This window comes from Loxodonta africana, chromosome 2, assembly GCF_030014295.1.
Source record: "Loxodonta africana isolate mLoxAfr1 chromosome 2, mLoxAfr1.hap2, whole genome shotgun sequence".
Lineage (NCBI taxonomy): Eukaryota > Metazoa > Chordata > Mammalia > Proboscidea > Elephantidae > Loxodonta > Loxodonta africana.
The window spans coordinates 211,306,350-211,450,528 of NC_087343.1; the positions used below are offsets into that span (position 1 = coordinate 211,306,350).

Sequence of the window (144,179 nt, forward strand, 5' to 3'; positions counted from 1 at the left end):
CACTGTACTGTTACAACCACTTTTGAATGATCTTCAGCAAAATTTTACTTGTGTGTGAAATTAATGATTTTTCGATAATTTCCACATTCTGTTGCTCACCTTTATTTGGAATGGGTACAAATATTGATCTCTTCCAGTCAGTTGGCCAGGTAGCTGTCTTCCAAATTTCTTGGCAGAGACGAGTGAGCACTTCCAGTGCTGCATCCATTTGTTGAAACATCTCAATTCATATTACATCAATTCCTGCAGCCTTGTTTTTTTTTTTTTTTTACCAGTTCCTTCAGTGAAGCTTGGACCTTTTCCCTCAGTACCATCGGTTCTTGATCATATGCTACCTCCTGAAATGGTTGAAAGTCAACCAGTTCTTTTCAGTATGGTGACTCTGTGTATTCCTTCTATCTTCTTTTGATGCTTCCTGAGTCATTTAATATTTCCCCCCCATAGAATCCTTCAATATTGTTACTTGAGGCTTGAACTTTTTTTTCAGTTCTTTCAGTTTGAGAAATGCCAAACGTGTTCTTCCTTTTGGTTTTCTAACTCCAGGTCTTTGCACATGTCATTATAATACTTTGTCTTCTCAAGCTGTCCTTTGAAATCTTCTGTTCAGCTCTTTTACTTCATCATTTCTTCTGCTTCCTTTAGCTACTTGCTGTGCAAGAGCAACTTTCAGAGTCTCTTCTGACATCCATTTTGTTCTTTTCTTTTTTTCCTATATTTTTAATGACCTCTTGGTTTATTCTTGTATGATGTCCTTGGTGTCATTCAACAATTCATCTGGTTCTTGGTCATTAGTGTTCACAGTGTCAAGTCTATTCTTGAGATGGTCTCTGAATTCAGGTGGAATATACTCAAGGTCACACTTTGGCTGTTGTGGACTTGTTCCAATTTTCTTCAGCTTCAACATGAGCTTGCTTATGAGCAATTGATGGTCTGTTCCATAGTCGGCCCCTGAACTTGTTCTGACTGATGATATTGAGCTTTTCCATGGATTCTTTCCACGTATGTAGTCAATTTGATACCTGTGTATTCCATCTGGTGAGGTCCACATGTGTAGTCACCGTTTATGTTGTTGAAAAAGGGTATTTGCATTGAAGAAGTTGTTGGTCTTGCAAAATTCTATCATGCAATCTCCGGAATGGCTTCTATCACTAAGGCCATGTTTTCCAACTACTGATCCTCCTTCTTTGTTTCCAACTTTCGCATTCCAATCACCAGTAACTATCAATGCATCCTGATTGCATGTTTGATCAGTTTCAGACTGCAGAAGTTGGTAAAAATCTTCAATTTCTTCATCTTTGGCCTTAGTGGTTGGTGCGTAAATTGGAATAATAGCCGAATTAACTTGTCTTCCTTGTAAACGTATGGATATTATCCTATCACTGACAGCAATGTACTTCAGGAGAGATCTTGAAATGTTCTTTTTGACAATGAGCATGACACCATTCCTCTTCAATTTGTCATTCCCGGCATAGTAGACCTTATTATTGTCTGATTAAAAATGGCCAATACCAGTCCATTTCAGCTCACTGATGCCCAGGATATCCATCTGTATGTGTTCCGTTTCATTTTGACAACTTCTAATTTTTCTAGATTCATACTTCATACATCCCACATTCCAGTTATTAATGGATGTTTGCAGCTGTTTTTTCTCATTTATTATATTGAACTTTAGATGAAGGTTTACAGAACTAGTTTCTCATCAAACTAGTTAGTACACACATTATTGTATGACACTGGTTAACAACCCCGCGACATGTCAACACTCTCCCTTCTCAACCCTGGGTTCCCTATTATCAGCTTTCATGTTCCCTCCTGCCTTCCAGTCCCTGCCCCAGGGCTGGTGCCCCCCTTTAGTCTTGTTTTGTTCATAGGCCTGTTCAATCTTTGCCTGAAGGGTGAACCTCAGGAGTGACTTCATTACTGAGCTGAAAGGATGTCCGGGGCCATACTCTCTGGGTTTCTCCAGTCTCTGTGAGGCCAGCAAGTCTTGTCTTTCTTTTTGAGTTAGAATTTTGTTCTACATTTTTCTCCAGCTCTATCTGGGACCCTCTATTGTGATCCCTGTTAGAACGGTCAGTGGTGGTAGCTCAGCAAAATCTAGTTGTACTGAACTCATCTGGTGGAGGCCATGGTAAATGTGGTCCATCAGTCCTTTGGACTAGTCTTTCCCTTGTGTCTTTAATTTTCTTCATTCTTCTTTGCTTCCGAAGGGGTAAGAACAGTGGAGTATGCTAGATGGCTGCTCACCAAAGTAAAATGCAGAACATTTTCTGTATTGACTATGATACGGCAATTGACCTAGATGTTCCCTGAGACCATGGTTCCCACAGCCCTCAGCCCAGCAGTTTGGCACATCAGGGAGCTTGGATGTGTCTATGGAGCTACCATGACCTTGCCTTGTACAGGTTGTGTTGGTTTCCCCAGTATTGTGTACTTCCTTACCCTTCACCAAAGTTACCACTTATCTATTGTCTATTAAGAGTTTTTCCTTCCCCACCCCTCCCCTCCCTGGTAATCATCAAATATTGTTTCTTTTTGTATGTAAACCCTTTCATGAGTTTTTACAGTAGTGGTCTCATACAATATTTGTCCTTTTGTGGTTGACTTATTTCATTCAGCATAATGCCCTCCAGATTCATCCATGTTATGAGATACTTCACAGATTCATTGTTGTTCTTTATTATTGCATAATACTCCATTGTGTGTATATACCACAGAGCGTTTATCCATTCATCTGTTGATGGGTATCTAGGTTGTTTCCAACTTTTTGCTATTGTGAGCAATGCTGCAATGAACATGGGTGTGCATGTGTCTATTTGTGAAATTACTCTTATTTCTCTAGGATATATTCCTAGAAGTGGGATTGCTGGATCATACGGTATTTCTATTCCTAGCTTTCTAAGGAAGTGCCGTATCATTTTCCAAAATGGTTGTATCATTTTGCATTCCCACCAGCAGTGCATAAGAGTTTTGATCTCCCTGCAGGCTCTCCAACATTTGTTATTTCCTGTTTTATTAATTCGTGCCAGAGATGTTATCTCATTGTGGTTTTGATTTGCATTTCTCTGATGGCTAGAGATTGTGGGCATTTCCTCATGTGTCTGTTGGCTGCTTGAATGTCTTCTTTGGTGAAGTGTCTGTTCATTTGTTTGACCATTTTTTAATTGGATTATTTGTCTTTTTGTTGTAGAGGTGTTGGATTTTCTTGTAGATTTTAGAGATTAGATCTTTGTCTGATTTGTAATAGCCACAACTTTTTTCCTAGTCTGTAGGTTCTTTTTTTACTCTTTTGGTGAAGTCTTTGGATGAACGTAAGTGTTTAATTTTTAGAAGATCCCAGTTATCTAGCTTATCCTCTGAAGCTTGTGTGTTGTTGGTTGTGATTTGTATCCTGTTAATGCCATGTATTAGGGCCTCTAGCGTTGATTCTATTTTTTCTTCTACAAACTTCATAGTCTTTGGCTTTATATTTAAGTCTTTGATCCATTTTGAGTTAGTTTTTGAATATGGTATGAGGTTTCATTTTTTTTTCTTTCATTTTTCTGCAAATGGACATCCAGCTTTGCCAGTACCATTTGTTAAAAAGACTGTCTTTTCCCCATTTGATGGGATTTGGGCCCTGGTAGAAGATCAGGTGACCATAGGTGGATGGATTTACATCTGGGTTCTCAATTCTGTTCCATTGGTGAATGTATCTGTCGTTGTACCATTACCAGGCTGTTTTGACTACCATAGGTTATAGTAGGTTCCGAGGCCAGGTAGTGCGAGTCCTCCTACTTCACTCTTCTTCTTCAATAGTGCTTTACTTAGTCGGGACTTCTTCCCTTTCCATATAAAGTTAGTGATATGTTTTTCCATCTCTTTAAAGAATGTTGTTGGTATTTGGATTGGGATTGCACTGTGTTTGTTTGTAGGTTGCTTTGGGTAGAATTGTCATTTTCACAATGTTGAGTTTACTTACCCATAAGCATGGTGTTTTTCCGTTTATGTAGATCTCTTTTGGTTTCTTGCAGTAGTGTTGTGTAGTTTTCTTTGTATAGGTCTTTTACATCTCTGGTTAGATTTATTCCCAAGTATTCTATTTTTTTTAGGGGCTATTATAAATGGTATTATTTTCCTGATTTCCTTTTCATCGTTCTCTTTATTGGTGTGTATGAATCCAACTGATTTTTTAATGTTTACCTTGTATCTGGCTATTCTGCTGAATATATTAGTTCCAGTAGTTTTCTTGTGAAGTCTTTTGGGTTTTCTATGTAGAGCATTATATCATCCGGAAATAGGGACAGTTTAACTTCTTCATTACCAGTATGGATGCCCTTTATTTCTGTTTCTTGTCTTATTGCCCTAGCTAGGACTTACAACACAATGTTAAATACGAGTGGTGATAAAGGACATCCTTGTTTTGTTCCTGTTCTCAAGGGGAATGTTTTCAGCCTCTCTCCATTAAGAATGAAGTTGGCCATTGGTTTTGCATAGACGCCCTTTATTATGTTGAAAAATTTCCCTTCTATACCTATTTTATTGAGAGTTTTTTTTATAAGGAATGGGTGTTGGACTTTGTCAAATGCCTTTTCTGCATCAACGGAAATGATCATGTGATTCTTTCCTTTTATGTATGTGGTGGATTATGCTGATTGATTTTCCTATGAATTCTACTTGGTCATGGTGTATTGTTTTTTTGATATGATGCTGAATTCTATTGGCTAGAATTTTGTTGAGAATTTTTGCATCTATATTCCTTAGGGATATTGGTCTGTAATTTTCTTTTTTTGTGGTATCTTTGCCTGGTTTTGGTATCAGAGTTTTGCTGGCTCCACAGAATGAATTTGGAAGTATTGCTTCCTTTTCTATGTTCTGAAATAGTTTAAGTAGTACTGGTGTAAGTTCTTCTCTGAATGTTTGGTGGAATTCTCCAGTGAAGCCATCTGGGCCAGGGCTTTTTCTGGTTGGGAGTTTTTCTTTTTTTATCTTTTCAATCTCTTCTCTTGTTGTGGGTCTGTTCAGATTTTTCAATGTCATTTTGTGTTAGTTTGATTAGGTAGTGCGTCTCTAGAAATTTGTCCATTTCCTCTAGGTTTTCAAAGTTGTTGGAGTATAGCTTTTCATAATACTCTGTTATGATTCTTTTTATTTCAATTGAGTCTGTTGTAATGTCCCCTATTTCATTTCTTATTTGGGTTATTTGCATTCTCTCCTGTTTTTCTTTTGTCATTTTGGCCAGTGGTTTGTCAATTTTGTTGATCCTTTCAAAAAACCAACCTCTGGTTTTGTTGATTCTATTTTCTGTTTCATTTATTTCTACTCTGATCTTTATTTCCTTTCTTCTGGTGGCTGTGGGCTTCTTTTGCTTCTATCTGTTCAAGTTGTGTAGCTAATGTTTTGATTTGTCCCTTTCTTCTTTTTTGATGTATCTATCACTATAAATTGACCTCTGAGGACTGCCTTTGCTGTCTCCCAAATGTTTTGGTATGATGTGTTTTCATTCTTGTTTGATTCTAGGAATTTTATTCCACCTTTGATTTCTTCTCTTACCAGTGGCTTTTTTTCTTTTTTAACTTTTATTGTGCTTTAGGTGAAAGTTTACAAATCAAGTCAGTCTCTCATACAAAAAGTTATACACACCTTGCTATGCACTCCCTGCTGCTCTCTTCCTAATGAGACAGCACATTCCACCTCTCCACCCTCTATTCCCCATGTCCATTTAACCAGCTCCTGTCCCCCTCTTCCTTTCCATCTCGCCACCAGACAGAAGTTGCCCATGTGGCCTCAAGTGTCCACTTGAGCCAAGAAGCTCACTCATCACCACTATCATTGTCTATCTTACAGTCCAGTCCAATCCCTGTCTGTAGAGTTGGCTTTAGGATTGGTTCCAATCTTGGGCTAACAAAGGGTCCGGGGACCATGACCATCAGGGTCCCTCCAGTCTCAGTCAGACCATTAAGCCTAGTCTTTTTATGAGAATTTGAGATCTGCTTTCCACTGTTCTCCTGCTCCATTAGGGATTCTCTGTTGTGTTCCCTGTCAGGGCAGTGATCAGTGTTATCCAGGCACCATCTAGTTCTTCTGATCTGAGGCTGATGGAGTCTCTGGTTTATGTGGCCCTTTCTGTCCCTTGGGCTCATCTTTACCATATGTCATTGGTGTTCTTCATTCTCCTTCGCTCCAGGTAGGTTGAGACCAATTGATGCATCTTAGATGGCTGCTTGCTAGCGTTTAAGACTCTAGACACCTCTCAACAAAGTGGGATACAGAACATTTTCTTAGTACATTTTGTTATGCCAATTGACCTAGATGTCCCCTGAAATCATGGCCCCCAGACCCCCGTCCATGCTACTCTGGACTTTGAAGCCTTTGGTTGTATTCAGGAAACTTCTTTGCTTTTGGTTTAGTCCAGTTGTACTGACTTCCATCCAGTCGCCTAAAACAATTTTTTTTTTTATCTAGTTAGCGAATATCCCTTTCCCTCCCTCCCCACTCTCGTAACCATGAATGAATATTTTCTTCTGTATTTAAACTTTATCTAGAGTTCTTATAATAGTGGTCTCATACAATATTTGTCCTTTTGCAACTGACTAATTTCCCTCACCATAATGTCTTCCAGAGTCCTCCACGTTAAGAAATGTTTCACAGATTCATCGTTGTTCTTAATCGTGTAGTATTCCATCATGTGACTATACCCACCAGTAAACTTATGGTATATACATGTGAATATACCATAATTTATTTATCCATTTATCCATTGATGGGCACCTTGGTTCCTTCCATCTTTTTGCTGTTGTAAACAGTACTGCAATAAACATAGGTGTGCATATATCTGATCACATGAAGGCTCTTATTTCTTTAGGGTATATTCCAAGGAGTGGAATTGCTGGGTCATATGGTAGTTCTATTTCTAGTTTTTTAAGGAAGCGCCAAATTGATTTTCAAAGTGGTTGTACCATTTTACATTCCCACCAGCAGTGCATAAGTGTTCCAGTCTCTCCACAACCTCTCCAACATTTATTATTTTGTGTTTTTTGGATTAATGCCATCCTTGTTGGGGCGAGATGAAATCTCATCATAGTTTTGATTTGCATTTCTCTAATGGCTAGTGATCGTGAACATTTCCTCATGTATCTGTTAGCAGCCCAAATGTCTTCTTTGATGAAGTGCCTGTTCATATCCTTTGCCCATTTTTTAATTGGGTTATTTGTCTTTTTGTTGTTGAGTTTTTGCAGTATCACGTAGATTTTAGAGGTCAAATTCTAGTCAGAAATTTTATAGTTAAAAACTTTTTCCCAGTCTGTAGGTGATCTTTTTACTCTTTTGGTGAAGTCTTTGGATGAGCATAGGTGTTTGACTTTTAGGAGCTCCCAGTTATCTAGTTTCTCTTCTGGTGTTTGTGCATTGTTAGTAATGTTTTGGATACTGCTTATGCCATGTATTAGGGCTCCTAGCGTTGTCCCTATTTTTTGTTCCATGATCTTTATCATTTTAGATTTTATATTTAGGTCTTTGATTCATTTTGAGTTAGTTTTTGTGTATGGTGTGAGGTATGGTTCTTGTTTCAGTTTTTTGCAGATGGATATCCAGTTATGCCAGCACCATTTGTTAAAGAGACTGTCTTTCCCCCATTTAACTGACTTTGGGCCTTTGTGAAGTATCAGCTGCTCATATGTGGATGGATTTATGTCTGGATTCTCAATTCTGTTCCATTGGTCTATGTATCTGTTGTCATACCAGTACTAGGCTGTTTTGACTACTATGGCAGTATAATAGTTTCTAAAATCAGGTAGTGTGAGGCCTCCCACTTTGTTCTTCTTTTTCAGTAATGCTTTACTTATCCGGGGCCTCTTTCCCTTCCATATGAAGTTGGTGATTTGTTCCTCCATTTCATTAAAAAATGTCTACCCAGTGGTTTTTAAGCAGGGTGTTGTTCAGTTTCCATATATTCGATTCTTTTTCCTTACTCTTCGTGTTGTTAATTTCTACTTTGATGGCATTGTGGTCAGAGAAGATACTTTGTATTATCTCAATGTTTTGGATTTTGTTGAGGGTTACTCTGTGGTTTTCATGGTGGATTTTGTTTTAAAGTCTACTTAATCTGAAATTAGTATTGACACTCCTGCTCTTTGTTGGTAGTTATTTGCTTGATCTATTTTTTCCCATCCTTTGATTTTTAATAGATTTACATCTTTGTTTCTAAGGTGTGTCTCTTGTAGACAGCATATTGACGGATTCTGTTTTTTAATCTGTTCTGTCACTATCTCTTTATGGGTGCATTTAGGCCATTTACATTCAGCGTAATTATTGATAGGTAAATGACAAACTCATGAAGGAAAAAATTTTTTTTTTCCTTCATGAGTTTATTTCTGTTATTTTGTAGTGCTTTTTTTTTGTGGTACTAACATTTTCTTTGTTCCTCTTACTTTCCTGTGCTGAGTTCCTTTTGTTTGTGGATTTCTTTTTCATTTCTTTTGTTTTTGTAGATTTTGTTTTGGTTTGTTAATTTTCTTTGTGGTTACCTTGAAAGTAACTCTTCCTAAGTTTGGACCAGTCTATTGTTACTTGGTATCACCTTGCCTTCCTCTCCATTAGAAAGTTCTATACCTATACCGTTTATTCCCTCTTTTATTGTTCTGACATTGTTGTCATTTACAGATTAATCTCTCTTGTTCCCTGTTGCAAGTCTTTTGGTTTTGAATGTCCTTGAGAGTTCATTTCCTAGGTTGGTATCTGGCTGGTATAATCTTGCCTCCTAGATTCAGGCTGTGGTCTGATGTTATTTGTTCTCAGACTGAAGGACTTGCTTTTAATAATTCTTGTAAGTTTGGTTTGGTTTTTACATACTCCCTTAATTTCTGTTTATCTGGACGTGTCCTAATTTCACCATCATATTTGAATGAAAGTTTTGCAGGATATATTATTCTTGGTTGGCAATTGTCTCTTTTCATTTTGAGTCATGCCAGAACAGCAGATGAAAGTCCCAGAAGCATGACTCCTTCCACATCATTAAAGTCAACTCTACTTTGAGGAGGCAGCTCTTCTCCAGTCGTACTTTGAAAGCCTTCCAACCTGATGGCTCATCTTCCGGCACTGTATCAGACTATGTTCTGCTGCTATTCATAAGGTTTTCGCTCATCAGTTTTTTCAAAAATAGACTGTCGGGTCCTTCTTCTTTGTCTTAGTCTGGAAGCTCCTCTGAAACCTGTCCACCAAGGGTGTCCCTGCTGGTATTTGAAATACTGGCAGCAAATCTTCCAGCATCAGAGCAACATGCAAGCCACCAGAGTACAACAAACTGACAGGCACGTGGTGGCTCGAAGCATTACCCCTATGTTTTTTTCTATGTTTTATGGTTTTAGTCCTTATATTTAGGTTGTTGATCCATTTTGGGTTAATATTCGTATGTGGTGTGAGTTATGGGTCCAGTTTCACTCTTCTGCATGTGGAAATCCAGTTATCCCAACACCATTTGTTGAAGAGACTATTCTTTCCTTATTGAATGGACTTAACACCCTTATAAAATATAAATTGACTGTTGTTGTTAGCTGCCATTGACATGATTCCAACTCTTGGCAACCTCATATGTGCAGAGTACAACTCCTTCATAGGGTTTTCAAGGCTGTGACCTTTCAGAATCAGATTGCCAGGCCAGTCTTCTAAGGTGCCTCTGGGTGGGTGTTATGGCTAATATTATGTGTCAGTGTGGCTAGGCTATGATTATTAGTGACCTGGCAAACACTATGTAATCACCTTTCCTTTTGTGATCTGATGTGAGCAGCCAATCCATTGAAAGAGGAGTTTCCTTGGGCATGTGGCCTGCCTACAGTATATAAATGGATATTCTGGCAAAGCTTGCTGTCTCTCTTGACCCTGCGCTCTTCTCATCACTTGACCTCTGGGTTCTTGAACATAAGCCTACAGAAGTCTTCAGCCTGCAGCCTGACCTGCAGATTTTGGGTTTGTCAGCCCCTGCAGCCATGTGAGCCAGTAGAGATCTTCAGCCTACTTCCTAACCCATGGATTTGGGACTTGTCAGCCCCCACAATTCCATGAGCCATTTCCTCACAGTTGCATGAGCCATTCTCTTGAAGTAAATCTCTCTATATATTCATATATATGCTTCACTGGTTTTGCTCCTCTAGAGAACCCAGACTAAGACAGTGGGTTCAGACTGCTAACTTTTGTGCCACCCAGAAACCAAAAATCCAAGGCCATTGTCATCAATTCCGACTCATAGCAACCCTATAGGACAGGGTAGAACTTCCCCATATGGTTTCCAAAGCTGTAATCTTTACAGGAGCAGACTGCAACATCTTTCTTTCATGGAGCAGCTGGTAGGTTTGAATCGCCGACCTTTCAGTTAGCAACCAAGTGCTTAACATCTGCTCCACCAGGGCTTCTCCACCCCTAAATTGACCATAAATACATGGTTTATTTCTGAATTCTCCAATCTATTCCAATGATCTATATGTCTATCATTATACCAGTACCAGATTGTTTTGATTATTGAAATCAAAAAGTCTTAGTCCTTCTTTGTCATTTTTTTTTACAAGATTGTTTTGGCTATTCAGGGTCCCCTGAAATTCCATATAAATTTGAGAATTTACATTTCCATTTCTGCAAAGAAGGCTGTTGGAATTTTGATAGGGGTTGTGTTGAATCTATAGATTGTTTTAGGTAGTACTGACACCTTAAGAATGTTAAGTCTTCCAGTCCAAAGTATGAAATGTCTTTCCATTTATTTAGGTCTTCTTTAATTTCTTTCAGCAATGTTTTATAGTTTTCAGTGCACACATTTTTTACCTTCCTGGTTAAATTTATTATTAGGTATTTTATTCTTTTGGATACTATTGTAAATAGAATTATTTTCTTAATTTATTTTTGTATTGTTCATTGCTCGTGTATAGAAACACAACTAATTTTTGTGCATCAGTCTTGTATTCTGCAATTTTGCTGAATCTATTTATTAGCTCTAGTAATTTTATTGGGATTTTCTACGTATAGGATCACACCATCTGCGAATATAGTTTCACTTCTTCCTTTCCAATTTCTATGCCCTTTATTTACTTTCCTTGCCTAATTGCTCTGGCTAGAACTTCAGGTACAATGCTGAATAGCAGCAGCAAAGTGGGTGTTCTTGTATCATTTCTGATCTTAGGGGGAAAGCTTTCAGTCTTTCACTATTGAGTATGATGTTAGCTGTAGGTTTTTCATAAATGCCCTTTTTCATGTTGCAGAATTTCCCTTCTACTCCTAGTTTGCTAAATGTTTTTATCATGAAAGTGTGCTGTATTTTGTCAAATAAGTGTCAAATACTTCTGTTATCAATTGAGATGACTTTTTTTTTTTTTTTCCTTAATGTGATATGGAATAAGTCCCATTTGGTCATGATGTATAATCCTTTTAATATGCTTTTAGGTTTGGTTTGCTAGTGTTTTGTTGAGGATTTTTCATCTGTCTTCATAAGGGATATTTCATTTGTAGTTTTCTTTTCTTGTAGGGTCTTTGGCTTTGGTATGAAAGTATACTGGTTTCATAGAATGAGTTAGGAAGTGCTCCCTCTTTTCTATTTTTCAGAAGAGATTGAGAGGATTGGTATTAATCCTTCCTGAAATGTTTGGTAGGATTCACCTGCAAAGCCATCTGACCCTAGATTTTTCTTTGATCCTTTAGTATTTTTGTAGGCATGTGTGGTACTAATGAGGAACTCCCTCAGGTTTTGTCTATCCGGGAATGTCTTAGTTGCTTCTTCAATTTGGAGACAATTTTGCTAGATATAGAATTTTTACTTTACAGCTTTTTTTTTTCTTTCAGAACTTTAAATATGTCATCTGTCTTTTGACTTCCATGATCTCTGATAAGAAATTGGCTGTTAAGCTTATTGAGGATGCCTTGTATGTTGTTAGTCACTTATTTCTTGCTTCATCTAAGATTCTCTTTGTCTTTTGACTGTTTGATCATAATGTGTCTTGGTGTGGGTCTTTTCGAGTTTATCCTACTTGGAGTTCATTGAGTTTTTGGATGTGTAAAATTTATGTCTTTCATCAAATCCATGAAGTTTTCAGCCATTATTTCATCTATTCTTTCTGCCCCTTTCTTTCTCTCCTTGCCTTCTGAGACTCCTATTATGCATATGTTGTTACACTTGATGTTGTCCCACAGGTTGTCTGGGCTCTGTTCATTTTTCTTCATTACTTTTTCTTTCTGCTCCTCAGATGTAATTGGCATAGCTCCAAGTTCATTGATCTTTCTCTTGTCTGCTCAAATCTGCTTTTGACCCTCCCAGTGATTATAATTATTGTACTTCTTTAGTTCCAGAATTTCTATTGTTTCCTTTATATAATTTTTTCCCTCTTTATTGATATTCTCTAATTGGTGATACACTGTTCTCATCTTCCCCATTAGCTCTTTGTGCATATTTACAACAGACGATTTAAAGTCTTCATCTAGTAAATTCAATGTATGGGCTTCCTAGGCTCAGATTTCTTTCTTTTTTCCTGCCAATGAGCCAGCATTTCTTGTATCTTTGCCTGTCTTGTAATTTTTGCTGAAAAATAGACATTTGGAATATTGTAATGTGATAACCCTGGAACTCAGATCTCCTCCCTTCCTAGGGTTTGTTCTTGCTGCTTGCTGTGGAGTTTTGTTCATTGACTTCTAAACTATTTTTGTAATTATTGTATTCTTTTTCATGGTCTAGTGGTCAACTAGTGACTTGACAGAGATATCCTTAAACACCTACGGCCAAAAAGAAATACTCTTTGTTTTTGAAGATCAGCTGTGTTGGGGCAGTCCTTCAATGTTTAGCTCATCTCATTACAACTCTGCCTTGCTTTCACTTCCTGCTTGCATGGAGCCTGTGGGTTAGCCAGTGGTGAACTGTTAGGGTCTTTGTAGGTCTTCTAAGCATGTGTTCAGTCCTGGGCATGCATGTGGCCTTCTAAATTCCCTGGTATATGGGGGAAGCTTTTCAAAGCTTTACCCCCATATATCTCCTTCCCCAGCTTCTTCCTTCTCAGGCTTTTCAGTCTGTCTACTGCCTTTCCTATATGCTAGCCCTGGTCTCAGGTGGCTGTAGCTAGTATAATTTCCTTTAAATACTTTTGAGAAACACCATTCAGGAGGCTTCTCCAGCAGCAAGAAAGTTCTGAGCTGAGGAAAACAAAGGCAAGCCCCTGAGCCAACGGACAGGTCAAAACACATAACTACTTGTTCTTTGAGAACAAGGTTCATATCACTCTCTTTGGCACTCAGGAACAAGAAGACAATGTTCCCATGTCCACTGTCATGCTGAGGAACGGTGGGTGGTGGCAGGTAAGTAAAATGCCACAATGCTCTTATTGAAATCTAGCAGTTAAAACCTCAACAACAAAAAGACAACCAAATTTAAAAAATGGGCAAAGGATATGAACAGACACTTCACCAAAGAAGACATCTGGGTGGCTAACAGATACATGAGGAAATGCTCACAATCATTAGCCATAAGAGAAATGCAAATCAAAACTACAATGAGATACCATCTCATCTCAATAAGCCTAGCATTAACCCAAAAAACACAAAATAATAAATGTTGGAGAGGCTGTGGAAAGACTGGAACACTTATACACTGCTGATGGGAATGTAAAATGTAAAAGCACTTTGGAAATCGATTTGTTGCTTCCTTAAAAAGCTAGAAACAGAACTACCATACAATCCAGCAATCTCATTCCTTGGAATATATCAGAGAAATAAGAGCCCTCACACAAATAGATACATGCACACCTATGTTCACTGCAGCACTGTTTACAATAGCAAAAAGATGGAAACAACCAAGGTGCCCATCAATGGATGAACAGATAGTCAAATTATGGTATATTCACACAATGTAATACTTCACAACAATAAAGAACAATGATGAATTCATGAAACATCTCATAACATGGATGAATCTGGAAGGAATTACGCTGAGTTAAATTAGTCAGTCACAAAATGACAAATATTGTATGAGACCACTATTATAAGAACTTAAAAGGTTTAAACAGAACAAAACACTCTTCAATGGTTATGAGGGTGGCGAGGGAGGGAGAGGGGTATTCACTAATAGTTGACAAGAATTATTTTAGGTGAAGGGAAGGTCAACACGCAATACAGGGGAAGTCAGCACAACTGGACTAAACCAAAAGCTAAGAAGTTTCCTGAATACAACCAAACACTTCAAGGGATGGAATAATAGGGACAGGGGTCTGGGGACACCCAGGTCAATTGGCATAACAAAGCGTATTAAGAAAAAGCTCTGCCTCCCACTTTGGTGGGTGGCATCTGGGGTCTTTAAAGCTAGCAAGTGACCATCTAAGATGCATCAATGGATCTCAACCCACCTGAAGCAAAGGAGAATGAAGAACACAAAAAATGCAAGGAAAATATGAGCTCAAGAGACAGAAGGGGTCACATAAACCAGAGACTCCATCAGCCTAAGACCGGAAGAACTAGATGGTGCCTGGCTACCACCGATTACTGCCCTATCAGGGAACACAGCAGAGAATCCCTGATGGAGCAGGAGAAAAGTGGGATGCAGAACTCAAATTCTAGTAAAAAGACCAGACTTAATGGTCTGACTGAGGCTGGAGGGACCCCAAAGGTCATAGCCCCTGGACTCTCTGTTAGCCCAAAATTAAAACCATTCCCGAAGCCAACTCTTCAAAGACTATAAGACATAAAAGGAAACCCTGGTGGCGTAGTGGTTAAGTGCTACAGCTGCTAACCAAAGGGCTGGCAGTTCAAATCTGCCAGGCTCTCCTTGGAAACTCTACGGGGCAGTTCTAGTCTGCCCTATAGGGTCGCTGTGAGTCGGAATCAACTTGACGGCACTGGGTTTTTTTTTTTAATAAGACATAAAATGATACTGGTGAGGAGTGTGCTTCTTAGCTCAAGTAGACATATGAGACTATGTGGGCAGCTCCTGTTTGGAGATGAGATGAGAAGGCAGAAGGGGACAGGAGCTGGTTGAATGGACACAGGAAATACAGGGTGGAGAGAAGGAGTGTGCTGTCACATTATGGGGAGAACAACTTGGGTCCCATAACAATGTGTGTATAAGTTTTTGTATGAGAAACTGACTTGAATTGTAAACTTTCACTTAACACTTAGCACAAGAAAAAAAAAAAGAATGTAGCAGTTTCTCTCTTCATTAAGCATTCCTCTGGTGTCATCAGTTTTTAACTAGATTCCAGAATTCTGAAAAGATTCTGACAATTTTGTGCCAGCTTAATCATTGCTTTAGTGGAGCGGCGAAGTTTTGGATTTCCCTACTCTAAAACTCAGCGATGTCACTAAAGGTGACACATTTTTAAGTGAAAAATGAAAGCTACAAAACAATATGCATACTTGCCCCTTATTTATACAAAAATTTATGTCTAAATAACTGAAATGTTTTGCAAGTTTACACATGAAACTGCTAATAAGAGGGAGTGAAGGGTGAGGGTAAGACAGCATCCTCACTTTTTTAAAAGAGAGTATAAACACTTCTGAATGGTTTGAGTTTTTTTTTTTTTTTTTTTAACACCTCAGGCCTCAGTTCAGACCAGCACGTCAGCCCACAGAAGGTGCTCCTTATGAACCTGCCTTTGCTCTCACCTTGGCTACCATTTCCGGCTGTTTCAAATCACTGAGTAGATAGGCTCTGAAGAGAGTTTTGTTGAGATCTTTGCGAAGGACAGTAGGTAAGAACCTGTCTTAGTTATCTAGTGCTGCTGTAACAGAAATACAAGTGGGTGGTTTTAACAAACAGAAATTTACTTCTTCACAGTAAAGTAGGCTGAAAGTCCACATTCAGGGCATCAGCTCCAGGGGAAGGCTTTCTCTGCCTTCTTATCAATCTTTCCCCAGAATAGGAGCTTCTCCGTACAAGGACCCTAACTCCAAAGGACGTGCTCTGCTCCCAGCACTCTTTTCTTGGTGGTATGAGACCCCCCCACCCCCCGTCTCTCTGCTCACTTCTCTTTCGTATCTCAAAAGAGACTGGCTGAAGACACTATCCAATCTTATAGTTTTCATCAATATAACTGCCTCTAATCCATCTCATTACATCATAGTGATAAGACTTACATAGGGAAATCACATAAAACGGTGGACAGGCACACAATACTGGGACTCATGGCCCAGCTAATTTGACAGATATTTTGGGGGGACACAATTCAATCCATGACAGAACCAAAACTTCTTTAACTAGTTTAGTCCCAGACAATCAACAGTTTCTAAATGTTCATCCCGTGCTGGGCACTTGTGTTTATGCGAATTCAATTAATCCTCATACAAGCCATTCATTATGAGTTTCCCTGCAGACCAGAGTACGAAACTGAGTCTGAAGTAAATTACTAACTTGGTGGCTGAGCCCTAGATGCTCATGTCCAGTTGCCTCAAAACAGCTCCACTCAAGCACCTCACACTCGATAACCCAACCCTCACCATCCTTGCAACCAAATCTATTCTTCCCCAAAGCTCAGTGGACAGTGCCAGCAGCCACTCCCAGCCAGGAACCTGGGAGTCAGTCCCCAGGGCAATAATATCATCTTCATCATCATGGTCAACACTATGTGCCCAGGCACTGCCCGCCTTCAACCCTCCAACTCTGATGAAGAAACAGAGGCAGAGAGAAATTAATAACTTGCTCAGATTAGGCACAGAAGCAAGGAAGCACAAATATGGAAAGACTAATGTTATGTGGAGATCACCAAGAATCCAAGGAAGAGAAGCTGAAAGAGAGAAGGATTTTCCTCCAGAAAGGACAGAGGGCTTTCCTCTAGAGCTGGCACCCTGAATTCAGACTTCTAGCCTCCTAAACCATGAGAAAGTAAATTTCTGTTAAAGCCTCCTAACTGTATTTCTTCTACAGCAGCACTAGACACCCTGCCTCCAGTCTCACTTTATTTAATCTATCAGAATAATCTAAAATTTAATCCTTGACTTGACACAGTAGCTTAAAAATGACCTTCTGATGGATCCTACCACTCATAACATCAAGCTCTTAGGTCTGGCATTCAGGCCCTCCATGACATGGCCCCTGCTTCCCTCTCCTGCTCCATCTACTGCTGCTCCCTAGTTCTAACTTTATTCTCTGGTCACACGAACCAGACTGTTATACCCCAAACCTCAACGCCCTTCTACTGCTTTGTCAGATAAACTTTTACTCATCCTTCAAGACCCTGCTGAGATGTCATTACCTTTGTGAAGTCTTCCTTGGCTCCTATCTCCTCCGTGTGTCCCCTGTGCCTGGCTGGGTTCATGTGCTGAGCCACTGCACTGCAGATAACTGTTCACACCCCAGCCACAACCAGTATAGAGTCTGCTCTTCAACACGTCTCTGTAGGAGGCCCAGCATGCCCCAGCCACTGAGGGATCTTCAAACGCTAAGGTCTCTAAGGCCTTTTAAAACTCAGAAGCCTATTCTTTTTGGATAAAAGGTAACTTACTTTCAAGAGTTTCCTAAGGAAAACCATACTCACAGACAAGGAAGACTTTAAATGGGAGAGGGTATTTGAACCCTGCACAATTCTAATTCAGCAACACTCAAAGTACTAAACGTTCAATGTCAACAATGAAAGTTTCTGCTTTGATCAAACCCTAATATCAAGCTTGAAAAATTGTTAACTTCTGCTTCATAAGGATGATTACTTCCATACATGTGCAGAAGGACATGGCCATCACAAGGTGTTTGGTTGACACATGGTATCAAAAGAAAGGTTAGCTCTAGGATTATACAGACACAGGTTCAAAGCCTGACACTGGCCAGTGGGAAAGCACTTGGCCTCTCTGGGCCAGTTGCCTGACACATGAGACAGGGTCACTGCAAGAACCCAGGGCAGTGAGGTCAAAGGTCGGGACAGAGCCTGTGTGCAGTAGGAGCTTCATCAGTTGTAGCCTTCATTACTAGTTGTTTCCACAGCAGTTGGCCAACCTGAAATTCTTGGACACACGTCCCACCACCCAAAACCTGGCAGGCAGGTTTGCCACTCAACAATCTTTGGATTCAGATCAAGACTCACAAAGCAGCCAAGCCAAAGTCCTTCAAGAAATCCCTAGGTGCTCTCTCAGCACCACCAGACACCCTGTCTTAGTCATCTAGTGCTGCTATAACAGAAATATAAGTGAACGGCTTTAACAAAGACAGGTTGATTCTCTCACAATCCAGTAGGCTAGAAGTCCAAATTCAGGGTGCTGGCTCCAGGGGAAGGCTTTCTCTGTCAGTTCTGGAGGAAGGTCCTTGCAATGCGTGTCTTCCCTTGGTCTGGGAGCATCTCAGCACAGGAATCTTTGGTACAAAAGACAAGCTCTGCTCCCAGCACTGCTTTCTTGGTGGTATGAGGTCCCCATGTCCTTCTGCTCGCTTCTCTCTTTTCTATCTCAAAAGAGATTGGCTTAAGACATACCTAATCTTGTAGACCTCATCAATATAACTGCCACTAATCCAACTTATTACCTCATAGTCATAGGATTTACAACACATAGGGAAATCACATCAGAAAATGGGAAACTGTCGTACAAGAGAATCATGACCTAGCCAAACTGACATATATTTGTGGAGGACACAATTCAATCCACGATATACCCCATGTCATGGGGTTGGGAAGCATTTAGTCAGGATATGCTTGGAATGGCAGGAAAGAGCACTGGGCTGGGAAGCATGAAGCTTTGTTCTGAATCCTAGTTTGAGGAGCCGTGGTGGGTAGCGGGGCCTCAGAGGCTGTGAAGGAACGATGAGTAACAATAAGCAAATTAACGAAGAGTGTTCCTGTGTTCAACCCCCCATTCACTCACGCCCAGTGGGAGCACCGATCTGTGTTCTTGGTGCCCTGAGAGCACTGTTTTAACCACATGTGTCTGGGATGACATCACAATCAAAACTGAAAACTATCAGGCTTTTTTCTAGTACAGAATTTCTAGGTTCAAATCCACACATCTCCAGCCAAGAGGTGGAGACAGGAGTTTAGAGGGCAAACAGGGCTTCTCTGACTGGGGAAAAGCCAGCGACACACAAAAAGCTGGAATCAGGGGCCACCTTTAGAAGGGAATCTGGGCAACTGAGGGGCTTGGGTGATAGACTTCTTTCCACTGTATACTCCTGCGGACCACAGAGTCTACAGCCCCACACCGTAGCAAAGAACCCAACCTGCTACACTTACCTTCCATGGCCTCTTCCCTTGGGCCTACCTCCATCTCCTGCCCCCTCACCTTCGTTCTCCTGCTCCACTCAGCACTATCACCTATGAGTCCTTCTGCTTGGAAACCTTGGCCTGCTCTATCAGAATCACTTTTTCTTCAAGGTCAGGCTCACCTGTTTTCTTTCCTGGTCCCCATCCAGAACAGCTGCTCTTTCTCCGTCCCTGCAGGGTGCCTAGGTATTTCCCCACTGAGGTTCTGGGCCCTTCCAGGGACAGTACTGTACATTCAATACTTGTGAATTAGAAGGGTCCTGGCTTCACCACAAGCTCGTTTTCCAGAGGAAGACACTCCTGTTACACGTCTTTTTTCATCTTCTGTTTTTTTCTTCATTAAGGACAACGTATCAAGAAAGCCCATGGAGGACAACAGCCACTCTGAGGAAACTTCCTACTATGTGGGCTCAAAATAATGTTTTCTCAGAAACAGATTCTACAGCAAAGCCCATCTTCCCCTGGCCAGTTCTGCAACATTTTCATTCAGCAACCTCAGGGAGGGCAGCTGCCCTGCAGCCCATCCACGGGGCCTCTGAGATGGTTCAGCAAATACTTGTCACTCATCTTGAAAGGAACCTCCAGGGTGACTTCATCAACTGTCAACTGTATCAGAAAATGCTCATAGTGTCAGAAGGTGCAGAAAGGAAGAAAGACAAATGCTGCCAAGAGTCACAAATGAGAGTAGCTGCTGATGCTTCTCCAGCTTATTTCACAGGACTATTGAGGGTCCCAAGGACACAGGCTGGAAGGGAGGCCTTGTTTCCAAAGCCCTTCTTTTCATGTGGCAATGGGTGAAGGATGACAAGCTGCTACTGACAAAAGCCCCGCCAAAAGGAGCTGTTGGTGTCATATTTACTAAGCACATTTGTGACGGTCTAAAGTTCCTATTTCCAGAAACAGGTTCTCAAAGAGAGCAAGGACGTTTTCAAAATAAACGGCTCTATTATGAACTGGTTTCGAAAACCTGGGGGTGGGACACCCTTTTCTCTGCATCGTTTCCTCAAAAGTGAAATGTGGAGGGCCAGGAGGGGAGCTGAACTTCCACAGTCCTGCCAGCACCGACACCCTGACAGTGGGCACAGCTAGGAGGCAGCTTCCAGAAGCACAGCCATGGCTCCCACGCCTCTCTCTTCAATGGCTAATCTTCATTCTGTGCTTAAATCAACTGCCATTTTGCTCCAGTCTAGCATAGACAGGCAGAAAGTAAAGGCTTACTATTTTCTTTTTTAAAGAAACTCAATCTTTTCTTTGTGAGAAAGTCTTATACTGCTGCCACAACATGCTCTTGGTGAGAACATGCTGGCATAATTCCTGGGGCCCCAGTGTGCTACAGAAGCTTAGTCTGATAGACTTTGAGGTAGAAAAAACACAGGCAATACTTAGACCTGTGACACTGACAAGCGTCACAGCGCCTGGCCTTCGTGACTCCACTCTGGCATCTAATCCTCCCAGAGGATGTTTCGAGAATGGCTGTACTGCTGGACAAGGTACAGAGAACAAAGCCAAGCCAAGAAACAGATGTCCAGCTCATGTTCCAGCTCAGTGACCTACTGCCCTACAGACCTCCCTTCTGGTGTTTCAACCCCCCTCTCCTACGTCAAATTACTACGCGTCACTTAAGGCACAATAGAAATTAATAAATAAATAAACAACAAAATTACTATGCATCATGAACTTTCAGGGTCTTTGACAGACAGTCAAGACAGGAAATATTACATCCTAAGAGATAATGGTCTACTGTAACCCCCAAAAGCTGCAGAAAACTTAGCAAGCCAATGCGTATTTCTACATCCACAGCGTGTTAATTTCCTTTCATTTTTTAGTTATAAAACTGCCAAAACACCGAGTTAGAAAGCACACATGCACACACAACAAAGTTTTATTCCTTCTTTTGTTCCAGAAAATAAATATGATCACATTATTTCATACACCTGCCTATAAAAAACATTTCTAAAAATGTCATTTATTGGATTCAACAGTACAGTCTTTCTGACTTTTCAATTGCAGGTACCATACAGTAGACCACTCTATTTTATTAATATTAAGCACTTGAGCTCAAGCAACTTTGGAAAAAGGCTGTTTGTGAGCTTAAGCTAAGTGTTATCTTTTAAATAGCTAAACAAAAACAACTAGCTCTTAAGAGGAGAATAAAGTTTTTCTTTTATAAAAATTGCCCCAAAAAAACTCACAAACACCCAAACCCACATAAAAAGTTAAGTCTATCTTCATTAGAATTAACAAGAAGAAAGGGTATTGGGGGGAAAACAAAATGGCTCCTGTGAAATATGCAAAGCCAAGCATAATCCATTGCAGTCCATGGTCTGGTTTGTGCGGTTCCAGTTTGGCCCTTGGGGGTTATAAAAAAAAGAGAAGCCGTTCAGTCATCCAGGCCTATATTTCTGAAAAGGTAGGACATGGATTCTCCGTTGTGAATCCGACGGATGGCTTCTGAAAGGATCATGCTGATATCCACAGTCTTAATTTTGGGGCACTGGAGTTTCTGGATTTCATGTGGAATTGTGTTGGTAACCACCACCTATGGATGAAGAGAAAGAAAACACAGAATATCAAAAAGACCGCACTTCTTTATGTGATCTGATGTACTACTTGATGGGAGGATACTGGGTCTACTGTACCTTCAACAGTGTTTTCAAGTCAGTGTGAACGCTACCTGCACTTGTTAGATAAGATCTGATAATTTCATACCCACTAGGATGGCCACGGTAAAAAAGACAGATAATAACAAGTGTTGATGAGAACATGGAGAAACCAGAATGCTCAGACACTGCTGGTGAAAATGTAAGATGGTGTAACCATGTTGGAAAAGAGCCTAGTTAGTTCCTTAAATGGTTAAACACAGAGTTACCCCCTGACCTAGCATTCTATTCCTAGGTATATACCTGAGACAAATGAAAAAAATATGTCCACACAAATCCTTGTACAAGAAGGCTCATAGCAGCATGATTCGTAACAGCCAGTGGGTTGAGACAACCTAGATATCCTCCAATTGATGAATGAATAAAATGTGGTTTATCCATACAGAGGAGTATTATTCAGCCATAAAAAGAAATGAAACACTGATACATGCTACAACACAGATGAATCTCAAAAATATTATGCCACGTCCTCAACTTTATATGGAATGGCAAGAGGCCCCGATACCTAAAGCAATGTTGAAAGAACAAAGTAGGAGGACTCACATTTCCTGATTTCTAAAACATACTTACACAGCTACAGTAATCAAAACAGGCTGATACTGACATAACAACAGATGGACACACAGACCAACAGAACAGAATTGAGTCCAGAAATAAACCCACACATTTATGGTCAAGGGAGTTTTAAAAGGGTGCTAAGTCCATTTGATGGGCAGAGTCTCTTTAATAAACGGTGCTAGGGAAAATGGATTTTCACATGCAGAAAAATGACACAGGATATATGCCTCACACCATACACAAAAAACAAATTCAAAGTGGATTAAGGACCTAAATGTGAAAACTAAAGCCATAAAATCCTTAGAAGAAAAAGCAGGAGCAACACTGTCAGGCCTAGCTTTTAACAGTGGATTATCTCATATAATAACAAAAGCACAAACAGCGAAAGACAAATGGGATCTCATAAAAATTAAAAACTTTTGGTCACCAAAACACTTTCCAAAAAAAAAAAAAAAAACACCCACTTGATTGCTCCTACTGGCTGGGTAGTATTCTGTTGTATGTATATACCACATTTTGTTTATCCATTCATCTGTTGATGGGCATTTAGGTTGTTTCCACCTTTTGGTTATTTTGATTAGTGCTGCAGTGAGCATTGGCATACAAGTCTCTTTTTGAGTCTGCTTTCAAGTGTTTTGGCTATCCACCTAGGAGTGGAATTGCTGGGTCATATGGTAGTTCTGTTTTTGGTTTTTTGAGAAACCACCCGTTTTCCACAGTGGTTGTACCATTTTGCATTCCCACCAGCAATGTGTAAGGGTTCCAGTTTTTCCACATCTTCCCCAACATTTGTTATTTTGTTTTTTTCAGTCTTTGCCATCCTACCCATTGCCATCAAGTCAATTCTGACTCACGGCAGCCCTAGAAGACAAAGTAGAACTGCCCCATAGAGTTTCCAAGGGGAGCCGATGTTTTTGGTTAGCATCCGTAGCACTTAACCACTACGCCACCCAGGTTTCCTTGCCATCCCAGTGGGAGTAAGATGATACTGCATTGTGGTTTAATCTGTGTCTCTCTGATGGCTAATGGCTGTTTTGGTTTAATAGCTAATGATGCTGAGCATCTTTTCATGTGTTTGGTGGCCATTCTTATGCCCTCTTTGGTGAAATGTCTGTTTAGGTTCTTTGCCCATTTTATGATTGGGTTGTCTTTTTGTGGTTAAGTTATCAAAGTTTTATATTTATTTTGGTTATTAGAGTCTTATCGGACTTGTTGTTAGGTGCCTTCGAGTCTGTTCTGATTCATAGCGACCCTGTGTACAACAGAACAAAACATTGCCTGGTCCTGCACCATTTTCACAATCATTGTTATGCCTGAGCCGGGTGTTGCAGCCACTGTGTCAATCCATCTCATTGGGGGTCTTCCTCTTTTTCGCTAACCCTCTACTTTACAAAGCATAATGTCCTTTTCCAGGGATTGATCCCTTCTGATAACATGTCCAAAATATGTGAGATGGAGTCTCACCATCCTTGCTTCTAAGGAGCATTCTGGCTGTACTTCTTCCAAGACAGATTTTATTCTTCTGGCAGTATGTGGTATATTCAACATTCTTTGCCAGCACCATAACTCAGAGGCGTCAATTCTTCTTCGGTCTTTCTTACTTATTCTCCAGCTTTCACATGCACATGAGTCAACTGAAAACACCATGGGTTGGGTCAGGCACAGTATGGTTTCCGAAGGAAGATATATTCCCAGTTGCTAGCTTGTCATTTCAGTTTTTTTGTAAAGTCTTTTGATGTACAAAAGTTTTCAGTTTTTATGAGGTCCCATTTATTTATTCTGTCTTTTACTGTTTGTGCTTTTGTTATTATATTAGGTAACCCACTGTTAAAAGCTAGGCCTGACAGCTTTACCCTGCTTTTTCTTCTAAGAATTTTATGGTTTTAGTTTTCACATTTAGGTCCTTAATCCACTTTGAATTTGTTTTTGTGTATGGTGTGAGGCATGGTTCCTGTGTCATTTTTCTGCATGTGGAAACTGAATTTTCCCACCACCATTTATTGAAGAGATTCTTCTTCCTCTATCCAATGGACTTAGCACCCTTGCCAAAAATCAGTTGACCACACATGTGTGGGTTTATTTCTGGACTCTCAATTTTATTCCATTGGTCTATGTGTCTATTGTTATAACAGTATCAGGCTGTTCTGATTATTGTAGCTGTATATATGTTTTAAAATCAGCTAAGTGTGAGTCTGAGAAATGAAGTCTTGATACATGTTATGATATGGATGAAGGTGGAAGACATTATGCTGAGTGAAGTAAGTCAATCACAAAAGGACAAATATTGTATGACCTCACTTACATAAAAAGATAAAAAAAGGCAACTCCACAGAGAACAAAGTTTTTCAGTTTATTAGGTTACCTGGGATAGGAAGGATGGGGGAAAGGGAGGGTTAACGGTGATGAAAATATCACATTAACTAAGGGTAAGGTTGCACAGCCGATTATTCTAATTGCTGTCAGTAAGTTGTACACATGTAAAAAGTTGAACTGGCAAGTTGTACAACAGAAATATATACAACAACGACACACACAAAAAGAGTAACTGCTGAGGCTGCTTACGTACAACCAAACATCATCTGGGATTTGGTTTCTTGGTTTGGAGGTTTAGGATCATGGTTTCATGGGATATCCCAGTTAACTAGCCTAATACCATGTTTAGTGCTTCTGTTCTACCTCCTAGTTCACTGCATGGTGCCTTGGTTCTTAAAAGCTTGCAAACAGTCATTCAAGACACAGCAATTGGTCTCTTTTCACCAGGAACAACAGAGGAAGGACAGTCAGAAATAGCAGGAGGATATGGAATGTGTGGTTAATTGCCTCTATGAACAACTGCCTCCTTTGTGATGAGACCAGAAGAACTGGATGGTGCCAGTTACTGAACATTTTGATCCAAGATTCTATGGAAGAATCCCGATCAAATACAGAAAAATGCAGAACAGAATTTCAAATTCTCATGGACTCCAGACTTCCTGGAGCCATGAAGGCTGGATAAATACCTGAAACTACTGCCCTGAGATGATTCTTAAATCTTAAACCAAAAATATCCCCTGAAGTCTTTTTAAAACCAAACAAAAATTTAGCTTAACTAGTAGAAAAATGTCTGCCTTGAGCACTATGCTCTTTCAAGAACTGTCTCTATGGAATCAAATTGACAACAGCAGCTCAAAACATTAGATAGGAACCTTAGGGGACAGTGAAGCTATGTTAATGGAGGAGGAACAACTTGGAAAAGGAGCGTGAACATGGTTGTACAACTTGAAGAACGTAATCAATGTCACTAAATGGTACACGCAGAAACTGTGGAATCGGTATGTGTTTTGCTGTGTATATTCTCAACAACAAAGTAAATAACATTAAAAAAATTACACTAAGTCAAAGTCACAAAAGAGCACATATTGTATGATTCCATTTATATGAAATATAGAAAATAGGCAAATCTCTAGAGACAGAAAGTAGATTAGTGGTTGCCAAGGGCTGGGCAGACTGAAGAGAAATGGGGAATGACTGCTATGTAAGCAGTGCCCCCTGGAGTGCACAACTGGTGGTCCTGGTGTGGGCCAGTTTTTCTCACTATATTAAGCACTGCCATTGGGGAATGAATTTTCCAAATTTATTTTAACCACTTTTTTTTTTCCTTCAAATAACAATTTTATTGAGGCATCACTCACATGCCATACAATTCATCCACTTGAAGTACACAATTCAGTGGTTTTTAACACATTCTCCGAGTTGTGCAACCATGTCCCTAATCAATCTCAGAACGCTTTCTTCACTCCAAAAAGGAAACCTCATACCAGTCGCACCCCATTCCCCACTTCCCCAAGCTCCTGGCAACCACTGATCTACTTTCTGCCTCCAGAGATTTGCCTATTCCGGACATTTCATTTAACCACTTTTAATAAAGATAAAACCCTTCGATTTCTTGATTTGTCAGCCCAAGCTCTACATAGTGGCTTCCTGCTTTGACAGATGAGGAGATTAGCATCTCTCCCCCTCCTCCCTCCTCATTTGTTGGTTCTGCCGTTACTTCTACATTGGTTATAACTTTATAATCTGTTATATAACTATGCTTTGGTCTTTTTTTTTTTTTTTTTTGGTCTATATGTTTATACGAAAATCTTAGCTTCCTAAAACACAGTGACTATACTAATAATCATGGCTTAGCCATTCGCTACTCACCCAAGTAACCATTATGAGTACGATAAACCCCTTATAAGAGTACAAAGGTATCCACACCGACTGCCTCTACACTGAAGAGCCTCTGGCTGCTACACTCAGTTTCTATTATGTCTGTTTCTTCTGCTGTTTGTGCCTCTGCTCCAAGCCCCACTTTGCTCGATGAGGATATGCTGCTAGCTGGCACTTCTACCTCCTCCCAGTCTGCTCTTCCTCATCTGTCCTCACAAACCAGAGAGCATGCCCATAAGAACTCTGTCTGGTGATGGGTGGACTGGCTGAGGCGGGACCCTCTTGTGCCTGAGGTTTTCCCACTTCATTTGATATGTGAATTCTGAGACCCTGATCTTGCCTCCTTCAGAGTTTCTAACTTCATCTTGCTTCCTAGTCATGTTTGGTCTAGGTGAGTAAGGAGGCCATCCAACTCTGTCCTTGTTTGTGCTCAAGTGTCTTTAGCCCATCAAAAATGATAAACTAAGGGCCAGAACCACGGAGATCTAACCTAGTGTTAAAAAATAAACATGTGGGACTTGGAAAAGCAAAAGGAATTGGACTAATTTAAGATCCAGTACCCCATGGGGTCTTAAAAGCTTGCACGTGGCCATCTAAGACACAACTATTGGTCTCTAATTGTCAGGAGCAGAAGAGAAGGAAGGAAACCAAAGGCTCAAAGAAGAAACTAGTCTACATGAACCATGGCCTCATCTACTCTGATACCAGAAGAACTAGATGGTGCTCAGCTACCACTACTGACCATTATAATCAGGGCCACAATAGATGCACCCTGATAGAATGGGAGAAAATTGTAAAACAGAACATCAAATTCCAAAAAAAAAAAAAAAAAAAAAACACAGGTGTACTAGACTGGTTGAGATGGAGGAATCCCCAAGACTACTGCCCCGAGATACTCTTGAAATCTTGAACCAAAACTAACCCAAGGTCATCTTGTAGCTAAATGACAAATTGGCTAAAAAAATAATGATTATCATCCATAAGTACTCCTTTGAAAAAAATCACCTATATAAGACCAAAATGATCAACAATTACTTTAAAACAAAAATAATAATGTAAGGGGACAGGGAAACTAATGGAAACAGAACAAACAGAACAAAAACGAGAATGTTCATGCACTGTAAAGAATGTAACCAATGTCACTGAACAACTTGTGTAGTAATTGCTGAATGAGAACCTAAACAACTTCTATCTAAACCTTTGCTGAAAACACAATACTGTTTTAAAAAAAAAAAAGATTGAATACCCAGGAATATACAGGGGACCAGTTATACCAGTTGCTTGCTGTTGAGTCAACTCCAAGTCATGGCAACCCCATGTATGTCAGAGCGAACTGTGCTATACTAGGGTTTTCAACAGTTAACTTTCTGGAAGTAGACTGCCAGGTCTTTCTTCCAAGGTGCCTCTGGATAGACTTGAACCACCAGCCAAACTTCTGGTTAGCAACTGAGTGCTTAACCGTTTGACAGCCACCTCTATTTCTTTTTAAGTAATATTTTATTGTGTTTTTGGTTAAGGTTTACACAGCAGCTTAGGTTTCCATTCAACAAATTCTACATAAACAGTTCAGTGACATTGATTACACTCTCCACAATGCGTGAACATTCTCAATATTTCCATTCTGGCTGTTCCGTTTCCCTTCATCTAGTTTTCCTGCCCCCTTATATTCTTATCTTTATTTTAAAGAAATGGTTGATTGTTTTGGTCTCACACAGATGATTTTTTAAAGTAGCACAGTACCCACAGGTGATAGTCATTATTTTGTGAGCCAGTCTGTTATTTAGCTATAAGGTGACCTCAGGGGTGAGTTTCAGTTCAAGGTTTAAAGAGTATTGCCAAAAAATCAATAGGATTCCTCTATACTAACCAAGAGAGCTCCAAAAACGAAATCAGGAAAATAATACCATTTACAATAGCCCCCAAAAGATAAACCTTGGGAATAAACCTAACTAGGGATATAAAAGACTTATTCAAAGAAAACTATAAAACACTACTGCAAGAAATCAAAACAGACCTGCATAAATGGAAAAACATACCATGCTCATGAATAGGAAGACTTAACATTGTGAAAATGATAATACTACCCGAAGTGATTTACAGACAGAATGCAATCCTGATCCAAATTCCAGTAACATTCCTTAATGAGATGGAGAAATTAATTATCAACTTTATATGGAAAGAAAAGAGGCCTAGGATAAGTAATGCATTCCTGAAAAAAAACAAAGTAGGAGGCCTCACACTCCCCTATCTCAGAATCTGTTATACAGCCATGGTAGTCAGAACAGCCTGCTACTGGTACAGCGATAGGTACACAGGGGAAACTAATTTGCTCTGTAAACTTTTACCTAAAAATAAATGAAAAAAAACCCAAATCCGTTGCCATCGAGTCAGTTCCAACTCATAGGTACCCTGTACGTAGAACTACTCCATAGGGTTTCCAAGAAGCAGCTGTGGGCATTCGATCTGCCGACCTTTTGGTCAGCAGCTGTAGCTCTTAACCACTGCACCATCGGGGCTCCTAAACAATAATGCTCAAAAAATAAAGAGTATTGCAGGGCAATATAGTCTCGGGGAGTCCTCCACTCTCAACTGGTCCAGTAAGTCTCGTTTTGTTTTTTGGGTTTTTTTTTCCTTAGGAATTTGAGGTTCTGTTCCACGTTTTTCTCCCATTCAATCAGGGTCCATCTATGGTGGCCCTGGTCAGAACGGTCAGTAGTGGTACCCAGCACCACCTAGTTCTTCTGGTCTCAGAACAGAGCCACCATTATTTCTTAAGAAAAAAAAAAATTTTTTTTAAGAGATACTAAAAATGTAATTAATTCCATAAAAATCCCATGACACCCAGCTGGTGTCTGAAACAAGCTGGCTAGACAAAGCAGGGCAAGTTAAAGCTGCATTTGCTTTAAACTGCCTCTCTGGCCTGGCCTCAATTCTGCCACAATAGGGAACTGGAGGCAACACCATCCCCATCACCTTCCTCTCCACAGACACCACAGGCATCTGCAGGATCGAAAGAGCTGGGCTCGGTCATGAGCAAACTGAGATTTGAACCAAATGCTCACCTTAGTAACTATCTGATCTCAAGATGCTCCTTAATCTTTCTGAGCTACCATTTGCTCATTTCTACAAAAGGGGTGATAGCCTCAACCTTCAGGGGCTTGGAGATAAACGTTGTGACAACGTATGCAAAGCATGTGGAAGAGTGCCCAGCATGGAGCAAAGGGTTCATCTATGACAGTTACCATGATCATTAACTGTGGCCATGGGCAAAAGAACAAGGCTTAGACTCCAGCATTACTGGCACAAATCAGAAAATAACAAATGGTGGGGAGACTGGGACTCTTATGCACTGCTGGTGGGAATGCAAAATGGTATAACCATTCTGGAAAATGATATGGCACCTCCTCAGAAAAGCTAGAAATAGAAATACCATATGATCCAGCAATCCCACTCCTAGGAGCATATCCTAAAGATATAAGGGCCATCACACGAATAGACATATGCACACCCATGTTCACTGCGGCATTGTTTATAATAGCAAAAAGACGGAAACAACGTAGGTGCCCATCAACAGATGAATAGATAAACTATGGTACATACACACAACAGAGTACTATGCAATGAAAGAACAATGAATCTGCAAAGCATCTCACAACATGGATGAATCTGGAGGGTATCACGCTGAGTGAAATAAGTTAATCACAAAAGGACAAATATTGTATGAGACCACTACTACAAAAACTCAGGAAAAGGTTTACACACAAAAAGAGACAATCTTTGATGGTTACCAGGGAGGGGATAGAAAAACGCTAAAGAGACAATAGATAAGTGGTAACTCTGGTGAAGAGTAAGACAGTACACAATACTTTGGAAGCCAGCACAACTTTTTCCAGGCAAGGTCGTGGAAGCTCCAGAGACATATCAAACTCCCTGAGAGACTGAATTACTGGGCTGAGAGCTGTGAGGAACCATTGTCTCAGGGAACATCCAGCTCAACTGACATAACACAGTTTACAAAGAAAATGTTCTACATTCTACTTTGGTGAGTGGTGTCTGGGGTCTTCAAAGCTTGTAAACGGCCCTCTAAGATACCCCACTGTTCTCACCACATCGGGAGCAAGGGAGAATGAAGAAAACCAAAGACACAAGGGAAAGGTTAGGTCAAAGGACTAATGGACCACATCTACCACAGCCGCCACCAAACTGAGTCCAGCACTAGATGGTGCCCAGCTATTACCACTGAGTGCTCTGACAGTGATCACAATAGAGGGTCCTGGACAGAAGTGGAGAAAAATGTAGAACAAAATTCTAACTCACAAAAAAAGACCAGACTTACTGGCCTGACTGGAGAAATCCCGAGAGTATGGCCCCCAGACATCCTTTTAGCTCAGTAATGAAGTCACTCCTGAGGTTCACCCTTCAGCCAAAGATTAGACAGGCCCATAAAACAAAATGAAACTAAAGGGACACATGAGCCTGGGGGCAAGGACTATAAGGCAAGAAAGGACAAGAAAGCTGATAATAGGGAACCTGAGATCAAGAAAGGAGAGTAATGACATGTTGTGGGGTTGGTAACCAATGTCACAAAACAATATGTGTACTGTTTAACGAGAAACTAGTTTGTTCTGTAAACCTCCATCTAAAGTACAATATTTCTTTAAAAAATTCAAAACAAAAAAAACAAGGCTTAGGTTCAATGACACGCAAACATAACCCACATTTCGAAGCCAATTTGTAACTCCCCAGGTGCCCGCTCTCCTCCCTGCCCTCTCAAAGTACGGATCAGACCTCTGGAGCACCAGGGCAGCACGTGCCACTCAAAGGCTGGTACCTCATCGATGGCGGATTCTTCAATTAGCCGCGGAGCATCTGAAGATAACAGGCCATGGGTCGCCATCACGAAGATCTTATACGCCCCTCTTTCCTTCAGGGTCTCCGCTGCAGCCAGAAAGCTGTCAACGTCATCGATGATGTCATCCTGTCAAGTTACAGACTGAGCAAAAGGCATGGGAATACTTCTGCCAAGATGGGTGCAGACCACCAGGGAAAAGAAAGGGTCTGACTAATGACACTGTGACAAACTTGCTGTGTAAAAGGGTCTGTTTAGCCTGGACAGATGGTACGTTCACATGTTCCTGTCACTGTGCTATTTTCTGTGAATCTGATTACTTTAAAATAAAGTCTTTTTTAAAAATATAGTTTTAATAGAAAGGAAAAAGAAGTGTTACTGAATCCATAGCATCTTTTTGTTACCACATGTTTTGTTAGTTAAGGAATAAACTAAGTGGTACAGCTGTTATCCTACAGGGTGATATGGCATATTTCCTGACTTGAAAGAAGTTGAAGCACAAACACCGGGTGCTGGAAGGCTGGCCAACTGGTGTGCCCACTTGGAAACAATTTGGTACTACCATGTGTACCTTCAGACTCAATTCTACTGCTAGGTCCCTAGAACCTCTTAGTATATGCACCAAAAAGTAGATACGAGAAGGTGCAAAGCAGTATTATTTGGAAAGAGCAAAAGATTACGCTCAATGCCTGCAGAATTGATAAATAAGCTGTGTAACAGTCATACCACGGAACAGCAGACAGAAGTAACAGGAAAAACTTGCAACTATGTGCCATATCGCATATAATCTCAACAACAATGTGGGATAAAAAAGACACAAAGGGCATAAATACTTCATTTCTATAAACTACAAAACAAAACATAGTGTTTAAGGATACACGTATGCGAGGTATAAAGACAAGTAAGAGCAGGAATGAACAATGCTCAGGTTAGTGACAGCCTGGGGGCTGAGGGGAGAACAAAGACAGACAGAAAGCCTAGATGAGGCAATGTTCTGATTCTTAAGTTGGGTGGTGGGTATCCAGGTGTCCATTATACTATTATTCTTTAAACTATACAGGCATTAAATATACTCTTTTCATGCACTGGTTCTGTAAAGTGTGAAAGGATGTGCATTTTATACAGTTATCATCAATTTTATATCTGCTTTTAATACCAAAAAAAATTTCCCATGTTATTACTAATAACATTAACGGCATGATATTTTCTACCCCTTTTTTTTTTTTTTAAACTAATGATATTTTTCAAGCTTTGGGCTAAAGTAAACACTTAGCACAATGCATCAACTTAACTGAGAGTCAGCTGGCCATACAGTATCCACAGGCCTCTTTATGTGCACACAGGTAACCAACAAATCAACAGGATATTAACAGCAAATACTAAAAGCAGTAATGATAATAGGTTAACATACCACAATGATGGCGATCCTTCCTCCGACATCCCCAACAACTGTGATTGGAGGCTTTTCTTTAGGAATCAGCACTGGTCAGAAAAAAACAAACACAAGGTTTCTACACTAAAAAGTAAAGCAAACCCTTTAAAAAGTCAATGTCATTGAAGAAAGAAAAAGTGGAAAGAGTGTTCTAGATCAAGGCTTCTCAACCTTAGCACAGCTGGTATTTTAGGCCAGATCAATAGTTCTTTGTTTTGGGGCTGTCCTGTGCATCGTAGGATGTTCAGCATCATCTCTACCCACTAGACGCCAACAGCACCCCCTACAGTTATGACAATCAAAAATGTCTCCAGATACTGCAGAATGTCCACAGGAGGCAAAATACTGACCCCCAACTGAGAACCACTGTTCTAGATTAAAAAGGAGCCCTGGCGGTACAGTGGTTAAGCATTTGTCTGCTAGCTTGAGCCCAGCAGCCACTCCGAGGGAGAAAGATGTGGCAGTCTGCTTCCGTAAAGACTTTCAGCCTTGGAAATACTATAGGGCAGTTCTACTCTGTCCTATAGGGTCACTATGAATCAGAAATGACTCAGCGGCAGTGGGTTTGGTTTTTTTTGTTTGTTTGTTTGGTTCTAGATAAAAAGAAACTAAAGACACATAGCAATCAAATGTGAACCTAGGTAGGATCCTGGCAGGGAAGCGGGGACAAAAAAGGTAAAACAAAACAAGATAAACACCAGAATTGAACTAATTTTTACATTTTCAACACTCCTGTCCCCTGGCACTTGTTCCCAACGCTGGTGAAAGAGTATGTTATCGGTACAGCCCTTTAGGAAATCAAGGTGACAACATGAAGAGCCTTACAGATAGTCATACTTTTTGCCCCATTAATCTCACTTCTAGAAAACTTATAAAGAAAAAAACCAAAGTACAGAAAAAGTCTTCTACTCAAATACATTTGTTACCCCATTTCTGTTATATTGGCAAAGGGCAGAAGACAACATAAATACCCCAAGTCGGGCGACGGCTGGGCAGTTTGAGCCACATCCAGAGATGGGATGTTAGACTGCCAAAAAATTCTGCAACAGAATTTTTTTAATGACTTGGGAAAAGATATGTAATGTAGTTGGGAGACACACTAAGATTCACATTACGTATTTAGCAGTGACCACGGCTCTGACAAAATAAGATGGAAGGAATGGAAGGACGCCCAGCAAAACACACATGTGGTGCGTCCTTAAGTCATGATACGTCATTTTCCTGTTAGGCGTTATTTATGTTTTAAATAACTGTGTAATGTGTTTCTATTCTGGAAAAGTACAGTTTTCCTTTTTAGTTCGCGATTTTTTTCTTCTATAAGAAACCAGAGGCTACAAAATAGTTTTAAAATCTAAAATCAAAATCTCTATATTTAAAATGTTGTAGGAATGCTTTCTTTTCCCTTCATATACCTATTTGTTATTAACTGAAACAAGTATTATACACAGGGTGCCAAATCATCGAATGTGCAAAAAAGGTTCAATGTTTAGGATCTGTGAAATTAAATCTATAGTATACTGCAAAAAACATCCTCTAGTGATCACTACAGGAGTCTTCCTTGCAATCTATCCCAATACCATACAGGGAGGGCTAGACTTCTGAAAACACCCTTCACTAATTTTTCCCAACTTGAAGTCGCTGACAATTGCATTCATAACCCGGGTACATGTACTGGTAATTTAAAATTCTACCCAGTCGGCTCCTGGCAGAGTGTATTACACACCTTATCCCCATCTCTTCCTTCTAAGAACCTCCAGATCCTTCTGGCCATACTATGGACCACCACGTTACCAATGACCACCTCCTTAGCCACGGTTACCCCAACTATAAGACCTCCTCTGAATTTCTCCTCTATTTCTAAGCGAGCCAACTCCTAGGCAAAGCCAAGAACCCAAACAAAGACAGTATTTTTCTTAATTGAAATGATGTTACTAATGCTTGAAAGAAGTTTCTGAAAAACAAAAATTCATGCATAATTCTTCCACCCCACGATAACTATTTTCACTCTTCATATTCCCTCCTGGTCCTTGCACAGACAAAGACAGGTATACAATTTTGTATCTCATGCCTTATTCATATACATTCCATAGGTGTTCTCATTTCCAGACAGTTAAAATTATTTTAAAGGGCTGCATAATTAACTGTACTGATATAACATTTTACCAATCCCTACCCTCTGGTAAAACATACAGACTTTTCCGAAAATTTTCATTAGAAACAACACTACAGTAACTGTGCATAAAAAGCTTTTTGCTTATGTTCAGCTGTCCTTTAGAATGTATTACTGAATGAATGAATGAGTGAGTGAGTGAGTGGGTGAGTGAAAGAGTGAGAGAAAGACAACCGATGGTCTCCGGAGTGCCGTCACTGGGTCACAACCGTCTGGGCATGTCATCACTCCTGCCATGACTGAACACACTGCTGCCGGCAGGCTGCACCACTCCCAGGCCATCCAAGCAGCACTCACTACACCAGCTAGGAAAGGTGCGATCAGTTCGGGCCAGTTAGAAAACACAACAAGAGGAGTTCACACTTGAAAAGAAAAATAAAACGAAGCCAGCCATAGACCCAATGAGGAGAGCAGCGCAGATAATGTGAAACCCAGTGGTGCACTCACGGGGGATCTCCAGGCTGGGGTGGATGGCAGCAGCGTTCCTGACCATGGGCGGGGAGTGCCTCCCATCTACCAGGTCGGACTCAGCATCCTGCGCTTCCCCGTGAATCACAGCGATCCCCAGGCGCAGGCGCTCCGCAAAAGACTGTGCCCTAGGGAAAATATCACACACAAGTTCCAAATCACTTAGCACTTGTTTCCTGCTAATCCTGGCAGAAGGAAACAGTAAGAGGGCACAAGCAAAACAGTTTCCCAAAGGAAGAGTGGAAAGGGAGACTCTGTGAACACAGGACTAGGTGTGGAGACCCCGCCCCAGACACAACCCCCAGCCACACATGCCCTGGTCTGTGGTCAACCAGCTGAGTGAGCTTGGATATGTCAGGTAGCCTCCCCTCAACCTCACTTTCTCACCTGTAATTGCTAATTCTACCTACTAACAGAATAATGAGGAGAGCCAACCACATGAAGCAAAGCACATTAAATGGCCATCAAAGTATTAAACATCAATTTTTTAACAGCTTTGTTGAGGTGTAACAGATATACAATGCACTATACATTTAAAGTGTACAATTTTCTAAGTTTTGACTATGCATACAGTGCAAAACCACGAGCACAGGCCTGTGCCCCTTGTGATCCCTCCCTCCAGCACCAGGCAATCACTGATCTGCTTCCTATCACTTTAGCTTCACCTCTTCTAGAATTTCACAGAAATGGACTCATACAGCATATGGTCCTTTTGTCTAGCTTCCTTCACTCAGTACAGTGTTTCTGAGATTGAGCCATATTATAATGCGCATTAATAGTTCATGCCTTTCCATTGCTGAGGAATATTCCATTTACTGATCTATCATAGTTTGTTTATCTGTTCACTTGATGAACTTGTGGATTGTTTACAGTTTCTGGCTATTACAAATAAAGCTGCTATGAACATTCATGTATTAAGTCTTTGTGTGAACACATGCCTTCCTGTCTCTAGGAATGGAATGGCTGGATCACATGGTAGGTGTATATTTAACTTTTTAAGAAACTGTCAAAAACTATTTTCTAAAGTGGTTGTACCACTCTACATTCCCAGCAGCCGTGTATAAGAGTTTCAGTTCCTCCACATCTTCACACCACTTGGTATGTTTCCTTCCTTATTAGTGAGTTTTGGGATTTTTAAAAATATATATATTCTGAATACAAGTTCTTTATCAGATACACACTTTACGAATATTTTCTCCCAATCTGTGCCTTTTCTTTTTATTCTCTTGTGTCTTCTGAAGAACAATTTTTAACTTTAAGTCTAATTCATCGATTTTTTTCTCTTATGGATTGTGCTTTTGGTGTTGTATTTAAGAAGTCTTTGCCTGCCCCAAGTGTTTAGAGCTACATATTTCTCCCCAAATATTGTTCTCTCAGCATACCACAAATGTTGGCTAACTCACAAAAATTTTCTCTGACACCAGCTGTGCGCTCCCTACCTCAGCACAGTTGAGTTTCTGTGTGTGACAATTACACTACAGGTTAAAACACACGCTAAAGCCGAACTGCTATTTAATTTACAAAGAAAGGCAAAATGCATCTGCTGGGTATTTTCAGAATGAGGAAAAAAAAAAAAAAACAAAACTGCAAGTAAACAACTAAATCCACAATGACTGCAAATGGAAACATTCTGTCTTTGAAGCAAGCCTGTGGCTCAGTACAAGCAAAGCCCAGCCGCCCACCTGCCAGAACACCGCAGCAGAGCCCACTTCCCTCTCCGTTCCCCAGCCATAGTCACTGACAATTTTACAGCCTGTGTCTACCCATGGAGCTGAAGGAGCCTCAAAGGTCTCCTGAGCCAGCACATCTCAAACATCCCTTCAAAGCACCCTCCAAGGAAGCAGAAGGTGAGGACCCCCTCCCGCCCTGGGCCTTGTGCTTGGTCTGAAGCTGACTGCACACTGGTCACAGGTGAACACTGTGGAACTCTCATGTTCTCCCTTAAAATTTTATGCAAAATTTGTACTCACTTCCATAATATATCCATGTTTGTTTTAATAGTAAAGTGTGTTATTTAGCAATTAGTAAACATCTAAAAAAAAGAAACGAAAAATCTTCCCAATAAAACCAAGACTCCAGAAAGATTTCTCATGTTGATCCCATGGCTTCAGCCCGCAGGGGTATGTGGACCCTAGTCCAGGGAGTCTGGGTCTAAGCTCAATTCCCTAAGCTCAAAGATAGGTCACTAGGTCTAGAAAAGTGAACCAACTGTCATCACACCAACTCCAGCTCATGGTGATCCCATGTGTGTCAGAGCAGAACTGTCATGGCGTCTTCAATGACTGATTTTTCAGAAGTAGATCACAAGGCCTTTCTTCGAAGGCACCTCTGGGGGAACTCAAACCTCCAAACTTTTGGTTAGCAGCCAAGCACATTAACCATCTGTACCACCCAGGGGCTAGAAAAGTGAAAGTCCCACGTAAAGTTAAAATTACCGTGGTAGCTATTTGCACATAGATGTTTCTATCACAGAAAGTTGGTAATTATTGAAGCTGAGATATGAACTCCTAAGAGTCCATTTTATTATTCTCTACTTTTGGGTTGGTTTGAAAATTTCCGTTAAACATGTTTTCACAGTAACAAAATGCTTCATAAATAATAACTGAGAGATCCAGTGGCCCAGAGATCAGTTCCATCTGAAGTCTCCCAGGCTCAGCCATCCCAAACTGCTCCATCGCCCCCAGTGCCCCAGCTCCGTCCTCCTCTGGAAGATACCAGACTCATGACAGACTGGAATCCCCCTTCCCACACTGCACGTTTTCAGTAACTACTTCTCAAAGTTGTCTTCTGCTCACCATACCCAATGCCACTGCCTTGCTTTAAGCCCTGTGACCTCCACCTGGACTATTCTGACAGTCTCACCTCTAATCTCAAACCTCTCCATCTGTCCTCCAAACTGACAAGAGAGTGAGCAAGTTCAGATCCAATCATGTCTCTTCCATGCTTGAAACGGCCTCCCGTATGGGATAAAACACAGTCCTGCAGCCTGGCAACAAAGGCCCCAGTGATGGGCCTCTGCCCACACCTACAACCCATCCCTAGCCTCTGTGAAGCACAAAGCCCCGCTGAGCTGCGCTGGCCCTTGGCTCCATGTCTTCTCTCTGGTGTCCCTGTGGGAATGCCTACTCACCTTTTAGAACCCAGCTCAGCATCTACTCCTCCGTGAAGCCTTCCTTACCAGCTCCTCTCCTCACCGGTTAGTCCTTCTCTCTTCACTGCTTATACACGGCTCAGGCAGGGCCTCCTCACTGCTTATACACATTTCAGGCAGGGTCTCCTCACTGCTTGTACACCCCTCAGCAGGGTCTCACTGTTTATACATGCCTCAACAGGGCCTCCTCACTGTGTATACACGCCTCAGCAGGGCCTCCCCACTGCCTACACAGGCCTCAGGCATGGTCTCCCTACTGCTTTTACACACCTCAGCAGGGCCTCCTCACTGATTGTACGTGCCTCAACAGGGCCTCCTCGCTGCTTGTACAGGCCTCAGGCAGGGTCTCCTCATTGCTTGTACATGCCTTAGCAGGGCCTCTTCACTTCTTGTACCTACCTCAGCAGGGTCTCCTCACTGCTTGTACACACCTCAACAGACCCTCCTCACTGTTTATACACGCCTCAGCAGGGCCTCCTCACTGCTTGTACAGGCCTCAGCAGGGCTTCCTCACTGCCTGTACAGGCCTCAGGCAGGGTCTCCTCACTGCCTGTACACGCCTCAGGCAGGGCCTCCTCACTGCCTGTACACGCCTCAGGCAGGGCCACCTCACTGCCTGTACACGTCTCAGGCAGGGCCTCCTCACTGCCTGTACACGTCTCAGGCAGGGCCTCCTCACTGCCTGTACACGCCTCAGGCAGGGCCTCCTCACTGCCTGTACACGCCTCAGGTAGGGCATCCTCACTGCTTGTACACAGCTCAGGCAGGGCGTCCTCACTGTTTGTACATGTCTCGGGCAGGGACCTGGACACTCTGCACGTGTCTTGCCCCAGACTAGCTTCTGAGGCTGAAACTGAGTCTTACCCTTTCATCTATCTTCAGCACCTAACACAGAGCAAATGTTAAAGTGCTTAAGATCCAATGTGCTCTCACAATTCTTTGTTTCTGAATACCAAAAATCTCAAACAAGTTCCTAACTGACAGGTCACAAGAAGAGCTAAAAACAAGGGCTCTGGTCATCAACTAGAGAGTAAACTGAGTCCTATCTGCACTATCTGTACTAAACACAGCCAAGGCATTTTAGTGACATATTAAGGGCAGGACACTCAGAACACTAAAGATTACAGCCCTGGACACCCTAAGGGGCAGTTCTACTCTGTCCCGTAGGGTCACGGTAAGTCAGAACCAACTCGATGGCAACAGGTCAGGGTCAGAGAAAGAAGTGCCAGTGGATGGCTGGTGTCAGAACTCAGCTGGGCAGCTGAAAGTGGGTATCTGTTATATCCTCCTGGTTGGGAAGAAAATAGTGGGATTCTGAGATTTTGCCACGACACAGCTGGCATGTGAAGACTGATTTATTCTCCTCCTCACAACTTCCTAAGAGGTCTGTATGGCATAATCTGATACAAAAAGGTGTATCTCTCTGTGTGTGTACCTGTATTTAGGGAAAAGAAGAAAAATCATACCCAGAATATTTGAATGAAAATTGCTAAATATCCCAAGATTTAAGATGTAGTATTGCCATACTTTAAATTCATCCTTAAAAAAAATTCAAAACCATTTTTTAAAAATTCTTAGAGAAAGAATTTTCAGGCAAATCAAATCCAACAACAGAGTCTTCACTAGCTTCTGTCCCATTCTAACTTAACTGATTAAAAAAAAGTTTTGTTTTTTTTTTTAGATACAGACTAATTCCTCCTTCAAATTTGTGACTGGCTTTGCAACAAGATTTTTATCAAAGAAATGACGTCTTTTCTACCTTCTAAGGAAGTCTTTTCCATCTGTAATACATACAGGTTTGCCAATTCCTAGAATAAGGCCATTTCAGAACCTGTACAAAAACACTTTCAAGATAAATAAAATCAGTACCTACACAGGTGTTAATTTCTGGATACTTAATATTAACTTAATCATGTAACTTGAATTTCCACCTTATTCCAAAAAAAACTAAGATAGCTCCTGTATGTTACATCATTTTATGTATTACTAGTCACCAAGGGATTCCAAATCAATTCAATCTTGCTCCTGATTGTACAATGATAAGGGTTAATTTACATCATGAGTCAAAAGGAACAAGATACAGGATCTCAACTACTACTGCCTAAGCACAACTGAAAACTACATCTTTTGACTCCCAGTTTAGCAATCTTTCTGCACCCCAGGCTGTCTTTTAAATTAACTACAAGAGTTTTCTAAGGTTAGCTGACAAATGAAAAACTCTGAGGAAGCTAGAAATGGTCAGATCAAAACTGACATACCACTAAGCCAGAAAGTGCCATCTCATGCTCTACCCAGAGATGAACGTGCAAATCAGAAAATCAGAATAAAAGAAAATCACCAACAGATAGTAGGAAGAGGCAAATAGCCACAGAATTCTTGCTCACCATATCTTAAAAGCTAAGACCAAAATCTCGAGTTTTAACTTTGTAATTAAATTTTTTACCTCGTCTCTATAAAATGAAGCCTCTTATAGGAATCATCAGCATCCATGTCCACCCTAAAACACCCATGGTCTACTTGGAGGGGTCCCTGGGTGGTGTAAATGGTTAATGTGCTCAGCTGCAAACTGAAAGGCTGGTGGTTTGAGTCCATCTAAAAGCACCTCAGAAGAAAGGGCTGGCAATCTACTTTTGAAAAATCAGCCACTGAAAATCTATGGAACACAGTTCTACTCTAACATATATGAAGTTGACTCCATGGCAATGGATTTTTTTTTTTTTTTTAGCCTATATGGACTCAACTACAGACACTGTGAAAAAAGAAGCTGAACCCTTCATTCCGATCTATCTAACTCACCTACTAGGCAAACAGCATACTCTGACAGTTTGCAATCACATCTGCCTGGGTCACCACTGCATCCCCAATGGCTGGCACATATCTGCCACGAAGCAGCACTCAAATACTTATTGACTGAAGAATGAGTCAACGGGCAAAGGCAACACCCAGACCCCATAATCACTGGTGTGGAAAACATTCTACAAAGTAATTAGTTGTGCCACTGTCTTCGAGTAAACAACATATAGCTAAATCACACTGGACAAGTTTCTTCATCTCCTTGGGTCTGTTTCTTTAAGAGAAAGCAAATGCTGACCTCTTAGGTTGAGAAGATCAACTATGAAAATGAAGGGAAACCTATGACACTAAATATTAGCTTCCTAAGGGCATCTTCCTAGGCCTCATCATGCCTAGGACGACAGGTCTTCCTCAATAAATAACTGAATGAATGAATGAAAAACATCACTGTAGACTAACAAATGCCAAAGAAACTGAGCAAAAGACTACCACAATGATAAAAAACTATCAATCATCCATCCATCTCGTGAACACGTGGGTGTTAGATGTAAACCGAGGACTCTAGAAGTTACCAGAAGTCTATCCAGATGGGAAAGTCAAAAGAAAATTCACCCTATTCTTCTGGTATTTAGTGGGGAAAAGTTATCCAAATACATTGCTGCCACTTCTGCTTCAGGTATGATGGAGCAAAAGTTGTTATACATAAAACAAACAGAAGAAGGCTCTGAAAGGTGGAGTGTGAAGAACAGGAAAAAAAAAATGAATAGAGACAAAGGACATATGGGACATCCACAAGCATATCAACATACACATCATAGTAGTTCCAGAAGGAAAAAAGAGAAGGAAGCAGAAAAATATTTGAAGAAATAATGGTTTAAACCATCTCAAATTTGATGAAGACATAAAATCTAAACATCCAAGAAGCTCAATGAACTCCAAACATTATAAACTCAAAAGAGATCTACACTGATCATAAAAAGACCAGACTTAATGGTCTGACTGAGACTAGAAGGACCCCGGCGGTCATAGTCCCCAAACCTTCTGTTGGCCCAGGACAGGAACCATTCCCGAAGCCAACTCGTTAGACATGAATTGGACTGGACAATGGGTTGGAGAGGGATGTTGGTGAGGAGTGAGCTTCTTGGATCAGGTGGACACTTGAGACTATGTTGGCGTCTCCTGCCTGGAGGGGAGATGAGAGGGTAGAGGGGATTAGAAGCTGGTGAAATGGACACGAAAAGAGAGAGTGGAAGGAGGGAGTGGGCTGTCTCATTACGGGGAGAGTAACTGGGAGAGTGTAGCAAGGTGTATATGGGTTTTTGTGTGAGAGACTGACTTGATTTGTAAACTTTCACTTAAAGCACAATAAAAAATATAAAATTAAAAAAAGATATCTACACTGAGATACTTTGTAATCAAACTGTTGGAAGGTAAGGACAAAGAGAAAATCTTGAAAGCAGTAAGAGAAAAGTGATCTGTCATGCACAAGGGATCTTCAATAAGATCAAGTGTGTAGGGAACACAGCTTCTGCTAAGGGTGGTGGAAAAATCTGAGAATGGTTAACAGTGATGGTTGAACAATACAATGAACATATTTAACACATCACTGAACTTTACAGGTGAAGACTATTGAAATGGGAGACTTTTTTTTTAACATTTTACTGTGTTTTTGGTGAATGTTTACACAGGAAACTAGGTTATCATTTATTTTTTTATAAATATTATTCAGTGACATTGGTTACATTTTTTACAATGTATCAGCATTATTGTTATTTCCATTTTGGTTGTTCTGTTTCCATTAATCTAGCTTTCCCATCCTCCCCGGCCTTCTCATCTTTGGTCTAGGGTAAATGTTAACCATTTAGTTTCATCTAGATGATTATTTTGAGGAGCACAGTACTCATGGGCGATATTATTTATTTTATAAGCCAATCTGTCACTTGGCTGAAAGGTGACCTCTGGGAGTAGTTTGAGTTCCCAGTTTAAAAAGTATTTTGGGGTGATAGTCCTGGGGGTTCATCTAGTCTCCATCAGTCTAGTAAGTCTGGCCTTTTTTATGGAATTTGAGTTTTGTTCTACATTTTTCTCCCATTCAATCCAGGACCACCTATTGAGTTCCTGGTGAGAATGGTCAGTAGTGATAGCCAGACATCATCTAGTTCTTCTGGTCTCAAAGTAGGTGATGTCGCTGTTCATTGGGACTATTGGTTCCGTAGACTAGTTTCTTCTTTGAGCCTTTGGTTTCCTTCTTTCTCTTTAGCTCCAAACGAGTAGAGACCAACAGCTATATCTTAGACAATTGTTCGCAAGCTTTTAAGACCCCAGACGCTACTCACCAAAGTAGCACATAGAACACTATCTTCATGGACTATCTTATGCCAATTGACTGAGCTGCCCCATGAGACTATGGTCTCATGCCCTCAAATCCAGTCGATCAATCCCATGAGGTGTTTGGTTGTATCTAGAAAGTATCCATAACCATGAAATGGCAAATGTTTTGTAACCTGTATATTTACCACAATAAAAAAGAGACCAGCGTGGGGGGGATTAAGTGTGATTTCTTATCAGAAACCATGGAGGTCGGAGGACAATGGGATAATATAGTCAAAGTAATGGAAAAAAAAATGACAACCAAGAATTCTATACCCAGCAAAACTATCATTAAAAAAATTAAGATATTTCCAGGTAAATAAAAACTGAGAATTTTTCACTAACAGATCAGCCCTACGAGAAATACCAAAAGGAGTCCTTTAGGCAGAAATGAAAGATACTAGACAGTAACTCAAATCCACAAGACATAAAGAGCAATAGTAAGACAACTACTCAAGTAAATATGAAATCCCGTATTACTGTGCTTCAGTTTATAACTCTTTTTGTTTCCTGTATGATTTACAAGAAAAATGCATAAAATAACAATTATAATCTTATGTTAACAGGCATGCAATGTGTAAAGATGTAACCTGTGATAGTAAGAACATAAAAAGGAGGGACGAGCTGGATAGGATCAGAGTTAATGTATGCTACTGCAGCTAAATTAGTGTCAGCTCAAATTCCAAAAACCCATTGCCATCAAGTCGATTCTGACTCATAGAGACCCTATACACAGTTTCCAAGGCTGTAACTTTTCACAGAAGTAGACTGCCACATCTTTCTCCTGAGGGGCAGATGGTGGGTTTGTGTTGCCTACATTTTGGGTTAACAGCTAAACACTAAACCACTGTGCCACCAGGGTTCCTAATCAATTCAAATTTGGTTTAAATTTAGGATGTTAACTGTAATCCCCATGGTAATCACTAAGAAAATAACTACAAAATATACAGAAAGGAAAATGAAGAGGAAGCACTAGGAAAAAATCAAACACAAAAAAAGAAGGCAGTACTGTAGAAACTGAGGAACAAAAAAAGATATAAGACATACAGAAATAAATAACAAGACGGAAAAAGTTATCAGTAATCACATTAAATGTAAATGATTAAAATTCATCAATAAGAGACTGGCAGACTGCATTAAAAGAAAGATATGATCCAAGTATATGCTGCTTACAAGACACTCACAAGACCCTAAGACCAAAAAAAAAAAAGTGAAGGGATAGAAAAAGATATTCCATGCAAATAGTAACCAAAAAAAGACCTAGCGGCTATACTAATGTCAGACAAAATAGATTTTAAGTTAAAAATTATCAAAGCAGACAAGCAAGGATATTACATGGTGATAAAAGGTTCAATGTCTCAAGATAAAAAAAATTATAAACACACATGCACCAAAACAACAGAGTTCCAAAATAATATGAAGCAAACATTGATAGAGTTGAAGAGAAAAATAATAATTCTCTAATAATAGATGTTGACTTCAACACCTCACTTTCAAATAGATAGAACATTTTGACAGAAAACCAATAAAGAAAAAGAAGACTTAAACAATGTTATAAAACTAGACCTAAGACCTAACACAACTGTTGGTAGGATGGTCTGCCACCACCTCAGTGTCTCCCAACCAAGCTGCCTAGGCAGAGGCCTTGGGACCGGAACATTCTCTGATAAGAGAGGCTGGGAATTGGGTATCTCTCTCTCAGTTACTTCTCCATATCAGGGAAGCCTCCCTCCCTATTCTAGGTACACAGCAACTTTCTCTGTCCTCCACAGGCACTGCATGGTACCTGGCCAATCCAACTTCTAAGTCTATTCACAGTGGGGACGAAATGGGGTTTCTCTCACTTGCAGCACAAGAGGGGTGCAAGCATAACACCTGCCCTGCACGGGCCACGGGAGGCGACTTGCTGGCCATGGGAGACCGGCGCCCACAACTAAAGCTGACCTTGTTCTGTCTCTTCTCTATGTGAGTGAATCATTGTTCCATGCATTGCTGGTGTGTGACTTGTGTCTTCTGTTGGTGATCCTGAACACTGGCATAACAAGAACACTGCAGATTACACGTTTTTTTCAAGCGCACATGGAACGGTCTCTAGGACAGACCATATGTTAGGTCATAAAACAACTATCAAAAAATTTTAGGATTGGAATCATAAAAAATATCTTCTCTGACCACAATCAAATGAAATTGGAAATCAGTAACAGTAGGAAAACTGGCCACCACTTGTCTGTCAGTTTGTCATACTGTGGTGGCTTGTGAGTTGCTCTGATGCTAAAACTATGCCACTGGTATTTCAAATACCAGCAAGGTCACCCATGGTGGACAGGTTTCAGCAGAACTTTCAGACTAAGACAGACTAGGAAAAAAGATACGGTGATGTACTTTCAAAAAAAAAATTAGCTAGTGAAAAACCTATGGGTAGTAGTGGAACACTGATATACTACTGGAAAATGCGCCCCTCACAACCTTTCTTGCCAAAAGTGAAGAGGACCTGAAACACTGATGAAGATCAAAGACTACAGCTGTCAGGTATGGATTACAATTCAATATGAAAAAACAAAAATCCTCACAACTGGGCCAGTGAGCAACATCATAATAAATGGAAAAAATGAAGTTGTCAAAGATTTCACTCTACTTGGATCCATGATCAACACCCACGGAAGCAGCAGTCAAGAAATCAAATGATGCACTTCAGTGGACAAATCAGCAACAAAAGACCTCTTTAAATAAAGTGTTAAAACACAAAGATGTCACTTTAAAGACTAAGGTGCGCCTGACCCATGCCATGGTATTTTCAATCACCTCATATGCATGCGAAAGCTGGACAATGAATATGGAAGACTGAAGAAGAGTTGATGCATTCGAATTATGGTGTTGGCAAAGAATATTGAATATACCATGGACTGCCAGAACAATGTACAAATCTGTCTTGGAAGAAGTACAGTCAGAATGCTCCTTAGAAGCGAGGATGGTGAGACTTCATCTCACTTTGGACATGTTATCAGGAGACAGCAGTCCCTGGAGAAGGACACCCTCAATGAGACAGACTGACACAGTGGCTACAACAATAAGCTCAAACATAGCAACGACTGCGAGGATAGCACAGGACCTGACCATGTTTCATCCTGTTGTACAAAGGGTCGCTCGCTATGAGTTGGAACCGACTTGATGGCACCTAACGACAACAGGAAAACTGGAAAATTCAAATACGTGGAAATTAAACAACACACTCTTAAACAAGCAACGAATCAAAGAAGAAATCACAAGGGAAATTAGAAAACACACTAAGACAAATGAAAAGGAAAACGCAACATATGAAAACTTATGGGATGCAGCAAAAGCAGTGCTCAAAGGTAAACGTATAGCTGTAAACTATCTTCGGACCTTAACTAGAAAAGAGCAAATGCAGTCCAAAGATAGAAGGAAGGAAATAATAAAGCTTAGAGAAGAGATAAACAAAATAGAGAAAAGGAAAACAACAGAGAAAATCAATGATACCAAAAATTGGTTCTTTGAAAACATCACCAAAATTGATTGACATGTCTTTAGCTAGAATTACCAAGACAAAAAGAGAGAAGACATAAATAACCATTCAGAAATGAAAATGGGGATGTGACTACCGACCTAAAAAAAAAAGGATAACCAAACTCATTACCATCAAGTCAACTGCAACTCATAGCAACCCCACGTGTTACAGCAGAATTGCTCTATAGGGTTTCTATGGCTGTAATCTTTACAGAAGTAGATCGCTACCCTTTTCTTCTGTGGTGCCCTGGCTGGGTTCAAATTGCCAACCTTTACGCTAGTAGTCGAGCACAAACCATTTGTGTCACCCACGGACTTTCTATCAACCTTACAGAAATTAAAATGATTATAAGAGAATACTATGAACAATTACCCACAAACTACATAATCTAGATGAAATGGCCACAACAGACAGATCCTGACAGGTGGGAGAAAAACATGGAACAGAACTCAAATTCTACTCCTAGGTAAAAAAAAGTAGAAACACACAAATTACCAAAACTGACTCAAGAGGAAACAGAAAATCCAAACAGATCTAAAATAAAGAAATTGAATCAGTAATCAAAAATCTCCCAACAAAGAAGTCAAGGACCAAATGGTGTCATTGGCAAATTCTGCCAAATACTTAAAATTCAATACTACTCCTACTCAAACTTTTCTTTAAAAAAAAAAAGAAGAAGAGGAGGGAGCACTTTTTAACATATTTCGTGAGGCCAGCATTACCCTGGTGCCAAAGCCAGACAAAGATACTACAAGAGAAGAAAACTACAGGCCAGTATCTCCTATTTAAACATAAAAATCCTTGCAATAAAATAAACTAAAAATCCTTGTAATAAAATGCTTGCAAAATGAATCCAACAGCACATAAAAAGGATTATACACCATGATCAACTGTGATTTATCCCAGAAAAGCAACAGTAGTTCACCGTAAGAAAATCAATGTAAGACATCCTATTAATAGACGACAGGAAAAAAAAACACCAAGAACATCTCAACAGACTCAAAAAAGCACGTGACAAAACTCAACACCTTTTCATGATAAAAACACTTAGCAAACTAGGAGTAGAAATAAACTTTCTCAACATGATAAAGAGCATTAACCAAAAACCCACAGCTAACATCGTATTCAATGGTGAAAGACTGAAAGCTTCACTCCAACATCAGGAACAAGACAAGGACACTCACTTTCTTCTCTGCTGTTTGACACTGGAACAGAACTTCTAGCCAAAGCAATTAGCCAAGAAAAGTACATAAAAGGCATACAAACTGGAAAGAAAGAAGTAAAACTATTTCTATTCACATATGACATGAGCCTATATATACAACTAGAGGAAAAAAAAAAAAAAACACAGAATCCACAAGAACGCAACTAGAGCTAATAAGAGGACTCAGCAAAGTGGCAGGTACAAGATCAACACACAAAAATCAGTTGTGTTACATCGGCAATGAAGGATCTGAGAAGGAAATTAAAACATAAAAAAAAAATTCCATTTACAATAACATCTAAAAGAATAAAATATCTAGGAATAAATCTAACCAGGCAGCTGAAAGACTTACAGACTGAAACTAAAAACACTGCTGAAAAAAAGTAAAGAAGATTTAAATACAAGGAAAGACATCCCATGTTCACGAATTAGAATATTTAATATTGTTGTGATACAATGCAAAACAATCTACAGCTTGAACACAATCCCTATCAAAATTCCAACAGCCGTCTTGGAAGAAGTGGAAAAGCTGATCCTCAAATTCATACAGAACTGCAAGGAGCCCAGAACAGCTAAAACAACTGTAACGGTTTGGTGGTAGCATAAAGATAGATGTATAGATCAATGGAATAGAATTGCGGGTTCAGCAATAAGCCTATAAGTACATGAAAAGATGCTCAAGGTCATTAGTCTTCAAGGAAATGCAAATCAAATCCTCGAGTTAGATACCTCTTCATACCCACTAGGACGGCTATTATCAGAAAAACAGAAACTAACAAGGGTAGGGGAGAATGTGGAGAAACTGGAACCCTCATCCACTGCTTATCCAAATGTAAAACTGGTGTCGCTGCTTCAATTTGACAGTTCTTTAAAAAGTTAAGCACAGGATTACGATATGACCCAGCGATTCCACTCCTAGAAACATACTAAGGCTAACAGCCTACATGAGCCACCACCGCCTCACCTACCTGGAGACCAGAGGAACTAGACGTGCCTGGCTACTGCTACCAACCATTCTGATCAGGGTGCCACAACAGATAGACTCCGACAACAGAACGGGAGAAAAACACAGAGCAGAACCCAAGTTCTTAAAAGTTCTCTCCCTGAGATTACTGCCCTGAGATACTCTTTAAACCTTGAACTGCAACTATCCTGAAGTCACCTTTTAATGAAATAACAGATTGGTACACAAAATAAAGGTTATTACTGTGAGTACAGTGCTTCATTAAAACACCATCTATATGAGCAACTAATGCCACATAACAATGTATGTATAAATTTTTGTATGAGAAATTAACTTGAGCTGTAAACTTTCACCTCAAGTACAATAAAAAAAAAAAAAGGTCAGCAGATCAAATGCCTCCCTCAGAAGAAAAGCCTGGCAACCTCCTTCAGAAAATCAGCTATTATGGGGGGAAAAAAAAAAACACCATCTATATGAGATCAAAAAGTTAACAATTAAGCTAAAGCAAAAATGAGAAAATAAGAGGACAAGGAAACTGTAGTACTAGAAACAGAACAATAAAAACGGAATTAAAGAAAATGCTGACACATTATGAAAAACGTAACTACAGTGAAACCTGTGAAAGCCAGAATTCTACAGGACTGCCTTGTTTTTCCAGGTCTTGCAAGTTTTGACCTTTGACACGGTGCAGTCTTACCACTTTTCTATCACTTGGTTTACTGGAAAATATTTGTGTTTTCCTTCTCTGACAGGTTCCTGTCTTACACAGGTTCCAGCTTCTGCAGGTTTTACCGTAATGTCAATGAACAATTTGTGCAGAAACTGTCAGATGCGAACCTAAATTACTGTGTAAACTTTCACCAAAAACACAATAAAACATTATACACACAAAAAAAACCTGATACACGCTATGACATGCATGAACCTTAAAAATATTATGCTGAATGAAGTAAGTCAGACACAAAAGAGCAAATACTGTATGATTCCACTTACATGAACTATCTAGAATAGATAAATGATCAAAGACCAAAGTTTATTCATGGTTAGCGGGGGCGCGGGGACGGGCGGGGGGCAGGGGGCGGGGGCCGGGGGCCGGGGGCCGGGGGCCGGGGGCCGGGGGCCGGGGGCGGGGGCTGGGGCTGGGGCTGGGAGCCAAGGGGGAATACTGCTTAAGGGGCACTTAGTTTCCCATAAGGGTGATGAGAAAATCTGGAAGTGGAGAGTGGCAACTGCTGTACAACATGGTGACTGTAATTAATGTCACTGAATTATACACATAAAAATGGTTGTAATGGCAAATGTTTTGTTATATTTTACCAAAATAAAATTTAAAATAAAAAAAAAAAAAGATCTAACTCCTACATCACTTTACTTCCAACAACAGGAAAATTTAAACACTCTAGCATCCCTTTGCCTGAAGGACTATGAGAAACAAACCTTTCAAAAACTGCTGGTGAGAATGAAAGTACCACAGCCTTTCCAGAAAGAGATCAGGCAGTATCTGTTAAAATTAAAAACATTTCTACTCTTTGATCCAGCAATCACACTGTGGGTAACGTATCCCACAGAAATAAAGACACATCAAGAGACATACATACACGTAGCGTTGTTTACAGTGCAAAACCTGGCACAGAACAGATGCCCATCAGGGGAGAAACGGCTGAATAATTCACACAACCCCACTGTACACTCCTCTGTAGCCATTAAAAATTCATGAACTAGGGTCATACCAACTGGAATGGGGGTGGGGGGGCTGCTACAAGGTACTACTGGGTGAGAAAAGCAAGACTCAGAAAACTATTTATAGTATGCTATTTTTGTAAAATAATGGCCAAACACCCTACATGTGTGTATACAAATATATATTTGTATATGGCTGCATAAGCATGCAGTAAATAGGGCAGACCCAGATAAATAAGTCATCATCGAAGAAGAACAAAGTAGGACTCGCACTACCTGACCTTGGAACCTACTCTACACCTATGGTAGTCAAAACAGCCAGGTACTGGTACAATGACAGACACACTGACCAATGGGAACAGAACTGAGAACGCAGATGTAAATCCATCCACCTACTGTCACCTGATTTTTGACAAAGGTCCAAAGTCCATTAAATGGGGAAAAGGCAGTTTTTTTAGATAGTGCTGGCAAAACTGGATGTCCATCTGCAAAAAAAATGAAACAGGACCCATACCTCACACCATACACAAAAACGAATTCAAAATGAATTAAAGACCTAAATATAAACCCCAAAACTATAAGAATCATGGAAGGAAAAATAGGGTCAATGCCAGGAGTCCTAAATACGATATAAAATAGGATACAAACCCTTACTAACAATACACAAAAACACCAGAAGATAAACTAGATAACTGAGATCTTCTAAAGACTAAACGCTTATGCTCAGAAAAAGACTTCACCAAAAGAGTAAAAAGAGAACCTACAGACTGGGAAAAAAATTTTGGCTGTGAGATATCTCACAAAGGTCTAATCTCTAAAATCTACAGGAAAATCTAACACCTCTACAACTAAAAGACAATAATCCAATTAAAAAATGGGCAAAGGCTATGAAAAGACAATTTACCAAAGAAGACATTCAGGTTGCTAACAGACACATGAGGAAACGACCGTAATTGCTAGCCATCAGAGAAATACAAATCAAAACTACAGTGAGATACCGTCTCTCCCCAACGTTACTGATAGGAAGCAAGAAAAGAGAAAATTACAGATGTTGTAGAGGCCACAGGGAGATTGGGAGTCTTATGCACTGTTGGTGGGAATGCAAAATGGTACAACCATTCTAGAAAATGATATGGTACTTCCTTAAAAAGCCAGAAACAGAAATACCATATGATCTAGCAATCCCACTCCTAGGAATATATCCTAGAGAAATAAGAGCCGTCACATGAATAATATGCACACCCATGTTCACTGCAGCATTGTTCACAATAGCAAACAGATGGTAACAACCTAAGTGCCCATCAACAGAAGAATGGATAAACTACGGTATATACACACAATGGAATACCATGCAACGATGAAGAGTAATGACGACTCTCCGAAACATCTCACGACGTGGAAGAATCTGGAGGTCATCATGCTGAGTGAAATAAGTCAATCACAAAAGGACAAATACTGTATGAAACCACTCTTACAAAAACTCATGAAAACGTTTACACACAGAAAGAAACAATCTTTGATGGTTACAAGGGAGGGGAGTAGATGAAGTCAATAGTCTTTTACCTGTTACCCAAAAACCCTTGGTTTCCACCCCATTTGGAGCAAGGGAGAATGAAGAAAACCAAAGACACAAGGGAAAGATTAGTCCAAAGGACTAATGGACCATAACTACCACAGCCTCCACCAGACTGAGCCCAGCACAACTAGACAGTACAGCTACCACCACCAACTGCTCTGATAGGGATCACAATAAAGGGTCCTGGACAGAGTGGGAGAAAAATGCAGAACAAAACTCAAACTCACAAAAAAAAAGACCAGACTTACTGGTCTGACACAGACTGGAGAAACCTTAAGAGTATGACCCCCAGATTCCCTTTTAACGCAGTACTGAAGTCACTCCTGAAGTTGACCCTTCAGCCAAGATTAGACAGGTCCATAAAACAAAATGAGACTAAATGGGCACATCAGCCCACAGGCAAGGACAGAAAGGCAGGAGGGGACAGAAAACTGAATGAATGAGAATGGGGAACCCAAGGTCAAGAAGATGAGACTGCTGACACACCGCGGGGTTGGCAATCAAAGTCACAAAACAATAGTGTATTAACTGTTTAACGAGAAACTAATTTGCTCTGTAAACTTTCACCTAAAACACAATGAGAAAAAAAAAGGAAAGTAAGAAAACAAGGCAGAGATCATAACAGGTCATTAACACGTATGACAGGAACAGGGAGGGAAGGGAGAAGATGAGCAGAGAGACAGAGGCAGAAACAAAAAATGCTGCACTAAAAGGAATGTATATCACATATACATATGTATAAATTACTCAAGTATGCAGAAATTAATACTCCACTAAATTAAAATTAGTTCAGCCTTTGAACAAAGTTTTGAAAAGCTGTTTGAAATGTTCAATGTTCCAAAATGAGCCAAGGTCTACTAAAGCAAGATCAAACTGACCGTGTGGAACCCCAGATGCTGAGCTTCTGGAGGCGCGTGGCCAGCTGGGCCACACTGTGAGGCTTACTCAGGGAATGCACATTGGGGCTTTTATCACAAATGTCAACCTATTTTATTTAGTAAACTAACTTCTTTTTAGTGTACAATGTAAAGCTAGTTTTTTGTAGTGATTTTGAAATCAATGGCTTACTGTGCTCTGTTCTCAGCCTCTGGGCCCAATATAGGGGTGCCATTTGTTTTTCTTCATTATACAGGACTCAGCGGTGATCCAGTCAGCAAAGGGCTTCACTCACTTTCATTTTTAAAGGGCCTTTTTAGGAAAAAGCCTTTACTCTTACATTTGATTTTGTTCTTTCCCGCTCCAGTATAATGGCTTCTCCACAAAACATTGGAATATGAAATCCTCTCAGCCAAAATGCAATTTAAAGTATTATATTACTGACTAACCAGTTACACCAGGATACACACAACTAGCTCTACAGACTCTCTCAAGGCTGCCCAATACAGGCCTTAGGGTGCTTTGGTTTTGTTTCACACATACAAATGTTTAACACATGCAAAAAAGCATCCTCTTAGCTAAATACTATTCTGTTAATAAATTACTGAGATCTCTGAACAAAAGGCAGTAAACAAGTACAAAGTATATTCACTGGTATTTTAAATGCCAGATTTGAAGACCAACAACAAGGGTCCCCAACCTAAGAGTGAGGAAAGCACTAAACCAGTATTTCCTTACCTGGGATTCCCCAGGCCTACATGGTTTTGAGCAAGAAAAATGGCCAGCAATCATAGGCTGGAATTGAAAAAGAAAAGAAGAAAAAGCAGAAAATAAATCATTACTTAATATATGGAGTTGGTGGAACAAGTCTTTTAAAATATGCAGTCCATGAAAGAAAACTAAAAGGATACCGAGGAAACATCTAGATGGCCTGGTACTCAGCCAGGGATCCGATTCTTGGATGCAGACCCAAGGAGAGGTCATGAGCTCCTACCTACCTCTTGGCTGAGGCTGGAGACTTGGCCACAATCACTGCATTCCTGTAATCCGGGATCTGTGGCAAACAAGAGGTCAGAGGTTACTGCCACGGCGCTAAGAGGCTCTTCCCACCAACACCTGGCATGCAATAAAAACGAATACCTCAACGGACTAAAAAATGTCATCCAGTTACTTGCATGTTTTCCAAAATGTCCTCAGGAAGAGAAAAAGTTCAAAGTATATTTCTCTTTTGGAAAATGTAGAAACTTGTACCTAAGAAAAAATATTACTAAGGTGTGAGCCTCACAGACTTCTTTTAAGAAAAAAGTCGGCCTAATTGGTGATTAGCTTATATATATATACCAGTACATACTGAAAATGTGGCATAAAGAAGTTTCTAGAAGTCAACAGGAAGTCTCAAAAATCCCAATTACATATAATTTTCAGAGAGCCGGGATGATATCCACCCAACAACCAGAATCCAAGTTCACTGCCAAATTCCAAATTAATACGGTCCAAACAAATGACTATTTAACGCATCTCAGTCACAACACGTTGAAGAAATCTACTTGTTAAAGGACAATAAGTCCAGAGCTTATTTCATAAAGATATTAAAAGCCCTTAACAAAACAACTAAAATATCAGCTAGCTTTGGAGTCTTTTATTGTTGAAACTTTGATATAATCTGTGCTAGTTATGACAGTAATCAAAGACATATACAGTACTGACTTCTGACTTCTGAGAGCTTAGGAGAGAGAACTAATTTGTAGCTGAGCAGTGGGTGGTTGTTTTCAATTCCTTCTTGTCAATATTTTGAAATTATGTTCTTGAAATTTAACCATTTCATTAAAATCATACTGTTTCATTCAAATAAATTCCCACTGCTTTTTCTTCTTAAAAGTACGCCAGATTGACTTTGTCACATAGAGTCACTAGGAGTCAGAAGTGACTCGACGGCACACAATAACAACGATATTCAGGGAATAAGGTAGCAAAATATATTTTCATTTGCACACTTTCATTATTTTTGCTGGAAGTCTTTCTAAACTGGTTTACATACTTTGAAAAATCAATACAACTGAAGAGAAGCACCAAACCCAGCAAGAGAAGAAACAACATCCAAGGAAACAAGAGTCAGTAAGATAAATAAAAGGAGACTTTAAAAGACAGAACTCTTTAATAGAAACAAGCCTATCACATCTTAGGGGTTAAAACAGGACATCTTGTACATAAAGAACATGCTGTTACAAAAAAGAGTGAAGAAGGAATCTAAGAGGTGGTAGCTACTGTGGTCCAAATAAGAAACTCAAGGCTGGTGGGATATCAGAATGGACACAACTTAAGAACAAATCTGGGAGATCAAGTCAAAGATTCTTCCCAGAATGCAATATATAAGAATTCAAAACTCGAAATTTTTTTTTAATTTAAAAAGTTAAATAATAGAGAGACTAAATCCAAAATATCTAAAATCTAACAGTTTCCAAAGAAAAGAATGAAAGGAACAGAAGGGGAAAATGACAGAAAAAAATTTCCCAGAGAATGAAGAGGACCCCGTGAGAATATAGTTGAACAGAAAAAGGATCCACCCAGACATATCAGGCGAAGTTCCAGAACCACAAGCAAGAAGATAAAGCTCTATTTTAGGTTAGCAAAATTTTGCCCCCCCAAAAAAGCAAAAAAAAAAAAAACACATGAAAAGATGTTCAATTTCACTAGAAATCAGGAAATTGAAAATTCAAATGATGTACTATTGTTTTATCCATTAAATTGGCAAAAAAAAATTAATGTTGATAATAATATTAAGTATTAGTAAGGACATGGGGGTAGACGTACTACCACGTGTACTGCTAGTGGCAGCATAAATTAATACAATTCCTTCAGAAAGCAATTTCGCATTATCTATTAAAATATTTTCAGTTTTTTTTTATTAAAATATTAAAAATGCAGATACTCTTCATCAAGCAATTCTACTTCCTAGCCTGTATCTCAGAAAAAGGCTCGCACAAGTTCTTAGAAAGGCAAGTACAAAGATTTTCAACATGGCATACTTCAATAGAAATTACAACCTAGTGTCCAATCAAGACAGAAATCACCGAGGAGCCATACATCTGATAAGGGTTTAATAATATCCAGATTATATAAAGAACTCCTGCAACTTAACAACAAAAAGACAATTCAATCAAAAAATACGCAAAGGACCTGAAGAGACATTTCACCAAAAAAAAAAAAAAAACACACAAATGGTCAACAAGCCCACGAAAAGATGCTTGATGTGTCACTGGTCATTAGGGAGATGCAGTCAAAGTCACAGTGATGTGTCACTTCATCCTCACTAAGATGGCTACGCTTTAAAAAGAAAAAGAAGGAACACAGGTGTTGTCAATGATGTGAAGAAACTGGAATCCTCATCCACTGTGGGGGGACTGTAAAATGGTGCAGCCACTGTGGAAAACAGTTTCGAGATTTCTCAAAAAGTTACACATAGAATCAGCATATGATTCAGGAATTCTACTCCTAGGATGTATCCAAAAGAATTGAAAGCAGGACTTCAAACCAATTCGTTCCTGCTCAAATCCCTGCTGCGAATCTGTATTTCTAACAAGTTCCCTGCTGAGAATTTGCATTTCTAACAAGTTTCCAGGAAGTTACACATAAAAATCACCAGGGGATCTTATTAAAATGTACATTCTGACTCAGCATATCTGGTGGCAGAAATGCAAATTCTTGGCAGGGGTTCAAACCCGACTGAACCGGATAGTGGTGATAGTTGCATAACACATGGACGTATTACTATCACTGAAGTGTACACGTAAAAAAGGCTGAAGTGGTAAATGTTTTTTATATACATATTTTTCTAACCACAATAAAAAAAAATTAAATATGTCTGCTTATCAAGACTCCCAAAAGAAAGCTAAAAGACAAGTTACAGATACCGGAGAAATTAATACCAACAAATTTGAATAAAGAATTTTAAAAAGAATGCCTACAAACCAGTAAGAAACACAAAAACAAAACCACTGAAGACTAGACAAAAGGCATAAACCACCTACTCACAGAAGAGTTAACACACATGAACAGATGTTCAACTTCACTAGTCATCAGAGATACATTCATCAAAACCACAATGAAAAACCCTTTTATAGCCATTTAGCCGGCAGGAATGTAAAAAATCTGACAACAAAAGTCTGAGGCATATATGGACCCACAGGTCACAGGTTTCTGATATACTGCTGGTAAGAATGTAAATTGGTGTACATGTATGGGAAAAATAAAACCATACAACTTAGCACGTCCAGTCAAGTAAATAACCAAGATATACTTGTGTATGTACCACAGGAGACACAGGCCAGAGTGTCCACGGAAGCACGATTACACAGAAATAACCCATGTGGGGAAGGATGAAAACTGTGACATGTCTCAGCACTCAGTGGATGAACTGTGATGTACAACAGTACAGACGAATCTTAGTAATGTCACAGCAAGTGAAAAATAGGTTACACACAGTTTGATTCTTTTTTATAAAGTTAAAAATAAAAATTATACGTATGTATATATGTAATTCTGAATACCATATACAGATGAGATCAAACTACATGAAAAGAAACAGGGAAAGATGACAACTTTCAGGATGCTGGTTCTGTCAGGTGGGGAGAGGCGGGGGGGGTGGGAGAGAAAGGACCACGTGATAGATGGAAGTCACGATGAGGTTTCTGGCTTTCTTGTTGTTGGCTCATGGTGCTAACTACTATAAATGGGTAAATACAGAGACAGGGTGGCTAGATGGATAGATAAAAGAAAGTCAGGACCACACAGGACCAATAACGAGGAGTATTTGTCATAAGCGAAGGATCATGACTAATCCAATTCTAGGCACCTAAGGTCCAAAAGAAGAAAAAGCAATTTTAAAAACTTAGCATAATAATAAATTGCAGATTAAGAATTTAAAAATACACTGAATTACGATTATAAAGTACAACAGTACTTCGAGCAGAAAACATCAAGTTTTAAGCCTTTAGGGACAGTCCAAGGAAACAGAAAGGCACCTTTCAACTTTAGACAGATTGTTAAAATAAAAAAGTTTTGAGCTACCTCACCTCTTCTTGAATGTACTGTAACAAGAAGGGAGATGCTCTTAAATTATCAACAGGAATATTGAAGAACCCCTGAATTTCCTTCTGGTGTAAATCCATAGTAATGAGATGAGTCAGACCTTTGAAAATAAAGTAGACACAAGTATATAGTTTAATAACCACTGTACTGGATGAAGTTTAAAAAAAAAAAAAGTGCAGTACCACATAAAATAAAATACTAAACACAATAAATTACTATGAAAGGATTACTCTTTCGTCAAAAAAATTCATCACCCTTATTTCTCAGATTTTTTAGTACTATGACAAAATGCATGATTTTCATATCAATTTAAAATCTTGAAGTATCAAAGACAACGGTAATGAAGAAACGTCTCTGATAATTCTAGTAGACCTGATCGCATCTCCTTAATAAGCCACGGCAAGGCCCACTCCTAAGATATTAAGACAAACTGACGGCACAGGGTTTTTATTTTTTTAGGACACTGGCCTAGAAAGTGGAAAAAATGCAAAGCCTCACCCCCACTGCCTCTTTAGAGGACATTTGAAATGATCACCAGAAAAGTTCAATACGAAAAATTTTAAAAGGCAAAACCTGTCCAAAAGAGCAGGAAAGCGAGCCTGGTGGCCCAGGAGCAAGTCAAAAAGACATGGGCAAAGCCTTTCCAAAAGCCTTGGAGAGCCACCTTACTCCCTTAACCTGCCACAGTTTGCAATGTGGGCATACTTTCTCGGTTGCCACGGTTTGGGCTTTTCAAACTTTGTTTTTGCTTTCTCTGGCATACTGCATTAAGAAAATGTATTCTACAGTGTCTGTGTTAAAATGCAATGATACAGGGCCTTTTTATTCTTTTAGCCTTCTTTGCTCTGTCCAACTATTGATATATGCCTTCTTTAATCACACAAATGCACAAAAATACACCCATGCACACACAAGCACGCATGCTAACAACTAAGAAGGCTATTCAGAAACAAGGGGAAAATGCATAACACAAAATAACACACATGGTTTACGAAATACGCCTATTTGTCCTGGGTAAAAAAAAAATATATATATATATTTTTTTAACCTAAGGGAAAGCTAAAATAAAAAGTTGCTGTGTTAGCGTGGTAGGGTTCATGATGACGTCTTCTCCTTTCAAAATGACTTTAACATGATCATAACTAATCACTTAAATATAAGTTTTTTAAATAAAAAATTTAAGAGAGAAATAAGGCATTCTCATTTTCTTTGTGTTTTGGGGAACTGGGGACAGGAGAGATTTCTCTGCACTGTTTCCTCATTACATGCTGTGTTTAAAAGCTGCATCAGTATTTTTACTCTGCTCAGCATTTTAATTAAGACAATGCTTTAACGTTTCTAAAATAAAACTCCCAGGCCCCCAAATACTTTTCAAATATCTGCCACTCCTACCAGCTTTGCACATCATCGAAGCCAACAACTTGGAGACAATGGAGCCTCTCTTTCTCATCTTGCACTGCTTGCTGTAAGGGAAGTAGGGAATCACGCCGGTGATGCTTTTGGCACAAGAGGTCTTACAGGCATACACCATGATCAGGAGCTCCATGATGGTGGTATTCACATCCCTGGAACCCAAGACACAGAAAAACCCATCAATGAATATAAGTCAATTGGTAAAATTTCACTGCTACAATGAAGTGTCAGCCATGTGCTACACCTGCCTCTACTAAGACTTAAGCCTCAAGGGACCAAGAAGAAACCAATAAATTCCTCTCTTCTCAGGCCTCCACCAACTCCTCCCCACCTTCCCTCTCAGCTGGTGACTCTACGTCCTAAAAGTGACCAGTCAGACATCTTCCACAGGCTCCCTGTGCATTGCACCCTACAACTCTGCCCACCCTCACTTATCACTCAGAGATAAACAGTGTACTAGTGCCCACTCCTCCTGACTCCTGGAAAACACTGCTCCAGCAAGTCTCCCTCCCTTGCCTCCATCACTCCAGTGGGTCACACCCACCAGCCTATAAACATTGTTAGTTCTTGAATTATAAAACAAGTCATGACCACACTGTCTACCCTGTTCCTTTGAAGCCTTTGTATCACTATGCAAGAGAGTTGTCCACACTCCAGTTCATCTGCTCTCACTCTCTCCCAAACACATTCCAACGAAACCGTTGCCCCCACTACTCCACCAACGCTGTTATCAAGGTCATCAATGCCCTCCACGTGGCTAAATCCAACGGTCAATTCTCAGTACTCCTTTAGCAGCATTTGACACATCTGATTTCCCATCCTTCATACGCTCTATTCCCTTCAAGGCCTCCACTCTGTTCTCCTCCTGCCTTACCTGGTGCTCCTTCCGTTTGTTTTACTGGTTCTCTCCGCCCCGACCTCCTAATGTTGGAATGCCCCAAAACTCTTTCGGTTGTCTTCTTCTCCTTCTATCTCCCTTCACCCAATTTCAGAGCTTTACATCTATGCTGGCAATTCTCAAATTGCTATCTCCAGCCCAAGCTTCTCTTCTGCACTCCAGTCTGACAAATTCAACTTCTACTGGACATGTCTAATAAAAAACCAAACCCAGTGCCATGGAGTCGATTCCAACTCATAGCGACCCTATAGGACAGAGTAGAACTGCGCTGTAGAGTTTCCAAGGAGCGCCTGGCATATTCAAACTGCCGACCCTTTGGTTAGCAGCCGTGGCACTTAACCACTATGCCACCAGGGTTTCCTGAATGTCTAATAGACATTTCAAAATTTAACATACCCAAAAATAACCTCTTGCTCTTTCCCCCACCAAAACCCCACTTCACCATAAGACCTTTGTTATCACAGTTGATAGCAACACCATTCTTCCAGTTTACTCTGAAAAAAAATCTTAGAGCCATCCTTGCCTCCTCTCTCATCTAGAAAGTTTGCACGTCTCACCACTACACAAGGACCACCTTGGTCTGAAGCACTCTCACTTTTCAGCTAGATGGCTGTCACAGCCTCCTAACACAGCTCTTCTTGCTCCTCCAGGAGTTCCTCTCCTGCCTGTTCTCCACACAGCACCCAGCTTGACCTTCTTAAAGGGGAAGTCAGAACGTGTGCTCTCTGCTCAAAACCCTGAACCAGTCTTCCATTTTGCCCACAACAAATCCAAAGGCCTTACAGTGGCTCACAAGGTCCTTCACAATCTGGCCCCCCATCTACACTGCTCTCACCTCCTAGAAGTGCCTGCTTGTTTACACAGCTGAGAGGCCTAATAGTATGGCTGAGACCAACTGAGAAAGTTGTCCTACTTGAAAGCTGTCCTGCACTGAAGTAGGGAGAGCTCGAGAGAGCCTTCCAAACCTTGAATATGTGCTTCCTGATCCTGAGTTGTTCCTGGTACTTCCAAGTTGATCCTAATCCCGAACTGTAGCCTGTTACTTCCCTAGTGAACCACAGAGCTGTGAGTATGGTCTGTGAGTTCTGTGTGGACACTGCAACAAATTATTAAGCTCAGCAGAGAAGTAGAGTGTGCCATGCAGGGGAATAGCTGGTGTCAGAAATGGTGGAAAAGTTGGAGAGTCGAGGTATGTCTGACAGACCACCTCACAGGAACCAGCTTCGTGCTGATCCCGATTCTTATCCCTCATGAATCTAGACAAGTTCTGATGATAGGTTACAAAGATGTACCTGACAACAGCAAGTCTCAATGCTAACTGATTCGTGGCATTTCCTAACAAAGACCATGATGTTTGGGTTCTCTGCCACCTGGACAAGTCTGAGAAGCCCTGCACTGATACAAACCTACAGCACTAAAAAAAAAAATGAGGAATAATACAAACAGAGGTTTAAGTAGAAGAAACTACGAGGATCCTAGGTAGTTTCAACAGATGAGTTAAAAGCTGACAAAGACAAAAGGCAGAGGCAAAATGACATGAATGTTAAAAAGCAGAAATGAAAGGAGTTGAAAAAGGATTACAAAAGATAACCTCTTAAGTCCCAAATTCTAAGTCCAATGCCTAATCATCACCTTGGGCAAAACATGCAATCTCTGTGCATTTATCCTAATGGAATCACATTTTTTTAAATTGTGCTTTAAGTGAAAATTGACAAATTAAGTCACTCTCTCATACAGAAACTTATATACACCTTGCTGTGTACGCCTATCTGCTCTCTCCCAAATGACACAGCATACTCCTCCTCTCTACCCTGTATCACCTGTGTCCCTTCAACCAGCTCCTGTCCCCCTCTGCCTTCTCACCTCCAGACAGGTGCTGCCCACACAGTCTCATGCGTCTACTTGAGCCAAGAAGCTCACTCCTCACCAGTATCATATTCTGTATTATAGTCCAGTCTAATCCCTGTCTGAAGGGTTGGCTTTGGGAATGGTTCCTGTCTTAGGCTAAAACAAGGTCCTGAGGCCATCACCTCCAGGGTCCCTCTTATCTCAGTCAGACCATTAAGTCTGGTCTTTTTATGAGAATTTGAGGTCTGCATCCCAGTGTTCTGCTCCATCAGGGATTCTCTGTTGTGTTCCCTATTAGGGCAGTCATTCATGGTAGCCAGGCATCATCTAGCTCTTTTGGTCTCAGAATGATGTAGTCTCTGGTTTATGTGGCACTGTCTCTTGGGCTCATACAGACCTTGTGTCTTTGGTGTTCTTCATTCTCCATCGCTCCAGTGGGTTGAGAACAAATGATGCATCTTAGGTGGCCACTTGCTAGCTTCTAAGACCCCTGACACCACTCACCAAAGTGGGATGCAGAATCTTTTAATACATTTTCTTATGCCAGTTGACCTAGATGTCCCCTGAAACCATTGTCCCCAGATCCCGCCCCTGCCAGCCTGGCCTTCAAAGCCTTCGGTTTATTTAGGAAACTTTCTTGCTTTTGGTTTAGTCTAGTTGTGCTGACCTCTCCTGTATTGTGTGTTGTCTTTCCCTTCACCTAAAATAGTTCTTGTCTACTATTTATTGTTAGTGAATACCCCTCTCCCAACCTCCCCACCCTCATAACCATCAAAGAATATCTTCTTCAGTGTTTAAACTTTTCCTTGAGTTTTGAAAATAGTAGTCTCAGTTATTTGTCCTTCTGCAACTAATTTCACTCAGCCTAACAACTTCCAGATTCCTTCATATTATAAGATCTTTCACAGATTCATCATTGTTCTTAATCGTTGCCTAGTATCCTATTACATGAAATACCATAATTTATCCATTCATCTGTTGATGGGCACCTCGGTTGTTCCATTTTTTTGCTACTGTAAACAGTGCCGCAATGACATGAGTGTGCATATATCTGTTCATGTGAAGGCTCTTATTTCTCTAGGATATATTCCAAAGAGTGGGATTGCTGGATCTTATGGTAGTTCTACTTCTACATTGTTAAGGAAGCGCCAAATCCATTTCCAAAGTGGCTGTACCATTCTACATTCCTACCAGCAGTGTATAAATGTTTCAGCCTCTCCACAACCTCTCCAACACTTATTATTTTAGATTAATTTATTAATTTATTTTTTTTTTTGATTAATGCCAGCCTTGTTGGAGTGAGATGGTATCTCACTGTAGTTTTGATTCGCATTTCTCTAATGGCTAATGATCATAAGCATTTCCTCATACATCTGTTAGCCGCCTGAATGTCTTCTTTGGTGAAGTGCCTGTTCATATACTTTACCCATTTTTTGATACAGCTGTCTTTTTGTTCTTGAGTTTTTGCAATATCATGTAGATTTTAAAGATCAGATGCTGACTGGATTTGCCATAGTCAAAAACTTTTTCCTGTCTGTAGGCAGTCTCATTACTCTTTTGGCGAAGTCGCTGGATGAGCATAAACATTTGATTTTTAGGAGCTCCCAGTTACCTAGTTTCTCTTCCGGTGTTTGTGAATTTGTAATAACATTCTGTATACTGTTTATGCCATGTACTAGGGCTCCTAGGGTTGTCCCTATTTTTCCTTCCATGATCTTTATTGTGTTAGATTTTATATTTAGGTCTTTGATCCATTTTGAGTTTGTTTTTGTGCATAGTGTGAGGTATGGGTCTTGTTTCATTTTTGTGCAGATGGATATCCAGTTATGCCAGCACCACCTGTTAAAGAGACCGTCTTTGCCCCATTTAACAGACTTTGGGCTTTTGTCAAATATCAGCTGCTCATATATAGATGAATTTATGTCTGGATTCTCAATTCTGTTCCAATGGTCTATGTAACTGTTGTTGTACTAGTACCAGACTGTTTTGACTACTGTGGTGAGTTCTAAAATCAGGCAGTGTGAAGTCTCCCACTTTGTTCCTCCTTTTCAGTAATGCTTTATTTATCCGGGGCCTTTTCCCTCTCCATATGAAGTTAGTGATTTGTTTCTCCACCTCATTAAAAAATGCCATTGGAATTCGGATCGGGATTGCGTTGTATCTATAGGTCGCTCTGGGTAGAACAGACATTTTCACAATGTTGAGTCTTCCTATCTGTGAGCAAGATATGTTTTTCCACTTACGTAGGTCTCTTTTGGTTTCTTACAGTAGGGTCTTGTGGTTTTCTTTGTATAGGTCTTTTACATCTCTGGTTAGATTTACTCCTAAGTATTTTATCTTTTGGGGGGCTACCGTAAATGGTACTGATTTGGTGATTTCCTCTTAGACGTTCTCTTTGTTAGTGCAGAGGAATCCAACTGATTTTTGCATATCTTGTATCCTAATAAATTGCTGAACTCTTCTATTAGTTTCAGTAGTTTTCTTGAGGATTCTTTAGGGTTTTCTGTGCATAAAATCATGTTATCAACAAACATATACTTTTACTTTCTCCTTGTCAATTTGGATGCCCTTTATTTCATTTTCTAGCCTAACTGCTCTGGCTAGGACCTCCAGCACAACGCTGAATAAGAGCGGTGATAAAGGGCATCCCTGTCTGGTTCCCGTTCTCAAGGGGAATACTTTCAGACTCTCCCCATTTAGGATGATGTTGGCTGCTGGTTTTGTATATAAATGTCCTTTATTATGTGGAGGAACTTCCCTTCTATTTCAATTTTGCTGAGAGTTTATATCAGGAACGGGGGTTAGACTTTGTCAAATGTCATTCTGCATCAATTGATCAGATCATGTGGTTCTTGTCTTTTATTTTTGTGATGGATTACATTGTTTTTCTAATGTTGAACCATTCCTGCATACCTGGTATGAATCCCACTTGGTCATGGTGAATTATTTTTTTGATATGTTGCTGAATTCTGTCAGCTAGAATTTTGTTGAGGATTTTTGCATCTAAGTTCATGAGGGATATTGGTCTGTAATTTTTTGTGGTATCTTTACCTAGTTTTGGTATCAAGGATATGCTGGCTTCACAGAATGAGTTTGGGAGTATTACACCATTTTCCATGCTCTGAAATACCTTTAGTAGTAGTGGTATTAACTCTTCTCTGAAAGTCTGGTAGAACTCTCCAGTGAAGCCATCAGGGCCAGGTCTTTTTTTTGTTGGTGTTGAGAGTTTTTAATTACCTTTTCAATCCCCTCCTTTGTTATGGGTTTATTTAGTTGTTCTGTTTGTGTTACTTAGGGTAGGTATTCTGTTTCTAGAAATTTGTCCATTTCTTCGAGGTTTTCAAATTTGTTAGAGTATAATTTTTCATAGTAATTTGATATGATTCTTTTAATTTCAGTTGGGTCTGTTGTGATATCGACTGTCTCATTTCTTATTCAGGTTATTTGCTTCCGCTCGTATTTTTCTTTTGTCAGTTTGGCCAATGTTTTATCAATTTTGTTAATTTTTTCAAAGAATAAGCTTTTGATCTTGTTAACTCTTTCAATTATTTTTCTATTCTATTTCATTTAATTCTGTTCTAATTTTTATTATTTGCTTTCTTGTGGTGCCTGAGGGTTTCTTTTGTTGCTCTCTATTTAAGTTGTAGGATTAATGTTTTGATTTTGGCTCTTTATTCCTTTTGTATGTGTGCATTTATTGCTATAAATTGACCTCTAAGCACTGCTTTTGCTGTGTCCCAAAGATTCTGATAGGAAGTATTTTCATTCTCAATGCATTCTATGAATGTCTTTACTCTGTCCTTAATTTCTTCTATAACCCAGTACTTCTTGAGCAAAGTCTTGTTCAGTTTCCAAGTGTTTGGTTTCTTTTCCCTGCTTTTTCTGTTACTGATTTCTACTTTTATGGTCTTATGGTCAGAGAAGATGCTTTGTGAAATTCCAATGTTTTGGATTCTGATAAGGCTTGCTTTATGATCTAACATGTGGTCTATTCTAGAGAATGTTCAATGTGCACTAGAAAACAAAGTGTACTTGGCTGCTGTTGGGTGGAATGTTCTGTATACGTCTATGAAGTCAAGTTCGTTGATTATGGCATTTAGATCTTCTGTGTCTTTACTGAGCTTCCTTCTGGGTGTTCTGTCCTTCACTGAAAGTGGTGTGTTCGAGTTTCTTACTACTACTGTAGAGCTGTGTAACCTGCTTTTCAATGCTGTTACTGTTTGTTTTATGTATCTTGGAGCACTATCTTTGGGTGCATAAATATTTAATATGGTTATATCCTCCTGGTATATTGACCCTTTAATCATCATATAGTGTCCTTCCTTAACCTTTGTGGTGGATTTAACTTTAAAGTCTTTTGTCAGAAATTAATAGTGCCACTCCTGCTCTTTTTTGATTGTTGTTTGTTTGGTATTTTTTTTCCATCTTTTCAGTTTCAGTTTGTGTCTTTAAATCTAAGGTGTGTCTCTTGTAGGCAGCAAATAGACAGATCATAGGTTTTTTTAAATCCATTCTGCCACTCTCTTTCTCTTTATTGGTGCATTTAGTACATTTAATTCAGCGTAATTATGGGTAGCTATGAGTTTAGTGCTGCCATTTTGATGTCTGCTTTTGTGTGTTGTTGACAGTTTCTTTCTTCCACTTAACTTTTTTTTTGCAGGGTAGTTTTTCTTTATATATATCTTTTCTTCTTTTTAATTGTTGTTGATTTTGTTTTTGCTGAGCCTTTATGTTTTTCTTGTATTTTATTTTGATGTGTAGGGCTGTTAGTCTCCTTTGTGGTTATCTTAATATTTACCCCTATCTTTGTAAGTTTAAGCCAAAATTTTCTCTCTCCATATCGCCTTGGGAAACCCTGGTGGCGTAGTGGTTAAGAGCTATGGCTGCTAACCAAAAAGTGGGCGGTTCAAATCCACTGGGTGCTCCCTGGAAATCCTATGCCCTATAGGGTTGCTATGAGCTGGAATTAACTCCATGGCAACAGGTTCTATGACCTTGACTTCCTCTCCATATGAAAGATCTATGACTATATTTTTAATACCTCTTTTTTTATTTAATATTGCCATCTTTTATATAATGACATCATTGTTTCCCTGTTCTGAGTATTTTTTTATCTTGATTTATTTTTGTGATTTCCCTGTCTGGGTTGTTATCTGGTTGCTCTGTCCTGTGTTCTAGTCTTGGGTTGGTATCTGATGTTACTGATTTTTCTAACCAGAGAACTCCCTTTAGTATTTCTTGTAGTTTTAGTTTGGTTTTTTCAAATTCTCTAAACTTCTATTTATCTGGAAATGTCCTAATTTCACCTTCACATTTAAGAGACAGTTTTGCTGGATATATGATTCTTGACTGGTAAGTTTTTTTTCAATGCTTTATTTATATCATCCCATTGCCTTCTTGTTTGAATGGTTTCTGCCCAGTAGTCGAAGTTTATTCTTATTGACTTTCCTTTGTAGGCAACTTTTTGTTTATCCCTAGCCACTCTTAAAATTCTCTCTTTATCTTTGGTTTTGGCAAATTTAATTATAATATGTCTCGGTGACTTTCTTTCAGGTTTTATCTTATGTGGCCTTCAATGAGCATCTTGGATAGATACGTTCTCATCTTTCACGACATCAGGGAAGTTTTCTGCCAACAAATCTTCAACAATTCTCTCTGTATTTTCTGCTCTCCCTCTCCCTGTTCTGGTACTCCAATCACTCACAGGTTATTTCTTGTGATAGAGCCCCACATGATTCTTAGGGTTTCTTCATTTTTTTTAATTCTTTTATCTGAGTTTTCTTCGACTATATTGGTGTCAAGTGTTTTATCTTCAATCTCACTGATTCTGACTTCCATTTCCTCAATTCTGCTCCTTTGACTTCCTATTCAGTTGTCTAATTCTGAAATTTTATTGTTTATCTTCTGAATTTCTGATTGCTGTCTCTCTATGGATTCATTGTAGCCTACTACATTTTTCATTATGCTGTTGACTAATCTCCTCGACTGCTTTACCTGTGTGTTCATTGGCTTGTTCTGCATTTTGCCCGAACTCCTTCCAGATCTCTTGAAGAGTTCTGTGTATTATTCTTTTGTATTCTACCTCTGGTAATTCCAGGAATACCTCTTTATCCTTAATTTTTTTGTTTTGGGAGCTTGTTGAAACGATCATGGTCTGCTTCTTTATGTGATTTGATACTGACTGCTGTCTTTGAGCCACCTATAAGTTATTGTATTAATTTGTTTGCTTACTGTGCCCTAGCTTTTTGCTTGTTTTGATATGCCCATATAGGCTGCTGAGTGAGCTAGCTTGATTATTTGCACCTTTGAAGCTCTAACATCCTGTCACTAGATGGCTAGAGCTGTTACAAGGTATATGAGCCTAGGCGTCCATTCACTTTTCTTGTATGGATTCAGCTGAGGTGCCCAGGTAGCTGGTCACCAAGTGTGGTGCATGCTCTGCCCTAATCTTAGGGGGCGGGGTGATTGGTGTAGGCACAGGTATCTGGCTGCAGCAGGGGGTCACACTGCGATCAAGGCAAGGGGGTGACAACCATCCCCCAAGTGTCTGTGAGGAAACTGCATCCCTGTTCCCTAAGGCGCACAGGTGGGTGGATTCTGCAACTAGACCATGGGCACCCAATGCTTTTGGCTATAAGGACTGGGAGGTACCACTTATCCTTGGACCCGTCGCGAGTGGGTAGGTGACGCGGGCAGAGCCACCAGTCCTCAGGCCCGATGTGGGTAGGTGAGGACCCTGCTTAAGAGGCAGAGTGGTGTCAAACGTCAAAAACCCACCTCTCCACCACACAGCAGAAACAGTTGAAGGCAACCTCAGGCAACAAGGGCTTGAGCTCCTGAGATGGGCCCAAAGAGGACCATGCATGGGTGAAAGGCATTCAAAGCCCATGGACCATTTGTGCCTGGACAGGAGCCGCTTCTGCCCTGAGTTCTCAGCTTAGAGGAGCCAGCAGATTATTTTTTCCCCCATTTTTTAATTTGTTCCTTCTCCAAGGCAGGGAGAATGGTTAAGGAGGTGCAGCAGGACCTATCTCAAAACCAAACCCACTGCCATCAAGTTGATTCCGACTCATAGTGACCCTATAGGACAGAGTAGAACTGTCCCATAGAGTTTCCAAGGAGCGCCTAGTGGATTTGAACTGCCAAGGTTTTGGTTAGCAGCTGTAGCTCTTAACCACTATGTCAGGCCCAGGGAAATCGACAGCCACTGAAGCTGGCTTGGGGGCTGGGAGTGCAGTAAATCAGACACAAGTATTTATCTTTTATCAAGAGCACTATCCTTCACTGATTTTGGAAGCGTGAGGAGACTGTGCAGCTCGCTGTCTCTCCCTGAGGAAACCCCATCCCAAATGCTGCCACCAGCCCCACCACAGTCGCACCAGGGGATCGGTTCCCGCCAAGTCAGGTTCAGCAACTCCTCGCCGCTTCTGAACTGCCTCTCCCTCCTCCTGCTGCTCAGTCTGATTCCCTAACTTTTCCTTTGATGTCCAGGGCTCCTAGCTTGTCATATATATATAATCAATTCACTTTTTTGGCGGGGGGGTCTTTGTTGTAAGAGGGACCACTGGAACCATCTGGCTACCCTGCGATCTTGGCCCTGCCTCCCTAATGGAATCACATTTGTCTGTGCAGAAACCCAGAAGCCAGAGGAACATAACATGTTCTGTGGCCCGCACCTTCTGTACAAGACAATGGAAGGGTGAAGGGTAAGGTATGGGCACAGGTGACTTCTCTACTAGCACTCTGGCCCTGTGGCAGGCCTAGGAAAGGAGAGAGTGGCAGGCAGGGGTGGCAAGCAATCTCCTAGTATAGTCAGGTAGTTGGAGACTACATCCTGCTGAGTCAAAGGACAGGACAGAGATGTTCAAAATTCAGACAAAATTTCCCTGAAATATGATTCTTCTTCCCCTTCTTTGTTATGTATATATGTTATGTATACATAAACACAAATTCAGCATGCAGCAATTTTCCCAAAATTCCTAAGCTAAAAAATTATTCATTATAAAAACAGACTGATTTCTAAACATCATTAAAAATTGGCTCTGTGTGAAGAACTTTCATGTACAAAGGCATTTGGGAGCACTTGTGCACAAACACACAATGGAAGAATGGGATCCAGGTGGTCACACTTCCTTTCAGAATGGTGCCTGATTGAAGAGTGGCACAGAGCACTTCACTGCACATTATCTTCTAGAGCCAGGTTACATATTGATGACTTAAACCATTTCCAGAACACAGGCACACCAAATGTCACACCAGACAGGAGTACATACTCCTTCAGCACATTTTTTTATTATCTTTTCTCAGCTCGTTTAATATACAAAATAATGAGTGGTGGTCATTTTAAAACTATCTACAGTAAGAGCTTTGAGAGCCTCAAGTAAGCAAACCATTTCTTTCTTGTTTTTTTAAGAGCTTCCCTGCAAGTTTCACAAACTTCTGGCTATTAATTACTAAAAAATTTTTAATGGGTTCTATAATAATCAGGGCTGGGGCCCTGATGGCATGGTAGTTAAGTGCTTGGCTGTTACCCAAAAGGTTGGCAGTTCGAATCTACCAGCCACTCCTTGGAAACCCTACGGGGCAGTTCTACTCTGTCCTATAGGGCAGTTCTACTCTGTCCTATAGGATCTTCATGGGTCAGAATCGACTCGACGGCAATGGGTTTTATCATAATCAAGAGCCTACACTCCAACAGTTGGTTACATCTATTCACCTGAAACACCAAAAGAACACAGCAAAGTCACAGTTACATCACAGAAATTAGCAGAGTAGGATATACCAATTTTAAAACTCCCCAAATTCTTGCTGCCTAGCCAACTCTTACTGTTCTGAACACTTGCCCAACAGAGACCTGAAAGTTGCAGCACTCCTGCTGCGCAGTACTCACTTTGAAACGGTTTGGATGATGAAAACGTCTTTTCCCCTCACAGACTCTTGAATCTGTACTCTTGTTTCTGGCATGAAAATGAAAAAAGGGAGGAAGGATGGGGAAGGTATATAATTTAATTTTTGAAAATACACAAAAAATCTGCATTATTCCTTAAAGTTATAAAATATGGAAACCAGAACTGTTACGTAAGTTGAAAGGCTTTATACACTAAAAGGATAAATATATTGCCATTAATCATACTTTTCAAATGTGTTTAGTCAAAAGATATCCTTAAGAGGAAATTATATTTCTGATTTAAAACTAGTAAATCTACCCTTCTCACTCCTTGTATATAAGCAGTGAATGCTGTAATTTATACCACTCTAAGCACTGTCTTCATAAGAAATCATATACTCATTTATCATATGCTCAGATTCAGAAGAGGACATGGAACAAGGAATATCATTGCTGATATTAGATGCATCTTGGCTGAAAACAGAAAATACCAGAAAGATGTTTACCTGTGTTTTATTAACTATGCAAAAGCATATGACTGTGGATCAAATTATGGATAACACTGTGAAGAATGGGAATTACAGAACACTTAATTGTGCTCATGCAGAACCTGTACATAGACAAAGAGGCAGCTTTTCAAACAGAACGAGGGGTACTGCATGGTTTCAAAAGTGTGTGTCAGGGTTGTATTCTCTCACCAGAGTTATTCAGTCTGTATGCTGAGCAAGTAATTCAAGAAGCTGGACTATATGAAGAAGAGCATGGCATCAGGAGGAAGACTCACTAAGATCTGCAATATGCAGATGACACAACCTTGCTTACTGAAAGCTAAGAGGGCTCGAAGCACTTACTGACAAAGATCGAAGACTACAGCCTTCAGTATGGATTAATTTCAACATAAAACAGAAATTCTCATAACTGGATCAATAAGCAACATCATGATAAAGAGAAAATATTGAAGTTGTCAAGGATTTCATTTTACTTGGATCCATAATCAATGCCCAGGAAGCAGCAGTCAAGGAATCAAACAGCATACTACACTGGACAAATCTGCTGCAAAGGCCTCTTTAAAGTGTTAAAAAGCAAACATGTCATGAGGACTAAGGTGCGCCTGAGTTAAGCCATGGTATTTTTGAATTGCCTCATATGCATGCAAAAGCTGGACAATGAATAGAGAAGATCAAAGAAGAACTGATGCCTCTGAATTATGGTGTTGGCAAAGAATACTGAATAGACAATGGACTGCTAGAAAAACAAACAAGTCTGTCTTTGAAGAAATATAGCCAGAGTGCTCCTTGAAAGTAAGGATGGTGAGACTTCGTCTTATATACTTTGGACATCTTATCAGGAGGGACCAGGACATTGTCACAGTCATCTAGTGCTGCTATAACAGAAATACCACAAGTGGATGGCTTTAACAAACAGAAATTTATTCTCTCACAGTCAAGCAGGCTAAAAGTCCAAATTCAGGGCACCAGCTCTAGGGGAAGGCTTTCTTCTCTCTGTCAATGGAGGGTCCTTGTCATCAATCTTCCCATGGTCTAGAAGCTTCTCTGCACAGGAACCTCACATCCAAAGGATGCGCTCTGCTCCTGGCACTGTTTTCTTGGTGGTATGAGGTCCCCTGTCTTTCTGCTCGCTTCTCTCTTTTATATCTCAAAAGAGACTGACTTAAGACACTATCTAATCTTGTAGATCTCATCAACATAACTGCCACTAATCCATGTCATTACATACTGATATGATTTACAACACATAGGGAAATCACATCAGATAACAAAATGGTAGATAATCATACAATACTGGGAATCACAACCTAGCCAAATTGACAGATATTCTGGGGGGACACAATTTAATCCGTGACAGACATCGAGCTTGGTAAAGTAGAGAGTCAGCGATAAAGAGGAAGACTGTCAATGAGATGGACTGACACAGTGACCGCAACGGTGGACTCAAACATAGCAATGATTGTGAGGATGGTGCAGGACCAAGCAGTGTTTTGTTTTGTTGTACACAGGATCATTTTAAGTTGGAAGTGACTCAATGGCACGTAACAAAAAAAACACTCATTCGATCAACCAGCAGTTACTGAGACCGTAGCATAAAATGTTACATGTTATGAGAGCAAAGATAAGTAAAATCCAATATCCCTTCTCTCAAAACATTTGTGATCAGCCAGAAGGAAACAGACAAATTCAGAACAGAACATTCTACAAGGAACCTTTTTGAAAAGTCGATGTCATGGGAAGATAAAAGAAAAGATGCTAGGACTGTTCTAGATTAGAAGACACTAAAGAGATATAACAAACCCATTAGCTGAACAATGAGTCCTGGCTGGAGCAAAAAAAAGAAGCTATAAAAGACTCTTTAGAACTAGGGACATGTGAATATAGACTAAATATTAGATGGTTAGAGAATCAGTTAATTTTTTTAATATGATAATGGTATTTAAATATGAGAAAGTCCTTATTTTTAGGAGATGTGTGTTCAAGGGTTAAGTGCCTTAACGTCTGCAACTTACTTTCAAATGGTCCCACGTATACATATTCATAAGACAAAATGTTAGCTGTTAAAGCTAGGTGATAGGTATACACATGGGTTTCCCTGAACTGTTCTTTCAACTTTTTTATATGTTTGAACATTTTCGCAATGTTGGAAAAAATCTAATGAGTGTTTACAAAGGAATATGGAGAGCTGGAAAGCAAATGAGCTTTAGCATCAGAGAGACTGTATTCCAATACTGACTCTGCTACCTCTGGGGCCTTCTTACCTAACATCATCCCTGAACTCAGTTTTTTTCAGAAGCTGGTAACAGTAACAAATCAACAAATGTTAGTTCCCACCTTCCTTCCCAAGAGATACCAAGTATTGTCTCTCCCTCATTCACACACCTGGAAGGTGGACCAAGCTCCTCCTGAGTCTTAACACTGCTAGTTCTCTCCTTTCCCCCCTTCCAGACTCCAGACAAAGGGCCTCATCCAATTCCCTTTAGAGGCAGAATCTTCTCCAAACTCTCTCTGCATGTTCTCTTCAAATATTAAAATATTTTTTCCCTACTGGAGCCACATCGGGAATCTTGGGAGATAGGGAAGAGGAGAGTCAATAACAGAAAAATAAATAGGGGGAAGAGCAAAGTTGTGTCTTTTTATCAGAGCCTCTTGTAGCCTTTCTAATATTTAAGTACTTGACAAAGTCCTACAGTGGAAAAGGAAAGGGAACTAGTTATTTATTGAGCACCTACTATGTGCCAAGAACTGGGTTAGGCACACAAATTATCCCATCTAATCCTCAAAAAAGCCCTCATTATTAGAAAGGTTAAATAACTTGGCATGGGTAAGGCTGTATGACCCTCAAGCCCATACAGGCAGGGCATCACTATTGCTAGGGGAATTTCAAATATCCACCATTTACAGGGAAATTACAAAGACTAAATAACACACATTTCTTTAAATTTGGGATTATTATGTAACGACATAAATCAATTAGCAAAAAATATTTTCTAACGAGATTTCACGAGTCTAACTCATGCATCTTGGGTGGTGGCAAAGAATAACAACCAACTACAACTGTGTCCAAACAGGATTCACTCATCCTAAGACAGCACAGATTCAACCAACAATTCATCTGACGTTTTCATTCTGCTGACCGACTGGTTCGTGTATTCATGCAGTTTTTGTTGGGTGAGGTCTAAGACCTGGAGCCCAAGCCCTGAGATGTGACTTGCCCCAGGATTATATGATTCACAGGTATTAACCCACTGCTGTCGAGTTGATTCTGACTTAGAGGTACCCTACAGGACAGAGTAGAACCACCCCATACGGTTTCTAAAGGCTGTAATCTTCACTGAAGAAGACTGCCACATCTTTCTCCCAGGGAGCAGCTGGTAGGTTCAAACTGCTGATCTTTCAGTTAGCAGTCAGATCCTTAACCACTGCGCCACCAGGGTATCAGTGGGAGCTAAAACACCACTTTCCCCCACTTTGCCTGACTTCCTGGTGACAGAACTAAGTGGACAACTGAGTTGAGTCATGTACTCGAACAGTGCACACAGGCCCCATTTTAACAGTGGAGGATAAAGGATGGAGCCAATATGCCGTATTCCACCGAAACACCCACATTACACATGTCCAAGATAGCTCACCTCTGTTAGGTTCCTGGTAAACCTGCACTTTGCCCATCTCCACCCCCAGCCGCCTAGAGAAGAAAAAGGGGGGAAAAGCTGAAAAGGTAATAGAATAGACCTAATATCTTTACTATTTAAGGATGATTCAAAAATTGATTAAAAAATCAAGGAATTCTTACAGTTAGATAAAATGTCAACATTAAATTTATGTCACTTCATTACTTAACCCACTCACCCCTACCCAGGTCTACCCAACAAGGCCCACGTGGTCTAGCTTTGCCTACCTCAGTGACCATCTACCCTGTGCTCTCTGCACTCAACCCACTCTCTGTTCCTGAAACACACCAACTGCTCCAAACCACAGGGCCTTTGAACCTGCTATTCCCTTTGCCTGGGCGGCTCTGCCCCCAGAATTTCATTGGTCGCTCATTCACGTTTCTCAATTCAAATATCACCCCCTCGATTTCAAAGGCTAAAGCCTTTGTCTGCTCCATTACTTCTTTCATACTATCCTCTTCATAGCCTTTATCCACCGTCTGAAATTATCTTGTTTACTTTGTTTACTTACTTCTGGGCCTGGCTTCCCTACTAAAATATAAATTCCATAAGGAGGAAGGATCTTGACTGGCTTACTGACTACTGATCCCCAACAACTAGATTAAGGCCTAGTACATAGCAGGGGTTCGATAAATAATAAATATCTAAAATTATACTTAACAATAAGCTATAAACTGTTTCCATTCAGTATATACTTCATTATTCTTTTCGCTCTAATAATTCTCTGCAAATGTAACACCTAACACAATCCCTGGCACACAATGAATAAATATTTGCTAAGTGAACATGTAAGAAGTGGTTACACTTAACAAAAAGGTTAGCCCTCAATATATACAGCTGATACACAGACTGACCAGAAGGTATGTTTTCAAGTTTAACCATCAGTGCTAATCCGATCAGCAAATTTAAAGCATCACATGAAGGACGTAGATTTTAACGGTAAGATTATAACTCACTCAGCAATTTTCTTTGAAAGCTCCATACATGATGAATTTGAATTCGCTGAAAACAACACCAGGCCTCCTTTGGTTATGTTCATCTTGGTTTCTAATTCAGATGATGCCACACAAAACATCAAAGCCCTCTTGGTTTTCCAATTCTCAGAGCCTAGAAGGATACAAGATATATTAAGAACAGCCATTTAACGTGGAAGATTACTGAAATTTTTTTTTACCAAATGACTTGAGCTGAAAGAAATTAGTTTTCACCATAATTGTATCTTTTCTGTTATATATAGAAAGTTCACTTGCACTTTAGAGTTCTAAATTTATGGAAATATGGTATTTCATGATTTAAAGTTTTCATGACCACTTGATAAATGATACACTTACAAGAAAGGCGGAGCTGAAGAGCTCAGTGAAGCCGATGGCTAGACTTAATATTTTACTGTCTGCTGCTTAAAGTCAATTACGGACAACCTCCTTTTATTCTCTGACAACAAAATTCCTCCTGGATTAACACACAAAAAATGGCAGAGCCATTAGCAAGACATGGACTGACTGATCCTTAAACAAAGAATAAATGACCCATCTATACCCGGCTTTACCTGTAATACCTGTTTACCAGCTGCCCCTCAGATGCCCGGGTCATGTCTAAAACTGACCTTGTCATCTTCATTTTCCTCAACTGGAACACAAGGCTGACTAAAGAAGCCACTCTCTGGGCTTAGCGCCTCTATCGCACAGTGAGAGTGCTGGACTAGGTGCAGCAGCAGCTATCTAGCGGGCGGCGGGGACAGGGCACCTCCCCAGCAAGCCCACTGAATTTCCTCACTCCTGCGCTTTCCTGGCATGGCTCTGGGGAAATTGGTGATCACAAAAGGGCTGAAACCTAGCCAACTTTCCTGTTACTATTAATTTTAGCTATGCAAGTAACACACAAAAACATTCTCCTTGTAAAAAATCAAAACATTACAGTTCGGGCTAAAATCACCACCCCCAAACACAGGCTCCTCCCCACCTCCCAGTAAACAACTGTTCATATAAGTTTGGCACGGACCCTGTCAAGCCTCTTCTATATTCACATACATATGACCCCCATAGAAAATACATATAAAAAAGGTATGTTTCTAACATAAAAAGGTAACATCATACATATCTATAATTTCCTTCTCCACGAAACAATATATGTTAGAAAATACAGACCTATTTCGTTTTATTTAATAGAGTATGTTTCCCATAGATGGCCTCTTAAGGGGCGTTTCAGCTCTGACAATCCAAGGTCTCACAATGGGAAATATAGGGACTAAAACAGAATTTATCTTGCGCCAACACATTACAAACAGAAACCAAAGCCCTGTGAGACCAAGGGCGGGTCACTGGTGTCCACCAGGGTGTGCCTCTTCAGCAAAAAAAAAAAAAAAGTCAAAATCAGCAGGGGACTGAAAACTCCACCCCGCAGGTCAAACCAGGTCCCGTTTTTGTAAATAAAGTTTTACTGGACCACAATCATGCTCATGTGTTTACTGATTACCCAGGGATAAAACAGCAGCATTGTGTAGTTGCAACAGAGACCACGTGGCCCAGAAATCCTAAAACACTTGCTCTCTGGTCTTTTCTGAAAAAGCTTGCCGAGCCCCGCTTTAGAGCACAGTGTGGGATCTGCCAAGCAAGTGAGAACAGGGCAGAGCAGTCAATACAAACTAAAGAAATAACATATTTAATCATCAATACTTACAGCTGGAAGGGCTTTTTGATGTCTCTCAACCAATATATGCCTCTGCTTAGGAACAGAGGCTATTAGTTTGGGAACAAAAACAACAACAAATCTCACTCCCCTGTCATAAACACAGACTTTGGAGTCAGGCTCATGCTTACATCCTAGCTCCTACTTTACCTCAGCTTGCTGCGAGTCCTTGCCTAAGTTACTTAACCTCCCTTAGCCTGCGTTCCTTCATTCACAGAACTGTTAAGACTGACTAAGGTTACTGTAAAGTTAAATAATTTCTGTAAAGCACTTGCCACATTGCCCAGCATGCATTACCAGTCAACGTCTAATACTTTGGTTATTTACCCAACAAGTACAGTAATATTAACGGGGTTGTCATCTTTTCATATCCGTCAACCTTGAAATAAGAAGCTCCTTAAAGGACTTTTTTTGGGGGGCGGGGGAGGGACTTTTGGGACACTTAGAATAAAGTACCTTAGGGGTAGGAGATCTTAGAGGCAATTTGGTCCTGCTGTCCATAGTCCTGTTTGAAGCCCATCTCCAGCATCCCTGCCAAGGAACCACTCCCAGGGACTGGTGCCCACAATCCTCTGAGGGCCCATCCATTCCAAATTCTTCCTTAGGAAATGCTGAGATTTCTCTCCCTGCAGCCTCCATCCACTGGTCCTTTTCCTTCCTTTGAAGATTTGTGGGAAAAGAGCCAACTCCTCTCATACAGGACAGCCCTCTCATCCTACCTCAAGAGTCCCTTGCCTCTGTGTAATCTCTTCTCCAAATTTTCTGGAGTGTTTCCTTGTCTGTCATAGTTTAAATTCCAGTCATCACCCTGACCATCCTCTCCCAAGTTCCAGTTCTTCAAATATTAGGCTGCTATAATGGAACCCTAACCTAAGACCACCCTTAAAATGGCAGTAGGCGGGCTAGAGAAGGACAGTCCATTTGTCTGCAGAGACTAAGGAAATGGTTATCAATATAATCCTGTTCTGTGAGTAACTGGATTCCCAAGCTAGTCAAACATCAGGGTGTTCTAGCTGTTTTTAGTTCTCTCCTACCTGATGAAAATTCAGGTTGTGCTTTTTACCAATTGCTAAGCTTCAAGAAAAGTGAATTTTAAAGGCTATTCTCAAGATAACATTTCCAGTTTTTCCCCCAAACTTCAGTTGCTTGCACATTTATAATGTGTTAAGAATTATTTATAACATAGACGATAACACACTCTTTACAAGGAATCTCAGCATCTTGTAAAAACCAAATCACACTCGTCTTCGAATGAGATTTGTGAATCTGTTACATCTGATGAATGGAGCCCACAGCAAGAGAGATCACTTGCTGGTGGTTATTTCAAAACCATTCACCTCTATTTCAGATGAGGAAGGCTCAGCATTAAAGTATGTCCGTTAGTTTCCCTCTAAAAGCATCCACTGTTTCAGTTCAACACTTATCTAAAGATGCTGAGCGAAAGACTTGGGTTTGCCTTTGGTGGTTTACTAGCTACAAGGCTGTGGGTCAGTCACTTGGCCTCTCTGGGCTTCAAACTGTCCCTTCTGGACACAAAGAGTCTCAGCACAGCAGAGACGCTTTTACTATTATATTTTTAGCTGTACCCCAGTGCCTAGAGGGCACCTGGCACAATCTTGTTGAATAAAGCCTGACCTCAATAACTGCAATGATTTAATAACTGGAACTGAAAGTAGCCTATAAACTAAAAGGCATCACAAAGTATAAAGGACCGTATTTTTATTATAGATGTACCTCACTCAAAGAAAATTTGCTTTCTGTATGTCAATACTGAGGAGAATTTGAAGGACAAAATCTAATTCAAATTAATCTTCCACTCCTCTGTGATCCCACACACCTGGCTCCTTCTGGCATTAGAACCCTTCCTTATAAGTAACATTTACTGACCATTTTAGAACACACCAGGCAATGTGCTGAGTGTTCTGAACTCTTATGACAACCCAATGATGTGAGAATTAAATCCATTTTAATGGGGAGAGTGAGGTTTAGAGATAAAGAAACTTCCCCCAGGATGCAAGACCTGTAAGTGGCAGAGACCTTTATTTTGCCCTCAGTCTGATTTGTAGTAGTTAGTTACATTCAATGGAGGCGCCACAGCCTGTCTCAATACCACACAAAACTGACTTGAGACCCAGGCTGAATCCCACAGAATGAGTGTGGACCTCAAATAACGTATGCACAAGTATCCTTATTTCAAAAAACGTCCATTGTAAACATGCCATACTTGGAAAGGCATTTCTATCATGTGTCACAAAAGAGATGCATAAATTCAACTCAGTATTTCCACTTCTGGGAATTTATCCCAAGGAAAGAAGGAAAAAGCTATATGCCCAGTGATGCTCACAGCAAAAAAAAAACCCAAAACCAAACCCATCGCTGTCAAGTCGAAAGTGTATTAAAAAAAGGAATACTGGACACATGAAAAGGTTCCGTAATGGGGTAATTAAGTAAAACTCCGAACACAGATGGAACACATAAGACCAAATCTTCAGCACTGTGCAAGAGTGCCTGAAAGGAACTACGTCTCCTCCAATCACAACTGGGTAGTAATGGTACAGACCAGAGAGGAAATAAATTCAGACCCGAGGCTCAACAATGTGGGTGAATTATTGTTGTCTGTGCATTTAAATTTGTTAAACGGTAGAACTCACACTTCCTAGCGCCCCGAATTCCCATTTCGGCATTTTCATATTGCTCGCAAAGGCTAAGCACAAATTGCACCCGTATTAACGTAAGAAAAAAATTGTTATTATTCACGTAATGCATCGGGGCAAAACATTTTAACGCAGAATACGACCTAAAAATGACATTATGCTCCTCTCTCCACCTCTGCTAGGCCAAGTTCCGAATAGTATAAAAACACCCTTTTAGGCTAACAGAAATGGTCACGACTAGCCAGGCCAAACGAGTGCAAAACGGGGACTCTGTCAGATTCTGGATCCGTGAGGGCTGGTTTGAGGCTAGTTGTCTGAGCTGCCCAACCACGGGTCCTATAACTGAGGCTTGACTCCACAACGCGTCTCGGGACGGGCGCACCCCGTGGCGCCTCCGGGCCCGCCAACCACGCCGGCGGAGAACACATGAGGGAGGGGCGGCTGCGGGAGCCGGCCGCGGCCTCGGTGCAAGACGCCCCCCTCCCGTCGCCGGGACCCCGGCCCGCCCGCCGCCGGAGCCCTGGCTCCCGCCCGCCTACCTGGCCCCGACCCCAGCCCCGGCCCCGCCGCAGCCTCCCCGGGCGAAGGTAGAAAGCGCTGAGTCCCCAGGCGGCGTTTCTAAGAGCAAAATGGCGACTCCACGCACGAGCCGCGTCCGCAGCGACAGCGAGGCCTGTGGGCGGGGCCTGGGCGGGGCCAGTCGCTGGGCTTGAGAAGGCACCTGGCTCGGGGCCGTGGGCGTGACCCGGGCGTGACCCTGGAGAAGAAGGGGCTGGGTCTTCCGGGCAAGGGTGAGGGGTGGGGCCAGGCCGGCATGAAGGGCGGGGCAGGCGGGACCAGCGCTTTTGGGACCCCCTAGTTTTTTTTTTTTAGTTTTTTAGTTTTAGTGGTTGACGGCGCTGGGTTTTATAATATTAGTGGTTGACGACACTGGGTTTAGCCGTTAGGTTTTTTTGAGTGGTTAGTAGTTGAGCATTGGCTGCCAAGCAGAAGGTCAGCAGTTGGAATTCATCAGCTGCTCCCTGGAAGCCCTATGGGGCAGTTCTACTCTGACCTGTAGGCTCGCTATGAGTCAGAATAGACTTCACCGTTACTGGTTATAGGGTTGCTGGGAGCCCTGGTGGTGCCATGTTTAAGAGCTCAGGCTGCTATCTAAAATGTTGGCAGCTCGAATCCACCAGCTGCTCCTTGGAAACCCTATGAGGTAGTTCTCTATATGATAGGTCACTGTGAGTTGGAATCAACTTGACAGCAATGGGTTTAGTTTGGTTTTTTTTATTGTTAGGAAATCTCAAGGATTGAACTGTGTCCCCCAAAAATGTGTGTTAACTTGGTTTGCCCATGATTCCTAGTATTGTGTGGTTGTCCACCATTTTGATGACTAAGGCAGAATTTGGTACCAAGAGTGTGGTACTTCTGGGCACTTATTGGCAGAGCTAGGCTTGCCAACACACGGAGTGAGAGAGCTGAGTGCCTGTGTGCAGGAAGCTTCCTGGCAGAGTGGGATGCCTCCAGGCACTTATCAGTGGAGCTACTGAGCTTTGGAACACTTGCCCCAGCAAGTAGATGTGGGCATGAGGCTGAGATGCCATGAAACACAGGAAACCCAGCTGCCTCAGTCTCAAAAGGTATGGCCATGACCTCTAGGGTTTCAAAGGGTGGAGTTGTCATGCAGATGGTCTAGGAGAATGGTCACCTACAGCCAAGGGAGCAGAGTTGCCATCCCAGTGGACCTCGAAGGTAGAGCTGAAGCCCAGGGCTGAGGGGCCCCCACTCAGAATCCGTACAGGGTGGCCAAAACCTAGAGGCTGGAGGGCAGGGCTATTGTGTAAATGATCTCAGAAAAAAAAAAAAAAAAATTTTTTTTTTTTTTTTTTTTATCTCAGAGAACAGGATTATTTTCAAGCCTTGAGGGGTAATGTAATGTGTTCTGCTGACTTGCTTGGTGCCTGTTATGCCTTCTTTCCCTACAATTTCTCCCATTGTAAAGGAAATATCTACCTTGTGGTTGTTGAACAATAGCACTTTAGAAGCAAATAACTTGTATTCTAGATTTCACAAATAAAGAGGAGTATTTGGACTTTGGATTGGAGTTGATTTAAGACTTTTGCTATGATATAATGAGGTGAATATGTTTTACATGTGGCAAGAACAGGAACTTTTGGGGGCCACATGGTGGAGTGTAATGGATTGCATTGTATTCCCCCAAAATATGTGTCAACTTGGTTAGGCCATGATTCCCAGTATTGGTGGTTGTCCTTCATTCTGTGATTTTCCTATGTGTTATAAATCATAATCTCTGCTTGTAGTTAAAGAGGATGAGGGTGGGATGTAACAAACTTGTTCAGGTCACATCCCTGATCCAATGTAAAAGGAGTTTCCCAAGGGTGTGGCCTACACCACTTTATATTATCTTACAAGATATAAAAGGAAAGGGAAGAAAGCAGAGAGTTGGGAACCTCATAGCACCAAGAAAGCAGTGCCGGGAGCAGAGGTTCTTGCAATGAGATGCTCCCAGACGGAGGGAAGACTGATGTGTCACAAAGACCTTCCTCCAGAGCTGACAGAGAGAGAAAGCCTTCCCTGGAGCCAGCGCCCTGAATTTGGACTTCTAGCTTACTGGACCATGAGAGCATAAACTTCTCTTTGTTAAAGACATCCACTTGTGGTATTTCTGTTACAGCAGCACTAGATGACTAAGACAGGAGCCCTGGTGGTACAGTGGTTAAGGCACTCAGCTGCTAACCAAAATGTTGGCAGTGGAACCCACTAGCTGCTCCATGGAAGAAAGGTGTAGCAGTCTACTTCCATAAAGATTTATAGCCTTGGAAACCTTATGCGGCAGTTCTGCTATGTCCTATAGGGTCACTATGAGTCAGAATCAAGTAGATTGCTGGCAGTGGGTTTGATTTTTGGTTTGGTTGTTGGTGATGATGGTTGCCCAATTGACTTATGGCAACTCCATGTGTGCAGAGTAGAACTGTTCTGTAGGGCTGTGACCTTTCCGAAGCAGATCACCAGGCCTGTCTTCCAAGGCGCCTCTGGATGAGTTCCAACTTCAAGCCTTTCTGTAAGTAGTCCAGTGCTTAACCATTTGAGCCACACAGGGCCCCTGAGATGCTGCTAGCCTGGATTAGCTTGAGGGGGTGTGAAAAGGAGAGGCAGGACACAGGGAGTGTGAGTGTGGACAGAGTATGAGCTTTGGAACTACAGATGTCTGGGATCTGGCCTTTACTTCACCCCTCTGAGCCAGTTTCCCAGGGCCTTGAATCAGTTCAAACAGTTCAGTCATGGCAACAAAACAAAACTGGAACAGACCCAAATTTTTTTCAATTTGAGTGATCCAGGGTGATAACCAGAAAGGGAGACTCAGAAGAGGTATAGTAAGCACTTTCAGGAGCCTGATGCATGAGATTGGATTATTGGCAGACTGTGGAGAACAACACACATTCAAAGCCGCGTGGCCAGCAACCATTTTTGAGTGGGGCACGACTGTGTCTGACTCTGCTCAAAATCCTATGGGCAAGAGATTTGGTTGCTATGCAACATGTACGCTGCCCTTCTTTTCTAAGAGGAAGATAAGGTTTCTAACAGGACCTTGACCTGTAATTTTTTCCATTCCATTTATCATTCCAGTTCACCCAAATTTTAAAAATTCAGATCTGTTCCAGTTTTGCTTCCTCGGCCATGACTAAACCATAAGAACCAGTTCAAAACACTGCAGTATCCTCATCTGAAAAATGGAGATGATAGTAACACCCAGCTCATAGGGTTGTTGTGAGGTTTAAGTGAGATGCAGTGTTCTTTGCACAGTTTCCAGCAAATATTAAATGCTCAACTATTATGAGGATGGTTTGTTCCTCTTTATTCTTCCATTATAAAGGAATGGGTACTTTTGATATCCATTGTCTGAAACTATATAATTTTAGGATGTTTACTGTTTATCATATTTATAATGTTAAACAAAAAAGTCAGTCTTTATTCTGTAAAACCCAAAGAGAGTTTTATTGAGGAATGGAACAGCTATAACTAGGTAAAAGTGAGTAAAAATCCAAAGTTCAGCTGGAAGTGGGGCCAAGATGGCGGAGTAGTCAGACGCTTCTGGTGAGCCCTCTTACAAAAAAGACCTGAAAAATCAAGTGAAAAGATTACATTTATGACAAGCTAGAAGCCTTGAACATCAAAGGCAAAGTAAGAAAATGGACTGAGTGGCGGGAGAGAGAGACAGTTCAAAAGCGGAGAGGAGTTGCTGGACCTGAAGCACCGGGAACCCTCAGGCACTATTCCCGGGAGCAGCTGTGGTGGGCTGGTGGAAGCATTCGGCTGCAGTTTCCTCAGGGAGAACCATCTGGCTGCACAACCTACTCACACCTCCAGAACCAGAGAAGAACGGGGCTCTCGGCAAAAGATAAGTACTTGTGTATATTTTACCACACCCCCCCACCCGGAGCCCGACTTCAGTGACTGTCAATTACCCTGGGCCTCAGATAGGTCCTCTTGTGCACCATGAGCCATTCTCCTAGCCTTGGAAAAGGAATAAATTCACAACTGGGGAAAAGATAATCTGCCAGCTCCAATAACCAGGGGAGCTCAGGACAGAAGCAGCTCCTGTGGAGGCATAAATGTTCCATGGACTTTGAATATCTTTCCCCACTTCAAGGACATGTGTGGGCCTATTTCAGGAGAATAGGCCCTTGTTGGCAGAATGCAGCTGTTTCAGCTCTGCAGTAGAGAGGTGGGTATTTGATGTTTGACACCACTTTGCCTATTAAACAGGGTCCTCACCTACCCACATCAGGGGCCTAAGGACTGGTGGCTCCACTCAGGTCACCCAGCCACCCACAACAGGGGTCCAAAGATAACTGCTACGTGCCAGTCCTTAACAACCAAAAGCATTGGGTGCCCACGGTCAATCTGCAGAAGCCACCCACCTGTGCACTCTAGGGAACAGGCATGCACTTTCCTCCGAGACACTCAGGGGATGGTTGTCAGCCCCCTGCCTTATTCAGAGTGTGACCCCCTGCTGAAACCAGATACCTATACCTACACCAATCACCCTGCCCCCCTAAGACTGTAGGACAGAGCCTGTACCAAACACTTGATGACCAACTCCCTGGACACCTGAGCTGAATCCATACAAGAAAAGTGAATGAACTCGGAGGCTCATATACGTGGTAACAGCTCTAGCCATCTGGTGACAGGACGTTGGAGCTTCAGAGGTGAAAATAATCAAGCAGCTCACTCAAGCAACCTATTTGGGCATATCAAAACAAAACAAAGCAAGAAGCTAGGATACAGTAAGCAAACATAAAATGAACTAATACAATAACTTATAGATGCCTCAGATACAAGAGTCAATATCAAATCACATAAAAAAGATTATCATCACTTCAACAAGCTCTCAAAACAATCAAGGGATCTTCTGGATGAAGGTGCCTTTCTGTAATTACCAGATGCAGAATACAAATGATTAATATACAGAACTCTTCAAGACATCAGGAAGAAGATCAGGCAATATAAAGAACAAGCCAAAGAACACACAGATAAAGTAGTTGAAGAAATTAAAAAGATTATTCAACTTGTTCTTGTTAGGTGTTGTCAAGTAAGTTCTGACTCATAGCGATCCTGTGCACAACAGAATGAAACATTGCCCGGTCCTGTGCCATCCTTACAATCGCTGTTAGGCTTGAGCCCATTGTTGCAGCCACTGTGTCAATCCCCCTCGATGAGGGTCTTCCTCTTTTCCACTGACCCAGTACTTTGCCGAGCATGACGTCCTTCTCCAGGGACTGATCCCTCCTGACAACATGTCCAAAGTATGTAAGACGCAGTCTCGCCGTCCTTGCTGCTAAGGAGCATTCTCGTTGTACTTCTAAGACAGATTTATTCATTCTTCTGGCAGTCCATGGTATATTCAATACTCTTCACCAACACCACAATTCAAAGGCATCAATTCTTCTTCAGTCTTCCTTATTCATTGTCCAGCTTTCACATGCATATGCTGCGATTGAAAATACCATGGCTTGGGTCAGGCACATCTTAGTCTTCAAGGTGACATCTTTGCTCTTCAACACTTTGAAGAGGTCCTTTGCAGCAGATTTACCCAATGCAATGCGTCTTTTGATTTCTTGACTGCTGCTTCTATGGGTGTTGATTGTGGATCCAAGTGAAATGAAATCCTGGACAACTTCAATCTTTTCTCTGTTTATCATGATGTGGCTCATTGGTCCAGTTGTGAGGATTTTTATTTTCTTTATGTTGAGGTGCAATCCATACTGAAGGCTGTGGTCTTTGACCTTCATTAGTAAGTGCTTCAAGTCCTCTTCACATTCAGCAAGCAAAGTTGTGTCATTTGCATAATGCAGGTTGTTAATGGGTCTTCCTCCAATCCTGATGCCCCATTCTTCTCCATATAGTCCAGCTTCTCGTATTATTTGTTCAACGTACAGATTAAATAGGTATGGTGAAAGAATACAACCCTGATGCACACCTTTCCTGACTTTAAACCAATCAGTATCCCCTTTTTCTGTCTGAACAACTGCCTCTTGATCTATGTCAAGGTTCCTCTAGAGCACAATTAAATGCTCTGGAATTCCTATTCTTCCTAAAGTTATCCATAATTTGTTATGGTCCACACAGTCGAATGCCTTTGCATAGTCAATAAAACACAGGTAAAAATCCTTCTGGTATTCTCTGCTTTCAGCCAGGATCCGTCTGACATCAACATTGATATCCCTGGTTCCACGCCCTCTTCTGAAACCGGCCTCAATTTCTGGCAGTTCCCTGTCGATATACTGCTGCAGCTGTTTTGAATGATCTTCAGCAAAATTTTGCTTGCGTGTGATATTTATGATATTGTTCTATAATTTCCACATTTGGTTGGATCACCTTTCTTGGGAATAGGCATAAATATGGATCTCTTCCAGTCAGTTGGCCAGGAAGCTGTCTTCCATACTTCCTGGCATAAACGAGTGAGCACCTCCAGCACTGCATCTGTTTGTTGAAACATCTCAACTGATATTCCATCAATTCCTGGAGCCTTGTTTTTTGCCAATGCCTTCAGAGCAGCTTGGACTTCTTCCTTCAATACCATCAGTTCCTGATCATATGCCACCTCTTGAAATGGTTGAACATGACTAATTCTTTTTGGTGTAATGACTCTATGTATTCCTTCCATCTTCTTTTGATGCTTCCTGTGTCATTTAGTATTTTCCCCATAGAATCCTTCACCATTGCAACTCGAGGCTTGACTTATTTCTTCAGTTCTTTCAGCTTGAGAAACACCGAGCGTGTTCTTCCCTTTTGGTTTTCCATTTCCAGCTCTCTGCACATGTCATTATAATACTTTACTTTGTCTTCTGGAGAGGCCCTTTGAAATCTTCTGTTCAGTTCTTTTACTTCATCAATTCTTCCATTTGCTTAGCTGCTCAACGTTCAAGGGCAAGTTTCAGCGTCTCCTCTGACACCCATCTTGGTCTTCCCTTTCTTTCCTGTCTTTTCAATGACCTCTTGCTTTCTTTATGTATGATGTCCTTGATGTCATTCCACAACTCGTCCGGTCTTCGGTCACCACTGTTCACTGCATCAAATCTATTCTTCAGATAAAACTGAAGAAAATCAGAGCAAGGCCATGAGAGCCAAAATATGACCCTGAGTATGTCCCACCTGAGTTTAGAAACCATCTGAAGAATAGATTTGATGCATTGAGCACTGGTTATTAAAGTACATAATGAAAAATTTATAAGTTGCAGGAATCCATTGAGAGACAGCAATCAAAAATTCAGAAGATTAACAATAAAATTACAGAGTTAGACAACTCAATAGAAAGACAGAGGAGCAGAATTGAGGAAGTGGAGAGCAGAATTTGTGATATTGAAAATAAAGCACTTGCCGCCAATATACTTCAAGAAAAATCAGATAAAGGAATTTAAAAAAATGAAGAAACGCTAAGAATCATGTGGGACACTATCAAGGGAAATAACCTATGAGTGATTGGAGTACCAGAACAGGGAGGGATAACAGAAAATACAGTGAGAATTGTTGAAGATTTGTTGGCAGAAAACTTCCCTGATAATGTGAAAGATGAGAAGATACCTATCCAAGATGCTCATCGAACACCACGTAAGGTAGATGTGAAAAGAAAGTCACCAAGACATATTATAATCCAACTTGCCAAAACCGAAGATAAAGAGAGACTTTTAAGAACAGCTAGGGATAAACAAAAAGTCACCTACAAAGGAGAGCCAATAAGAATAAGCTCGGACCACTCAGCAGAAGCCACGCAGGCAAGAAGGCAATGGGGTGACTTATATAAAGCATTGAAGGAGAAAAATTGCCAGCCAAGAATGATATATCTAGAAAAACTGTATCTCAAATATGAAGGCAAAATTAGGGCATTTTCAGATAAACAGAATTTTAGGGAATTTGTAAAAAGCAAACCCAAACTACAAGAAATACTAAAGGGAGTTCACTGGCAAGAAAATCAATAATATCAGATATTAACCCAAGACTAAAACACAGGACAAAGCAACCAGATGTCAACCCAGCTAGGGAAATCACAAAAATAAATCAAGATTGAAAAAAAAAAAAATGTTCAAAACAGGGAAAACATTAAAATGTTCAAAACAGGAAAACATTCAAACAATAAAGAGAGACTAAGAAATGTAGTCATAGATCTTTCATATGGAGAGGAAGACAAGGTGTATAAAGAAAGAAAAGTTAGATTTAAACTTAGAAAAATAGCAGTAAATACTAAGGTAACCACAAAGTAGACTGACAATCCTACTCATCAAAATAAAATACAAGAAAAAAGTAGAGACTCAGCAGAAACAAAATCAACTACAACGAATAAGAAAAAAAGACAATATATTAAGATAAATTACGCAGCACAAAAAATTAAGTGGAAAAAAGAAACTGTCAACAACACAAAAAAACACATCAAAATGACGGCACTAAACTCATACCTATCCATAATTATGCCAAAGGTAAATGGAATAAATGCACAGATAAAGAGACAGAGAGTGGCAGAATGGATTAAAAAAACAAGATCCGTCTGTCTGCTTCCTACAAGAGGCACACCTTAGACTTAGAGACACAAACAAACTAAAACTCAAAGGATGGAAAAAAATATATCAAGCAAACAACAGTAAAAAAAAGAGCAGGACTGACAATATTAATTTCTGACAAAATAGACTTTAAAGATAAATCCACCACAAAGGTTAAGGAAGGACACTATACAGTGATTAAAGGGACAATATACCAGGAGGATATAACCATACTAAATATTTATGCACCCAATAACAGGGCTGCAAGACACATAAAACAAACTGAAACAGCATTGAAAAGTCAGATAGCTCCACAATTATAGTAGGAGACTTCAACACACCACTTTCAGTGAAGGACAGGACATCCAGAAAGAAGCTCAATAAAGACTCGGAAGATCTAAATGCCACAATCAACCAACTTGACCTCATAGACATATACAGAACACTCCACCCAACAGCAGCCAAGTATACTTCCTTTTCTAGTGCACATGGAACATTCTCTACAATAGACCACATATTAGGTCATAAAGCAAGCCTTAGCAAAATCCAAAACATCCAAGTATTACAAAGCATCTTTTCTGACCATAAGGCCATAAAAGTAGAAATCAATAACAGAAAAAGCAGGGAAAAGAAATCAAACACTTGGAAACTGAACAATACCCTGCTCAAAAACGACTACTTTATAGAATACATCTTAGAACAAGGAAATTCAAAGAATCCAATGAGAATGAAAACACTTCCTTTCAGAACCTTTGGGACACAGCGAAAGCAGTCCTCAGAGGTCAATTTATATCAATAAACACACACATACCAAAAGAAGAAATGGCCAAAATCAAAGAATTATCCCTACAACTTGAACAAATAGAAAGAGAGCAACAAAAGAAACCCTCAGGCACAAGAAGAAAGCAAATAATAAACATTAGAGCAGAATTAAATGAAATAGAGAACAGAAAAACAATTGAAAGAGTTAACAAGACCAAAAGCTGGTTCTTTGGAAAATTAACAAAATTGTGAAACCATTGGCCAAACTGACTGAAGAAAAACAGGACAGGAAGCAAATAACAGGAATAAGAAATGAAATAGGCGATATTACAACAGACCCAACTGAAATTAAAAGAATCGTATCAGATTACTACAAAAAAAATTGTTCTCTAACAAATTTGAAAGCCTAGAAGAAATGAATTTCTAGAAACACACTACCTACCTAAATTAACACAAACAAAGGTGGAACAACTAAAGAAACCCATAGCAAAAGAAGAGATTGAAAAGGTAATTAAAAGAACCTCCCCCCCCCAAAAAAAAGCCCTGGCCCAGATGGCTTCATTGCAGAGTTCTACCAAACTTGCAGAAAACAGTTAACACCACTACTACTAAAGGTATTTCAGAGCATAGAAAAGGACGGGATACTCCCAAACTCATTCTATGAAGCCAGCATATCCCTGGAACCAAAACCAGGTAAAGACACCAAAAAAAAAAAAAGAAACTTAGAGACCTATATCACTCATGAACTTAGATGCAAAAATCCTCAACAAAATTCTAGCCAATAGAATTCAACAACATATCAAAAAAAAAAAAAATGATTCACCATGACCAAGTGGGATTCGTACCAGGTATGCAAGGATGGTTCAACATTAGAATAACAATTAATGTAATCCATCATAAAACTGTTTTTTTTATCATATAAATGAAACAAAAGACAAGAACCACATGATTTTATAAATTCATGCAGAAAAGGCATTTGACAAAGTTCAACACACATTCATGATAAAAACTTTCAGCAAGATAAGAATAGAAGGAAAATTCATCAACATAGTAAAGGGCATTTATACAAAGCCAAAAGCCAACATCATCCTAAATGGAGAGAGCCTGAAAGCATTCCCCTTGAGATCCAGAACCAGACAATGATGCCCTTTATGACCACTCTTATTCAACATCGTGCTGGAGGTCCTAGCCAGAGCAATTAGGCTAGATAAAGAAATAAAGGGCATCCAGATTGGTAAGGAGGAAGTAAAAGTATCTCTATTTGCAGATGACATGCTCTTATACACAGAAGAATCCTCAAGAAAACTACTGAAACTAACAGAAGAGTTCAGCAGAGTATCAGGATACAAGATAAATATACAAAAATGAGTTGGATTCCTCTACACCAATAAAAAGAACATCGAAGAGGAAATCACCAAATCAATGCCATTTACAGTAGCCCCCAAGAAGATAAAACACTTAGGAATAAATTTTACCAGAGACATAAAAGACCTATACAAAGAAAACTACAAGGCACTACTGCAAGAAACCAAAAGAGACCTACATAAATGGAAAAACATACCTTGCTCATGGATAGGAAGACTTAACACTGTAAAAATGTCTGTTCTACCAAAAGCCATGTATAGATTCAACCCAATCCCAATCCAAATTCCAAAGACATTTTTTTAACAAGATGGAGAAACAAATCACCAACTTCGCATGGAAGGGAAAGAAGCCTTGGATAAATAAAGCATTACTGAAAAAGAAGAACAAAGTGGGAGGCCTCACTCTACCTGATTTTAGAGCCTATTTTACCACCACAGTAGTCAAAACAGCCTGGTACTGGTACAACAACAGATACATAGACCAATGGAACAGAATTGAGAATCCAGACCTAAATCCATCCACATATGAGCAGCTGATATTTGACAAAGGCCCAAAGTCAGTTAAATGGGGAAAAGACAGTATCTTTAACAAACGGTGCTGGCATAACTGGATATTCCTCTGCAAAAAAAAATGAAACAAGACCCATACCTCACACCATGCATAAAAACCAACTTAAAATGGATCAAAGACCTAAATACAAAATCTGAAATGATAAAGATCATGGAAGAAAAACTAGGGACAACTCTAGGAGCCCTAATACATGGCATAAACAGTATACAAAACATTACTAACAATGCAGAAGAGAAACTAGATAACTGGGAGCTCCTAAAAATCAAACACCTATCCTCATCCAAAGACTTCACCAAAAGGGTAAAAAGATTACCTAGAGACTGGGAAAAAGTTTTTAGCTATGACATTTCTGATCAGCATCTGATCTCTAAGGTCTACATGATATTGCAAAAACTCAACTACAAAAAGACAAAAAACCCAATTAAAAAATGAGCAAAGGATATGAACAGGCACTTCACTAAAGAAGACATTCAGGTAACTGACAGATACATGAGGAAATGTTCCCAATCATTAGCCGTTAGAGAAATGCAAATCAAAACTACAATGAGATTTCATCTCACTCCAACAAGGCTGGCATTAATCCAAAAAACACAAAATAATAAATGTTGCAGAGGTTGTGGAGAGACTGGAACACTTATACACTGCTGGTGGGAATGTTAAATGTGGTTGCACTTTGGAAATTGATTTGGCGCTTTCTTTAAAGGCTAGAAATAGAACTACCACACGATCTAGCAATCCCACTCCTTGGACTATATCCTAGAGAAATAAGAGCCTTTACATGAACAGATATATGCACATATATGTTCATTGCAGCATTGTTTACAATAGCAAAAAGATGGAAGCAACCAAGGTACCCATCAATGAATGAATGGATAAATAAATTATGGTATATTCACACAATGGAATACTACACTCGATAAAGAACAATGATGAATCCGTGAAACATCTCATAACATGGAGGAATCTGGAAGGCATTATGCTGAGTGAAATCAGTCAGTTGCAAAAGGACAAATATTGTATGAGACCACTAATATAAGAACTCGAAAAATAGTCTAAACAGAGAAGAAAATATTCTTCGATGGTTACGAGAGCGGGGAGGGAGGGACAAAGGGGTTTTCACTAATTAGTAGATAAGAACTATTTTAGGTGAAGAGAAAGACAACACACAACACAGGACAGGTCAGCACAACTGGACTAAACCAAAAGCAAAGAACTTTCCTGAATAAACTGAACATTTCGAAGGCCAGCCCAGCAGGGGCGGGGGTTTGGAGACCATGGTTTCAGAGGACATCTAAGTCAATTGGCGTAATAAAATCTATTAAGAAAACATTCTGCATCCCACTTTGGAGAGTGGCGTCTCGGGTCTTAAACGCTAGCAAGCAGCTATCTAAGATGCATCAATTGGTCTCAACCCACCTGGACCAAAGAAGAATGAAGAGCACCCAAGACACAAGGTAATTATGAGTCCAAGACACAGAAAGGGCTACATAAACCAGAGACTACATCAGCCTCAGACCAGAAGAACTAGATGGTATCCGGCTACAACTGATGACTGCCCTGACAGGGAACACGACAGAGAACCCCTGAGGGATCAGGAGATCAGTGGGGTGCAGACCTCAAATTCTTGTAAAAAGACCAGACTTAATGGTCCGACTGAGACTAGAAGGACCCCAGAGGTCATGGTTCCCAGACTTTCTATTAGCCCAAGACAGGAACCATTCCCAAAGCCAACTCTTCAGACAGGGATTGGACTGGACTATGGGATATAAAATGATACTGGTGAAGAGTGAGCTCCTTGGATCAAGTAGACACATGAGACTATATGGACAGCTCCTGTCTGGCAAAGAGATGAGAGGGCAGAGGGGGACAGAAGCTGGCCTAATGGACATGAAAATAGAGAGCAGAGGGAAGGAGTGTGCTGTCTCATTACAGGAAGAGCAACTAGGAGTATATAGCAAGGTGTATAAAAGTTTTTGTATGAAAGACTGACTTGGTTTGTAAACTTTCACTTAAAGCACAATAAAAATTAAAAAAAAAAAAAGTTCACTAAAGAACTGATCCTGACAAGCACTTACAAAGGCAAAATTGCAAGTATGAGGAACTTTACAGCATAAAATATGATTGGTTGATATTTAACATCAGTTGAGACATAACCATGGAAAAGTGCAAGGCTGTAAAAACATTTTTAAAGGAGAACCAAGAGACATTTTCTGAGAATTGACTAACCATTAAAGTCACATTCTTCTTGGAACATCTGTGCAAGCAGAATGAGGGCAAACAAAACCACATTATTTAGCATAACCTAAAAAAAATTTTTTTTCTCTTAATGTTAGTCTACACAATGCCTTGTAAAAATTTCCGTCTTATTTAAATCACACATTAAAACAGAAGTGAATCTTAAGACAAAATGGAGTCAGGCCTACACTTCAGACAGAAGACTCTACCATGGCATGTGCCTGTGTTTTAGAATGTACCTACACATCCCCCCGCCCCCTTCTGATCAAGAATTCCCACGGGAATTCCCTTAATCACACTGTAGAACGTTGTTCTGTATTGGCTGTTTGCTGGACTGAGATGGCTGCTTATGGTTGATAAGCTTTAAGACCACAGGTGCTACTTGTTAGATAGCCAGGCAGCATCAGGTAATCTTCACCATGCTATTGCTGGGAACACTGCTTCAGTGATCATGTCGGTAGAGGGTGTGTTGGGGTGAGGCTGAATTATGCAGGAACGACTTGACAATGGTATGTTATAATCTCTTCAAAATATATTTTTCATCACATAGCAAGAGGTTTTGCAGTTTGTATACATAGTTTGGAAAGACATAATGCAATTAATTGAACCAAAAACAATTATGGAAATGAGGAGTAGAGTTAGGCCAATTTTTATGCTGTTTCCTAAAACTATTTTTGAAAGGAATTTAAGGATTTTCTTGGGCTGCTATTCTATCTTAACAGCTGTATGTTGGGAGATGTAAGATGAGCTGTCATTGGGATTGATGGTGAAATTAGGCATTAAGCTATAATTTGTAACGGGAATAGCTAGTAGGTCAGAGTTTTCATGACTGGAGCTAGGAAAGCGGTGACAAATCCAGCAGTCTGTTAAGCTTCTGGCATTAGCTACAGCCTAGACTAACCTAATAACAGCAGTCTCTTTCTAAGCATTAACGAAGACAGGTGTGAATAAAATAATATTTAAGAAAAGTTTCATACTGAAACTTTCCATATTTGACAAAGGCCCAAAGTCTGTTAAATGGGGGAAAGACAGTCTTTTTAACAAATGGTGCTGGCATAACTGGATATCCATCTGTAAAAAAATGAAACAAGGCCCATACCTCACACCATGCACAAAAAGTAACACAAAATGGATCAAAGACCTAAATATAAAATCCAAAACGATAAAGATCATGGAAGAAAAAATAGGGAAAATGCTAGGTGCCCTAACACGTGGCATAAACAGAATACAAACCATAACTCACAATATACAAACCCAAGAAGAGAAACTAGATAACTGGGAGCTCCTAAAAACCAAACACTTATGCTCATCCAAAGACTTCACCAAAACAGTAAAAAGACAACCCACAGACTGGGAAACAAATTTTGGCTATGACATATCTGATAAGGATCTAATCTCTATTAACTACAAGATACTGCAACACCTCAACGACAAAAAGACCAATAACGCAGTTAAAAAATGGGCAAAGGTTATGAACAGACACTTCACCAAAGAAGACATTCAGGTAACTAACAGACACATGAGGAAATGCTCATGATCATTACCCATTAGAGAAATGTAAATCAAAACTATAATGAGATACCATCTTACCCCAACAAGGCTAGCACTAATCCAAAAAAGACAAAATAATAAATATTGGAGAGGTCGTGGAGAGACTGGAACACTTATGAACTGCTGGTGGGAATGCAAAATGGTAGACAACCACTTTGGAAATCAATTTCGCATTTCCTTAAAAAGCTAAAAATAGAAGTACCATATGGTCCAGCAATCCTACTCCTTGTGATGTATCCTAGAGAAATAAGAACCATCACACGAATGGATATATATGCACACCCATGGTCACTGCAGCACTGTTCACAGTAACAAAAAGATAGAAACAACCTAGGTGCCCAACGGACAAATGGATAAACAAATTATGGTACATACACGCAATGGAATACTATGCAACAATAAAGAACAATGATGAATCCCCGAAACATCTCACAATATGGATGAACCTGGAAAGCATTATGCTGAGTGAAATTAGTCACAAAAGGACAAATAGTGTACAAGACCACCATTATAAGAACTCAAGAAAAGTTTTAAACACAGAAGAAAACATTCTTTGATGGTTATGAGGGTGGAGAGGAAGGGAGAGGGAAATTCACTAACTAGATAGTACACACGAATCATCTTGGGTCAAGGGAAAGACAACACATGATACATGGAAGTCTGCACAACTGGACTAAACCAAAATCTAAGAAGTTTCCTGAACATAACCAAACACTTCGAGGGACAGAGTGGCAGGGGCTAGGGCCTGGGGATCATGGTTTCAGGGGACATCTACGTCAATTGGCATAACAAAGTTTATTAAGAAAATGTTCTGCATCCCACTTTGGTAGTGGCATCTGGGGGTCTTAAAAGCCTGTGAGCAGCCATCTAAGATGTATCCATTGGTGTCAACCCACTTGGAGTAAAGGAGAATGAAGAACACTAAAGACACAAGGAAAACATTAGCCCAAGTGACAAAAAGGCCCATAAACCTGAGACTCTATCAACCTGAGACCAGAAAAACTAGATGGTGCCTGGCTACCACCAGTGCCAGCCCTGACAGGAAACACAACAGAGTCCCTGACAGAGCAGGAGAAAGTGTGGTGCAGAACTCAAATTCTTGTAAAAAGACCGGACTTAAGGGTCTGACCAAGACTGGAGAACACCCGAAGCCATGGCCCCCAGACACTCTCCCCGAGAACTAAAGCCATTCCTGAAACCTGCTCTTCAGACAAAGGTTAGACTGGACTATAAAATATAAAATAATACTCATGAGCAGTGTGCTTCTTGGTTCAAGCAGATACATGAGAACAAATGGGGGGCTCCTGTCCAGAAGCAGAATGAGAAGGCAAGAAGGGACAGAAGCTGGTTGGGGGGACACAGGAAACTCAGGGTAGAAAGGGGGAGTGTACATTCACACTGTGGGGATTGCGAATAGGGTCACATAACAATATGTGTATAAATTTTTGTATGAGAAATTAACCTGAGCTGTAAACTTTCACCTAAAGCTCAATAAAAAAATAAAATAAAACCATTGGCATTGAGGATGCTAGATTCAAAAGAAATTATGTTAGTAACTCAAAACTAATAACACTATGACATAATATTATGCACTTGTTGCTTGATATTAGGCAAACATCACTGACATATAAATGTTAACCCAAAGAAAATTTGACACTTCTTTTGATTTGTCAGCATGTTCCACGTAACTCAAAACATATTGAATAAACTTTTTTTTTTTTTTTTAGCATTTTTCCCTTTATAAAATGGAACAAATCTTTTGTGGCTTTCCATGAAGTTTTAAAGTTGTCAGGAGTTTATCAGAGGTGACTGAGGAACAATAGTTGAGTTATTTAACTGAAGATCTTAAAAGTAAAAACCTTAGCATTTTCTAAAGTTATGCAGCTTGGTTGCTGACTCAGGAGTTTATTCTGTGGAACCCTTGCCTTCAAGGCAGATTGCACAAAGGATAAAATTAACTTTTCAACTAAATGCCAAAAAACCAAACCAAAGCCGTTGCCATCAAGTCGATTCCGACTCACGGTAGCACTATAGGGCAGAGCAGAACTGCTGCATAGGGCTTCCAAGGAGCAGTGGGTGGATTCAAACTGCTGACCTTTTGGTTAGCAGGCAGGCATTTAACCACTGTGTCACCAGGGCGCCTTCAACCCAGTAATCAAAGAAAATTTTTGTTATCTCAACAGCAAGAAAACTAATTCTTTGTTTTAAAAACTATTTGACATGAAAGCTCTTTAAAATTCTCATAAATTAACCCATCAAATTTTTAGCCACAGCAAATAAGAACTTTGACTATATTAAATTTCCTTTTAATAAACCTTTTGAATTTCTGGTTCTTGTTACATATTTCTTACAATACAACCCTTTAAGTAGCAAAAATGAACACAGTTATTATTAGACCCATAAATATGTATCTTTTCTATGTGGCACAAAATTTAAGAGCCTATAAACGTCAATTATAATAAATATCCATTAACTCAATTTAGTATGAGTAAGTTACCTAGAGGTTGTGTCATCTGCATAATGCAGGTTGTTAATGAGTCTTCCTCCAATCCTGATGCCCCGTTCTTCATACAGTCCAGCTTCTCAGATTATTTGCTCAGCATACAGAAAAAAAGATTGAATAGGTATGGTGAAATGATACAACCCTGATGCACACCTTTTCTGACTTTAAACCATTCAGTATCCCCTTGTTCTGTCTGAACAACTGCCTCTTGATCTATGTACAGGTTTCACAAGCACAATTAAGTGTTCCAGAATTCCCATTTTTCCCAATGTTATCCATAATTTGTTATGATCCACACAGTCGAATGCCTTTGCATAGTCAATAAAACACAGGCAAACATCCTTCTGGTATTCTCTGCTTTCAGCCAGGATCCATCTGACATCAGCAATGATATCTCTGGTTCCATGTCCTCTACTGAATCCTGCAGCTGCTTTTGAATGATCTTCAGCAAAATTTTGCTTGCGTGTGATATTAATGATACTGTTCGATAATTTCTGCATTTGGTTGGATCACCTTTCTTGGGAATAGGCATAAATATGGATCTCTTCCAGTCCGTTGGCGAGGTAGCTGTCTTCAAAATTTCTTGGCATAGACGAGCGAGTACTTCCAGCATTGCATCCATTTGTTGAAACATCTCAATTGATATTCCATCACTTCCTGGAGATGTTTTTCGCCAATGCTTTCAGTGCAGCTTGTACTTCCTCCCTCAGCACCATAGGTTCCTAATCATATACTACCTCTTGAAATGGTTGAACATTGCCTAATTCTTTTTGGCATAATGACTCTGTGCATTCCTTCCATCTTCTTTTCATGCTTCCTATGTCGTCTAATATTTTCCCCATAGAATCCTTCACTATTGCATCTGAAGGCCTGAATTTTTTCTTCAGTTCTTTCAGCTTGAAAGATGCAGTCTGTTCTTCCCTTTTGATTTTCTATCTCCAGTTCCTTGCACATGTCATTATAATACTCTACTTTGTCTACTTGAGCCACCCTGAAATCTTCTGTTTAGTTCTTTTACTTCATCATTTCTTCCTTTTGCTTTAGTTGCTTCAAGTTCGAGAGCAAGTTTCAGTCTCCTTTGACATCCATCTTGGTCTTTTCTTTTTTTCCTGTCTTTTCAATGACCTCTTCCTTTCTTCATGAGTGATGTCCTTGATGTCATTCCACAACTTGTCTGATCTTCAGTGATTAGTGTTCAACACAAAAACGGTCTTTAAATTCAGGTGGGATATACTCAGGTTCATATTTTGGCTCTCGTGGACTTGCTCTGATTTTCTTCAGTTTCAATGTGAATTTACATATGAGTAATTGATGGTCTGTTCCACAGTCAGCCCCTGTCCTTGTTCTGACTGATGGTATCGAGACTTTCCATCATTTCCACAGATGTAGTCAATTTTGATTCCTGTATATTCTATCTGGCAAGGTCGATGCACATAAAAAAAAATTTTTTTTTAATTTTTCATGCACATAAAAAAAAGAAAGAAAAAAATGCACATAGTCACTGTTAATGTTGGTGAAAAAAAGTATTTGCAATGAAGAAGTCATTGGTCTTGCAAAATTCTGTCATTCAATCTCCAGCATTGTTTGTATCACCAAGGCCATATTTTCCAAATACCCATCCTTCTTCGTTTCCAACTTTTGCATTCCAATCACCAGTAATTATCAATGCATCCTGATTGCATGTTCGATAAATTTCAGACTAGGTGCAGATGACATAACCTTGCTGCTGAAAGTGAAGAGGACTTGAAGCACTTACTGATGAAGGTCAAAGACCACAGCCTTCGGTTTGAATTACACCTCAATGTACAGAAAACAAAAATCCTCACAACTGGACCAATAAGCCACATCATGATAAAGAGAGAAAAGATTGAAGTTGTCAAGGATTTCATTTTACTTGGATCCACAATCAACACCCATGGAAGCAGCAGTCAAGAAATCAAAAGACGTATTGCATTGGGCAAATCTGCTGCAAAGGACCTCTTTCAAGTTGAAAAGCAAAGATGTCACCTTGAAGACTAAGGGGCACCTGACCCAAGCCATGGTATTTTCAATCATATCATATGCATGTAAAAGCTGGACAATGAATAAGGAAGACTGAAAGAGAATTTACACCTCTGAATTGTGGTGTTGGGGAAGAATATTGAATATACCATGGACTGCCAAAAGAACGAACAAATCTGTCTTGGAAGAAGTACAACCAGAATGCTCCTTAGAAGGAAGGATGGTGAGACTGCTTCTTACATACTTTGGACATGTTGTCAGGGGGGATCAGTCCCTGAAGGAGGACATCATTCTTGGTAAAGTACAGGGTCAGCAGAAAAGAGGAAAATGCTCAATGAGATGGACTGATGCAGTGGCTGCAACAATGGGCTCAAGCATAGGAATGATTGTGAGGATGATGCAGGATCGGGCAGTGTTCTGTTCTCTGGTACATAGGGTTGACATGAGTGGGAACTCACTCAATGGCACCTAACAACAACAACAACAGCGAGTTACCTAGAAATCATAGAAATCACTGTTGAAGTATACTTTGCCTAAATAGTCTACATTTCCATTCAAATTGTAACCATTTCTTATATTTTCTCAATCTAGCCTTGGATTTCTCCACTTTATTAAGACAGCATTTTTCTTATTTTAGACCTCATTAATGTCCACATTATTGACCTAATATTTTTTTGTTTTAAAAAGATTTTACCTGCTTGGGAGGGGTTTTTTGTTTTGTTTTATTTTAAACCTCTGGAGTATTGTGTGTCTCAGAGGCTTATTATTAAGAAAGAAATATCTAATCTAAATTCATTTACACATGTTTAAGTTGGCCCAGATAATTTAAAAGACAAGACATAGCTAAATTTTATTCCCTCTAATTTTCATTATTCCCTTGGTAAGCAGTTTAACATCATTCCTTCTCATTAATAAAAGTTACTCCCTTTCTTTAAATAAAACACATTTCATATAATATGCATCTTAAGTCACTTAGAAAGATTTTGCTTTTAAGATTTTGCTTTCAAGGTTAACATTAACATAAAATCTTTATCGGAACAAATTTATTTCCATTAATTCCTGGGAATATGAGAACTATTTAAGTTATATAAGTGCTTATTTATCATTACATCAATCAGAGTAAGTTCTCTGAAGGGATATTATGATCTAATTCAATAATGCCATCTGGAGGTAGGAAATTTTTATAACCCTATCTTTACCATGTTTTATGGGATCTTTTAAAGAAGAAATTTAGAATAATTTGCCCTTTTTGGTGCTCCTTTCAAACAGACTATATCGAGTTTTCTCAGTGCAGCTGCTGAAACCCCAACTCATAAGACAGGTGCTAGAAGCAGTTTTCTTGGGGAAAAAAAAAAAAATGAGACTTAAAAGATCCTTGGACAAGGAGGGGGCAAGATGGCAGAATAGCCAGATACCTCCTATTATCCCTCTTACAACAAAGACCAAAAAAAACAAGTGAAATGATTATATTTATGACAAGCTAAGAGCCCTGAACATCAAAGGCAAAGTTAGAAAACGGACTGAGTGGCAGGGGGAGGGAGAAGCAGAGAGGATGTACCAGACTTGAATTCCCCGGATCCCTCAGGCACCATTCCCAGGAGCGGCTGCAGTGGGCTGGTGGTTCAGCCACAGTTTCCTCAGGGAGAAGCAGTCAGCTGCATAGCCTACTCACACCTCCAGAACCAGAGAATAATGGCGCTCTTGGCAAAAGCTAAGTACTTGCATATATTTTACTGAACCCCCAGCCCCCAAGCTGGCTTTGGTGGCTACTGATTTCCCCGGGCCTGAGATAAGCCATGTTGAGCTCCCAGAGCCATCCTCCCAGCCTTGGAGAAGGAATAAATTCATAATTGGGGGAAAATATAATTTGTCAACTCCACTAACCAGGGGAGCGCAGGATAGAAGCAGCTCCTGTCCAGGCATAAATGGTCCCTAGACTTTGAATACCTTTCCCCTCTGCATGGACCTGTGTGGGCCAATTTCAGGAGAATAGGCCCTTGTTGGCAGACTCCAACCATTTCAGCTGTGCGGTGAAGAGGTGGGTGTTTGATATTTGACACCACTTTGCCTATTAAGTAGGGTCCTCACCTACCCGCATCAGGGGCCTAAAGACTGGTGGCCCCACTGAGGTCACCCAGCCACCCGTGAAAGGGGTCCAGGGATAACTGGTACCTCCCAGTCCTTACAACGAAAAGCATTAGGTGCCCATGGTCCGTCTGCAGACCCCACCCACCTGTATGCTCTAGGGAACAGGGATGTGCTTTCCTCACAGACATTTGGGGGATGGTTCTTAGCCCACTGCCTTGTTCAGAGCATGAACAGCTGCTGCAACGAGATACCGGTACCTACACCAATCACCCCTGCCCCTCTAAGACTGTAGGATGGAGCCTGTAGCACACACTTGATGACCAGCTACCTGGACACCTGAGCTGAATTCATACAAGAAAAGCGAGTGGACTCACAGACTGATATACCTGATAACAGCTCTAGCCATCAGGTGACAGGATATCAGAGCTTCAAATGTGAAAATAATCAAGCTAGCTCACTCAAGCAACCCATTTGGGCATATCAAAACAAAACAAAGCAAGAAGCTAGGATACAGTAAGCAAACATAAACTAATACAATAACTTATAGATGCCTCGGATAAAACAGTCAATATCAAATCACATAAACAAGCAGATTATGATTGCTTCAACAAGCTCTCAAAACAAAAAAATCAATGGATCTTCTGGATAAAGGTGCCTTCCTGGAATTATCAGATGCAGAATTCAAAAGACTAATATGCAGAACTCTTCAAGACATCAGGAACGAAATTAGGAAGCAGATCAGGCAACACACAGAAAAAGCCAAGGAACACACAGATAAAGTAATTGAAGAAATTTAAAAAGTTATTCAAGAACATAAGGAAAAATTTAATAAGCTGCAATAATCCATAGAAAGACAGCAATCAGAAATTCAAAAGATTAACAATCAAATTACAGAATTAGACAACTCAATACAAAGTCAGAGGAGCAGAATCGAGCAAGCAGAAGGCAGAATTAGTGACCTTGAAGATACACACTGATGTTGTTATGTAAAAGAAGACAACATTAAAACAATAAAGAAGGACAAAGAAATGTACTCATAGACCTTTCATATGGAGAGGAAGACAAGGTGATATAAAGAAAAAAAGTTAGGTTTAAACTTAGAAAAATAGGGGTAAATATTAAGGTAACCACAAAGGAGACAAACTATCCTACTCATCAAAATAAAATATAAGAAATACAGACTCAGCAGAAATAAAATCAACTACAACGAATATAACAGGAAAAGACTATCTAAAGATAAACTACTCGGCAAAAAAATTAAGTAGGAAAAAGAAACTCTTAACAACACACAAAAAAAAGACATCAAAATGACAGCACTAAACTCACACCTATCCATAATTACACTAAATGTAAATGGACTGAATGCACCAATAAAGAGACAGAGAGTGGCAGAATGGATTAAAAAAACAAGATCTGTCTATATGCTGCCTACAAGAGACTCACCTTAGACTTAGAGACACAAACAAAATAAAACTCAGAAGATGGAAAAAAATATATCAAGCAAACAACAGTAAAAAAAAAAAAAAAGAGCAGGACTGGCAGTAATTATTTCCAACAAAATAGATTTTAAAGTTAAATCCACCACAAAGGACAAGGAAGGACACTATATAATTAAAGGGACAATATACCAAAGGAGGATGTAACCATACTAAATATTTATGCACCCAATAACAGGGCTGCAAGACACATAAAACAAACTGAAACAGCATTGAAAAGTCAGATAGACAGCTCCACAATTATAGTAGGAGACTTCAACACACCACTTTCAGTGAAGGATAGGATATCCAGAAAGAAGCTCAATAAATACACGGAAGATCTAAATGCCACAATCAACCAACTTGACCTCATACACATATACAGAACACTCCACCCAACAGCAGCCAAGTATACTTCCTTTTCTAGTGCACATGGAACATTCTCTACAATAGACCACATATTAGGTCATAAAGCAAGCCTTAGCAGAATCCAAAACATCAAAGTATTACAAAGCATCTTTTCTGACCGTAAGGCCATAAAAGTAGAAATCATAACAGAAAAAGCAGGGAAAAGAAATCAAACACTTGGAAACTGTACAATACCCTGCTCAGAAAAGACTGGGCCGTAGAAGACATTAAGGATGGAATAAAGAAATTCATAGAATCCAATGAGAATGAAAACACTTCCTATTGGCGCCTTTGGGACACAGGGAAAGCAGCGCTTAGAGGTCAATTTATACCAATAAACGCACGCATACAAAAAGAAGAAATAGCCAAAATCAAAGAATTATCCCTACAACTGGAACGAATAGAAAGAGAGTAACAAAATAAACGCTCAGGCACAAGAAGAAAGCAAATAATAAACATTAGAGCAGAATTAAATGAAACAGAGAACACAAAAACAATTGAGATAACAAGACCAAAAGCTTGTCTTTTGAAAAAATTAACAAAATTGATAAACCATTGGCCAAACTGACAAAAGAAAAACAAGGGAGGAAGCAAATAATACCTGAATAAGAAATGAGATGGGTGATATTACAACCAACCCAAGTGAAATTGAAAGAATCATATCAGATTACTCTAACAAATTTGAAAACCTAAAAGAAATGGATGAATTCCTACAAACACACCACCTACCTAAACTAACATAAACAGAGGTAGAACAACTAAAGAAACCCATAATAAAAGACGAGAGTCAAAAGGTAATCAAAAAACTCCCAATAAGCAGGAGAACAGTGAGATGCAGACCCAAAATTCTCGTAAAAAGACCAGACTTAATGGTCTGACTAAGACTAGAAGAGTCCCAGAGGTCATGGTCCCCAAACCTTCTGTTGGCCCAGGACAGGAACCATTCCCAAAGCCAACTCATCAGACATGGATTGGACTGGACAATGGGTTGGAGAGAGATGCTGATGAAGAGTGAGCTACTCGCATCAGGTGGACGCTTGAGACTGCGTTGGCGTCTCCTGTCTGGAGGAGAGGTGGGAGGGTAGAGGGGGTTAGAAACTGGCAAAACGGTCATGAAAGGAGAGACTGGAAGGAGGGAGCGGGCTGACTCATTAGAGGGAGAGTAAGTGGAAGTATGTAGTAAGGTGTATATAAGTTTATATGTGAGAGACTGACTTGATTTGTAAACTTTCACTTAAAAAAAATTTTTTTTTAAAGCACAATTAAAAAAAAAAAAAAACTCCCAACAACAACAACAACAAAAAAGCCCTGGCCTGGACGGCTTCACTGCAGAGTTCTACCAAACATTCAGAGAAGAGTTAATGCCACTACTACTAAAGATATTTCAGAGCATAGAAAAGGATGGAATACTCCCAAACTCGTTCTATGAAGCCAGCATATCTCTGATACCAAAACCAGGTAAAGACTCCATAAAAAAGAAAATTACATACCTGTATCCCTCATGAACTTAGATGCAAAAATCCCCAACAAAATTCTACCCAATAGAATTCAACAACATATCAAAAAAAAAAAATTCACCATGACCAAGTGGGATTCATACCGGGTATGCAGGGATGGTTCAACATTAGAAAAACAATTAATGTAATCCATCATATAAAGAAAACAAAAAGAAAGAACCACACGATATTATCAATTCATGCAGAAAAGGCATTTGACAAAGTTCAACACCCATTCATGATAAAAACTTTCAGCAAAATAGAAATAGAAGGAAAATTCATCAACATAGTAAAGGGCATTTATACAAAGCCAAAAGCCAACATCATCCTAAATGGAGAGAGTCTGAAAGCATTCCACCTTGAGATTGGGAACCAGACAAGAATGCCCTTTATCATCACTCTTATTCAACATTCTGCTGGAGGTCCTAGCCAGAGCAATTAGGCTAGATAAAGGAATAAAGGGAATCCAGATTGGTAAGGAAAAAGTAAAAGTATGTCTATTTGTAAATGATATGATCTTATACACAGAATACTCTAAAGAATCCTCAAGAAAACTACTGAAAGTAATAGAAGAGTTCCGTAATTTATCAGGATACAAGATAAACATACAAAAATCAGTTGGATTCCTCTACACCAATAAAAAGAACATCGAAGAGGAAATCACCAAATCAATGCCATTTACAGTAGCCCCCAAGGAGATAAAATACTTAGGAATAAATCTTACCAGAGACATAAAAGACTTATACAAAGAAAACTACAAGACACTACTGCAAGAAACCAAAAGAGACCTACATAAATGGAAAAACATACCTTGCTCATGGATAGGAAGACTTAACACTGTAAAAATGTCTGTTCTACCAAAAGCCATCTATAGATACGATGCAATTCCGATCCAAATTCCAACGATGTTTGTTTAATGAGATGGAGAAACAAATCACCAACTTCATATGGAAAGGAAAGAGACCCCAGATAAAAGAAGAACAAAGTGGGAGGCCTCATTCTACCTGATTTAAGAACCTATTATACCACCACAGTAGTCAAAACAGCCTGGTACTGGTACAAGAACAGATACATAGACCAATGGAACAGAATTGAGAATTCAAACATAAATCCATCCACATATAAGAACCTATTATACCACCACAGTAGTCAAAACAGCCTGGTACTGGTACAAGAACAGATACATAGACCAATGGAACAGAATTGAGAATTCAAACATAAATCCATCCACATATAAGCCCCTAATATTTGACAAAGGCCCAAAGTCAGTTAAATGGGGAAAAGACAGTCTCTTTAACAAATGGTGCTGGCATAACTGAGTATCATCTGCAAAAAAATGAGACAAGACCCATACCCCATGCCATGCACAAAAATGAACTCAAAATGGATCAAAGACGTAAATTTAAAACCTAAAATGATAAAGATCATGGAAGAAAAAATAGGGACAAATCTAGGAGCCCTAATACATGGCATAAACAGCATACAAAACATTACTAACAATGCAGAAGAGAAACTAGATAATTGGGAGCTCCTAAAAATCAAACACCTATGCTCATCCAAAGACTTCACCAAAAGAATGAAAAGATTAACTAGAGACTGGGAAAAGTTTTTTTTGTTACGACGTTTCTGATCAGCATCTGATCTCTAAACTCTACATGATACTGCAAAAACTCAACTACAAAAAGACAAATAACCCAATTAAAAAGCGGGCAAAGGATATGAACAGACGCTTCACTAAGGAAGATATTCAGGTAGCTAACAGATACATGACGTATATGATCATTAGCCATTAGAGAAATGCAAATCAAAAGTACAATGAGATTTCATCTTGCTCCAACAAGGCTGGCATTAATCCAAAAAACACAAAATAATAAATGTTGGAGAGATTGCAGAGACTGGAACACTTATACACTGCTGGTAGGAATGTAAAATGGTACAACCACTTTGGAAATCGATTTGGCGCTTCTTTAAAAAACTAGAAGTAGAATTACCATATGATCCAGCAATCCCACTCCTTGGAATATATACTAGAGAAATAAGAGCCTTTACACCAACAGCTATATTCACTCCCATGTTCATTGCAGCACTATTTACAATAGCAAAAGGATGGAAGCAACCAAGGTGCCCATCAATGGATGAATGGATAAATAAATTATGGTATATTCACACAATGGAATACTACACATCAATAAAGAACAATGATGAATCCACGAAACATCTCATAACATGGAGGAATCTGGAAGGTGTTATGCTGAGTGAAATTAGTTGCAAAAGGACAAATACTGTATAAGACCATTATTATAATAGCTGGAGAAATAGTTTGAACAGAGAAGAACATATTCTTTGATGGTTTCGAGAGGGGGGAGGGAGGGAGGGAGGGAGGTTGAGGGGTTTTCACCAGTTAGATAGTGGATAAGAATTATTTTAGGTGAAGGGAAAGACAACACAATACAGGTGAGGTCAGCACAACTGGACTAAACCAAAAGCCAAGAAGTTTCCTGAATAAACTGAATGCTCTGAAGGCCAGCCAAGCAGGGGTGGGAGTCTGGGGACCATGGTTTCAGGGGACATCTAAGTCAATTGGCATAATAAAGTCTATTAAGAAAACATTCTGCATCCCACTTTGGAGAATGGCTTCTGGGGTCTTAAACGCTAGCAAGCAGCCATCTAAGATGCATCAATGGATCTTAACCCACGTGAAGCAAAGGAGAATGACGACCACCAAAGACACAAGGTAATTATGAGCCCAAGAGACAGAAAGGACCACAGAAACCAGAAGAACTAGATGGTGCCTGGCTACAACCGATGACTGCCCTGACAGGAAACACAACAGAAAACCCCTGAGGAATCAGGAGATCAGTGGGATGCAGACCTCAAATTCTCGTAAACAGACCAGACTTAATGGTCTGACTGAGACTAGAAGGACCCCAGAGGTCATGGTCCCCAGACCTTCTGTTAGCCCAAGACAGGAAACATTCCCAAAGCCAATTCTTCGGACAGGGATTGGACTGGACTATGGGATAGAAAAATGATCCTCATGAAGAGTGAGCTTCTTAGATCAAGTAGACACATGAGACTATGTTGGCGTCTCCTGTCTGGAGGGGAGATGAAAGGGCAGAGGGGGTCAGAAGCTGGCCAAATGGAGATGAAAATAGAGAGTAGAGGGAAGGAGTGTGCTTTCTTGTTAGGGGGAGAGTAGTTAGGAGTATATAGCAAGATGTATATAAAATTTTTTATGAGAGACTGACTCAATTTGTAAACTTTCACTTAAAGCACAATAAAAATTAAAAATAAAAAAAGTTGCTTTGCCAGTCACAGCTTCCTGAAACAAGACAGGAACTCATGCACAAAATGAGACTAAAGGTAAGCCCTCAGAACAAAATGAAATAGAAAAACTACATAAATTCACTGGTATATGAGGCCAACTCAAAAACCAAGCTTATACAATACCACACAACACAAGCAACTCAGTTTCTTAAAATGTATAGAGCAATTCTTTGGTAAGATTGACTTAGAAAGCTATACTAATTATTTATCAGAGTCTCGGAGGAATTTTTTTCAGACACTTTGACTAAAACTGAGCATTTAACAAAAGTTTTCAAAAAAAAAAAAAAAAAGACAATGCAAAAGGGAACTCATTTTCCCAAACTGATCACTGAAATTCTAAATTACTTCAAGTATATCCAGCTTATAGTATTTTTAAAACATGAACCTCAAACCAGCATCCCAGTAGGGGTGGAAATCCAGGCTCATTTATCAAGGTTTATTCTCTTAGGTTGATACTTTGATTTCTTTCTCTCGTTTTTTTTTTTAACCTAATTTATTCTGCCGGGCAGAGATCTAGTTTCTTACTTTGGTCAATTTAGAAACCGTATTCAGCAGGAAAGCAATCTTGATATCGTGATGTCTTTTGGAGGCCTCTTGGTACCTATGAAAATAGGCATCCTACTGAGGTCAGCATCCAATGTTTGGAGGCGATCGCAGATGTCCTGCCACGAAGCTTTCTCTCACAGGGCTTTACCCATTATTATCCATTGCTTCTTGTGCCATTGGCCTATTCACATAGTCAGCCCACAAGCTACCACCCAATTGTACGTACAGTTAAGAGCCAGGGTTCATGGATGATGACCATCCATGTGACCCTTAATTCGGCCCACTGACTACTTTTCCCTGAGCCGGTTACGGTATCGGTGGAGGCTTGCACCACCACCACCATCCACAGTGGTGGCATACCTTGGCTACAGTCATTTGTCTACCAGGAGTCTGCAGCAGTAGGCCTTCTTTTCTCTTGGAGGAGAGGGGAAGCAGCTCTGGTGGTACACTAGCCTGTGCTGGGGGGGTCATCTTGATATGCCACCAGACAAAATACAGCCTGTAACTCTTGGAACAATGGACCGAGAGAAAGCTCACTGTGCTGTTGCAGTTATGCATGCCATTTGGTCAGAGCAGCTGTCTGGGAGACAGCTGAAGATGGCTTGGAAAACAGCCCAATGACTCACTCATTTATGGGCAGAACTGTACTAACGGTGGCACTTTCTGCCCCTGTTAATGGCTCTAGCTGGCAGGGAGCATCATAGGCCACTAAAAATTGCTTCTTCATAGGACGGTATAGATTTTCTCCCCCCACCCACAGTTGAGATCAAAAACCTAGGGAGACTTTACAAAACAGCCTGGTACTGGTACAACAACAGGCACATAGACCAATGGAACAGAATTGAGAACCCAGATATAAATCCATCCATATATGAGCAGTGGCCCAGTGTCAGTTAATTGGGGAAAAGATAGTCTTTTTAACAAATGGTGCTGGCATAACTGGATATCCATTTGCAAAAAAATGAAACGGGACCCATACCTCACACCATGCACAAAAACTAACTCCAAGTGGATCAAAGACCTAAACATAAAGACTAAAACGATAAAGATCATGGAAGAAAAAATAGGGACAACCTTAGGAGCCCTAATACAAGGCATAAACAGAATATAAAACATTACCAAAAATGACGAAGAGAGACCAGATAACTGGGAGCTCCTAAAAATCAAACACCTATGCTCATCTAAAGACTTCACCAAAAGAGTAAAAAGACCACCTACAGACTGGGAAAGAATTTTCAGCTATGACATCTCCGACCAGCGCCTGATCTCTAAAATCTACATGATTCTGTCAAAACTCAACCACAAAAAGACAAACAACCCAATCAAGAAGTGGGCAAAGGATATGAACACGCATTTCACTAAAGAAGATATTCAGGCAGCTAACAGATACATGAGAAAATGCTCTCGATCATTAGCCATTAGAGAAATGCAAATTAAAACTACGATGAGATTCCATCTCACTCCAACTAGGCTGGCATTAATCCAAAAAACACAAAATAATAAATGTTGGAGAGGCTGCAGAGAGATTGGAACTCTTATACACTGCTGGTGGGAATGTCAAATGGTACAACCACTTTGGAAATCTATCTGCCATTTTCTTAAACAGTTAGAAATAGAACTACCATACAACCCAGAAATCCCACTCCTCAGAATATTCCCTAGAGAAATAAGAACCTTCACAGAAACAGATATATGCACTCCCATGTTTATTGCAGCTCTGTTTACAATAGCAAAAAGCTGGAAGCAACCAAGGTGTCCATCAATGGATGAATGGTTAAATAAATTGTGGTATATTCACACAATGGAATACTAAGCATCGATAAAGAACAGTGATGAGTCTGTGAAACATTTCATAACATGGAGGAACCTAGAAAGCATTATGCTGAATGAAATTAGTCAGAGGCAAAAGGACAAATATTGTATAAGACCATTATTATAAGATCTTGAGAAATAGTATAAACTGAGAAGAACACATACTTTTGTGGTTACAAAGGGGGGAGGGAGGGAGGGTGGGAGAGGGTCATTTACTGATTAGTTAATAGATAAGAACTACTTTAGGTGAAGGGAAGGACAATACTCAATACACGGAAGGTCAGCTCAACTGGACTGGACCAAAAGCAAAGAAGTTTCTGGGACAAACTGAATGCTTCAAAGGTCAGCGGAGCAAGGGCAGGGGTTTGGGGACTATGGCTTAAGGGGACTTCTAAGTCAATTGGCAAAATAATACTATTATGAAAATATTCTGCATCCCACTTTGACATGTGGCATCTGGGGTCTTAAAGGCTAACAAGCGGCCATCTAAGATGCATCAGTTGGTCTCAACCCACCTGGATCAAAGGAGAATGAAGAACACCAAGGTCACATGATAACTATGAGCCCAAGAAACAGAAAGGGCCACATGAACCAGAGACTTACATCATCCTGAGACCAGAAGAACTAGATGGTGCCCGGCCACAACCGATGACTGCCCTGACAGGGAGCACAACAGAGAACCCCTGAGGGAGCAGGAAAGCAGTGGGATGCAGACCCCAAATTCTCATAAAAAGACCATACTTAATGGTCTGACTGAGACTAGAGGAATCCCGGCAGTCATGGTCCCCAAACCTTCTGTTGGCCCAGGACAGGAACCATTCCTGAAGACAACTCATCAGACATGGAAGGGACTGGACAATGTGTTGGAGAGAGATGCTGATGAAGAGTGAGCTACTTGTATCAGGTGGACACTTGAGACTATGTTGGCATCTCCTGTCTGGAGGGGAGATAGGAGGGTAGAGAGGGTTAGAAACTGGCAAGATTGCCACGAAAGAAGAGACTGGAAGGGCTAACTCATTAGGGGGAGAGTAAGTGGGAGTATGGAGTAAGGTTATATGTGACAGACTGACTTGATTTGTAAACGTTCACTTAAAGCTCAATAAAAATTATTGGGGAAAAAAAAAAAAAAAACCTAGGGAGACTTTAATTCCATCCTGATCTTGCTACAAGTCCCAAAGCTATCCTCAGTGCTGCTCACGTCTAACCAGAGGGTAATCTTCCCTCGTATTGTGCCCAGTGCTTTCACTTGTGCGACCAATACCCTTCCTTTCTCAAAAGCTTGCTGCTGTTCATTACTCCAATCCCAAGAGGCACCCTTTTTTACCAGTTGATAGAGTGGTCTCAAGCACTGGGCCAAGTGGGGAATAAATACTCTCCAATAACCAAAAAGACCCATGAAGGCTTGCACTTCCTTTGGCATTCTAGGGATGAGGTAAGCTTGTATCTTACTCACTATGACTTCCGACAACACACGAGTCTTACCTGACCAGATGACCCCAAGGAATTTTACTGATGTTCCCAACCCCTGCAACTTGGGATTCATGGCCCATTTTCTCCCATGTAGGTAGATGATTACGGTGTCTAAACACTCCTGTAACAGAGAATATCTCCAGCAGTTAACAAGGTGTTATCAATGTAATGTGTTGCAGAGAAAAACTTGAACACTGTTTCAAGTTAAAAGAGGTTTATTAAGGGTTTAAAACAATTCCAATTGGAGAACTACGTAGTGCATTGAAAATGGAACCAGGTCATCCTGGGGCAGATTTGTTACACAAGTATTCTTATGGGGTAAAAAGAGGAACCAAACTATAGAGAGGGCAATTACAGGAAAATCAGTTAATATTGTAATAATCACACTCTGACTGTTTACTGATTATTGATACTATCTATATGTCTTGGTCATCTAGTGCCACTATAACAGAAATACCACAAGTGGATGACTTTAACAAAGAGAAGTTTATTTTCTCACAGTAAAGTAGGCTTAAAGTCCAAATTCAGGGCATCAGCTTCTGGGAAAGACTTTCTCTGTTGACCTTCTCATCAATGTTTCCCTGGACTAGGAGATTCTCTGTGCAGGCACCCTGGGTCCAAAGGACGTGCTCTGCTCCCAACACTGCTTTCTTGGTGGTATGAGGTCCCCAACTCTCTGCTTGCTTCTGTTTCCTTTTATCTCTCGTAAGGCCACACCCCAGGGAAACTCCCTGGATCAGGGATGTGATGTTAGTAAGGGTGTTACAGTCCCAGCCTAATCCTCTTTAACATAAAATTACAATCACAAAATGGAGGACAGCCAAACTGATAAACACATTTTGGGGGGACATAATTCAATCCACGACATTACAGTTAATGATTACCAACAGTTTCACAGGATGCTTACATCATGATCACAAGATGCTTACATGTATTTTCTTTGTCTATCTTGCAAAAATATCTTGTTGGCAACAGCACCCAGACAGCACCCTTCCTGAGTATGCGTATTTTGAGGAGTGCAGATGGTCACTTCATTAAGACCCCTGGGGCATATGATTTCACATCCTGGTTTTGACCGCTGAGGAAAAACATGTTTTTCTCAAAAAACATAGCTGTTAGTCTAGAATTCAGATTAAAATTAGATGGTGTGGCCAGCATATTAAGCCTCTGTCCCACTGACTGCACTGAAAGTTGTCTTTTCCTGAGACATTTCCCCCCTTTTGATCAAAGATCTCAAAGATCATCTTTTGATCACTGATAAATTGACTAGTCTCTTTTGTATGGACTTGCTTCCTACTATTGTTTACTTCAGCGACTTTTTGAATTATCAAGCATTTAAGACCTCAGGTGCCACACCGCAATTGTGATGAACCACCACTGAATGCTTTCCTTTTACCTTGACATAGTGGAGTTCTCTTCAGGCCAGGCTGGCTTCCTGGTCACTTATATAGGAGTAACTTGTCTTCTGCAAGGTTTCCCTATTTTCATCATGATTTAGAGGGAGACACTCTGGTGGGCCTCAAATGGAGGAGGGAAAGAGGTGACAGTGTCTAGTACAATGGATCGGTGGCACGAAAGGCTGACTGTCATGGATTATGTCCCCCCAAAAACGTGTGCATCAACTTGGTTAGGCCGTGATTCCCAGTATTCTGTTGTTGTCCTCCATTTTGTGATTGTAACTTTATGTTGAGAGGATTAGAGTGGGATTGTAACACCACCCTTACTCAGGTCACCTCCCTGAGCCAAAGTACAGGTAGTTTCCTTGGGGTGTGGCCTGTACCACCTTTAACCTCTCAAGAGAGAAAAGGAAAGGGAAGCAAGCAGAGAGTTGGGGACCTCATACCACCAAGAAAGAAGCACCAGGAGCACAGCACATCCTTTGGAACTGGGGTTCTTGTGGCTGAGAAGCTCTTCAACCAGGGGAAGATTGAGGACAAGAACCTTCTTCCAGAGCTGACAGAGAGAGAAAGACTTCCCCTGGAGCTGACACCTTGAATTTGGATTTTAGCCTACTTTACTGTGAGGAAATAAATTTCTCTTTGTTAAAGCCATCCACTTGTGGTATTTCTGTTATGGCAGCACTAGATGACTAAGACAGAATTTGGTACCAGGAGTGGGGTGCTGTTCTAACAGATACCTAAAATGTGGAAGCAGCTTTGAAACTGTGAATGGGTAGAGTTGCGACAGTGGCAGAGGACCAGTGCGCCAGAGAACTCGCAGGGACAGAGAAGCGGCAACAGCAGAGAACCAGTAGCACCAGAACCAGGAGACCAGTTCAAGACGGAACTAGAGCCAACCCAAGGAGCAAGAGAGCTGAGTGCCTGTGCACAACAGGCTCCCTGGAGGAATGGGGTGCCCCCAGGCACTTTTGGGTAGAGCTATTGAGCTTTGGAACACTTGCCCCAATAGGGTGGATGCGGGCATGAGGCCCAAGGAAACGAGAGGCCAAGAAACCAGGAAACAGAAGCTGAAGAGACAAGGAGCATAAGAAGCTGAGCTGCCTCAGTCTCAAAAGGCATGGCCATGACCTCAGGGGTTTCAAAGGGTGGAGTCATGACCTCTGGTGTTTCTAAGGGTAGAGTTGCCACTCAGATGGACTAAGAGAATTGTGCACCTAAAGCCAAGGAAGCAGAGTTGCTGTGCCAGTGGGCCTGGAAGGCAGAGCTGAAGCCCAGGGCCAAGGAGCCTCCACTCAGAATCTGGAGAGTGGGGCTAATACCTCGGAGAACGGAAGATTATTTTCTAAGCGTTGAGGGCTAATGTAATGTGTTCTGCTAACTTGCTTGGTGCCTGTTATGCCTTCTTCCTCTCCAATTTCTCCCATTTGTAATGAAAATGTCTAGCTTGTGCCTGTTCTGCCATTGTACCTTTGGAAACAGATAATGTATTCTAGATTGCACAGATGAAGAGGAATTTTTGGATTTTGGACTTGGAGTTAAGACTTTTGCTATGCTATGATCGGATGAATATGTTTTGCGTGGTGCAAGAATGTGATTTTGTGGAGACCAAAGGGTGGAATGTCATGGAATAAATTATGTCCCCCAAAGAATATGTGTATCAACTTGGTTAGGCCATGATTCCCAGTATTCTTTGGTTCTTCTCCATTTTGTGGTTGAAATCTCATGTTGAGAGGATTAGGGTGGGATTGTAATGCCACCCTTACTCAGGTCACCTCCCTGAGCCAATGTAAAGGGAGTTTCCCTGGGGTGTGGCCTGTACCACCTTTTATCTCTCAAGAGATAAAAGGAAAGGGAAGCGAGCAGAGAGTTGGGGACCTCATACCACCAAGAAAGAAGTACCAGGAGCAGAGCGCATCATTTGGACCCAGGGTCCCTGTGCCTGAGAAGCTCCTCGACCACAGGAAGATTGAGGACAAGTACTTTCTTCCAGAGTCGACAGACAGAGAAAGCCTTGCCCTGGAGCTGATGCCCTGAATTTGGACTTGTAGCCTACTTTACTGTGAAGAAATAAATTTCTCTTTGTTAAAGCCATCCACCTGTGGTATTTTTGTTACGGCAGCACTAGATGACTAAGGCACTGACTAATTCTTTCAGTCCCTCAAGTGGGGATTCATCAAGGTCACTGGATGGACCTGGATGGTTTCTATATACGTTATCTTTTTCATGGGCATCATGTTAGTTCTCGAGGCCAAAGCACAAGTGGTAAATTTTATGTAAGATTTAACAGTGTCTATTATGATGACAATGATCATTAAAATCATAATTCTAGCAAACAAAATTCTCTGTAAAAGTGATGTTTATAAAAAGAGGTCTGGGTTTACAAGGGAAAAATTAAAATGTCAAAACATGAGATTTTGCTAAAATTGCGATTTGATAATGCTGAAAGAGTATTAAACCTCAAGCATTTTAACAGCTCGTATCTGAAACATTTAATTCATCTAGAAATTTTAAGCAATAGGTACAACTGTAATTATGAAACACAAGACAAATAAGGCAGTTGATCTGTTCAGTTAACAATAAACAAATACTCTAGGCAGCACTGACTTCTATCATTTACATCAGAAAAACATTATGTCAAAACACGGAATAACTTGAAGTTTATGGAGTAAAGCAACTGAAAACCAATATAGTGAATAAAACAAATAGAAAAGCAAAGAAATTCATAAAAGTACACTTCATCTATGAGTTTGATTCAAATTTTTTTTAGTTTACTTAGTCCTGTGTAGATAATTTTGGTTCCATGCTATTCTGGATCACTCAGTCTGTGAACACCTCAGCTTCTACATACCAAAACCAAACACATTGCCATCAAGACGAGTTCTGAAAATTGTGACTCAGCCTAGTTACAATCCTTTTCATGAGTTCAATAGAGTTTATCTTTTTGTTGAGGTATTTTGGTCAAATATTTTCAGCAATTCAGCAAAGTAAAAACTTATCTGCAGATGACAAAACTTAATATGGTCATGATTAACTTATAATAATAATAATTCTTAAAAGTGAAAGGCCTGATAGAAATTAAATTAAAAGGTTATGCAAAGCCAAATAAAGTCAGTTTTAAAAACTTTAGACAAAAAATCTTTAAATATAATGATGAAACTTATTTTCAAAAGAGCTTCAGATATATAATAATCTTGAGACATAATACTGTGTAGTCAGGATATAACAAGAATATACCAAGATTATCAAGTCTCTAAATATCTGAATAGTAGTTAAAAAAAAAAAAAAAGTCATGGGTAAATGACGTGAATCCCCCAGTCAAACCACCAACTTTGATGATGCTAGATTGAAAAAAAATAAAGTTGCAACTAAGTTAGCAATTAAAATAATAAAATTATGATGCAATATAATCTGTTTGCCATCTAGTATTAGGTATATATTACTAACATATAACATCTAACTTAGAGAAAATTGGGTATTTTTCTCAATTTGACAATGTGTTTCATATAATTCATAACATTTTAAATAAATCCTTTGGGCTTTTTATGAAGTTTCAAAGTTGTCAGAAATTTATCACAGATTATTGAGAAGCAATGCTTAAATTATTATTATTTTATTATTGAACTTTAGGTGAAGGTTTACAAAACAAACTAGTTTCTCATCAAACAGTTAGTATACACATTGTTGTATGACATTGGGTAACAACCCCACGACACGTCAACACTTTCCCTTCTCAACCCTGGGTTCCCTATTACCAGTTTTCCTGTTCCCTCTACTTTTTAGCCCCCGCCTCAGGGATGGTACACCCCCTCAGTCTTGTTTTGTTCCATGGGGCTATTCAATCTTTGGCTGAAGGGTGAACGTCAGGAGTGGCCTCATTGCTGAGCTGAAGGGGTGTCCAGGGTCCACATGCTCAGGATTTCTCCAGTCTCTGTCAGGCCAGCAAGTCTGGTCTTTCTTTTTGAGTTAGAATTTTGTTCTACATTTTTCTCCAGCTCTGTCCAGGACCCTCTATTGTGATCCCTGTCAGAGCTGTCAGTGGTGGTAGCCGGGCACCATCTAGTTGTACTGGACTTAGTCTGGTGGAGGCCGTGGTACATATGGTCTGTTAGTCCTTTGGACTAATCTTTCCCTGGTATCTTTAGTTTTCTTCATTATTCCTCGCTCCCGAAGAGGTGAGACCAGCAGAGTATCCTAAATGGCCACTCACAGGCTTTTCAGACCCCAGACGCTACTCACCAAAGTAGAATGTAGAACATTTTCTTTACAAACTCTGTTACACCAGTTGAGCTAGATGTTCCCTGAGACCATGGTACCCACAGCCCTCAGCACAGCAATTTGGTCCCTCAGGGAGTTTGTGTGTGTCTTTGTGTCTATGGAGCTGCCATGGCCCTGCCTTGTACAGGCTGTATTGGCTTCCCCAGTATTGTGTACTGTCTTACCCTTCACCACAGTTACTGCTTATCTATTGTCTATTAAGTGTTTTTCCATCCCCATCCCTCCCCACCCTCATAACCATCAAAGATTGTTTCTTTTTGTATGTAAACCTTTTCATGAGTTTTTACAGTAGTGGTCTCATGCAATATTTGTCCTTTTGTGACTGACTTATTTCACTCAGCATAATGCCCTCCAGATTCATCCATGTTGTGAGATGCTTCACAGATTCATCGTTGTTCTTTATCATTGTGTAATACTCCATTGTGTGTATGTATCACAGTTTGTTTATCCATTCATCTGTTCATGGGCATCTAGGCTGTTTCCATCTTTTTGCTATTATGAACAATGCTGCAATGAACATGGGTGTACATATACCTATTCATGTAACGACTCTTATGCCTCTAAAATATACTCCTAGGAGTGGGATTGCTGGATCATATGGTATTTCTATTTCTAGCTTTCTAAGGAAGCGCCATATCATCTTCCAAAATGGTTGTATCGTTTTGCATTCCCATCAGTAGTGCATCAGAATTCCTATCTCCCCGCACCCTCTCTAACATTTGTTATTTTCTGTTTTATTGATTTGTGCCAGTACTGCTGGGGGGTGAGATGGTATCTCATTGTGGTTTTGATTTGCATTTCTCTGATGGCTAGAGATTGCGACCATTTCCTTATGTGTCTGTTGGCCGCTTGCATGTCTTCTTTGGTGAAGTGTCTGTTCATATCCTTTGCCCATTTTTTAATTGGATTATTTGTCTTTTTGTTGTAGAGGTATTGAATTGTAGATTTTAGAGATTAGACCTCTGTCTAATTTTTAATAGCCAAAAATTTTTCCCAGTCTATAGGTTCTCTTTTTACTCTTTTGGTGAAGCCTTTTGATGAGCATAGTGTTTAATTTTTACAAGATCTCAGTTATCTAGCTTATCTTCCGGAGTTCATGTGTTGTTGGTTGTGATTTGCATCCTGTTAATGCCGTGTATTAGGGCCTCTAGCATTGATCCTATTTTTTCTTCTATGAACTTCATAGTTTTTAGCTTTATATTTAGGTCTTTGATCCATTTTGAGTTAGTTTGTGTATATGGTGTGAGGTATGGGTCCTATTTCATTTTTTTGCAGATTGACATTCAGTTTTGCCAGCATCATTTGTTAAAAAGACTGTCTTTTCCCCATTTGATGGACTTTGGGCCCACAATACTTAAATTATTTAACACAAAGATTTTAAAAGCAAAAGCCTCAGTCCCCTCAAAACTATGAGACTTTATTTAACCTAGAAAGCTTAATTTAATGAAGTTGAACTCCTGTCTTTGAGGCAGATTGTATAAAGAATAAAATTAACACCTTAACTTAATAACTAAGGAAGATTTTGTTATTTTAATCATGAGAAATTCAATTCTTTGTTTTATATGCTGTTTGACATTGACAGCTCTTAAAATTTTTATGAATTAACCTGCTAAAATGTTAGCTGTATTAAGAATTTTAGCCATTTTAAATAAATTTCTTTTTAAAAATTTTCTTCTAGCTGTTCATTGCTAGAAAAGTAAAAGTTAAACTTTTTTTAATTAGCAGAGTGAATTTATCATCAAACCAACTAGAAACACCATAACTTACATTCAACAATACTATCTAGAGGTAGAAAATTATTAGCTTCTCTTCTGCATGTTTTATAGAATCTGGTAAAGTGAGGTTTTGTAAAGAGATAGTTCTGGAATAACTTAAAGGCCTGGTTGTACCAGACAATTTATCTTCTTCTGTGCACTTCTAAATAGGAAACCCTGGTGATATAGCGGCTAAGTGCTACGGCTGCTAACCAAACAGTTGGCAGTTCGAATCCGCCAGGCGCTCCTTGGAAACTCTACGGGGCAGTTCTACTCTGTCCTATAGAGTTGCTATGAGTTGGAATCGGCTCAATGGCCGTGGGTTTGGTTTGGTTTGGTTTGCGCACTTTTAAACGGACGATTCTGTAGCTACTGTTGGTCCAATGCCTGGCCTTTAAGGCAAGATAAAACTTAGATATAAGACCAGAATCATATAAATTGATACAATTGTTTGTTGAGAACCAAGAAGTACATTTTAAATTTCATGAAATTTATCAAGACAAATTTGGAACACAAAAAACTGCAGACATTCATTGATAAACATTTACCAATAAGCAACAAGGTGGGCTGGGTGTTGGAAAAAAAGGAGAACAAAGGTCACCATACAGAAAACAACTTTCTATTCCTCTTAAATGTTATAAAATTTTCTTTAAATCATACATGGCAATTTAATTTAAATTATTTATTCCTTCCTTTTTTATGGTAGGTTAAAGAACTTGGGCCACCTATGAAACTATTTTGAGAAACCATGAATGTTTGGAGGGTAAATGGAGCTGTTTCTAATTAATAACTTTCCTTTTTGTAGTTTTAATGTTATTAATGGAAAGATCTCTGTTAACTCTCTAGAGCTGTTTATGCTGTTACTGGCCTTCTGTGGGTGGTATTTTGTTCTTGTTCTCTTTTTTTTTTTTTAATTCAAAACATTTTTTTCTAAGATGACCTGGTTTTTTAAAATGAACACAAACAGTAGATTTGCAGCCTAAAAGATTGTTGGGTTGTATGTGAAGGTGGAGTTGTAAAGCCACAAGCTTATCCGGTTGTATTTGTGAAACTTTTTGTTTAAATTGTTCCTTTTGTTTGCTTTTTTAATTTATAACAATATTTTTTTTCTAATATCTAGGTTCTGATTTAGGAGATAACTTTGGAGACATTATTCCCTGTCCTAGAATGTGACCCGGCTGGAGCTGGACTCACACGGACCCACAAAGACTCACAAGGACACATCAACTGGGCCCTGAGGTATAAAGACGATAGCTAGAACAACCTTGGAAAACATCTTTTAGGGAGTCTTTCACATAAACAAATCATAAAACAGCACAAAAGACCCACAGACTTTCCTGTCTTACCTTTTTTTGACTAGTTTTTAGTGAATAGTAAGATTTGTCAGATCAATGAAGACCCTCCTGACTGTTCTTATTGAAACCTGTACCAATGATTATTAAGAAAGACAGCTCAAAATGTAGAATCACAGTGACTTAACAGTTTTTAGCCAATCTGTGAAAAGGTGAAGCTTTCAATGATTTTACCCATTTGTGATGTTAATATACAGTGATGATTCTGCAACATTCCTTGGATTCTGGCAGACATAGCTCTAGCAGCATGCTTGTGTGTGTTCCCACATTTGCCTTTTTGAATACATGCTGAATAAAGCTTTCTGTTTGCTTTACTGAACTTCGTGATGTTTCTCCCTACAACAGTTCCTTGTAATAGTTTTAAGTACCAGGAAGAAAACGTTTAGGTGGAAACTCATTTTCTCAAAGTGATTACTAAAGTTTTTAATTATTTCCAGACACAACCAGCAACATTTAGAATAGTTATTAACTAAGTATACTCAAAAACAACATAGAACAATAACCCTAAATACCTTAGCCTTGAAAAGTTAGTTTTTAGTCATCTAGTTTTAAAGGCTTAGAGGTTCAGAATCAAGTTTACAGAAAGACGATTTGTCTCTGAAGGGCCAAAAGAGGAAATTCTACCAATAAGAGCAGAAAGAGGAAGTGGCTCTGAGGAGCAAAAAGAGGAACTATATATTTTTTTAATACTTGGGAAGGCAGGAGGAGCACTTGTAGAGTTCCAGCAAGTTTAAACAAATATTATCTTAATTTTTTCTTTTTTTTTTAACTGTGCTTTCAGTGAAAGTTTACAGTTCCAGTCAGTTTCTCATACAAAAACTTATACACACATTGTTATGAGACTCTAGTTGCTCTCCCTACAATGTGACAGCACGCTCCTTCTCTCCACGCTGTAGTTCCCGCATCCATTCAACCAGCTCCTGTCCCCGTCTGCCTTCTCATCTCACCTCCAGACAGGAGCTGCCCATATAGTCTCATGTGTCTACTTGAGCCAAGAAGCACACTCCTCACCAGTATCCTTTTGTGTCTTATAGTCCAGTCTAATCTTTGTCTGAAGAGTTGGCTTTGGGAATGGTTTTAGTTTTGGGCTAACAGAGAGTCCGATGTCTATGACATCTGAGGTCCCTCCAGTCTCAGTCAGACCATCAAGTCTGGTCTTTTTACTAGAATTTGAGGTCTGCATACGACTTTTCTCCTGCTCCATCAGGGATCCTCTGTTGTGTTCTCTGTCAGGGCAGTCATTGGTGGTAGCCAGGCACCATCTAGTTCTTTCAGTCTCAGGCTGATGGAGTGTCTAGTTTTTGTGAACCTTTCTGTCTCTTGGGCTCACATTTTCCTTGTGTCTTTGGTGTTCATTCTCCTTTGCTCCAGGTGGCTTGAGACCAATTGATGCATCTTAGATGGCTGCTGGCTGGCTTTTAAGACTCCAGACGCCACTCACCAAAGTGGATGCAGAAGGTTTTCTTAATACACTTTGTTATGCCAGTTGACCTAGATGCCCCCTGAAACCATGGTCCTCATACACCCATCCCAGCTACTGTATCCTTCCAACGGTTTGGTTGTATTCAGGAAACTTCTTAGCTTTTGGTTTAGTCCAGTTGTGCTGACTTTCCCTGTATTGTGTGTTGTCTTTCCCTTCACCTAAAATAATTCTTGTCTACTATCTAACTACTGAATACCCATCTCCCTTCCTCCCCACCCTCAAACCAGAAAGCATTTAAACATTTTCTTGAGTTCTTATAAAAGTGGTCTTATACAATATTTGTCCATTTGCAACTAATTTCACTCAGCATAATGCCTTCCAGATTCCTCCATGATATGAGATGTTTCACAGATTCATCATTGTTCTTTATTGTTGTGAAGTATTCCATTGTGTGAATATACCATAATTTTTATCCATTCGTCCGTCGATGGGCACCTTGGTTGCTTCCATCTTTTTGTTATTGTAAACAATGCTGCAATGAACAGGGGTGTGCATATACCTATTTGTGTGAGGGCTCTTATTTCTCTAGGATGTATTCCAAGGAGTGGCATTGCTGGATCCTATGCTAGTTCTATTTCTAGCTTTTTAAGGAAGCACCTAATGCATTTCCAAAGTGGTTGTACCATTTTTCATTCCCACCAGCAGTGTATAAGTGTTCCAGTCTCTCCACAGCCCCTCCAACATTTATTATTTTGTGTTTTTTTTTTTTGATTAATGCCAGCCTTGTGGGGTGAACAGGTAACAGGTTTGTGGGGTGAGATGATATCTCACTGTAGCTTTGATTTGCATTTCTCTAATGGCCAATGATCATGAGCATTTCCTCAGGTATCTGTTAGCAGCCTGAATGTCTTCTTTAGTGAAATGTCAGTTCATATCCTTTGCCAGTTTCTTAATCGGGTTATTTGCCTTTTTGTTGTTGAGGTTTTGCAGTACCTTGTAGATTTTAGAGATAAGACATTGATCGGATTTGTCACAGCCAAAATTTTTTCCCAGTCTGTAGGTTGTCATTTTACTCTTTTGGCGAAGTCTTTGGATGAGCATAAATGTTTGATTTTTAGGAGCTTGCAGTTATCTAGTTTCTCTTCTACTGTTTGTGTATTGTTAGTAATGTTTTATATACTGTTTATGCCATGTACTAGGGCTCCCAGCATTGTCCCTATTTTTTTCTTCCATGATCTTTATCATTTTAGATTTTATATTTAGGTCTTTAATCCATTTTGAGTTCGTTTTTGTGCATGGAGTGAGGTATGGGTCTTGTTTCATTTTTTTGCAGATGGATATCCAGTTATGCCAGCACCATTTGTTAAGGAGACTGTCTTTTCCCCATTTAACTGGCTTTGGGCCTTTGTCAAATATTAGGGGCTCATATATGGATGGATTTATGTTTGAATTTTCAATTCTGTTCCTTTGGTCTATGTATCTGTTGTCGTACCAGTACCAGCTGTTTTGACTACTATGGCGGTATAATAGGTTCTAAAATCAGGTAGAGGGAGGCCTCCTTATTTGTTCTTCTTCAGTAATGCTTTACTTAACCAAGGCCTCTTCCCTTTCCATATGAACTTGGTGATTTGTTTCTCTATCTCATTAAAAAATGCCATTGGAATTTTGATCAGGACTGCATTGTGTCCGTAGATTACTTTGGGTAGAACAGACATTTTCACAATGTCAGGTCTTCCTATCCATGAACAAGGCATGTTTTTCTGCTTATGTAGGTCCCTTTTGGTTTCTTGTAGTAGCGTCTTGTTGTTTTCTTTGTATAGGTCTTTTACAGCTCCGGTTAGATTTATTCCTAAGTATTTTATCTTCTTGGGGGCTACTGTAAATGGTATTGATTTGGTGATTTCCTCTTCGACGTTCTCTTTGTTGGTGTAGAGGAATCCAACTGATTTTTGTATGTTTATCCTGTATCCTGATAAATTATGCAACTCTTCTCTTAGTTCCACTAGTTTTCTTGTGGATTCTTTAGGGTTTTCTGTGTATAAGATCATATCATCTGCAAATAGACATACTTTTACTTCTTCCTTACCAATTTGGATGCCCTTTATTTCTTTTTCTAGCCTAATTACCCTGACTAGGACCTCCAGCACAATGTTGAATAAGAGTGGTGATAAAGGGCATCCTTGTCGGGTTCCTGTTCTCAAGGAGAATGTTTTCAGACTCTCTCCATTTAGATGATATTGGCTGTTCGCTTTGTATTAATGCCTTTTGTTATGTTCAGGAATTCCCCTTCTATTCCTATTTTTCTGAGAGTTTTTATCATGAATGGATGTTGAACTTTGTCAAATGCCTTTTCTGCATCAATTGATAAGATCATGTGATTCTTGTCTTCTGTTTTATTCATGTGATGGATTACATTGATTGTTTTCCTAATGTTAAACCACCCCTGCATACCTGGTATGAATCCCACTTGGTCATGGTGAATTATTTTTTTTTGATATATTGTTGAATTCTATTGGCTAGAATTTTGTTAAGGATTTTTGTGTATAAGTTTATGAGGGATACTGGCCTGTAATTTTCTTTTTTTGTGGTGTCTTTACCTGATTTTGGTATCAGGGGTATTCTGGCTTCATAGAATGAGTTTGGGAGTATTCCATCCTTTGCTATGCTCTGAAATACCTTTAGTAGTAGTGGTGTTAACTCTTCTCTGATAGTTAGGCAGAATTCTCTAATGAAGCCATCAGGGCCAGGGCTTTTTTTTTTTGGTGGGAGTTTTTAAATTACCTTTTCAATCACTTCTATTGTTATAGGTTTATTTAGCTGTTCTACCTCTGTTTCTGTTAGTTTAGGCAGGTAATGTGTTCCCAGAATTTTGTACATTTCCTCTAGATTTTCAAATTTGTTAGAGTACAATTTTTCATAGTATTCTGTTATGATTTTATTTATTTATTTTCTTTTTTATTGTACTTTAGATGAAGGTTTACAGAACAAATTAGTTTCTCATTAGGCAAAGAATTATATATCCAGCAAAACTCTCTCTCAAATATGAAGGCAAAATTAGGACATTTCCAGATAGACAGAAATTTAGGGAATTTGCAAAAACCAAGACTACAAGCAATAATAAAGGGAGTTCTCTGGTTAGAAAATCAATAACATGAGAAAACAACCCAAGACTAGAACACAGAACAAAGCAACCAGATATCAACCCACACAGGGAAATCACACACACACAAAAAAACAAAGCTAAAATGCTCAGAACAAGGAAATAAAGACATTACTATGTAAAAGATGACAACATTAAATAAAAAAAGAGGGCCTAAAAAATAATGTAGTCATAGATCTTTCATATGGAGAGGAAGTCAAGGTGAAACAAAGAAGTAAAATTTTGGCTTAAACTTAGAAAAAGAGGGGCAAATATTAAGGTAACCACAAAGGAACCTAACAATCCTGCACATCAAAATAACAAACAAGAAAAGCATAAAGACTCAGCAAATAAAAAAGCAACAACAATGGAAAAGAGGAAAAGACAAAATATAAAGAAAAATTACTCAGCACAGAAAATTAAGTGGAACAAAGAAACTGTCAACAACAGACACATAAGAAAAGACATCAAAATGACAGCACTAAACTCATACGTATATATAATTACACTGAATGTAAATGGACTAAATGCACCAATAAAGAGACAGAGAGTGGCAGAATGGACGAAAAAACATGATCTGTCTGTACATCGACTACAAGAGACACATCTTAGACATAGAGACACAAACAAACTAGAACTCAAAGAAAGGAAAAAGTATATCAAGCAAACAACAATCGAAAAAGAGCAGGAGTGGTAATATTAACTTCTGACAAAATAGCCTTTAAGATTAAATCTACCACAAAGGATAAGGAAGGGACACTATATAATGATTAAAGAGTCAATATTCCAGGAGGATATAAGCATAACAAATATTTACACACCCAATGACAGGGCTGCAAGATACATAAAACAAACTCTAACAGCATTGAAAAGAGAGATAGCGCCACAATAATAGTAGGAAACTTCAATACACCACTTTCAGTGAAGGACAGAACATCTGGAAAGAAAATGCCGCAATCAACCAACTTGAACTGATAGACATATACAGAACACTGCACCCAACAGCAGCCAAGTATACTTTCTTTTCCAACACACCATGGAACACTCTCCAGAGTGGACCACATATTAGGTCATAAAGCAAGCCTTAACAGAATCCAAAGCATTGAAATATTACAAAGCATCTTTTCTGATGATAAAGCCATAAAAGTAGATATCAATAATAGAAAAAGCAAGGAAAAAGAAATCAAACACATGGAAACTGAACAACACCTTGCTCAAAAACTACTGGGTTATAGAAGAAATTACAGATGGAATAAAGAAATTGATAGACTCAAATGAGAATGAAAACATTTCCTACCAGAACCTTTGGGACACAACAAAAGCAGTGTTCAGAGGTCAATTTATAGCAATAAATGCACACATCCAAAAAGAAGAAAGGGTCGAAATCAAAGAATTATCTGCAATGCAAACAGAAAGAAAGCAGCCAAAGAAACCCTCAGGCCCCAGAAGAAAGCAAATAACAAAAATTAGAACAGAATTAAATGAAATAAAAAAGAAAATTAAAAAAAGAAAAAATGAAATAGAGAACAGAAAAACAGTTGAAAGAGTTAACAAGACCAAAAGCTGGTTCTCTGAAAAGATCAACAAAATCAATAAACCACTGGCCAAACAGACAAAAGAAAAACAGGAGAGGAAGCATATAACCTGAATAAGAAATGAGATGGGCAATATTACAACAGACCCAACTGAAATTAAAAGAATCGTAACAGAAAATCCCAGCCAACATTTCACCACAGACAGAAGCACCACACCATCCCTCCACGGCAAAGACCCAAAAAACTAAGCAAAACAGAGACAAAGGTCAATCCTGGTACCCAAGGTGTCAAAGGAAGAGATAAAGAACTCAGCCAAGCACCGAATGGAATAAGAATCTGACAGAGAACAGAGACCGAGAAGAGGTACATGTGGAGGTCCCCTATTAGCTAACACAGCACGGATTTGCCATCTTGGACTCCTGTCAGAGATCAGCAGGAAGGGAACACAGGAAAGCAGTTCCACAGAGCTCTCAGCAGGAGACAGAACACCTGGTAACAAGCGATGCAGACTTCCCCACTCCCCACCCTTTCTATGCTGCTCTACCTCTGTGCTTCCTGGCTGGCAGTGGTGTCTCAGCCAGCCAGGAAGTATAGCATCCATGCCACTTGGATTCGCCCCACCCACATCAGATATCTGCAGACAGGGAGTATGGGAAAGCAGCTTCACGAAGTTCCCAGCAGGAGACAGAGCACCTGGTAACCAGCGATATACACTTTCCTGTCCCCACCCTTATTCCCCCCATCCTCGGCCTCCTCTGCTTCGCACCGGCCACAGCCTGTTAGCTAGAAGGCAACAGCTCCGACCCCAGGGTGCTTGGATTCATGCCACCCACACTCAGTGCCATTTGTTGCTGGCATTGCTTTCTTCTGTTTCTTTTGGTTTCTTCCATGCCTCCCACCACCTCCCCCCATCTTTCTCTTGAACACTTGGCTCTGTGTGCCATCTTTGCTTCCTTTTGAAAGGCTCTTGTTTTGTTTTTCTTTGTTCATTTGTTCGTTTTCTTTTTCTGTTCATGGCTTGGGAGCCCCTTCTAGCCGGGCTGCACTTCATGGCTTAGGAAAAAAAAAAAAAATTTTTTTTTTTTTTGCTTAGGAGCCACTCCCAAATCTGCTCAACCACGAAGATGAGATCCCTAGGGGGTTTTCCTTTTACTTTCTTTTTCTCTCTCTCTCTCTCTTTTTTCCTTTCTGTCTTTCTTCATTTCTCAATTCTCGTCACTCTATACTTGCCTTCTTTTCCTCTCTCCTGAATACCTGGCTCTCTGTGACATCAATATCCTCTCTAGCCAGACTATATTGCACAGCCTGGGATCCTTCCCCAGTTTTTGTAGCCACACTGGTGGTAGCCCTGGGAGCTTTTTTTTTTCCAAATTTTTATCTAGTTATTCTCCCCCAATTTTTTCGTTTTTGTTTTTCTCCACTTATTGGTTTCTCATCTCTCCACTTTTTTTTTTTTTTTTGGCCCCTGTTTCTCTCTCCTGTCTTTCCTCTTTTGCATACTCGTATTCGCTCCACATATCACAACCTCCCCGCTCCATCCTGCCTAACTTCACCATGCACTGAATATCACACCCCCGAGCAGCACAGGCACAGCCTACTGGAACCTGCCCAGCACTGATTCCCGGCCCGCCCTGTCAGCGCTAGTGTGTGCCACAAACTACCCATCCCAGCCACTCCCCTTCAGCTAGACCTCCTTGCTGCACCATAGTTGAGTGACTGGACCTACCCATTGGACAAGGAGGTGAAAAGTATTGTGATCACAGATAGGTAAACAGCAAAGAATGCACAGCCCACCTGCTCAGACATAACCAAATAAAAAAAGCAGGATGAAACAAACAGATCTACAATCAATAAATGAAGAAAATAACTACTGAATGTCTCGAAGACAGCAGACAATAGCAAAGCATATTAAAAAAACAGGACAGGGTGGTTCCAGTATGCGTCCAAAATAAAACACCAGATGAATTCCCAGTAGAAGAAAAGGCACCAGAACTACCTGATACAGAAGTCAAATCTCTAATCTTCAGGGCCATCAAAGAGTCAAAGCAAAAAGAAGACAAAAATGAGGAAAAAATAGACAAATTCATGGAACACACAGACAAAAAAAAGGAAGAATTCAGGGAAATAATACAGGAATAAAAAGCCAAAATAAATTACAACTAGTGTCTTAGTCATCTAGTGCTGCCACAACAGAAATACCACAAGTGGATGGCTTTAATAAAGAGAAATTTATTCTCTCACACTCTAGTAGGTTGGAAACTCTGCTGGCATAGTGGTTAGGAGCTACGGCTGCTAACCAAAACGTCAGCAGTTCAAATCCACCAGGCGCTCCTTGGAAACCCTAGGGAGCAGTTCTACTCTGTCCTATAGGGCCACTATGAGTTGGAATCCACTTGATGGCAATGAGTTTAGTTTTGGTTTCTAGTAGGTTACAAGTCCAAATTCAGGGCATCAGCTCCGAGGGAAGACTTTCTTTCTCTGTTAGCTCTGGAAGAAGGTCCTTGTCCTCAATCTTCCCCTGGTCAAGGAGTCTCTCAGGTGCAGGGACCCCATGTTCAAAGGACGCCCTCTGCTCCTGGTGCTGCTTTCTTGGTGGTATGAGGTCCCCAACTGTCTGTTAGCTTCCCTTTCCTTTTATCTCTTGAGAGATAAAAAGTGGTGCTGGCGGAGGCGGGGCCAAGATGGTGGACTAGGTGGACGCTACCGCGGATCCCTCTTGCAACAAAGACTCAGAAAAACAAGTGAATCGATCACATACATAAAAATCTACGAACCCTGAACAACAAACACAGATTTAGAGATGGAGAACGAACAAATACGGAGAGGCAGCGATTGTTTTCAGAGCCTGGAGCCAGCGTACCAGTCAGCGGATTTTCTGGAAAAACTAGTTTCCCAGTGATGGCTCGGAGACAGCAGTCCATATCAAACCACATAAAGAAGCAGACCATGACAGCTTCTCCAACCCCCCAAACAAAAGAATCAAAATCTTTCCCAAATGAAGATACAATCCTGGAATTATCAGATACAGAATATAAAAAACTAATTTACAGAATGCTTCAAGACATCAGAAACAAAATAAGGCAAACTGCAGAAAAAGCCAAGGAATACGCCGATAAAACTGTTGAAGAACTCAAAAAGATTATTCAAGAACATAGTGGAAAAATTAATAAGTTGCAAGAATCCATAGAGAGACAGCATGTAGAAATCCAAAAGATTAACAATAAAATTACAGAATTAGACAACGCAACAGGAAGTCAGAGGAGCAGACTTGAGCAATTAGAATGCAGACTGGGACATCTGGAGGACCAGGGAATCAACACCAACATAGCTGAAAAAAAATCAGATAAAAGAATTAAAAAAAATGAAGAAACCCTAAGAATCATGTGGGACTCTATCAAGAAGGATAACTTGCGTGTGATTGGAATCCCAGAACAGGGAGGGGGGACAGAAAACACAGAGAAAATAGTTGAAGAACTCCTGACACAAAACTTCCCTGACATCATGAAAGACGAAAGGATATCTATCCAAGATGCTCATCGAACCCCATTTAAGATTGATCCAAAAAGAAAAACACCAAGACATATTATCATCAAACTCACCAAAACCAAAGATAAACAGAAAATTTTAAAAGCAGCCAGGGAGAAAAGAAAGGTTTCCTTCAAGGGAGAATCAATAAGAATAAGTTCAGACTACTCAGCAGAAACCATGCAGGCAAGAAGGGAATGGGACGACATATACAGAGCACTGAAGGAGAAAAACTGCCAGCCAAGGATCATATATCCAGCAAAACTCTCTCTGAAATATGAAGGCGAAATTAAGATATTTACAGATAAACACAAGTTTAGAGAATTTGCAAAAACCAAACCAAAGCTACAAGAAATACTAAAGGATATTGTTTGGTCAGAAAACCAATAATATCAGATACCAGCATAATACAAGGTCACAAAACAGAATGTCCTGATATCAACTCAAATAGGGAAATCACAAAAACAAACAAATTAAGATTAAATAAATAAATAAATAACAATACACATAACAGGGAATCATGGAAGTCAATAGGTAAAAGATCACAATAATCAAAACCAGGGACCAAATACAGGAGGCATTGAACTGCCAGATGGAGAGTGATACGAGGCGATATAGAACGATATAAGTTAGGTTTTTACTTAGAAAAATAGGGGTAAATACTAAGGTAACCACAAAAAGGTATAACAACTCCATAACTCAAGAAAAACGTTAACGACTCAACTAACATAAAGTCAAACACTATGAAAATGAGGATCTCACAATTTACTAAGAAAAACGTCTCAGCGCAAAAAAGTATGTGGAAAAATGAAATTGCCAACAACACACATGAAAAGGCATCAAAATGACAACACTAAAAACTTATTTATCTATAATTACGCTGAATGTAAATGGACTAAATGCACCAATAAAGAGACAAAGAGTCACAGACTGGATAAAGAAACACGATCCATCTATATGCTGCCTACAAGAGACACACCTTAGACTTAGAGACACAAACAAACTAAAACTCAAAGGATGGAAAAAAATATATCAAGCAAACAATAAGCAAAAAGGAAGAGGAGTAGCAATATTAATTTCTGACAAAATAGACTTTAGACTTAAATCCACCACAAAGGATAAAGAAGGACACTATATAATGATAAAAGGGACAATTGATCAGGAAGACATAACCATATTAAATACTTATGCACCCAATGACAGGGCTGCAAGATACATAAATCAAACTTTAACAGACTTGAAAAGTGAGATAGATACCTCCACAATTATAGTAGGAGACTTCAACACACCACTTTCGGAGGACAGGACATCCAGTAAGAAGCTCAATAGAGACACAGAAGACCTACTTACAACAATAAACCAACTTGACTTCATTGGCTTATACAGAACTCTCCACCCAACTGCTGCAAAGTATACTTTTTTTTCTAGCGCACATGGAACATTCTCTAGAATAGACCACATATTAGGTCATAAAACAAACCTTTGCAGAGTCCAAAACATCAAAATATTACAAAGCATCTTCTCAGACCACAAGGCAATAAAACCAGAAATCAATAACAGAAAAACTAGGGAAAAGAAATCAAATACTTGGAAACTGAACAATACCCTCCTGAAAAAAGACTGGGTTATGGAAGACATCAAGGAGGGAATAACGAAATTCATAGAATGCAACGAGAATGAAAATACTTCCTATCAAAACCTCTGGGACACAGCAAAAGCAGTGCTCAGAGGCCAATTTATATCAACAAATGCACACATACAAAAAGAAGAAAGAGCCAAAAGCAGAGAACTGTCCCTACAACTTGAACAAATAGAAAGTGAGCAACAAAAGAACCCATCAGGCACCAGAAGAAAACAAATAATAAAAATGAGAGCTGAACTAAATGAATTAGAGAACAGAAAAACAATTGAAAGAATTAACAAAGCCAAAAGCTGGTTCTTCGAAAAAATTAACAAAATTGATAAACCATTGGCTAGACTGACTAAAGAAATACAGGAAAGGAAACAAATAACCCGAATAAGAAACGAGAAGGACCACATCACAACAGAACCAAATGAAATCAAAAGAATCATTTCAGATTACTACAAAAAATTGTACTCTAACAAATTTGAAAACCTAGAAGAAATGGATGAATTCTTGGAAAAACACTACCTACCTAAACTAACGCATTCAGAAGTAGAACAACTAAATAGACCCATAACAAAAAAAGAGATTGAAGCGGTAATCAAAAAACTTCCAACAAAAAAAAAGCCCTGGCCCGGACGGCTTCACTGCAGAGTTCTACCAAACCTTCAGAGAAGAGTTAACACCACTACTACTGAAGGTATTTCAAAGCATAGAAAAGGACGGAATACTACCCAACTCATTCTATGAAGCCACCATCTCCCTGATACCAAAACCAGGTAAAGACATTACAAAAAAAAGAAAATTACAGACCTATATCCCTCATGAACATAGATGCAAAAATCCTCAACAAAATTCTAGCCAATAGAATCCAACAACACATCAAAAAAATAATTCACCCTGATCAAGTGGAATTTATACCAGGTATGCAAGGCTGGTTTAATATCAGAAAAACCATTAATGTAATCCATCCCATAAATAAAACAAAAGATAAAAACCACATGATCTTATCAATTGATGCAGAAAAGGCATTTGACAAAGTCCAACACCGATTTATGATAAAAACTCTTACCAAAATAGGAATTGAAGGAAAATTCCTCGACATAATAAAGGGCATCTTTGCAAAACCAACAGCCAATATCACTCTAAATGGAGAGAACCTGAAAGCATTTCCCTTGAGAACGGGAACCAGACAAGGATGCCCTTTATCACCGCTCTTATTCAACATCGTACTTGAAGTCCTAGCCAGGGCAATTAGGCTAGACAAAGAAATAAAGGGTATCCGGATTGGCAAGGAGGAAGTAAAGTTATCACTATTTGCAGATGACTTGATCTTATACACAGAAAACCCTAAGGAATCCTCCAGAAAACTACTGAAACTAATAGAAGAGTTTGGCAGAGTCTCAGGTTATAAAATAAACATACAGAAATCAGTTGGATTCCTCTACATCAACAAAAAGAACACCGAAGAGGAAATAACCAAATCAATACCATTCACGGTAGCCCCCAAGAAGATAAATCTTACCAAGGATGTAAAAGACCTATACAAAGAAAACTACAAAGCTCTACTACAAGAAATTCAAAAGGACATACTTAAGTGGAAAAACATACCTTGCTCATGGATAGGAAGACTTAACATAGTAAAAATGTCTATTCTACCAAAAGCTATCTATACATATAACGCACTTCCGATCCAAATTCCAATGTCATATTTTAAGGGGATAGAGAAACAAATCACCAATTTCATATGGAAGGGAAAGAAGCCCCGGATAAGCAAAGCATTACTGAAAAAGAAGAAGAAAGTGGGAGGCCTCACTCTACCTGATTTCAGAACCTATTATACAGCCACAGTAGTCAAAACAGCCTGGTACTGGTACAACAACAGGCACATAGACCAATGGAACAGAATTGAGAACCCAGATATAAATCCATCCACGTATGAGCAGCTGATATTTGACAAAGGACCAGTGTCAGTTAATTGGGGAAAAGATAGTCTTTTTAACAAATGGTGCTGGCATAACTGGATATCCATTTGCAAAAGAATGAAACAGGACCCATACCTCACACCATGCACAAAAACTAACTCCAAGTGGATCAAAGACCTAAACAGAAAGACTAAAACGATAAAGATCATGGAAGAAAAAATAGGGACAACCCTAGGAGCCCTAATACAAGGCATAAACAGAATACAAAACATTACCAAAAATGATGAAGAGAAACCCGATAACTGGGAGCTCCTAAAAATCGAACACCTATGCTCATCTAAAGACTTCACCAAAAGAGTAAAAAGACCACCTACGGACTCGGAAAGAATTTTCAGCTATGACATCTCCGACCAGCGCCTGATCTCTAAAATCTACATGATTCTGTCAAAACTCAACCACAAAAAGACAAACAACCCAATCAAGAAGTGGGCAAAGGATATGAACACACATTTCACTAAAGAAGATATTCAGGCAGCCAACACACATGAGAAAATGCTCTCGATCATTAGCCATTAGAGAAATGCAAATTAAAACTACGATGAGATTCCATCTCACACCAACAAGGCTGGCATTAATCCAAAAAACACAAAATAATAAATGTTGGAGAGGCTGCGGAGAGATTGGAACTCTTATTCACTGCTGGCGGGAATGTAAAATGGTACAACCACTTTGGAAATCTATCTGGCGTTATCTTAAACAGTTAGAAATAGAACTACCACACAACCCAGAAATCCCACTCCTCAGAATATACCCTAGAGATACAAGAGCCTTCACACAAACAGATATATGCACACCCATGTTTATTGCAGCTCTGTTTACAATAGCAAAAAGCTGGAAGCAACCAAGGTGTCCATCAACGGATGAATGGGTAAATAAATTGTGGTATAGTCACACAATGGAATACTACGCATCGATAAAGAACAGTGACGAATCTGTGAAACATTTCATAACATGGAGGAACCTGGAAGGCATTATGCTGAGCGAAATTAGTCAGAGGCAAAAGGACAAATATTGTATAAGACCACTATTATAAGATCTTGAGAAATAGTAAAAACTGAGAAGAACACATACTTTTGTGGTTACAAAGGGGGGAGGGAGGGAGGGAGAGAGAGGGTTTTTTATTGATTAATCAGTAGATAAGAACTGCTTTGGGTGAAGGGAAAGACAACACTCAATACATGGAAGGTCAGCTCAATTGGACTGGACCAAAAGCAAAGAAGTTTCCGGAATAAAATGAATGCTTCAAAGGTCAGCGGAGCAGGGGCGGGGGTCTGGGGAACATGGTTTGAGGGGACTTCTATGTCAATTGGCAAAATAATTCTATTATGAAAACATTCTGCATCCCACTTTGAAATGTGGCGTCTGGGGTCTTAAAGGCTAACAAGTGGCCATCTAAGATGCATCAATTGGTCTCAACCCACCTGGAGCAAAGGAAAATGAAGAACACCAAGGTCACACGACAACTAAGAGCCCAAGAGACAGAAAGGGCCACATGAACCAGAGACCTACATCACCCTGAGACCAGAAGAACTAGTTGGTGCCCGGCCACAGTCGATGACTGCCCTGACAGGGAGCACAACAGAGAACTCCTGAGGGAACAGGAGATCAGTGGGATGCAGACCCCAGATTCTCATAAAAAGACCATACTTAATGGTCCGACTGAGACTAGAGGAATCCCGGCGGCCATGCTCCCCAGACCTTCTGTCGGCACAGGACAGGAACCATCCCCGAAGACAACTCATCAGACATGAAAGGGACTGGTCAGCGGGTGGGAGAGAGATGTTGATGAAGAGTGAGCTAATTATATCAGGTGGACACTTGAGAGTGTGTTGGCAGCTCTTGTCTGGAGGGGGGATGGGAGGATAGAGAGAGAGGGAAGCTGGCAAAATTGTCACGAAAGGAGAGACTGAAAGGGCTGACTCAACGGGGAAGAGCAGGTGGGAGTACGGAGTAAGATGTATGTAAACTTATATGTGACAGACTGATTGGATTTGTAAACGTTCACTTGAAGCTTAATAAAAGTTAACTAAAAAAAAAAAAAGTGGTGCTGGCCACGTCCCAGGGAAACTCCTTTTACATTGGATCAGGAAGGTGACCTGAGTAAGGGTGGTGTTACAATTCCACCTTAATCATTTTAACCACAGGCAAAGATTATATTTATAACACATATGAAAATTATGAAATGGAGTACAACCACACATGGCCTAACCAAGCTGATACATTTTGAAGGGTACATAATTCAATCCATGACAACTAGAAATCACACAAACACAACAATTAGAAACCCAAAAGATGAACAACAGGATTTCAGAAATGGACAGTGTCACAGAAGGGCTGAGGAGCAGGTTTGAAATTATGGAAGACAGGATCAGCAAAATTGAAGACAAACACTTGGATATAACTCTGTCAGAGAAAAAAATCAGAAAAAAAAAATGAAGAAACCCTGATAATTATGTGGGATACAATCGAAAGCAAAAATTTGCCACTGATCGGAGTTCCAGAAGGGGGAGAAAACGGAAAACACAGAGAGGATCACTGAAGAATTGCTGACAGAAAACTTCCTTAATATCATGAAAGATCAAAAGCTGACCATCCAAGAAGCTCAACAAACCCAATATAGGATAGACCCCAAAAGAAAATCACCAAGGCATATCATAATCACACTCACTAAGACCAAAGACAAAGAGAAAATCCTGAGAGCAGCTCGAGAAAAACAAAAAGTCACATAAAGAGGAGAAACAATAAGACTAAGCTCTGATTATCTGGCAGAAACCATGCAGCCAAGAAGGCAATGGGATGACATATATAGAACTTTGAAAGGAAAAATTTACCATCTGAGAATAATATATGCTGCAAAACACTCATTCAAACATGATGGTGAAACTAGGGCATTTCCAGATAAACTGAAATTAAGGGAATATGTAAAAACTAAACCTACAAGAATTATTAAAGGGAGCCCTTCGGTCTGAGAGCAAACAACATCTAGTAGGCAAGATTGTACCACGCAGATGACAACCTAGGAAATGAACTCTCAAGGCCTATCCAAAACCAAAAGTATTACAACAGGGAACCAGAGAGCTTAATCTGTATAGGACGACAAGGTCAGAAAAATAAAAGAGGAAATAACAGTGTAGCTATACAACTTTCTAACGGAGAAAAAGGCAAGGCAATACCGAGTGATAATAGACTGGTTCAAACTTAGGAAGATAAGGGTAAATTTCAAGGTAACCACAAAGAAAGGTAACAAAACTACTCATCAAAATAAAGAAGAAAACATAAAGTGTCAATAAAAAGAAAATACACAAAAACAAAAGAAACGAAAAAGAAATCCACAAACAAATGTAGTTTAGTACAGGAGAGTAAGAGGAACAAAGAAAATGTCAACACCACAAAAAAAAAAAAAAAAGCACTACAAAATGACAGCAACAAACTCACAAACCTGTCAATAATTACACTGAATATAAATAGCCTAAATGCAACCATAAAGAGACAAAGAGTGACAAAATGGACTTAAAAAAAAAAAAACCAGGATCCATCAAAATGCTGTCTACAAGAGACACACCTTAGAAACAAAGACATAAATTTATTAAAAATCAAAGGATGGAAAAAATATATCAACCAAATAACTACCAAAAAAGAGCAGAAGTGGCAATACTAATCTCAAATAAAATAGACCTTAAAACAAAATCCACCATAAAAGGCAAAGAAGGGCAGTATATAATGATTAAAGTGGCAATCCATCATGAAGACTTAGCCATAATAAATATCTATGCACCCAATGACAGGGCTCCGAAATACATAAAACAAACTCTAACAGCACTGAAAAGAGAAGTTGACAGTGCCACAATAATCATAGGAGACTTCAACACACCACTCTCAGTAAAGGACAGAACATCTAGAAAGAAACTCAACAACGATACAGAAGAGCTAAAGGGCACAATCAGCCAACTTGACCTCATAGACATATACCGAACACTCCAGCCAAAAGCTGCAAAGTACACATTCTTTTCCAACGCTCTCCGGAATAGACCACATCTTAGACCACAGAGCAATTGTCAACAAAATCCAAAACACTAAGATAATACAAAGTATCTTCTCTGACAAAACACCATCAAAGTAGAAATTAACAACAAGAAGAGCGAGGATAAAAAGTTACATGGAAACTGAATAACACCCTGCTTAAAAACCACTGGGTAATAGAAGCAATCAGAGAGGGAATCAAAAAATTCCTAGAATCAAACAAGAATGAAAACACATCGTACTAAAACCTTTGGGACTCAGCAAAGGCAGTGCTCAGAGGTCAATTTATAGCAATAGATGCATACATCAAAAAAGAAGAAAGGGACAAAATCATAACATTAGCTACACAACTTGAACAAATAGAAAGAGAACAGCAAAAGAAGCCCACAGCCACCCGAAGAAGGGAAATAATAAAGATCAGAGTAGAAATAAATGAAATGGAGAACAGCAAAACAATAGAAAGAATCAGCAAAACCAAAAGCTGGTTCTTTGAAAGGATCAACAAAATCGACAAACCACTAGCCGAACAGACAAAAGAAAAACACAAGAGGACACAAACAAACCAAATAAGAAATGAAATGGGAGACATTAAAACAGACCCAACTGAAATAAAAAGGATCGTAACAGAGTATTATGAAAAGCTAAAAACTATACTCCAACAAATTTGAAAACCTAGAGGAAATAAACAAATTTCTAGAAACACACTACCTACCCAAACTAACACAAAATCATATTGAAAATCTGAACAGACTCATAACAAGAATAGAGATTGAAAAGGTAATTTAAAAAACTCCCCCAAACAACAAAAAAAGCCCCAGCCCAGATGGCTTCACTGGAGAATTCTACCAAACATTCAGAGAAGAGCTTACACCAGTACTACTCAAACTATTTCAGAACATAGAAAAGGAAGTGATAGTTCCGAATTCGTTCTATGAAGCCAGCATAACCCTGATACAAAAACCAGCCAAAGACACCACATAAAAAGAAAACTAACAGACCAATATCTCTCATAAGTATAGGTGCCAAAATTCTCAACAAAAATTCTAGCCAATACAATTCAGCATCATATCAAAAAAATAATACACCACGACCAAGTAGGATTCATACAAGGTATGCAAGTATGGTTCAACATTAGAAAATCAATCAACATAACGCACCACATAAATAAAAGGAAAGAATCACATGATCATCTTAATTGACACAGAAAAGGTGTTTGACAAAGTCTATTTCTGATAAAAAAAAAAAAGAAAAAAATTTTTTTTCTTTTTTTTATTTCTGATAAAAACGCCCAATAAAATAGGTATAGAAAGGAAATTTCTCAACATAATAAAGGGCATTTATGCAAAACCAATAGCCAACACCATTCTTAATGGAGAGAGCCTGAAATCATTCCCCCTGAGAACAGGAGCAAGACAAGGATGCCCTTTATCATCACTCCTACTTAACATTGTACTGGAGGTCCTAGCTAAAGCAATAAAGGCAAGAAAAAGAAATAAAGGGAATCCAAATTGGTAATGAAGACATTAAACTGTCCCTATTTGCAGATGATATACTATACACAGAAAACCCAAAAGACTCCATGAGAAAACTACTGGGACTAGTAGAAAGATTCAGCAGATTAGCAGGATAGAAGATAAACATACAAAAATCAGTGGGATTCCTATACACCAATAAGAGAGGACAATGAAAAGGAGATCAGGAAAACAATACCATTTATAATAGCCCCTGAAAAAATAAAATACTTAGGAATAAATCTGACCAGGGATGTAAAAAACCCATACAAAGAAAACTACAAAACACTGCTGCAAGAAACCAAAACAGACATACATGAACTGGAAAAACATACCATGCTCATGGATACGTAGGCTCAACATTGTGAAAATGACAATTCTTCCCACAGCAATTTGCAAATACAATGTGATCCCAATCTATATACCATCAACACTTTTTAAAGAGATGGAAAAAATTACCATTAACTTTATATGGAAAAGGAAGAAGCCCCGGATAAGTAAAGCACTGTTGAAGAAGAAGAATAAAGTAGGAGGACTCACAGTACCTGACCTGAGAGCCTACTATACAGCTACGGTAGTCAAAATAGTCTGGTAGTAATACATCAATAGATACACTGACTAAAACAACAGAATTGAGAATCCAGATGTAAATCCATCCACCTATGGTCACATGATCTTCGACGAGGGCCCAAAGTCCATCAAATGGGGAAAGGACAGTCTTTTTAACAAATGGTACTGGCAAAACTGAACGTCCATCTTAAAAAAAAAAAGAAACAGGACCCAAACCTCACACCTTATACAAAAACGAATTCAAAATGAATTAAAGACCTGAACATAAAGCCAAAAACTATGAAGTTCATAGAAGAAAAAATAGGATCAACACTAGAGGCCCTAATACACAGCATTAACAGGACACAAACCAAAACAAACAACACACAAACTCCAGAAGATAAGCTAGATAACTGGGATCTTCTAAAAATTAAACACTTATGCTCATCAAAAGGCTTCACCAGAAGAGTGAAAAAAGAACCTACAGACTCGGGAAAAAAAATTTGGCTATTACAAATCAGACAAAGGTCTAGTCTCTAAAATCTGCAAGAAAATCCAATACTTCTACAACAAAAAGACAAATAATCCAGTTCAAATATGGGCAAAGGAAATGAACAGCCACTTCACCAAGGAAGACATTCAAGCGGCCAACAGACACATGAGGAAATACTCGAGATCACTAGCCATCAGAGAAATACAAATCAAAACCACACTGAGATACCATTTCACCCCGGCATTACTGGCACAAATCACAAATACAGGAAATAACAAATGTTGGAGAGGCTGCGAGGAGATAGGAACTCTGATGTACTACTGGTAGCAATGTGAAATGATACAACCTTTTTGGAAAATGATACAGCACTTCTTTAGAAAGCTAGAAATAGAAATACCATATGATCCAGCAATCCCACTCCTAGGAATATATCCTAGAGAAATAAGAGTCATCTCACGAATAGACATATGCACACCCATGTTCACTGCAGCATTGCTCACAATATCAAAAAGATGTAAACAACCTAGACATCCATCAACAGGTGAATGGATAAACAAACTGTGATACATACACACAATGGAGTATTACGCAACAATAAAGAACACTGATGAATCTGTGAAGCATCTCATAACATGGATGAATCTGGAGGGCATTATGCTGAGTGAAATAAGTTAATCACAGAAGGACAAATACTGTATGAGACCACTACTGTAAAAACTCATGGAAAGGCTTACACACAAAAAGAAACAATCTTTGATGGTTATGAGGGAGGGGACGGATGGGGAAGGAAAAACACTAAATAGACAACAGATAAGTTGGAATTTTGGTGAAGGGTAAGACAGTACACAATATTGGGGAAGCCAGAACAACTTGTACAAGGTACGGTCATGGAAGCTCCAGAGATAATCCAAACTCCCTGCGGGACCGAATTGCTGGGCTGAGGGCTGTGGAGACCATGGTCTCAGGGAACATCTAGCTTAATTGGCATAGCAGAGTTTATAAAGAAAATAGTCTACATTTTACTTTGGTGAGTAGTGTCTGGGGTCTTAAAAGCCTGTGAGCAGCCATCTAGGATACTCCACTGGTCTCACCCCTTTGGGAGCAAGGAAGAATAAAGAAAACTAAAGACACAAGGGAAAGATTAGTCCAAAGGACTAATGGACCACATCTACCATGGCCTCCACCAGACTGAGTCCAGTAAAACTAGATGGTGCCCAGCTACCACCACTGACTGCTCTGACAGGGATCACAATAGAGAGTCCCAGACAGAGGTGGAGAAATATGTAGAACAAAATTCTAACTCAAAAAGAAAGAACAGACTTGCTGGCCTGACAAAGACTGGAGAAACCCTGAGAGTATGGCCCCTGGACTCCCTACAGCTCAGTAATGAAGTCACTCCTGAGGTTCACCCTTCAGCCAAAGATTGTTTGGGCCCATAAAACAAAATGAGGCTAAAGGGGCACGCCAGCCCAGGTGCAAGGACTAGAAGGCAGGAGGGAACAGGAAAGCTGGTAATAGGCAACCTAAGGTTGAGAAGGGAGAGTGTTGACATGTCATGGGGTTGTTAATCAATGTCATAAAACAATATGTGTACTAAGTGTTTAATGAGAAATCAATTCTATAAACCTTCATCTAAAGTACAATTAAT

The 144,179-nt window shown here is 39.9% G+C and overlaps 1 protein-coding gene across 7 annotated transcripts; it reads right to left on the bottom strand.

The window, feature by feature from the left end:
- Positions 1-11,362: 11,362 nt before the first annotated feature.
- On the bottom strand, positions 11,363-81,937 carry PRPSAP2 (phosphoribosyl pyrophosphate synthetase associated protein 2). 7 transcript variants are annotated; one of them, XM_064279370.1, is made up of 12 exons: positions 79,096-81,733; positions 77,286-77,403; positions 76,911-77,061; positions 75,916-75,968; positions 71,778-71,844; positions 60,121-60,293; positions 58,713-58,828; positions 54,639-54,694; positions 35,480-35,628; positions 32,842-32,912; positions 31,413-31,559; positions 11,363-21,711 (listed from the first exon to the last, which is right to left on the bottom strand). In XM_064279370.1, the coding sequence occupies exons 3-12, from the start codon at positions 77,027-77,029 to the stop codon at positions 21,553-21,555; spliced, it is 1,110 nt and encodes a 369-aa protein (XP_064135440.1). In that variant the 5' UTR covers positions 77,030-77,061; positions 77,286-77,403; positions 79,096-81,733; the 3' UTR covers positions 11,363-21,552. The 7 variants fall into 7 exon arrangements, with proteins under 7 accessions (XP_064135440.1, XP_064135439.1, XP_064135441.1 ...); XM_064279369.1 differs by lacking the exon at positions 79,096-81,733 and adding an exon at positions 77,501-78,310; XM_064279371.1 differs by lacking the exons at positions 77,286-77,403; positions 79,096-81,733 and adding an exon at positions 81,833-81,937.
- Positions 81,938-144,179: the final 62,242 nt, after the last annotated feature.

Bases quoted from the DNA above. Each gene is read 5' to 3' on its own strand.
- PRPSAP2 (XM_064279371.1), bottom strand. From the start codon at position 77,029: ATGTTTTGTGTGGCATCATCTGAATTAGAAACCAAGATGAACATAACC. The intron at 75,969-76,910 runs GTGAGTTATAAT...TTTCTTCTCTAG, and splicing joins CTTTCAAAGAAAATTGCTGA to GCGGCTGGGGGTGGAGATGG. The intron at 32,913-35,479 runs GTGAGTGCACCA...TTTTCTGACCAG, and splicing joins CCCCAGCCTGGAGATCCCCC to TGCTGATTCCTAAAGAAAAG.